This window comes from Pseudoliparis swirei, chromosome 7, assembly GCF_029220125.1.
Source record: "Pseudoliparis swirei isolate HS2019 ecotype Mariana Trench chromosome 7, NWPU_hadal_v1, whole genome shotgun sequence".
In the NCBI taxonomy this organism is placed as follows: domain Eukaryota; kingdom Metazoa; phylum Chordata; class Actinopteri; order Perciformes; family Liparidae; genus Pseudoliparis; species Pseudoliparis swirei.
The window spans coordinates 21,393,297-21,520,633 of record NC_079394.1 but is presented as its reverse complement, the minus strand read 5'-3'; the positions used below and the strand labels follow the sequence as shown (position 1 = coordinate 21,520,633).

The 127,337-nt window shown below is 42.2% G+C and overlaps 4 protein-coding genes across 8 annotated transcripts; 2 read left to right on the top strand and 2 right to left on the bottom strand.

The window, feature by feature from the left end:
* Nucleotides 1-6,874: 6,874 nt before the first annotated feature.
* Nucleotides 6,875-25,994, bottom strand: LOC130196152 (guanine nucleotide-binding protein G(q) subunit alpha). Its single transcript, XM_056418035.1, has 7 exons — nucleotides 24,966-25,994; nucleotides 15,686-15,870; nucleotides 12,540-12,694; nucleotides 12,259-12,387; nucleotides 11,686-11,815; nucleotides 10,868-11,021; nucleotides 6,875-10,351 (listed from the first exon to the last, which is right to left on the bottom strand). The coding sequence occupies exons 1-7, from the start codon at nucleotides 25,099-25,101 to the stop codon at nucleotides 10,161-10,163; spliced, it is 1,080 nt and encodes a 359-aa protein (XP_056274010.1). The 5' UTR covers nucleotides 25,102-25,994; the 3' UTR covers nucleotides 6,875-10,160.
* On the top strand, nucleotides 24,503-42,628 carry wdr31 (WD repeat domain 31). Of its 5 annotated transcripts, XR_008832189.1 has the most exons (11): nucleotides 24,650-24,727; nucleotides 35,580-35,650; nucleotides 36,095-36,227; nucleotides 36,680-36,754; nucleotides 36,863-37,007; nucleotides 37,956-38,056; nucleotides 38,240-38,307; nucleotides 39,456-39,597; nucleotides 40,430-40,512; nucleotides 40,827-40,989; nucleotides 41,147-41,236. XR_008832189.1 is itself a non-coding variant. In XM_056418031.1 (10 exons), the coding sequence occupies exons 1-10, from the start codon at nucleotides 24,722-24,724 to the stop codon at nucleotides 41,347-41,349; spliced, it is 1,107 nt and encodes a 368-aa protein (XP_056274006.1). In that variant the 5' UTR covers nucleotides 24,704-24,721; the 3' UTR covers nucleotides 41,350-42,628. The 5 variants fall into 5 exon arrangements, 3 of the variants coding, with proteins under 3 accessions (XP_056274006.1, XP_056274007.1, XP_056274008.1); XM_056418031.1 differs by lacking the exon at nucleotides 40,430-40,512 and having other exon boundaries at nucleotides 24,704-24,727; nucleotides 41,147-42,628; XM_056418032.1 differs by lacking the exons at nucleotides 24,650-24,727; nucleotides 40,430-40,512 and adding an exon at nucleotides 34,502-34,800 and having other exon boundaries at nucleotides 41,147-42,628.
* Nucleotides 42,629-44,577: 1,949 nt separating this feature from the next.
* bri3bp (bri3 binding protein) lies at nucleotides 44,578-48,225 on the bottom strand. The gene is made up of 3 exons (XM_056418039.1): nucleotides 47,824-48,225; nucleotides 46,662-46,764; nucleotides 44,578-46,562 (listed from the first exon to the last, which is right to left on the bottom strand). Exons 1-3 carry the CDS (start codon nucleotides 47,989-47,991, stop codon nucleotides 46,141-46,143), a joined length of 693 nt encoding a protein of 230 aa, XP_056274014.1. The 5' UTR covers nucleotides 47,992-48,225; the 3' UTR covers nucleotides 44,578-46,140.
* Nucleotides 48,226-49,656: 1,431 nt separating this feature from the next.
* stpg2 (sperm-tail PG-rich repeat containing 2) lies at nucleotides 49,657-107,930 on the top strand. The gene is made up of 14 exons (XM_056418029.1): nucleotides 49,657-49,762; nucleotides 50,816-50,916; nucleotides 51,088-51,255; nucleotides 53,140-53,307; nucleotides 57,827-57,942; nucleotides 58,696-58,807; nucleotides 64,325-64,432; nucleotides 73,776-73,929; nucleotides 75,592-75,755; nucleotides 75,880-75,966; nucleotides 93,955-94,120; nucleotides 97,545-97,660; nucleotides 107,250-107,426; nucleotides 107,897-107,930. Exons 1-13 carry the CDS (start codon nucleotides 49,657-49,659, stop codon nucleotides 107,391-107,393), a joined length of 1,710 nt encoding a protein of 569 aa, XP_056274004.1. The 3' UTR covers nucleotides 107,394-107,426; nucleotides 107,897-107,930.
* Nucleotides 107,931-127,337: the final 19,407 nt, after the last annotated feature.

Genomic DNA, 127,337 nt, shown 5'->3' with positions numbered 1-127,337 from the left:
TCATCCCACCAAATTTCATGCGATTCAAGAACATTTTGACCTGTTCATGACCTTGACCTTTGACCCGATCGATCCCAAAATCTAATCAACTGGTCCCCGGATAATAAACAATCATCCCACCAAATTTAATGCGATTCGGTTCAATACTTTTTGAGTTCTGCGAAAGATTTTGACCTGTTCATGACCTTTGACCCGATCGATCCCAAAATCTAATCAACTGGTCCCCGGATAATAAACAATCATCCCACCAAATTTCATGCAATTCGGTTCAATACTTTTTGAGTTCTGCGAAAGATTTTGACCTGTTCATGACCTTTGACCCGATCGATCCCAAAATCTAATCAACTGGTCCCCGGATAATAAACAATCATCCCACCAAATTTCATACGATTCGGTTCAATACTTTTTGAGTTCTGCGAAAGATTTTGACCTGTTCATGACCTTTGACCCGATCGATCCCAAAATCTAATCAACTGGTCCCCGGATAATAAACAATCATCCCACCAAATTTCATGTGATTCGGTTAAATACTTTTTGAGTTCTGCAAAAGATTTTGACCTGTTCATGACCTTTGACCCGATCGATCCCAAAATCTAATCAACTGGTCCCCGGATAATAAACAATCATCCCACCAAATTTCATGCGATTCGGTTCAATACTTTTTGAGTTCTGCGAAAGATTTTGACCTGTTCATGACCTTTGACCTTTGACCCGATCGATCCCAAAATCTCATCAACTGGTCCCCGGATAATAAACAATCATCCCACCAAATTTCATGCGATTCGGTTCAATACTTTTTGAGTTTTGCGAATAACACGCATACAAATAAATAAATAAATACACAGAGATCAAAACATAACCTTCTGGCATTTTCAATGCGAAGGTAATAAATGTTCCTCACTGTTTGGTTGCTCAGAGCCATGGAGGACTGGTTCCTCAACTCCATAATAATTATGTAGCCAGGTATTAACAATACATACCAGTCTATTTCGAAGGTGGGCTGAAGGTTGGCACAAATGCCCGACCAAACACCTTCAGTGTGTTGGTGTTGACACAGTGTGTCACGTCACCGGCACGATAAAAAGTAGTACAAAAGTAATGAAAAGTTATAAAAAAAGTTACAAAAAGTTATTAAAAAGTAATAAAAATGTAATAAAGTATTTAAAAGTTAAAAAGTTATAAAAAGTTGAAAAGCAATTACAAAGTTTTAAAAAGTTATGAACAATTTAAAAAGTAATACAAAGAAGGGAACTAAGTTATACAGTAGCGAGGTTCATTCTTAACTAATATGAAAAATAAATACAGCTATTAACCAAGTAATTTAGTTGGTATGAGTGCATTAATCTTGCTGCATCTGGTCAGGTCACAGTCAGGAGAAAAGGCTGAAAGACGACAAAGGCGCGAGATCTGGCACACGTGCAAAGGGTAGTCCCCAATTAAACACATTCATTTTGCATTAATATGCAACCTCCTAACCTCCATTCCATCAATTATCCATACCGCTTATCCTCATTAGGGTCGCGGGGCGCTAGAGCCGATCCCAGCTGACATAGGGCGAAGGCAGGGTACACCCTGGACTGGCTGCCAGTCCATCCAGGGCACACATAGAGACAGACAACCATTCACACCTTTGGGCAATTTAGAGATCAATTAACCTGACTGAGCATGTCTTTGGACTGTGGGAGGAAGCTGGAGAGGGAAGAACATGCAAACTCCACACAAAAGTTAAAAAGTAATAAAAATGTAATAAAGTATTACAAAGTTAAAAAGTTATAAAAAAGTAATTAAAAAGTGAAAAAGTTATAAAAAAGTAATGAGTTAAAAATTTATAAAAAAGTTATAAAAAGTTATTAAAAAGTAATAGAAAAGATAAAAAGTAGTACAAAAGTAATGAGAAGTTATTAAAAAGTTACAAAAAGTAAAAAAGGAATAAAAAAGTAATATAAAGTTAAAAAGTTAAAAAGTAATACAAATTTAATAAAGTATTAAAAAGTTATGAAAAAGTTAAAAAGTAATTACAAAGTTTTAAAAAGTTAAAAAGTTATAAAAAGTAATAAAGTAATACAAAGAAGGAAACTAAGTTATACAGTAGTGAGGTTCATTCTAAACTAATATGAAAAACAATTACAGCTGCTAACCAAGTAATTTAGTTGGTATGAACCTGCATTAATCTTGCTGCATCTGTTCACAGTCAGGAGAAAAGGCTGAAAGACGACTGAGAGCGTGAGATCTAGTAGTCCCCAATTAAACACATTTATTTTGCATTGATATGCACATCATCTTACCTAAATAAATATAATAATTGAAATGATTCCTACATTTTGTGTTACACCAATTAAATATAAACGTTTGGTCCGGCCCCCTGAACAATACCAGAAAGCCTACTTATGATTTTTTTTTCTCAGTCTGGCTGCGCAGATAGCAGTCGATTCCAGGGCGGCTCCGCCCTCAGGTCGCCAGATCCGCCCTACTGTCGTACTCGGTTTGGTCATGTGCGCCTTATCCGCCCCGCCTCCGGATCGCTCGCGCACCATCAAACAGCGGTCTGCGCCTCGACTTTTCAAACTGGTATTTTCAAACCTGCAGCTCTTCGTGCCAGAAGTACGAGTTAGGTAAGTGTTGAATTGTGTTGCTACTGTCGAATTATGGCTCGTTGTCGTAAGATTTTCCTCTTCTTTTGGCTGCCGCTAAACATTGCTTTGTGAAGTTTGTGGTAATTTTAGACTTCAACGTAAATAAGTTAGTACCGTAACATACCGGTTTTAAAAGAAGAAATCTTATTTAATCACACACAGTTCGTGATGGTGCTACTGCACGTGTCCCCTCTGCCAGGGCTGGTCCAGCTAACTACCATATGTGGTTCTCAGGGAGCTAGCTTCTGCAGCTAGCGCTGAATTTTCAGAGGTTAGGTCACTTAAGCTCCAACCCAACGGTGCGCGATGGAAGCTGGGCGAGCTAACAGCTAGCCCGCGAGCTAATAACGAGCGCTAGCTTGCATGGCAATAACGAGCGCTAGCTCGCGAGCTAATAGCGCTAGCTCACGAGCTAATAGCGAGCGCCAGCACAAACCTTTAATTCTGCATGCATTGAGTTCTCAACACGTACTTTACAATGTGCAATGTCATCCTCAGAATTTTACAGAAGTGACAACACTGTTGATCAGGATCCATACAATTCAGTTAAGCACACATTTTTGGAAGGAAATGTTTTCACAGCAACTTAAAGACGCATTTGAGAGGGAATTGTCTGCATGTCTGCTATATGTTGCACTGAGGATTCATGAGATTTTGTATCTGCTTGTTTGATTACAGATGCCGTCAGAAATCAAGCCACACATGCATCCACTGATGAATCGATTCTGAAGCACGCCATTAGGTTGTTCAACCTGAGAGCAGACCGGGGTAGCTCCTGGAGGCGTGCTACTGTCGACGTCCCCCCCACTGAACAGACTTAAAAATATTATGTCCTTTTAATAAACAGTTTTTGATATTATTTCCGATTGCATTTCTTTTTTCCCATTGATGCATATTAAATAAATGTTCGCTTCATCTGTACTAAAGTAATAGATCCGGGCCAAATAAGCCGCTTTATGGAAGGGTCCACATTTAATGAATATCGGCGGATACGAGACGCGCATCCGTTCCGCTGTGCATCGAGCCTCCGATCCGGACCAGTTTAGCAGATCCGTTCCGGAGTTTGCCATCAGGTTCCTGTCATATGGAACGAAAGAATGGCGAAAAGATTAGGTAAGAGAAAAATTGATTCAGAATGCAGGTTATTTAACCTGCAGTGGTCAAACGATTATTTTTTTGTTCAATTCAAAGAAAAGGCCGTTTGTCTCATCTGCCAAGAGGCGGTGGCGGTATTCAAAGAATACAATCTGCGCCGACACTATGAATCCCGTCACAAAGACAATTATGATAACTTGCAAGGCCAAATGCGAGCAGACAAACTCTCAAAGCTAAAAAGTGGACTCCTAGCTCAGCACAATACTTTTGTACGCCAAGCTCAGCTAAACCTGTCATCCGTTCGGGCCAGCTTTCGGGTTGCTCAACTGATAGCAAAAAGTGGTAAACCTTTCACTGATGGAGAGTTTGTCAAGACATGTTTGAATGCTGTCGCGGAAGAGGTGTGTCCCGAGAAGAAAGATGTCTTTAATGCCGTGAGTCTGTCGGCGAGTACAATCACCAGACGCATTGAAGAAATTGGGGATAATGTATATGCCCAGCTGCAGCAGAAGACGAAAGAATTCGACTTTTTTTCATTAGCACTGGATGAGAGCACGGACGTGCAAGACACAGCGCAACTGCTCATTTTTATTCGTGGAGTTAGCGCAAACTTTGAGATGTGCGAGGAGCTGGCAGCCCTCCAAAGTCTCAAAGGGACTACAACGGGAGAGGATATTTTCGATAAAGTATGCCAAACCATGAAAGAGTTGGACCTAGACTGGTCAAAGCTTGCTAGCATCACGACTGACGGGGCTCCGAGTATGGTGGGCGCGTCTCGTGGTCTAATAGGACGCATGAACCGGGAGATGGAAGAACGTGGTCTCACCGCCCCGATACAAGTCCACTGCCTAATTCACCAGCAAGCACTGTGCTGCAAAGTGTTGAAGTGGGATTCTGTCATGAAGGTTGTGGTGTCATGCATAAACTTCATCAGAGCAAAGGGACTTGCACACAGGCAGTTCCAACAATTCCTGTCTGAACTTGAGTCTGCGCACGGCGATGTGCTGTACTACACACAGGTCCGATGGTTGAGCAGGGTCAGAGCTTTGAGGCATTTTTACGAGCTGCTCCCCGAAATTAACGCATTTCTTCATTCAAAAGATAAAACGGTCCCAGAGCTGATCGACCCAGAATGGAAATGGCACCTCGCATTTTTAACAGACGTGACAGAAATTCTGAACAGCCTTAACTTGCAGCTACAAGGCCAGGGGAAACTCATTTGCGACATGTATTCTCACATAAAAGCATTTGAGGTGAAACTTGAGCTGCTTTTGGAACAAGTGAAAAATACGAACTTCATCCATCTCCCTGCTCCCCAAAGCCTCTCTGCAGAGAACCCAGCGGTCCCGTTCCCTGCTGAAAAGTGTGTGGAAGCACTGCAAACATTGAAGGCGGAGTTCGGTTTGCGATTCCAGGAACTACATGTTAATGCAAAAGAAATCCGTCTTTTCCAGAACCCCTTTCTTGCCGACATCGATGAAGCCCAGCCTTCTTATCAGTTTGAGTTGGCCGACTTACAGAACTGTGATGTTCTGAAAGACGCATTCAAGCCCAACAGTCTCATTGACTTCTATGCCGCCCTCCCAAACGATACGTACCCTAACATAAAAAAACACGCAATGAAGATGTTTACACTTTTTGGCAGCACGTATATCTGCGAGCAAACCTTTTCACACATGAAACACCTGAAAACTCTGATGAGATCAAGATTGACAGATGAACATCTGCATCAGTGTTTGAGACTGACTGTGACTAGAATGGAACCTGACATTCAACTTCTCATCAGCCAGATGCAGGCCCACAGTTCACACTGATGAACATACATAGGTAAGCTCACTTTTCTGAATATAAACACATTTAATGATTATAACATCTACACAGCACAATACATTTCACAACCATACTGGTAGTGACATGTATTGTGCTGTGTAGATGCTGTATCACTTAGTTCGGTTTCTTAGCCTGCTTGCTTTGTGGTTTTCACAGGGAAGTTGATGAGAGAGCTGCAAACAGCGGTGTCTTCAAGCCGACTGGAACCTAAGGATAAGGAAGGAACACAAGAACTTTGAGAGACTGCTCTGACAACTAAACTAAACTTTTACCTGTTCAGATTGTGCACGGCACAACAGAAAGCTAATGTTCAATAACCTTTTTTTCTGTGAATAACCCAGAGAGGGATATTTGGTTATTATTTATTTCACAAACAGTGTTATTTATTTCCTGATTTTTTTCTGTGAAGAACCCAGAGAGGGTTATTTGGTTATTATTTATTTCATAAATAGTGCTATTTATTTCCTGACTTTATTTTCTGTGAAGATCCCGGAAAGGGTTATTAATGCTTGGTTATGTGTGGAAAACAATAAATCTTTACATTAAGGCACCCCTGCGATCGTCACACTTTTTCTGTTGCAAACTGACCCGGCCCTCGATCAGAGAAGGGAAAAGTTATGTGGCCTTCACAGGAAAAAGTTTGGGGACCCATGATTTAGAATGTAACACCGATCCTTAAAAGATATAAATAAACCTTATTTATGGTGGCAGGGAAACAAAGTATTCTGTTGCCTGTTTTTTCTTTCTTTTGCATTTAAAGAAATATAAATCACCCATGATAACAAGGAGAAAATTGATAGCACTGAAATCACCATGAAAAACACAGTTGACCCATTTAAAAAGGAACATAGCGTTTCATTCAGAAACATGTTGATGAATTGCATGGAATAGAAAACATTTTATATTATTATGAAATATAGTATTATGATTAGAGATCATCATAATAGCACTGTTTTTTTAAATTAGTCATTAATGTGCACCACAGCGTTACATATACAGTACATTAAGGACTGCGTGATTTAGAAAGAAGAACATAAACTGCTGAGACGCATCATTCGATTGCGTCACCCTGGAGATATGATGTTTAACATACAACATGAAATAAGCAGCAGAGATTTCAAATTGTCAACACCAGCTTTTTCAAAAGGAAAATCCAGCCTGAATACAACTCGCATGTAATGATGTGAACGTGTCATTCACAAGAAACGGCCCTTTGTAGCTCTTATTTATCAAACAAAATTATCAAATTATCATTTGTTATTTTTGCCAGGACAATGATGTACAAAACCAAAAGAATAAATAGTAAGTACCAAGTCTATTTTTTCATATTTTTATTACTCTTTGAAGCTCACAAACAGGGCCAGGCAATCTCTGCTCACTGGGTTGAATGCAGTGTGAATTGTTTAAACATGGCTTTCCCTTGAAGCAGCAGGGACAGTGTAAGTAAGTACTTTATCAAAGCAGGGACACAAGTTACCGATTACTGCAACTCTACAACAAGTGACCATCAACACTGATAAGTTGAAACTATCGTCCATCTTCGAAACTTCTCCTCTGGCAACAAGCAGAATCACATTAAACACCGTTTTTAACATCCAGTGAAATGTGTGACAAGTTCAGTTATTTTCCTATGAGGCCCTGCACTTGAGAAGTGGTTGTTGTAAGATTTACTCAGCTCTCACTGGGAATCGGGCTGGAATTTAACTTGTTGAAGCGGGTTTTGCCTGCCAAAATCAATCATCCTTGTAAGAAATTTTGCCTGCCAACTAAAATATGTGAAAACAACAGGACCTCTGAGGGAAGGCTGGTTGCCTGCCAAAGTGGCTGCTAGATGCCAAACCACAGCCAAATGTGGCGAAAAAAAACCCACCACAGGTGGCTGGTGGTGGATTAGAATCCAGATTGTGTCACATACCACAGATCTTGATAATATGTAGTTACATCAGGCTGTTTAATGCATTATAATGCACTGTGGCATACGTTTTAAGACATTAGTCTGATGTGACAATATTATGAAATCAATAAGGTGTGTTCATATTTCAATTCACTCATGATGTTCTTACATCCTGTAATGGTGTTATATTAGCTGCACTTCAAAGCTGTTCCCGGGGCGTCTTATAGCACAGAATAACAAGGAGAGACCACCAAGCCCGAACCAAACACTCCTCCAGCTGCACAGTGGGACGTTATTGGTTGCACTAGCTTCACTTCTCATAAAAACACAGGTGCCTTGTATGAGATTTCAGAGGCACAGCTTATTCAATAAGGCAATATGTACATGTGAACTGTTGTGTTTTTGTCTATTATCTTGTCATTTCATAAATAATGTCGAAAATAATACCATACATTTTAATGAAATGGTGGCATTCAAAATTGAATCAAAGTAAAACACAACAAATATAAAAGAACCTGTGAATGTACCATCCTAATTAGGCCAAATTGTTTGAGTCTTTCTTTGTGTTCACACTGACTATACTGAGTTTCTATTGGGGAGAATTTCCATCTGAGGTGGTAAAGGCGATGGCGTCCCCATTTAAAAGCACAAACAATCAGAAAATACAATCCGAAACAAGATTTTTTGTACAAAATCTGAGCCGAAGCTACACATAACCTGCCTGCCATCCACCCAGTTCTCGCAGTACTTGTTAAATGAAACATACTAAGGTAGTGGGGTGGGGAGTGCTCAGGATCACAAGGTATGCGACACACTACGAAATCACAAAGTTCGTAAATACTTATTGAGACACTGTGTGATGAAGTTCAATTTGAAACAAAATCAATGAGTGATGTGGTTACACCTATATGATGAGTGCTCTGGTTCTGAAGCCAGTTAAGAACTAAACTATTTCAATTAGCCCTGTAGATTGGATTCAGTCTGCAGTTGTTCCCCATATAAAAGTAAATTGAACAAACTGGCATACCGATCATGTGTTTTTAGATAAAGATATTTCTGTTCATGTCGTTTTGAAGCTGAACAATATCTCTTTGCTGAGAAACAAAACTAGAAAGACAAAAAAAGATTACATTCTCCTCTTTAAAAACAAGAACCAAACAAAAAACATGTAAATAACATTATTTCTTCTTCCAAAAATGAATTAGCCATTTGATGTACAATACAATTACATAGATACATATTTTCAACACCGCACATTCAATCTGCCAAAAATGTAATTACAAAGCCAACAAAGATTCTACAATATATATATATATATATATAGAAAGAAAGATGTATGTACAATGATTATAGCATTTATAATTGCACTATGCCTCAATAAATGTAAAATACAGGCGTGTTGCAAGTTGTTACAAACAATACTTAAAGTGACATAGAACGAGGAAATTGCAAATCAGCGGAGCCAATCAGAAAAAAAGAAAGGCCTACTTTAGTACAAACCAAACATCAACACTGTGTCCGTTTAACTAGGAATTAGCCAAATGTATTCTCCACTGCCATCGAAAGACAACAGTCAAGAGAGCTTGGGGGGATGGGGGAGGGGACTATTGACTGAGTTGGATACTTGCAGGAGTTGATACATAAAGTCAGTAAAGTCTTCATTCATTAGCCCTGCTCTTTTCCTGTCCTCAACACTTTTGGTTTCATTGAAGCAGCAAACAGCGCAAGGTAGAGAATATGGTGCTCGAATTTTTTTGGCATTTCACAATAAATATACAAATTACCATAATAAAAAGCGTTAATGTGGCACAGTTGAACATAATTTAACAACATGGTCTCATAAACCATCCTCTCCTCAATTCCCTTCAGTCTGTGTAAAGCAGTCAGCGACATCATCAAACTTCTCAACGTCATGGTTACGTCGCTGGAGAACTCGTGTGACTGTGAAGACTCTGGCTATTTCCTCCCAAAATGTGGAGAATGTACCTCCATAGTCTCACATCACCGGATGGTAGCAAAGTTAATGCAATAATATTACAAATAATAATAATAATAATTTCAGTCAATGAATACCAAATCAATAAGAAATCATTTTTAGAAATCACAGTTTATACGGATTAACAAGAGACTTGCCAACCGGTGCTTTGAAGGAGAATGAAAGCTGTCAATTAGTGATCTGTTACATCGTTTCCTGTTGGGCTAACAGGTAAACACCCAGGACGAAGCTTCAGAATGAACCGGCAGTTACGGGGAGAAAACAAGGTAAGAACACTTTTTCTTCTTGTTAGTAAAAAGGCAGGGAACAAATTGCATTAGTTCCAGCTCTGATGTAACTCACTGAGCCCCCAAACCTCACCTCAAGTGGACAAGGAAGTTTCTTTTTTTCTGTCAAACAAGCAAAACAATTTAAATAAAAAATCTTCACAATGCACAAAGGCTCAAAATGAGCATTGTTGCTGTACATATTCAACAGCCGCCAACCCCCCACCCCCCTTATTTCAACAACATCTTAAATAGCTAGATAACATTTACTTTGCTCACCCCTTGAGGACCAAAAGATCAACAAATGGAAAATAAATTAGGATTATGCAACCATTCGATTTTTTCTCCCTCCGATTATCTTTTCATGTGATTATACGATCTATCTTTTCACAGATTGCGTCAGTGAGTGTTTGCTGAGGGCCTCCTGTCGGGAGCCCTGCTGCGCTCTACACCAGGTTGAACTCCTTCAGGTTGAGCTGCAGGATGGTGTCTTTGACGGCGGCGAAGACAAAGCGGATATTCTCTGTGTCAGTGGCGCAGGTGAAGTGAGAGTAGATGATCTTATCGCTGTCTGGATTCAGGTCCACAAACATCTTGAGGATAAACTCTCGGCCTGCTTGGGCATCCCTCTGGGGGCCTGGAGAGGGGAAGACGAGGCTCCATGAATGCACTCGGCAGTTTCTTTCATCACAGTGAGTACCAATAACTTTAATCTAAATACGACAAAGTGACACTGTTGCTATTTAGGTGTTGTGTTTGCTGCCTTAATACAGGATATCGCTGACCAAGACAAACCGCTATATGGACTCGGCATTGGTCCAATACTATTCTTAAGGCTGATTGACATTATGTGTTACTCATAATATCAAATTACCAACAATACAAAAGTCACACAACATAACTCTCAGAATAAGTTACCTTTAGAAATCCATGTCCGAGAACCTTAACCTGTTTAACACCTTGTGCTTTTATACTGTACCACCATGGAGTTACACATGGAGGACATGGAGTGAATGTTGGTGTTTTGAGAACACCGCCATCAATTTTAAATTGGCAAGAAGATCTGTGAGCAGACTAGCAGCAGCTGAGAAGAGCTGAGTGCCTGGATGCTTGCTGAGAAGAGCAGACTTGACTCGATGTTGCAGTTACTCACCGTCATACTCTGGGAAGTAGTCCACCAGATGAGAGTACATGATCTTCTCCTCCAACAGGTCCTTCTTGTTGAGGAAGAGAATTACTGAGGAGTTTTGGAACCAGGGGTACGTGATAATTGTCCTAAACAGAGCTTTGCTCTCCTCCATTCGGTTCTACAGAGAGAGAGAGAGAGAGAGAGAGAGAGAGAGAGACACTTAATTAAACCACAGTTTTTCATACTCATTAAGAAGAGATTTTAATAAAGTTTTACTGCACCAGAGGGAAAGCAGTAACAATATGAGGCAGGCGGCCATATTGCCTTCGAGACTTCAATTTCTCCCTTGCACTTAATTTCCGTATTTAATTGAACAAAACAAGCGTTCTGAAAGCAAGCCGTATAAAATCACGCCGCTAACACGGCAGTACATTTAGAGTGCCAAACAGAATACCTCCTGTATATTGTAAAAAGGAATCTAGTGGCGTCGGCATGCAGAGGAAACGCAGCTGCTCAGTCTTCTCCTCTTTCTGCACGTTGCAGGTAACAAAGAAAGCAAAATACAAGGGCGCAAATACATCTGGCCGATCATTTACAAATACTTTCCTAGGGAAAAAAGGTGGAGGAGAGTCTGATTTCCATTGTTCTAAAGAAGGAATATCTTTTCATCTTCAGAGTCAGCTCATCTTCAACATCACATGAAATAATAAAGCGTTTAAATGGATGATGTTGGTTTGACCATGTGAAACTAAGCACCACACTAGTTTTAGATGTAATAACGTAGTGTGGTTATTGAGCTTACTTTTAGATTCAAATGTTCTATGCTCATGTTTATCATTCACCTCATTGTCCGATTCCACCAAAACTTGGTCGTACTCGCTGAGCGCCACCAGGAACATGATGGAGGTGACGTTCTCAAAGCAGTGGATCCACTTCCTTCTCTCCGACCTCTGACCTCCGACGTCCACCATCCTGTGACAGCAGCAGCATCAAGGAGAGAGAAAACAGCCACCATGAGCAACATGTTTGTGTATATATATATATATATATAGTTATATATATATATATAGAACTATATATATAACTGTATATATATATATATATATAGTTATACATATATATATATATAGTTATATATGTATAAATAACTATATATATATATAGTTATATATGTATATATAACTATATATAACTTTAGATATAAATATATATATAACTATATATATATATATAGTTATAAATATATATATAACTCTCTATATTTATAACTATATATATATAACTGTATATATAACTATATATATAGTTAAATATATATAGTTATATATATATATATATATAACGATTTAGAGTCTGTGTTGTGTGTAGACAATGTTATGTATGTTTTCTGATCCTGAACATGTTTCTTTCCTCACCTGAATATGACACTCTGCAGGTCAAAGGGATACTCAATGATGCCCGTGGTGGGGACCCGAACCCTCAACACATCCTGCTGGGTGGGAAGGTAGGCTGGCTCAGCGATCCGATCCAGCGCGTTCAGGTAACTTCAGTCGCAGAGAGAAGAAATGAACCAGGTGAGTATTTGTTATCACGGGAACCATCCAAGTCTCAAGTTCAATTCATACTCCACTCCAGAGTTTAGAAGTCTGGTTTTGATATCTGTATTGTCCCCCCCCCCCCCCATCTGTCTACTCACTATTTAGTGGAGTCTGAGAGTTGGTATTCCCTCCTTCGATCGTAGCACTCCTGGATGCCTGGGTCATTCCATAAACTCTTGATTGCATCTACATAAGGATTCTTTAACATGCTGACCTTTTCTACGTCCACCTCTCTCACAATGTTTGCGTTGCCCTGGAGTGAAGAAACAAAGAGAATAACTGCCATGACTTACGGAGACACATCGTACTTCATGTATCAAAACATCAAGCTTGTTTGATAATCCAAAAACACAGTGGCTATAAACTTTAGTTTATCGTTACATACAAATCATTTGACCTCTGCAATTAAACAATTTGGAACCGTGACCTGGAGGTCTACCTGTGTTGTTGAGTGTCTCTTTGACATGCGAACAGGACGAGCCAGGAATCAAACAGACAACCTTGTGATTATAGGAGGACTCCACTCTACCCCCTAAGCCATCGCCACCCCCAATGATGAGAATACAATTTATAGATTATGCAGTCCTAATTATCACTGGTTATTTTTCTCACTCACTCAACATATTCGAAATACAGAAATTACTTCACACCCACAGGCACAATATCAGAAGCTCAATCCCATCGGGATACAAAGAGGAAAGTGTTGCTGCCCCAGATCCCTATTAAAACTCTCTTGTGTCCCATGACAAGAGATGATCAACGTGTACCTGAATGTGAAATTGTTCCTCTTTTGGATACTGCCCTAATTATACATAATAAATTAACAGAATATTGTATAATGTAAGATGACCCAGAAGAAAAAACAGGTGTCCAGTACATATTACTTTCATTAGCCTACAGGTCAAATCATGACATTATCAGTGCCTAGATAGCCAGTATAAACACAATATAAATGTTTAATTTTCACTTCCTTTGCGATGTCAGTGAACTCATTTGTCAGAGGTATAATACTTCCTATTTTAGCCGTATGTATATGAGAGCGGAAGGATGTTGACAGGCAAGTCAGTGGTTATGTTGTACACATAACTTAGATTTCATCATAAACGTTGTTGTTTGTGTACTATTCTAAGTACTGAATGTCTCATAGAAAACCATGATGTGTAAAACACACAACAGCCCATAATTTATTCCAAATACTAAATCTATAAAATATGAATGAGCTGGTTGTAAACTGGAATATCTGTATAGCGAGATGTAGGATGGTAGAAAAGGTTTAGCCACAAGCTGTCTTTAAAAAAAATATATATATATATTATCATATTTGAGGGATTTGCTTGGTTTGTATTGTGTATAAAGTTGGGCCACCAATGATAAATGTCTGGGCTGAAACAGTACATTCAGTTTTATTCTTTATGTGCATGCAAATGTGGGACGGGAAGCAACATGGACACTGTGATCCACCTGAACAGCAGAGAAGTCGTGCAAAATTAATACCTCAATGCTGACAGTGTGAACCATGTTCTTTCACAAAAGCTCAATGTTTAAAAGATAAAATCCTTACAAATAAAAGCCTTACAAATAAAACTGTCAACATATTAACTATTAACTGTCTGATATATATCAGTAATCTCACATTATCGGGCCCGATTACTCAGAAATACATATCCCAAACTAGGTTTTGTTTAAAAAAAACATCTAACTTCTGATGTAAATAATCAATGAATGTACAATCAAATGTTCTGCCCAGCCCGATAATTAATCTATTCACAATAAAGGAAGTCCCTCCTTCAATAAAACTAATTGGAGCCACGGGCGACTGGTCTCCTTGTTGATCAGGGTCGTCGTTAGGCCTATTTTAGGGGGGCATGTGTTATTTCTAACTCCTACATGCTACCTGGTATGTATGTTCTCTCCTCTTCAAATTACAATCCAATAGCCTATCATCATAATTAACAATAAATTACTGGGCACTAGAACCTTGGGGAGACTGCTGCGCTGGCTTTCTCACTCTGGCAAGTAACGTCTCTCAACGACAGCCAGGAGTTTAGCTCAAAGTAAATGATGCACAGAGTGAACTTGTAAGTCCAGGTATTTACAGAATGTGTCTGTCGGTATTTGTTAACAAGTGCTACCTGTTTACATTTAGGTTTACTTGAGGCAAATGAAAGGGAAACTTAGAAACTGTCTCCAGTGAGTCAGAGCGTGATCGAGCAAATTCAATATGAAAGAAATAACTATCGACATCTCTCTATTCTCTGCATTAATAGATATTATTATTATATTCTTTTCCATTGAATGGTATATTTGACACTGAACTAGTTCATCTTTAGCTCAGTGATAGTGTCCAGATGAGCATAAAATATCATTATGACCCTGAAATGGATATCCGGGGCGCCCCCAAAAAATTGCGCAAACAGGTCTTGCCATACCACTTCGCCCCCCCTTTCTTTGAATCCTACAAACGCCCCTATTGTTGATTTATAGATATGGCAATGCTGATAAAATGTGACCAAAAAGCATTCCTAATATTTCCATATTATCAAACATCACCTTGACTATCACATTTTTATAATCCATTTTTCAGTGCATTGTCAATACAACTCTTACGGTCCTGATACTTATCCCTAAATTATGATCTGACTTGAGGATATCACACTAAAATTGAAGAAATAATGTATTCGTGACCAAATCTCTACCAAACCCTTCAGCAAACAATGTCTGACTGGACTGTGGCCAGACAGGAATGAGCTGAAGCAGCGTGGTCAGCTGTCACCTCACATGGTCTGAGTTATAAAGAAGGGTTGCAGAGGTAATGATGCTCCACTACGTTTCATTTGACATTCTCACAGGGAATAAACTGTGAGTGAGAGGTTACGGTATCAGCTCCCAGAGCTATGATTACTGAACTAGGGTGTGAAATGACCTGCTGCAGTCATGATAAGAGTATATGGCAGTTCTCTCTTGTGTATTTGTGTTACTGTACATGCACTCATGTATTTGAGTCTACTGAAACACGCAGATATAAACACACACAGGGGCACAGATGGAGCGCTTAAAGGACACAGGAAGTGTCATAAAGGACCGGAAACATTTAAGGATGGCTGCTCCAAATAAGATAGACAGCAATCTAAAAATATACAAGGACGCTGTGGCCACTTTCTAGAGTTGTTTTACTCACCCTTCACAACTGTGGTCATTTCAGTTGAGGAATGTGAAATGGCTTTGGTGAATAGATCTAATTTACCTTGTTGTGCTCATATTTGTAGGGGACCATGAGCGTCTCTGCGGCTCGGATCATGGCCTGCATGGCTGTGTAGATGTTCTGGTAGACCAGTTTGGTGAAACCCCTTTTGTCCTCGTCAGAGTAACCGATGCCGTGGATAATCCTCATCTGTTTGATGAATGTGCTCTTCCCACTTTCCCCAGTGCCTGAGAAGAAAACAGGGACAGGGGAAACAACACATTGAAGGTGATTATTCTGTAGGTTTGCTCAGTATTATGTTTAACCAGACAACACATGGAATGTCTTGCGTCAGCATTCACGTTCCTTGAAAGGACATTTAGTCACTTTTTACTTTCCTGGACAAAATAGAAACCGCAACAAAATAAGCACAAGTTGGATTATCACAAAAATAGCTATTAATAATCTAATAATGTAGGCATAATTGGCTAAAAGGCTGCATAGAGTTGAGTGATAATTCTCTTTGGATCACTCTGAAAAACCCTTTTTACACATCATGTGAGCCATTGTTATTATAGAAATGTGAATTAATAATCTTTAAAGTCAATAAGTAAACAATCTAAAACCTTTAAAAATGTAAATGCGAGGACTTTTCCTGCGGTGGAACATAGCTGAATTGTGGCATTATGGATTACAACATCCTGTCTGGTAAGACACATTTTTCACACATTACTACACACAGATGTACAACACATGCACATCGACATACAGTGGATGTACTCACTCCCTGAGTCAGTCACACATCTAATATCATGCGCTGGCTGCTTTCCTCTTTGCTTGGTCTGGTGGCAGACCAAGAACAACATCTCTCTCCTCTCAGTGGTGACAGGGACTATTTGTGTGTGAAGAGCCGGGGGTGTAATTTCTCTTTGCTTCATTGAGCATCTTGGCAGAGCAACTGAAAGATCTAACTTCACCTCACCACTAACTCTTGAATAACTTTGGCAGGAAGGATTGATGTGTGTGTGTTTTGCATCTCAGTGGCCAAGAGACGTGTAGCCTACTTGATTCCAGTGTGACCTAAAGTCTCTGTTATAAAAGTGTTGCACTCCTTTATATTGTATAATATGAACTTCATTTTAGCCAAATTAGCCTCCCTACTGCAGGCCCACAACACAGACAGAGCATGTAACAAAGCCAAGCTAAAGACTAAGCACTGAAATACCATAACCTCTAGAGAACTACTGTCGGGTTGCCAGTTTAAAAGCCTGGAATGAGGATGAAAGGCAGTAATACTCAAACAGGAATTAGCACAGTTACCCTGGAAGTGCTCTTGAGCCCAGCACAAAACCCATCAAAATACTAATCAATGTGAATGCCCTTTATGTTTTTTCCCCGTGTCTCTTGTGTCCCCTGTGTGTACCCTGTTACGTGTGCGTGTGTGTGTGTCATGGGCGTGGCTTCCGGCACCTGGCCTCATCTCCACACACCTGCACGTTCACCGTTTCCAGTGTTATTTAGACTCTCGGCCTCTCTAGGATTTAGATTGCTCTCGTATTGTGTTTTTGACTTCCTACTAACCCCTGTTCCCTGCGCCCAGGATTCCCACGCCTGCACGCCTGCTCAGCTGCTGCAACTCACGCCACCTCACCGTTCTGCCTACAATCACCTCTTGTCCTACGTCCTCATTAGGGTTCCCTTTTAATAAACCCATTGCCTTCACCCAACCTTGTAGTCCCTGTGTCTGCGCTTGGATCCAGCCAAAACCGAACTCTCACCCATGAAGCACAGATGAAATGCCACCATGCACACAACATATGTTGCTTATTTATGCTAAAATAATACATTCAAGCTAAATATACGTCATTCTTCACACTGTCACTGCGTTATCCTTTGGTGCACTTTACCTTGTAGCACTAAAGGGTGGGTGAGACTCGTCACCACCTGCTTTCCAACTACACACTCTGTCCACCTATAATGTAGCATTACTTTAACCTCAATAACAAGTCGTAGTTGTTACAGGCTGTGCAACAAGAGTTAATGCTTTACGGCATCCGCCTTAAAAATAGACACAGTCTACTTTTCAAACAAAGTAGAACTGTTAGGATCTAGAGTTTGTGTTGTTTAGAAGTCCTTGTGTCGTCTGTCTTCCTGTGATTGTCTGCCCTGGTCCTGATTGTTTCCTTCTGTGTGATTGCTGGTCCCGCCCTCATTGTGTCCACCTGTGTCTCGTTCCCCGTTGTCCAATCCTCTCACCTTGCCTGTGTATGTAAACCCTGTTCGTCTCATTCCCAGTGTGGCTTCGTACTGTTTGGTCCGCGTGTTTGTCGTCCTGTTCTGGTTTCGTGGAGTAAAGATTGTTTTGTGCAGTAATGTCGGCGTTTGGGTCCTCTCTTGCTGCGACAACCTGGACTCACCATGACAAGAACAATGAGAAATCTAAAAAAAAACTTAAATGAAATGCCAGTGGGTTCTGGATTTGAATGGCACAAAGTATCTGGGTTCTCCTCTGAGACACAGTTCTGATCTCCTCGTGGATGTTCAAACCCGATGTACTCACGCAAGAAGTGGATTGTGAGCGGCTCATGAATTCACCCATAAATTAAAAACGTTTGCTATAGCTGCCTTTCATCTTGACATATTGGCGCTGAGATGCTGAGTTTTATATTACAACATTGGAACGCAATGTATTTCAAGACACTTGACTTCTTCTGCGGATTCACCCAATAAAGAAAACAATCCTCACAGAATAAACTTAATTTACGAGACAGTGTCCTACCAGACTTTTATACAGGTTACCCTAGGTTAGATAACATTAGAAGATTCTACTACATCGTATAACTAACAGCTGTATGCATGATGAGAAGCACATATTTATTCAAAAGCCTTATTAATATTGAGGCTAACATTGGCTCCAACGATTTCCGGGATTGCTTGACCACATCTGGGTCCTAATAGCACCAACAAGAGACAATGAGGAAGAAAAGATGCAGAGTATGAGTGTGAGCCCGCCGTTGGAGGCTGCTGAGTCACCTTTCAAACCAATGCAGTGACCCAGGATTAACCCTGAGGTCTCAGGTTGGTGCGAATGTCTCGACTTGAAGTGAAGTCTGATTCGCCCCAGGACTTGTTAACATAGTCCAACTCAGTAGCAGGAAAGGAGGGACAAAAAAAAGAAGGCAGGCTGCTCTGTGTCTGGCGCACTCAATCACTCGTACAACACTCTGGACATTTCAAAGTTGACTGAGAGGCCAACTATTCACAACCTACGCTGTCCAGACTTTAGATGGGAGAACAAACAGAGCACATGATGAAGCGTCCTCCATTGAAAGGGATGTTTTTGTCCGTTGGCCTCAAGATACAGTATCATTATTGGCTTTGGCTTTGCACTGCAGCGGACTTTTGAAACCAAAGGAAGCAAGAACACCGATATGATGCTCGATCATCATAATAAAAAAGGCGTAAGTGCAGAGGAAACAAATTCACCACTGAGAGTGAAGCATCCCCTCAAGGAGAGAACACAGAGCAGAGGGAGGCCATCGTTCCACGTTTACTTGAACACATGTTCTAGTCTTCAACTACAGGTCGTATTCGGGTCGTAGTCAGATCTAGAGAACACAGTATTGGTTCATTCAGATTGATCCTTTGTCTACATGCATGGACCTGCTTCTTCCTATAACAAGGGGTCAAACACTGCTTGGTCCTAATTATGAACAATTTCCTATGGGGACAATAGCATTTGTATCCAATCATATTCGTAGATATTGGCCAGAACGTTACGTTCTCAATGACATGGACATGATTTTGAGTTTTATTGCTTTCAGGAAGTGACATTTGACAACTCTGTTCTTGGATCTGAGGAGCATGTTTTTCAATTTCATAAAGAAACTCACTCCTGTGGGTGTCAAACATATTTAGTGTTGGTGACGCTAAGGCAGCCTTTGGCCAGCAAGAGAAAATAAGTGTGAAAAAGATCTGATCATGTCAATGTCGTGCAAGACCTAGATTGTATACTGTCCAATATGCAGATACTCGGTTAAGAATGTAACTGCATTGCTATGTGTTGTAGTGGAAGTGAATCATTCTTGAACCATCAAGTTGACTCATACTTCTGCACCTTGTATCGCTGACTGTTAAATGTCTGCATTCATATAAGAAGCATAGGAAGTCTTTAGTGCTTCCTCTCACAATTAAGACCATGGCTGTGTCTACTACCGGACACTTGAGCACTTCGAGCACTGACTTTCAGTGCTTAGGGCGCCACACTGACAAAACCAGCAGAATTCAGTGCACTGAAAGTACCCGGATGGCGCACTGCAAACGGGCAAAAAATGCAGTGTAAAACGATGGACACTACTGGCCAGTGGCGGTGCGTCCATAGAGGGCGCTAGGGCGCCGCCCCTCTTAAAATTTTGAGATGAAAAAAACAAAGAAGGAAAAAAAAATACATCCTGTCAAAAAACATTATATGCCAAATCATTTCAATAGTAAATATACCGTGTTGACGCGCTAAATGTGTGTGGGAGACCGTCAGCCTGTCAACAACCAATTAAGTTAATGTGAACAAATATAATATATCGCCACTCATTATCACGGAGAGAAGCCCCGCCCCATTTTCGGGACACCGGACAAACGTTTGTGCGGGAGCGAGCAAACATTTCACAGTCATTTCGGCAAGGACGGCTTCTCATTGACGGATGAAACGTGAATCTTGGGGCACAAAAATGTGCGTTCATTGGCCGATGACATCGTTTTATTATTTCACGTGATTGGACTATTCGGCAGATCAGAGACCGGTATAGTTCCCTCAGCCAGAGAGCTCCACGGAGCTACGGGAGCAGGTTGCTAACGGAGCTGGTTAGCTGGAGGCTCAGTGAGTAATGTGCTGTTTAGTTTCCCCTGTCTGTTGTTCCAAAGTCCTGGGACTGAAACTCTCTGGACTACAACGGGGGGAGGGATCTAAAGAGCTGCAGACAAGTGTAAAGCACGAATCTTGCCGCAGTTATCTAGCAAAGAGCATGGAGCTAACTTGCTAACAGCATGAAGCTAACCCTGTTTGCAGAGCAGAGCAGCAGAAGGAGACCGAACTGGCATCCAAAACACAACGAAGAAGTTCTGAAAAACAGACACATTCCCTCAAGAATAATGGAAACAGGCTGGTTACAGACATGATTGACTTTAACCAGAGAGTTATTGAACAGTGTTGAGCACGTTGTTTTCTTGAAATAAAGCTTTGTTTTTTACAATATTCTACTCAAAACCTCTTTTCTTCTCATTGTTGAGTGCTATTTAAACTGCGCCCACCCCAAAAAAAATTTCACCAGCCGCCACTGCTACTAGCCCTAAACGGGCGCCATCTTGGCTACGTAGCGGAAGAGGAGGAGCCCTTTCGCCAGCTTTTCATTTTATTTCTAAAACAATGGCGGACGAGATGGCTACGGTAGCACAAGCGTTAGACCACGAAGCTACAGACCGTTACGCAGATTTGCGTACGTCACTCCCGGCTTAATTTCGCGGGTGCCGTGAACAGATTTGCGTCCGTCACATCCGCCAAGTGGTTAACGTAAGTGTTCCATTTGATACAGCACTTATCAGCGACGGAGTGCACTACAGATGTCAGTGCACTGTATTGCAGTGCACTGTATTGCAGTGTACTTCGTAAAGTGTCCGGTAGTAGACACAGCACATGTGTTTGTTCAAAGCTTGTTAAAAGCTGCGGTGGACTTTTATCGAGTCGCAACATTGAAAAAGAACCAACACCTTTAATTTGACATTGATTGAGTCGATCAACACTTTTGCAACTGTCAAAGGTTCAGATTAAATGTGTTGTAATGCTGAACTAATTTTACAAGTTATCAAGTGTGCACACTGTGTGTGTCCTTCAAAATGACGTTCACATACAACCAACTGCTATTAGAGAGGAAAACATTTCCCTCAGGACTAAATTGTCGCAGTTTTAAACCGTTAAAACACGTGGTGAACTAACAAAACATAACATAAATGCTACAAAACTACTTTATTTGGTTTAATCAACATATATCCTTTGTTTGGTGTCGTACATGTCGAAGTGGTTTGGCTTAAGGACTTTTAAATTTAAATAAAACCAAAGAACAAGGTAACAAACCTACTTTGTTCACTTCCTTTAAGTGTGACATCAGAACTAGGTCCAACGGTCTCTTGAGGATTGGAGCTGGGCTGAGCCACTTTTGTCACTGAGCAGTTTCTAATCAATTTAGCATTTGTAGACGAGCCTGTTAATAATTAATTTTTAACCCTTTGGACAGAAAACAGACGTTTCAGACTTCAATGCTAAATAAATAGAAATCTGATGCATGCAATACATAAAGGATTGCAGCAATAAATGAAGTACCATGCTCTGTACTTCATCCTAAGGGTGAAAATTAAGAACACCAACTATAAATTATGTTCCATATACATCAATCTCCAGGTAATTAACTCGATTAATCATTTTGACAATGACATGTCAGACAATTCTGACACATTTAAATTAAACTTTATGAGAGACCAAGGCAACGATACTAACTACTTGACTTCAGTGAAAATAAATCCTTCTTATTTCAGTAAATGTGACAATAGAGTTAATATGGTTCAAATCTATTTATATAGGTTTGGTGGAATGAAACGATCTCTCAGTTCAATCTCTCATTAAGTTTTAATAAATAATAATAAGCTGCCATCCTAGAAGACTAGAAGACCTAGAAGCTGTGCATGTGCTCTTTCAGGAGTTGTCCTTCATTGTAAAACCATTGAATTCATGATCCACACACACATGGACGTCATACTAAGGATCATGGGAATTTAGTAGTTGATCACAGCTGTTTGAGCCTTTATCTCTCACCAAAACAAGCTCCAATAACTTATCTTGTTACAACTATAAGATGAACTCACCCTAACTTGATAAAGATGAGAACATATTTAATATGATTAATATAGGGGTATCTTCTGAAAGTCACTGTATACAAAACCAACTGAAAGGTTTGTAGCCTGTAGAAAATCACTTGTAAAAGATACATCAGGAGGACGTCCAGCAGCAAAATACACACAATTTGTAGCTTATGTGCTATATAAACAATAAAAAAACAAAAATAATTCTCAATTTCCTTCTGGTCTCCAGCCGCTATGCCACCATTCTTATAGGCTAAACTGCTGCTTTCCTCTCCTCTTCCTTCATCTTGAACTTCCCATGAGTGCACAGGTTTGGAATCTCAGCTAATGTGACGGAGCCTTCTTCGGCCTTCTTTCCTCCGCCGCTTCACATGTCTCCAGACCTAATGTCTGTACCCTAAAGAGAAGTTCACTCATCAAAAACAAAGAAGAACAGAACAATCTCATTCTACGAGTATGCCTGATTTATTATCACGTAACATGAAATTATGTCTTGCCGACCCATTGTTGAATATTAAACTCACTCACTGAGCTCTGATTGGACAACAAGAGAGTTCACTTGTGTGTTGTGACCAACTATGATCAACACACCTTCTGATTAACTTAATAAAACATCATCTTATGTGACTCCCTACCATGTCTGTTTTGCTTTGTGAATAAGTCTTGTTAAAGGGAAGCCGTATTGTTCTCAAATGAGTCAGACGTTTTCACAGCAGACATTTTGACTTCTCGTAGCGAGTGAAGCGCAGGTGAGACTCTAATAAGAACAGTAATGACGCTTTTTGGCTATGCAATACAGAAATTATCAAAGTTATTAGTTGGCACAGTACATGGTGTGGGAAAGCTGTTGGCCTTGTTAGTTAACAGGATGTTTTGTCCATAGAAAGGTGCAGAAACGCTCTTTCAGCCAGATTTGGGATTGTTGGGCTAAACAAAATTAATTAAATTTAAAAAAATGATTTCGCTGTATTTTCTTTCCTTATAAACACTGAGCTGTTCGATCTGTTCAAATGGATTATAAAAGTGATTACATTTTTTTTGTGAATGCGTTTATGTTCATGCTGTAAGAGATCAATATCAACAGCTGGTTTTTGCTGAGATGCTCATTCGGACATTGATTTTTAGCGGAACTACTGAGTCACCAATCTTAGTGAATCCTTTAGTGTCTCTGACTCATCAGCTGGCTTTACACTGTGTGTGTGTGTGTTTGGGGGGGGGGGGCATTTAGAAAAGTTCTCAATTTAACGACATGTTTTGTGCTCGATATGCAATCAGTGAGTTTGAAACCCCCACAATGCACAGAGTGCTCATGGAGCCATATAGATGCACAGCTGGTTAACTGGTAGAGAAAACACTAACACTTCCACTGTGAATTCAAAGCACTGCATAAGCTTGTATTTAATGAGCTCTAGTCTCACTGAGAGAGAGAGAGAGAGAGAAAAGAGGTTGATTGAGCCATAATTGTTTCAAGAGCTCAGCCACGAGCATGTTGGTGTGAGGTCACACAAACGGTCGACCATGACTGGAAACGTTTTACTCTGCTACTTTAATGGATCGTATATTCCCTGCAACTCAATATTCAAAGGCATTAATTGTAAGCATCCTGTCATTAGAGGCATGCTAAACCACTGAAACATAACACTGCATTGATAGAGCCGACTGATAAGCAGCTACTTCACAAAAGATACATATCATTCTTTTGGTTCAGGCAATCAAATCACAAGAGTAACCGTTGAATAAACACTCAGGAGAAAAACAGTTACGCAGACTTAATGTCGTCATTCTTTTGGTTTGGGTCAGTAGTGTTTGAGCCTTTGCATAATAGGAACATTGTTGGGTATTAAGAGATTAGAGGAAAACAACAAAACATTAGTTGTCCTGTTAACAACGGAGGTGGCAGTCAGCCCGTTCAAATCCTGTTAAGCGGGACTCATTTCATTATTTTGTTCCAACAGGATGGCAAAGGAGATCTTTAACCTCTCTTAGAACATCCCTAAAGAGACGTAAACCTGGCATGCCTTCTTCAGAAAGTATATTCTGGAAGATGGGATCTTAACTCCCAGCCTGCTCTCACACTTCATGTTTAAAAGGGACTGAGAGAGAGGGCACCGGATCGGGGAGAAAGGGATCGGGCACCGCTCTCCACAACCACGGACATCACGACTAATGGGCTTTTTTTTGCAAATAGATTGAATGATGGTGAGTAGATGACTTGTTTACCTCAAATTTCCCAGTGTGACAAATACTTCTTCTCTCTCTCTCTCTCTCTCTCTCTCTCTCTCTCTCTCAACCTCTACTCAGGTGGGAAGCTTCATTATTATTACAATCCCACCTCCTGCCCGACAAAACATGCAAAATGTGTGTTTTTTGTTTTGGGTGTGAGGAATTTTGTGCTGCCCCCCTCTCCTGCCAGGGGGCTTCTCCCTGCCGAGCTTACCGAGAAGCAACAGTTTCAGTTCCCGGCGTGCGTCCCTCTTATCCCGGCGGAGCTGCCTCTCGATCTCGTCGTTGATCCTTCTCGCTTCTTTCGCCTCCTCGCTGAGGCAACACGCCATTATGGACTCCAGAGTCATTCTCGCTCCTGTTTTGTTGTTGTTTTTAAACGCGCACTTCTCGCTTTTTTTCCTCTTACTGGTTCATTCAGATTTCAGATTCAGTGGTGAATTTAAAAAAAGGAGAGGCCTGTGAATGCCAAATAACGTCCTCGTGCAGACCCACTTGCAGTGAATTAACGCGTGTACGCCTTTTTTCTTCTTCTTTACAACAGCGCACAGATTGCAACATTTGATATCTGATATTATTGAGCCCCCTCCTCCACCGCCAGCCCCCGCTTCGGTCCGCTTTCTTCCCCGAACAGCTTCAAGATATTGTGTCCAAAGCAGGTTGAGTTGAATATCCGTGCGATCCTAATTGGTGTGATCTGCTCTTCCTTCTCAATATGAGCAACAGATTCCTCTAAGACGCGTCTTCCGTGCGTCTCTGTGTGATCTCGTCCAGCATTGTGTGGCCGCACATCCCTTCAAAGTCTTCACTGTTGTTGTTTTCCAATCAACACAATCACTCACCCTCCCGCCCCGAGTTCACGTTACCGTCCGCGGGTGATGGCAATGTGGTGAAACCATGAATAAAGACGTCCGTTTATGTTCCAGCGGCTCGACTCCCAGGCGTGGTACGGCGGAATATGGCGGACTCTCACTCCAATCCGCGGTTACAGTTATCTCTCTCCAGTCTCCGTCTGCTCAGAAAAGCCAAGAAATCCGCACATAGCATGGCATTTCATCCGGAGCTGGTGTCGCCAACGGAACGTGCCCGGCTTGTCTCTCACAAGGCGTCTGAGTCCGCGGCTCAGCGGCGGGGAGGAGAGAGGAGACCGGCGCCGTGGTTCTGCCCTCCGCCAATCTTCTCCTTTTCCTCAATTCTCTTCATGTGTTTTTATGACAGAGGCCATCCTCTCCTCCGCTGGCAGGGTGACGTCGGCCTTCCATCGGCAAGGGGGGGGGGGGGGGGGTTGTCACGTCATACAAACGGCACACAAGTGTCTGTACTCCAACCTGTGGAAAAGAACATGTTTATGAATGGAGGAGCGTAATAGAGGAAAAAAATTACGCTTTTGTGAAGACGGCCTCGAGATGAAGATTGCAATATTATACACTCCACCCATTTGTATTGTAGTTGGATTCATTTGTGTTTTACAGGTGTCCTTTAAATGTACCTGTTGAGTTGTGGAGCACTGTTGCAGCAGCTACCGTTGCATTCGGAGGAAAGAATAAATGATGGATTTATCTTTAGCCGTTGTCGGCGTATTTATTTAGCAAGCTTCAGACACATCAGTCTCACGGTCAGAGCTACTTCAACTGAACAAATAACATGTGACACATTAGCCTTTATAGCCTGAGCCCTAGCGCCACCCTGTGGTGTAACCATATATACATATCACATTACATATACATATACATCTGAGTACATATCTCAACACCCCCACTTGAACTCAGGTTGCTATACTTCAAGCAAAAGAAACACACAAAAACAGAATGAATGTGAACCTCTGTCATACACATATCACTCTCCAAAAAGAGCACTTGCAAACCTCTTCAGTTTCAACTTACTTACAGGTTTGGTCATCACATCAGCAATCATGTTATCGGTAGAACAATACATCAAAATCACCCTTCCCTCCATCACAGTTGACCTGATAAAGTGGTACTTTATGTCAATGTGTTTACACCTCTGTCTGTTTACAGGGTTTTGGCAAGAGCTATTGTGCCCTGATTGTCCTCATGTACAATAGTTTGTGTGTACTTGTAGTTATCTATACCCCATAATAATTGCTCCAGGTATAGACATTCCTGTATGGTTGAAGCCAGTGCCATGTATTCTGCCTCGCAGGTGGACAGCGCAACTGTGGGTTGTTTTCTAGTCTTCCACGAGACTAGAGAGCTGTTCTGACTAAGACTGACACAGTATCCTGTGGTACTGCGTCTGTCACTGGTATCAACCGCCCAGTCAGCATCACTGTAGGCTAGTATTCCTAGCTCCTCACTGTCATTTCTCCTAAAGTTTAACCCTTTCTCTGCAGTGCCTTTGAGATACCTTAGTACGTGCTTCACTGTGACCCACTGCTCCTCTGTAGGCTCTGCAAAGTACTGTGATAATCTGCTCACTACAAAACTCAAATCTGGTCTGGTACAAGTAGTGAGGTATATAAGACTACCCACAGCCTCCCTGTACATCCTGACATCTTCCATCTGTACTGCATCATCAGTATACTCTAGCTTCTGCTCACAGGGTGTTTCTCTGGTCCTACAATCTTGCATATTAAAACGCTGTAGTATCTTGTTAGTGTACCTTTCCTGTGACATGTTTACACATCCATCTGATTGACTGAAATCAATACCCAGAAATGTTTTGAGTTTGCCTAAATCTTTCATTTTAAACTTTTCTGCGAGCATTTCTTTCACCTCTTTCAGTCTCTCTTCATTGCTTGCTGCAATGATCAAGTCATCGACCCATATGATTATGATCACCTTTCCTTCTTTTGACTCTTTGGCATAAACACAGTGGTCGGCTGGGTTTTGTGTGAATCCATCCTCAGTAAGGCAATTGTGCAAAACCCTATTCCAATTTCGGCCGGACTGTTTAAGACCGTAAAGGGATTTCTAGCTTATAAACTATACCCTCTTTTTCTTCATAACCCTCTGGTGGATTGATGTAGATCTCATAATCTATGGGAGCGTGCAAGTACGCAGTTTTCACGTCCATTTGGTGTAGGAGTAAATTCTCCTGTGCAGCTTTTTGTAGCACCACCCTTACACTCGTCATGTCTGCCGTGGGTGAAAACGTCTCCCCATAGTCTATTCCCTTTCTCTGTCTGTAACCCTTGGCCACAAACCTTGCTTTGTATTTGTCTCTCCCATCTGCATCAGTCTTGATGGCGTAAACCCATCTACCCCCCACTGTCTCCTTGCCTATTGGCAGTGATGTCGGGGTAAAGGTCTTGTTCTCGTTTAAGGACTGGATTTCCTCATCCATGGCTTTTGTCCATTGTTTTGAGTTAGCTGACCCCATTGCCTCCGCAAATGTCTGTGGAATGCCACACACCGCTCTACAGCAGTAGTCTACTGTGATATGAAGCGCATCACTGACACCGTTTTCAGTTATGAACTCATCTAAATGACTCGGCTTCCTTCTTTCTCTAGATGGATACCTTTTACTCTCTGGTTCGCCACTTGTCACACTCTGTTGCGTTTGATTATGGTCACTAGACCTCGTTTCTGTACCTGGACTATCACTATTTTCGGTTTTCCTACTCACCCCCTGCGTGGTTTCAGTAGTCCTGGGTCTCACAGTGTCATCATAGCTATCGCTTGGATCTGGCTCACCTGTCTGTGTTTGTTTTTCCACAGTTGACTGCCTCACAAACTTTACTAGTCTGTGTTTTTGTACTTTGTTTGTATCTGGATGATACACCAAATATGCTGGGCTGTTCTTGTCGTGACCTACAAAATGCCCCTTCTCACATCTGGAATCAAGCTTCCTTTGCTCTGTTTGTATGTGTAACATACAGACCCAAATTTTGCATTTTGGATACATTGGGCTTTTTGTTGGTTAGCAGCTCATAAGGAGTCTGCCCTGTACGTTTGTTAAAACATCTGTTCCGTACCATTGCTGCTGTTTGTACAGCGTAGGGCCATAGCTGCTTGTTTAATGCACTTTCAGCTATCATGCACCTACCCATCTCAAAAGAGTACGCCAACCCCTCTCTGCTGTTCCGTTCTGGTGTGGGGAATAAGGAGCTGACGTTTCATGTCTGATATTATTTTTCCTCAACACTGCTTGGAAATCACTGCATGTAAACTCTGTTCCGTTGTCGGATCTGATGCACCTCACCTTCCCATAAGGGGATACATCTGCTAGGAACTTTTCCGTAGCCTGTGTTGTGTCACTTTTCTTCTTTAGAAAATAAACAAACACTGCGCTTGAGTAATCATCAGTAAATGATTGCACATATTTGTAACCTTCTCTCGACTCAGTGGATACAGGACCTGCAAGGTCTGTGTGTACCATCTGTAAGGGAGCCTTTGCTCTGGTATCAGGGTCCCTATTTCTGGTTTGGGCAAACTTTCCTGAATACACACCTCACACTCTTGTTCGGGCCTACCGTTTTACCTTTGATCTGCATACCTACAACAACATTTTGCAACTTCGCAACATCGTCATAGTTACAATGGCCTAATATTTCATGCCATGTCTGTATGTCGTGACAGGCATTACACTTATCATTAGATTCACATTCAGTATGCAAATAATACAGCTTTCCATACACATGAATGTTAAACCTGGTACCGCCTCTGGTTATCAGGACATCTTTATCTTCTTTGAAGACAACCGTAGCTCCACTCGTGGTAGCTGCCTTCACCGAGAAGATGCTCTGGGGATATGACGGTACAAACAAAGCATCTCTCAGCGCTGTCCGTTGCTGTCGATGAGGGAAACCTCAGCATTCCCCCTCCGCTGAGCAATTCCGCTGCATCGGGTGCCGTCTGCCAGCTCGACAATGTGCGTTTCTTGCTTGAACGCGCTGTCGAAACTTTTGAAACAGGTTATGTCAGTGATGACATGAGAGGTAGCTCCTGTGTCCACCATCAGACCCTTCTCCTGGATACTGCCGCCGGCTGCCGCTGGGTTCTGGTTCCTCCATCTCTCACCGTGAGCGTAGTCCTCGCGGCATCTTCTGAGACTTTACTCACACCATCTTGTTTGTCCTTACGCCTACACGTGGCATCTTTGTGTGTGTCGCTTTTGCAAAAACTACACCATGTCTTCTGTCGACACGCTCGCTCTGTGGCCTTTGATGCCACACTTGAAACATGACATTTCTGTGTCTTTTTGTTCCAGTCACGGGCGACTGTTTTGGCGGACGCCTTCCACTCTTCCCTTGAGTCTTCATCACACTGTCGCCGACTGCTACGTTGAACTTCTCCGCTTTCTTCAAAACTTCGTAGTTTAGTCTTGAATTCTGCAAACGTGATGTTATCGTCCGTATCGCCACATGTATTGCAAATGGCTTAAAACTCTCAGGCAGTCCTTTTAAAACCATGGCCACTAGCAATCCGTCTCCTAACGCTTTCACCTCGTTCCTCAGCGCCGCGATGGCGGTTTCTGCTCTGATGATATAGTCCATTATACTCTCATGGCTTGCCTTCTGAAGCGATGTCAACGTGGTGTACAAGTTGATTATACGGGCTTTCCTTCCTGCATAATACTCTCTCAATATTTTCAGAGTTTTCTTCCATCATCGGGCGCATCCTCATTACTAACGAGAGGCTTTTGTCGTCCAACAGTAAAATTAGCTTTATGCGCGCGTCAGCATTTTACCTGCATCTGCTGCTCGCTCTTGTTCTGACGCCGGTTCTCTCAGAATAGTGTCCTTTAGTCCATTCAAATGGAGATATCCCAGCGTTTTGGTTTCCCAAATCTCATACTTGGTTTCGTCTCCGTCGAATGTCGGTCGAGGCAACCTGCTCCTCCCTCGTTGTTCCATCATGCGAGCTTGCTCTTCTTCTTAGCTAGCTGCCCGTTAGCACGCGGTTCGCTGCGACTTTCTAACTGTTAAACTTTTCTTCCGAACGACTCCTGGGCCCATAACCTGTTGAGTTGTGGAGCACTGTTGCAGCAGCTACCGTTGCATTCGGAGGAAAGAATAAATGATGGATTTATCTTTAGCCGTTGTCGGCGTATTTATTTAGCAAGCTTCAGACACATCAGTCTCACGGTCAGAGCTACTTCAACTGAACAAATAACATGTGACACATTAGCCTTTATAGCCTGAGCCCTAGCGCCACCCTGTGGTGTAACCATATATACATACCACAGTACAGTATCACATTACATATACATATACATCTGAGTACATATCTCAACAGTACCCACTAACTGTTGGATCATCTGTACCATACATACGCCTTTAACCCACTGGAGAGCTATACAGCAGTTGTTAGTCATACTATTCTATCAATAGGCCCCACACACTTACAGATTGATGACATGATAAGTGGATGCATGGATAGATGGATGTTAGAGTCCGCAGTTGTTCTTGTCTGAGACATTATTGCTATCAGTGAATCAGTGTCCTGTTTTACTTCTGGCTTTTCCACAACCACACATGTGGCTTTACTCATGATTGAAAGGACAGCCAATCATGTTATATGTCAACACTTTATTGTGTTAGTAGTTTTGTTTTGGGTCTTGGGCCGACAGTGGACTTCTCATGGCCTATCGAATGAGAGATGGTGAGCCTGGGTCCCAAGCAACATACAAATTCCTCCTTTAGCTTCATTCAGATTGTGGTCCAGAGCTACAAGGGCCGCCCTGCTTTATCGGACAGTTTTGGTTTAACGGCTTGTGTTCAAGGACTGCCTGAAAACTTCACTGATAAACACATTTTCCTGCTTGATCTACTGAAAACATTAGAACAGCTTTCTGCTCCATATTATGTTATAGATCAAGGAAGACTTGTATTTAAAAAAAAATGTAAAAGACATTTGCAAGCAAAGTCGACTTAACCCTCCTGTTGCCTTAGGGTAATTTTGACCCGATTAAATATTTAACCCTCCTGTCGCCTTAGGGTCATTTTGACCCGATTCAATGTTTCACCCTCCTGTTACCTTTATATTTACTAACATATTTTACCCTTTGGGTTCAATTTGACGCCAGCAATTAAAACCTCCAGAAAATTATTAGAATTAATATTGTTTTCCAAGTTTAAATGTGAGGCACTTTATGTTTGTTTGTTGACTACCGAAAGAACACCGACATTAAACATTGAATGGGCTCAAATTAATCCTAAAGCGACACAAGGGTGTAATATTGATTCGGGTCAAATTGACCCTAAGGCAACACAAGGTTTAATATTATTGTGTGGTTTGAGCAAAACTAGTATTTCACTATTATTTTAGCCCGATACCTAAAAGTGTTGGAGAAAATGGTTTCAAATGATAGTCCATTGTAGTTTATACTTTATGATGTTTTTATTATAAGGACTGCTGTGTCAGGTGTTTCTTGGACCTGAAAGAACCTGGACAGTCTTAGTGTTACTCATGGCTTCGCACCTTCTTCTTTTTTAAACACGGTACATATAACAAGTGTCACGCCGACGTCACAGGTAGCGAGGTGCAGGAGCTCATGTGCAGAGGAATCGAGGAGTCAGTGTAGATAAACAAAAAGGCACTCTTTAATGAGGCAAACGTTTCCACACAAAAACCAAAAAAGTCCAAAAAGGGGCAGGCAGAGAATCGGGGTTCAGGGTAGGCAGGCAGGCAGGATCAGGTAAACGCACAAAACACAGGACGACGGAAAAAAGACAACAATCCAGCAACAGACAAGGGAAAGAGTGGCACAATATATAGGAGGGAAAACAGGTGTACGGCATAAGACGGTAACGATACGAGAGTGGCTGAGGACAGGTGCAGGGAATGAAACGATCAAGGAGACAGGAGAGGCTGAGGGCAGGTGAAGGGGATGAAACGATCAAGGAAACAGAGAAGACACAGTAGACACCGAGGAGACAGAGAAGAAAGAGTAGACACAGAACAGACCCTTACAACAAGATAATTTCTTATTGTGTGGGTGTACCTAAAAAGGTTGTCTGGGATTATGTTTATACATCTTTTTATGGAAACAATTACATTTCATGTAAAGATACACACTCTTGTTAAAAGTTGTAAATATTAATTTAATTATGATACATTTATTTCCACCCAGATTATTTGTTGTATGTTTTGCCTCGTTTGTTTCATGTTAGGTGACATGCTGGTTTCCAACTGGAATACTCACTCAATTTCAAATAATTTCTGGGCTAAGCTTCTTATTTTTGGAAATAGCTACATTAGATGTACATGATCTAAAACATTCAAATGGATAAATAAACCTTAATCAAATTAGCAGATGGATATTTGCAGAGCAAAGGTCAAGACTTTTGAACTGCTTTATAAAAGATCTACACTACGACAGCATGCTCTCAGTGCTTTCAGCAATGTGTGACATAAATCTAAATCTCTGCTACATACTGTACGTCTATGTGAGTGAGGCAAATGGATCTTATACCATCAAGTCAGTGATAGGGATGTAAGTGAAGTTCAAGAACACTGTATGCATTTACTGACATAGCAACAGTGAATTAAGAACAAATACTAACATAAACCATTTGCTGCAAACAAAGTTAGAATTATGGTCATCTCACATAAGTATTGGACTGTGCCGATTGTAACCTAACTAAGTGCCCTTTTTTAGATCTTCCAATGTGACATCCCAGTGACCCAGTGCCTAATTGCTTGTAATGCATTTGTTTAAATCCAGCTCATGAAGACAAAGCCTGTCTTCTCTTTCATGAGGTTATCTAACACAAATCAGAGCTACAATGAAGCTCATGAAAACAGGACAGAAAAAAGAACAACTGCAAAATAATTGTTGCTGTCCATGGACAACCTGTGCCTGTCATGAAGGTCAACAAACCAGCTCTGTAGAGCGACACCCAGCCACCGGTCAGTGATGTAGGACATGTTGTTGATCTAGCTTTACATGTACCCAGTCAAATGTGTTACATGTACTGACAAATCATAATTTGGGCTTTCATTTCAACCAAAGAAACGTGTTATGACATTATACAGTTTGAGGACCAACTGTTTGAGCTTTGGATATTTAGTTTTACTCCAAACAATGTTTACATAGATGTATTTGTAGCTCACTGAGAGATAATATAAAGAAATTGGATAATTTCAGAATAAGAGCATTCACAATAGAATAGAATCCAGGAACACTGGACCTGTATTTGACTACAAGGTACAGGTCCATCTGATCATTTTGTTGTCAGACCAGCAAGTTTTGGCTTGTAGCTCTCATCAGTTTCATCAATGAGGCGACTGCCCCAGAGCTCTCAAACATGAGGTATACAATACCTCAAGAACCCTAAAAAGGATCCTATACATTACCTGGTCGAGGCCAATGACCCCTCTGTCTTTAATAGCACATATACATTCAGTGTGATGTTGCTTTCTTTGCACATTATTTTATAGCAGCCGTTATTGGGCTCACATATAGTATATATTTGTGAATGTGTTTGTGTTAAATCACCAATAGGCCTACCATAGATAATGCACCGTGAGAGGGGGTCAATAAGAGGAAAGCTAAACAGCTCATTATTGCCTGATGCCCCCCCCCCCCAGCAGGAATTATCCAACCTTGGGTGGAGATTAGCATTCATAGGGGGAGAGGGGAAATAAATGGCGTGATTACAATTAAAATTCACCGCATGACTAAAAAAGATGTGCACATGTATTGAATTCAAGTGAATTCTAGACGGGGGACAGCACACGTCCGAAACTGCAAAAAACACCGTGAACGGTAAATCCGACTTTTATTTTGTAAAGCAGCGCTTTCGATAACTTCCGTCCTCGTGTCACATGACCTCGCCCTCGCCTAGATACGAGAAAGCGTCGCTCCGCGGTCGCTACGGAGAGAGGGATATGGGTCTGCTGTAGTTTAAAGACACTTGTGTGCTGATTCCCACGCAGTTACAACAACTCGCTGCCATGGCTGTCTGGCGGAAATGCTTTTTGGTCGTTGCGACTGCGACTCTACCAAGTTTGAACGTGTGTATAACCACATTTCGGCGCTACTAGCGCGTTATCTTGGCATGACAGATAAAGATGAGTGAGCATGCTAGCGAGCTAGCCACAGCCTGAGCATCACGCAGCGACCACACCTGCCGGGGACAGGTAAGATATCTGGATTCATTCATCCCAGTTCGGCGTACTTATACCCATGACTGTTTTTTTAAGTTTCGCTTTAAATCCTCGGTGTCGTTACGTAATGGTTGCCAGCACAGGTCACATCAGGTGTTTTCGAGCGATTAATGCCATGTGACAGTAATGATGCGGCTCTAATAGGATTTGAGCCCTCTCCTTCCTGTGGATTGTTTGCAGGAGTACGTCGGGATAACGAGGGAGGAGTTTAGCTGTGCTTGTGTGGGAGAAAGAGGCGTGTGTGGGAACCCGTGGTTTAATCTCACTTTGTAGACCAGTCTGTCTAATCCTTACGAAAGATATTTGCTGTAAGAGGCTGTCTACTTAGGTTGGGATGTATGTAGGTGAGCCTTGAATAGTTTACAATCACAATTGTCTGGCAGTGCAAAGTGTACAGTAAGACATGTGCTGCAAGCAAATCCCTTTAGGTTCCCAAACCAAAGCATTTCGCTTTTAATCTGACATTTTAAGGAATTCAGCCAATGACCTCATTGAATGTAATCGCAATTGCACAATTTGAAACATTAAGTGTGCCGTTGCTTTCTTTGTTTGTCGTTTTGCTATTATGAAATACAATGTCCATGCTTTTGAACTCGACTCTTATCCATCTTATAATAGTTCTAGGCTTGCAAAGTGATTTGATCTGTTGCCCCTTTATCATCACTACCGCTCGCTAAAGGCAAGGTTAGATATGTATGGATGCAGCAATGATTGTTGTTTTTCTTTGTTGCTTTTCTCTCTGTGTGTATCAGTGTGGCTGCAGGTTCCTAGCAGAAATGGGCAAACTACAAAGCAAGTTTCGCAAGAGGTCTGACCTCTACAGGTGAGACATGCACGCTACTGAAACAAGGTACGACATACTAATTAGAACCAGGATGTCAGAATGTAGTCCGTTCAAAAACAAAGTCAAGGAGCTACTCACAAATGCAATTTTCTTTCAAAAGTAACTCAAAGTAAATAAATTGTGGACAGCAGTGAGACGGCTCGTCGAAACATGTACATTACATTACATATCATTCGTAGTGTTAGTATATCTACTTTCACACGGGAGGTGTCATCAACACATATGGTGACATTCATTTTTTGAGGATAGTTTAATTTGAATAAGTCATCTTGAGCAGAGAGTTTGAAGTGCAGTCTGAAAAGGAACATAATATGAGAATAATACAGAGATAGATATACAGCAGGCTAAAATCTGCTATGGAAAACATTGGCTGAATATGTTCAATTTGGGATTTTTTTTCTTCTATTGCTGTTTTCTGTGCAGGGCGTCTCAGGGGGAGAAGGCAGATGCTACCTTTGACAGCCAGGTGATGCAGCATGAACCGGCCCATCAAGGCTCCATCAACACCGTCACCAATCTTACCCCAGATTTGTGTGTTTCTGGTGGGAGTGACCAGGTAAATGATTCTATGCACTTGTCGGTTAGATTACTCCAAAAAATAATAGCATTTTAATGACATTTTATTATTATTTGCTCATGATTTTCTTGTGGGTTTTAGACAGGTTCAGTTGATAAATTAACCAGTTTATTGGTCTTAACAATCATTAGAATGCCTAATGCAAGAAAAATATACTTCACTCTTTTAATTAGATGGTATACAAAGTGTAATGGATCACAGGTTGGTGTTTAGATCCCTACATCTTCCTGTCCACATCTAAAAGTGTCTTTGGGGCGAGACGCTGAACCCCAGCGGCTTGCATGGTAGATCCCTAAATAGGTGAATGAGCAACTAAAAAAATCTCTGGATAAATGTATCCATTTACAAATTAATATGCGTGGAACATGTGGTGATTACTGTGTGCAAATGTGTGTGCCAGTGTATATGCATGTGTGTGTCTGCACCCATAGGCTGTGGTGGTATATGACTGGAAACAAGGCCGGGTGTGTCAGTCCTTCCATGGTCACAACCGAGAGGTTACCAAGGTAACATCCAGACACTGTGTGCGCACACACTGATAAAGGTGTGATGCTCAGAGCTGTTACGCATTTCACACAATGTATCCTCCTGATTATGCCTCGTCTATCTGCCAGGTGCTGTGCTATGCAGGCAGTACGTGGATCTTTAGTGCCTCACGGGACAAGACTGTTCTGATGTGGGACCTAAACCAGGGGGACGAGCCCATCCAGGAATTTTGTGGGCATGAATTGGTGGTCAATGGACTCGCCATCAGCCCTGGTACACACACACACGCGCACACACACACTCAGATGCACCTTATTTAAAAGTTTTAAAAAGCCTTTTCATTGTTTAATGTCCATACTGTATGTACTATGTTCTATCCAAAACATAACCTACCATGAATAACATATCCACTGTCATACTCCTGTTATATAATATCCAATACCCAAATGGTTGGTTTGGAACAGATATCTCGGCAAGTCATTGCAGCTTTTAACCCTCCTGTTACCTTAGGGTCAATTTGACCCCATTCAATGTTTAATGTCGGTGTTCTTTCGGGTCAATTTGACCCCAGGCTGTTTTTCACTGTGTCAAACATAAAGAAATATCAACTTTTTTATATATTTAAAGGGCTATTTAGGTAGTCAACAAACAAACATAAAGTACCTCACACTTAAACTTGGAAAACAATATTAATTCTAATAATTTTCTGGAGGTTTTAATTGCTGGGGTCAAATTGACCCCAAGGGTAAAATATGTCAGTAAATATAAAGGTAACAGGAGGGTTAAACATTGAATGGGGTCAAATTGACCCTAAAGCAACAGGAGGGTTAACATGGAGTGAGACAAAAACACAACTGAGAATAATTCCAATTATAGTTTAGCATTGTTTGCAAGAAAGTCCACCATCAGGCCTCCAGGGTATAGATTGAATTTGAGATGTGAAAGAGCCAAGCTGCATAGTATTGAAGAGAGGAATATCTTGAACTGATCTTCTTGGTCAGTCAAGAGGCTGCTACAAGCAGCAAGTCCAATATCAGCCTGCCACACGTCACTTCTAAGTTTATGATCTCAGTTTAACAACAAGAACAACAAAAGTTCATCCTTCTTTATTACAATCCAGGTTTGCCTGTCAATGGCGGTTTTGTTTCATGCACGTTGTCCTTTATTTAAGATTACTGGTCTGCACTGATCCCATGGAACTGTTTGTGTTGTGATTTGTAGAGGGGAGGAAGCTGTGCACCGGTTCCCGTGACAACTGGATGTGCCTGTGGGATATAGAATCTGCAAAATGTGAACAGAGACAAAACGTTTGTAGAAACCTGGTGAGAATAACAGGATATACACTCAGCCATGGACCAATAATTGTTTCCAATACACTGGATTTCCTTAGCTGTGTACCTCTCTATGTAAGAATCAAATCAATAAGCCTTTCAATCGGAGGGTTGCGTCTGAGTTCATGCCCTCCGGGGATTAAACTTTTCCACTGTCCTTTCTTCTCTGTCCAGGTGACTCATGTTTGTTGGGTTCCAGGCAGCTCCTCCATAGTCCAGACCTCTGAGGATAAGACCATAAGGTACAGAAGGATTTGCAACTGCAACTATACAGTATCTACTACTGTAAATTTGCAGCAGAGCAACAAAAAAAAATCATTAGAAATCCACTTTGCTTGCAGTTGGTAAAGTGAAATATGCTGATCTGTTGATACTTCAGCAGCAAAAAGGGTGTTATGGGTGTAATACCAGAGCTACACGACGGTTCCAAGCAGTCGTTGAATGCTTCTTATTTCTGGAACAATGCAGGGTCAAGACTACAATTTGTCATACATAAAAGCAACACTGGGACTGAGCGCTAACTGTCGCACACTTATTAAGGGGTCATCTTTATTTAGATGAATACAAATCAGGAGGTCACACAAAAACATTAACGTATGCAACTGTGTACAGCGCTTTATTCACTGATGAGTGATTGACTTCTGGTTCCCCAACCAGGTTAGCCGTCATTTAGTTTCACCTTCGGCAGCCAATTGCAAACCCAGAGGTGTAATCAGGTCTTGGGACTGTAGCTGTACGCTTTCATAAAATGCCAGGGCCGTCTCTTTACCAGAGACGGAAAAAGGGGAATGAACAAATTCAGTTAAACGGAATCAGAAGTACTTCTTAGGACATATGTGATTTTATCTAATACACCAGCAGCTCAACATAGTAGTTGTGCGTGATGGCCGCTGCACATTATCATCTGTTAGTCTGGGAGAATGTAGTGATGACACATCTCTACACTTAGCCTACTCTAAAACTCTGAGGAATGAACCAAGCTGAACATGTCACGAGACGCTGAGTATTTTAAACTGTCAAACTTCACCATCAAATGACGAGATAATAGACACGTGTTCAATTCAAGCAGTATTTCTCCCGGTTTGCATGACTTTTTATAAGTGGCATAATCTCACAGATTTTTCACACCTGTATTGATCCAAAACACTTGGAATACAAAACATTCGGAGAGGCACTGGGCAGTAGCCTCGTATTACAGAAAAAATGGATGATGAACGGTCTACCCTCAGTGTTCTGTTAACACGTCAATATTTCATTTTATTCTTCTTGTGGTTATAGTTGTAATAATCTTACTCTTCCATTTGCTCGGAGTAAACGGTGTCGTTGATTTTACTTTTTTAAAGCTTGCACTAGTGTATTTCTATAGTCATGTGTGTGTGTGTGTGCGCAGGGTGTGGGACAGCCGTACATGGCAGGTAACCAATACTTTCCCAGCCAAGCAATACATCCAGACCCACTGCGATGTTTCTCCAAACGGAAACTACTTGATGTCCAGCAGCAACGGCTTCGGAGGCCAGGGCTGTGAAGCCACGGTGAGACCACTGGAGGGAGATGTAAATATGGCGGATTGGTTGAGGCTGTCCGCTGGTTACGTATTGTCTGAGGTTGTTTCAGTCGATGCAAGACAAACATCATCTGGGATAAACGATATGTTTATTGTTGTAGCTCGTAACGCAGGGGCTACTCGGTTAATGCCAGTTTTCTCTTGGTTCCTCTCAAAGAAAACAGTCGTTTGACTCCCCCAGCTCGCAGCACGAGCCCCCAGCTAAAACCGTTTCCCGTCTACTCTGTGTCTTCGAAAAGTAGCAAAGAGTCAAATATGAAGTTAATCCTATTCGAGTTATTACCAGCGGTGCTGTAGTCCAGTAAAACACACCAAATGCTTGAGAGCAAGGCTTCTCAACCGTGTGCCCTCCAGCCCACTTCTGATTGGGACCCCCTTCCCAAATAAATGGGGAACAACATAACATGATAACGACCAAAAAAGAAAAACGTAATTATGTGTTATGCCACTTTCAGCTTGATATGATAATACATCAAACCTCTTACCCTCACCCATCACTGCCTGCTATTATGAAGCTAAATGTAATGTATTACGGGTCATATTTCCTCACCACAGGCTTGAGAGCTTTTACCGGCGCAGGGTTAGGGTTCCACTTTGTGTCACTGTCCAGAGGTATCGAGCTCACTGCGGCAAAACATGGCCGTCTCGACCGGAGGACGCGCAGTGATGAGTTTTAATTCATAATTTGACGTTCTTTATTCATCTACATTGAGACTTAAGATGTCAGCTTTAGCTGGTTTAGAAATCACTGATTTTATATGTTACCAAAACCTTTTTTTATTCTGATCTAATCTGATCAGTGGGTAGTACCACGTCCCACCAGGTGGCGCTCTGAGGCCACTTTGAGAATAGCTGGGAAGGCTTTGAGCCTGTCAATTCTAAGGTGGGTGGATGTCATTTTTTAAATTTGTTTTGAGGATTGTAACTTTTGTGTGTATCTTTAAATGTATATTTAGATAAATATGTTAAATTATTAATATTCTAATAGTAATACAATATAATATTTGTTATGATTTATTCATACTTAATGGAATAACAAATAAAAAACTTAATTTCAAGAAATTCTCCAGCCCAATGCAATTCGAAGATGATGCTTGTGACGGCACACTCTCAGATCCATCAACTTTCCGACGTTGCTAGTTTTGAACCTTCTGACCGTGCCATTTGTTCTCAGTGGAGTTGTGTCTGTGTTCTTAGCTCTGGGACCTGCGTCAGCCCGGCTGTAAAGTTGTGGAGTATCGAGGTCATCTCCAGACCGCCGCCTGCTGTATGTTTCTGCCGACGCCTCCTGGTGGTCCAGTTCAGGTAGCAACGTCCTCCCATGACGGCTCCGTCAAAATCTGGGATCAGAACACAGCCGGTAACACCCACTAATGGATGGAAACATTGATGTACAGATGTACACACAGCACACCACACACACAACACACACACACACACTTACCATCATTGTTTGAGTGCGTGAGGCTTTTGACACTCACTCTTCTCCAACCCTCCCTCCACCGTCCTCTGTTCAGTCTGTTTAGGGACGTTGTATCTGGACGGTGCCGGTCCGCTGGTGTGTCTGGCTCCCACTGACTCCAACAGTCTGCTGTGTGCCAGCTTCAACAGCGGCCTCCATCACATCCAGGTGGGCCACGGACCGAACCAGGCTCAGGTGTCTGGGGCGGAGTCAGGTGGACTTGGTGGCATGGACATAAAAGTTGTGGCACGCTTCTAACAGCCCAGAGGAGCCTGGTGGGACCGGACCACCTGACCTGTGAACCTGTGAGCTACTCAGTGAGCGTACCACTGGACGAGGACGTCACGTCACTTCTTCAGCACTATTTCACCACATTTCTATTGACACTTCTGCTTTACTAGACTGCCATACAGTAAAGTGACAGAAGAGCCCAGTGAGATAAGGAGGCGCTGAGGATGACATGTATGGAAGATGCACCTTCTGTCCAGCAAAGCCACCTGGAAGCGCATCAGAGCTGCTTCTCTGTGAGATGGTCAGTAAGTCATATTTCCCCTAAATTGACTGGATACAAGACGATCCTGCTTTGATTGCTGCCTTCATGGACCAAACCAGATGAAACTGTGGTACGCTCTGAGTTTAATACGCTGCTTCAGCTCGGTGGATTTGAAGAGACACATGTTGTTTTGCTTTTATTGTCTGTGTTGGAGGACACCCTGACGCGTCGGGAGTGGTGCTGAAAATGTGAAAAATCTGCTATTCGGTCAGGTGTATTTTTTTTCCTGAATACAATTTAGTAAATGCAGTCAGAGTTGCAGTCTTGTTTGTCATGTGTAAAGTTATTTTTATAACTAAAACAGAATAATGGAGTATCAGTGTATGTTGATAATAATAACCGTTGTAGATTAAACCTGTGTTAGACCAAATGAGAACCTACGACACAAGACTATAAACGTTGGCTTTTTAAAATTTTATTTTTAGGTACAATTTATTTCATAATGGTTTCTGATATTTAGCTGATGTTGGTGCCGATCTTCAATACATTAAATCAGAAAATGACTATGAAAGAACCTGAGTAATTCCCTTTTAATAAAGTATTGTTTGAATGAACAAATGGGATTAGAATATATTCCAAATACAAAAGAAAGCTGAGAACATAAAACCTGTTATGTTGAACTACTTTGTTAGCATTAGCGATCCAGGCTGCCGTTCAGCCCGCGACTGCTAATGTTAATATAAGCAACCTTAAGTGGGTGAATTTGGACAAAAATGACATTATTGTCAAGAGATGTGTTAAACCTCTCTTAGTCTATTATTATCTATATAAGTGAACATTGAATGCTGATTACTTCGTCATACGGCGCTCAGGAATCCACATTCTAAAATTAAGTATTTTGCAAAAATGTAAGGAACACGACAAGCAGTAGAGAACCAAAGGTTCAGTTTCATGAGCGTTTACTGTTTGGGTATTTTTCACTTGATTTGATCCATCTGTGAGATGCATTATAATTAAGTAATAAATAAATCATTTCATAATGTCTGATGAGTAAATCTACTTTGTGTCTCCTTTCGTCGTGGTAATGACAATTGGTACATACATGCCGAGCTCGTGGCGACTTTAAGTATACGGTTTGTTTTCAAGCTGGTTGTCCTCTCACAAACGGGCATTTTTGTTGTGCTAGAAATGATGAATAAAAACAGTGTGGGAGCGCTTGTGTGCAAGTTTAGGACAGCTTCACTCCTCGTCCTTTTTCCGTGTCTGAAATACAACACCTGATCGGCAAGCCTCAAAATACTGAATCTTTGAAAATTCGAAAAGCCCCCGTTAATGCGTGATCCATTGGAAAGTCTTTAAAATAACATATATGAAGATTACTATTCAATTAACAATTTCATAAATCCCATATTCTGTCACTAGTAAAATATAGACAGCCCATTGGCTTCAGACTCCAAGCGCCACCTTCAAGTCTACTTTAAATTATTTGTATTTTAACATTCCCCAACATGTCATGGATTAATTCTGGGAACGCGTGTTCAGTTTAGTCTTATAAATAACGTGAAACAGACCATGTGTGAGAATTTGGTCTATACAGTAGTCATCAGTGCAAATGTTGACCGGAATACAGAAAATAACTCATTATATAACAATTGACTGATATAATTAACGTCTGAATAACTCACATCACCAAGGGGTTCTCCGCCAAGGCAATAAACAACATGTACATAATATAACATAAAAACGGCATGCAGGAAAGTTCAGATTACTTTGGCCATATGGGGGAGGGGCGTCACTGCAGGGATGAACTGGGTGTTTGGGGAGACATGTTCAATCAATTGATACACATGAAGACAAGCTGTGTTCAAATAGTAAACTACTTCTGTTTAAGTGATTAATTCAAAGATAAGGATGAATTACGAGAGAATGGGTTCAACACAAATCTGAATCCAGCCGTGCTACAAAAACTTGACGTCATGGTAACTATCTGCATGTGCTGACACACGTCGTCCATGTGTGTGTGTGTGTGTCTGGTATTTAGAGTACGCAACAGCTTCATTCTCCAAGAAGAATACCAACACTGCATCCTTACCAAGTGGAGACGCCGCAACGGAGCGAGGCATAAAAGCATCTCGCACATACAAATAGGTGAAAAAGGTGACAACGGGGGGGGGGGGGGGGTTGCAGGTGGCTTTTTTTCTTTTTCTCTCCACACCACATCCACGTTGTTTGATGACACCTCAAAGCTTTTATAACGACGGTCTTTTGATTGTTCGGACCGCAAATCTAAATAACAAACATTTTAAGAAAAAAAGGTGCTCTGATTAATTCAGTGATCGGGCCCTAATAATAGTAATAACAACTTTACATTATATATAATATGGTTAAAGTCATTCATTTTTTTTTTTTTTTACTTATGTGCTCTGCTGATCTTTGAGCCTGTTCCATAATTCTGTTCCATGATTCTGTTCCTGGGTCTGATCCTGTTCCATGAGTCTGTTCCAGGAGCCTGTTTCTTCGACGTGTCCCATCAAAGATGTTTTATTGCGAAGATCACCACATCGCATGTTCTCCTCGTCTCACTCCAATCTCATAAACGCCGGCCGTCCAATTCCCCCCCGCCCCCAAAACAAAAACTCTTCGGATCTACACTATTCACGTGGATGACCTATTTTGATTTCAAAACGGCGAATTTCATCGAAAGGTGACAAGTTTGCAGGTATGATAAATACTGGCGGGTTCTTTGGCCTCAGTGATGTCACGAACTACAAGTGCCCTCTGATCATTTCAACCGTTCTGCAACATTACCGACTTCTGTTGTCAATCTCCCGTGAAACTAACAGTTAAATCCCCCCTCCCGAATTTGCACAGCATTAGGGTCATTTGTATAAAAACGTCAATGTTTAGAGTGTCCAGATTCTATACATTTAAATTACAACAAGCTGTGCCAAGGGGAATAAGAATAGAGTAAAAAAGAGGTGTTGAACCTAGAGAAGCATGGCAAAGAGACATTTTATTTTATGCGGCACAAAAAGAAAAAGAATGGTCCAAAATAATAAGGACAGATATAAGAAGCCCTCTCAAACTAACCAACTCCGGTTGGCTAAAGTGATGCACGCTAAGCCAGTGCTTAAAGCAGTTTCAATTTAATGATAGACTGTAGAAAACATAAATATCGCATTAAGTTACTGGTAAGTATCACTTTCCACATACCAACATAAAACAATTACAAAAATGATGTGCAGCTTCAAATGTCCAATGCCGGGTCCGATGGGGTTGTACAGGATGAGCTCGTGTTTTTGCCACAGATTCAAAGGCACGAGACCAAATTCAATCTGTCATCAAGTTGATATTGATCCCGTTTACACTCAAGTCCTCATCAATATCGATTAAGATATACTCCAAGCCAGTGCGACTCAAAACGACCAACGTATTTGTTTTCATACATTACTATGCAGTTTCAACACGATACAAGAACACAAACTGCACCAATCTAACGACATGTATTGTAAGTTAGAGACAGACTTCAAACCAAATCTGAAAAACCTTTAAGTGACTCGAGGAGATCAAGACATGATTGTAAGATTCTTGATGTCTCTTTTCCAATTCTCTATGCGTGTTAGTGGAGTACCTGAGATATTGCTGCCCGTCTGCATTTCCTCTTCGTAGGATGTGGACTTCTTAATACAGTGCTTTTCGTTTCACAAAACTTGAAAACATACGCGCGCACAAAATAACACATTTGCACGCACACATTCCAGTAGGTCCCCCTGATGCCCCCGGACGCACAAACCCACAGGATGAAAAGAGGTCCTGATGTCAAACTGTTGCCACGATGGGACAAACTGGATCTACATGATTAACTTCTTGGATGGAAACTGGAATAAATAAAACTCGCTAGGAACTACTATCTAACATCTTGAGGATTTTTACACAATTGGTATACAATATTTTTACCGGCCCCGTGCATCATACCCCCCCCCCCCCCACCCCCCTCTTATCTATTTCAATCGTTTAAAAAAAGGGAACAAATGTTTGTTTGTGGATCTTTGTAAGAACTGCAACTCATGTTATTAACAAGAATAGAAAAACAATATGACTATTCATTTAGTAAAAGCATTGACAATGCTTATCCAAACAACAAAACTTCAAACCCCAAATTGGGAGGTTTTTTTCCGAAAAATTATTTGAGGTGTAGAACTAGGCCATCATCTAGAAAACCATGGACATCTCCGATAACTTCCTCACAAACGTCGCAAAAACCTTTCCATCACAGATTTGAGACGAATGCAACGGAAGAAAAACACATTTCGTTTGGTTGATTTGTGTCAGCTCCAAGTCAACGGCCACACCTCGGAGGATTTTTTTTATAGCTATTCTTTAACTAAAATCAACTGAAACAGTTAAAATACTGTTTTCAAAAAACTAGTTGTGTCCCCCGTCTGACAATAGAGCTGTAAATACCCAGTAGTTGTGTTGCTGCAGACGTGTACAGGAAGCACCAACTGCAGCTAGTTGGACTAGAACCCCTCCCTCCCCCTCCCCCTCGCCGCTACCTACTGGTCCCTGGAGCGCTCCAAGCCGTCCATGACGCGGCTCAGCCGGATGTTCAGCAGCCTGATCTGAGTGTCCAGGTGGTCGATTTTCTCTTCCAGTGAGCCGGCCCCGCCCCCCCGACGCCAGTACGCTCCGACGGGCCCCGTCATGAAGTACACCGCCATGATGAAGCAGAGGGGCAGCACCGCGCGCTCAGGGTCACCCTCAAACTTCTGCAGGATGTAGAGGCAGGACAGGGCGAAGAGCGCGACACGCGCCAGCCAGAAGAAGCGCCCGAACACAGCGTGCAGCAGGTAAAAGAACCCCCCCAGGAACATGGAGAGGAACCAGTAGGCCACCAGGACCACGGCAACCAGGAGCAGGGCGCGCGCCGGAGAGTTGGTGAGAGATGTGGGGCTGAAGTAGTGGCTGAGGTTTGAGGCTACAGAGAGGAGAAAGAAGAGGAGGCAGTCTCACAATAAGTCCCTCTCCTTGTGCCCAGCTTTCTGCATCGGAAATACACAATACATTCAAAACTTACATTCGATGCCCATCACATCCAGCAAATCGGACCAGATCTTCCAGATGGCGTCAAGAAACGAGTCCACTCCATGAACAAACCGCTCCGTGGTTTTAGAGAAAAACTGCAGAACCAACAGAAATGCAGAGACGGGTGAGACCGCTCGGTTGATTGAATTTGTAGTCAACCAAAGTATGAAGAGAACTTTAGCAGTAAGAGTTGCACAATAACCATGATGTACAGACGCGTATCCAATCCACTCCAGCTGCTTTTTAAAAATCATATAAAAATCAAATAAAAGATGGAATGGACTGATAAAACGTGACATTACGATTAGTGTTCAATCGTGTGGATAGAAGACAGGTTATTTAAATCTCTGACTAGTTATGGCATATTTGGCTAAAAATATATTTTAAAAATTGCCTTTTTTTAACAACTCATCATAGATTAGGTTACACCTGTATCTGGCACAAAGAGTATTTAGTCACTTCTTAGTCATCAGTTCAAACACAGACAAACCAGAGAATATGATCAACAGCAGTGTCGTCGTAGACGAGTTTGATGTATCGTTTGAAACTTTAGTCGGCGAACTGAGACGAGGCGTTCATTATAGTTCTCATAATGCATGCATGTGGTCGATGGAGCTGGACAGTTATCAGTCACGTGTGCAGCCTCGTCGGTTTGCTTTGGCGGCCCCACACAGGAAACACAATACGGATTAGAGATGCAGGAAGTGCATCTGAACCGATGAGAGAATACAGGGCAAATTCCCCAGCAAGAGCAGCTTTCTAACATGTAAAGAGGAAGTCGAAATAACGAAACACACGGCCTGTAGCGACGGGGCTTCCTCGTGCCATCTGTGAGGTGACATTTGATGCACTTGCTGGTGGACTCTGAACAATGGATGAAAATATCGGTTCCCCAACTAGTCTGGAATTTAAGAGTCGCGGCGGAAAAAAAACATGTTTTTAAATTGCACGCGGCGACGCTGTATCATTGACATCTAGTTTATATTGGATAAAAACGACGAGATAAATGGCTAATTTTTCAAAATGGCATCCGTGAAATTGTCGGCCAGGCCCGGGCGGGCTGGTTTCCTGCCCGCCAGTCAGACGAGCGGGCGTCTCCGAGCCGCCGAGACGGCCTGAGCTGTCGTCTGGTGGATACGTGTTCCTTTGCTCACCTTGTAGATCCCCCTCATGTTGTCCTCTCCGAAAACACCGCTCAGAGTCTGGTACACGCCGTTAGCTGCCCGTCGGAAGCTGTTCTGGTTGCTAGTCTTGCTCCTGGCCGCCTCGGCGGTGCACAGCAGCGACAAGGAAAGCACCACGAAAACCCGGATTCCCTTCATGGCAACACAAGTCCCGAAACGTTAAGACAGATAAATGTGTTTCGAGATGGTTAAAATAAAAGCGCCAGGTGAGACTGGGAGTTGGCCGCCCAAAGAGACACCTTGAAGGGGATGAGACGCGCTCCTGTGATAATGGTGATAACTCGTGTTGCCTTCACGGACCACTTTGCCGTCTCCGAAATTAGCCTTTCGTGTTTTAGGAGCGGTCGGACTGCTGCTTTATTGTACCAGTAAACACGAATGTTTGGGCTACTCGTTGCTGCACTGGCTATATACATATTCTATCAGTATACTAATTTGTAATTGAACTAGTTTACTTGCTAAATAGATATATATGTTCTCCTGTAAGCATTTAACAATGACAGTTGTTAAAAAGACTCATACACACCATTTAATACAAATATGTTTATAACATGTATTCTCCATCTGTTTGCCTTTTTGAAACACTTGTATTTTGCTGTCATACCGCTATGACTTCTAAGTTTCCGTTTTTCTTTAAAGGCATCGTTTGTCTCGATGCAAATTGGAGACGGGATAGTCTCAGCTCGCTGCTGCCCTCTAGCGGTGAAGTAGTCTCACTGGTCTCCAGGACTATTACCTCAATGTTACTGCATCTTTTAGTCTGCCTTTAGCTGTCTTCAGCTGCGCAATTAAACTACGAACCACATTTTACAAAAACATATTATATAATATAGCGTGTTGAACTATAATATAGTCAATATCTTCATCACATTTTCTGATGTACAGATGTTACTGTTAGATAGTACGCCATTGAGGAGTTACCCATGCACTACTACAGATATCTTGTCATTATTAAAACGCTGTATCTGTCTCCACCCTGTATATGATTGTTATTGCTCCAGCTAAGTATTTAGGTGCCTTGTTGTCTGACTAAATGTCCCTCTTGGGCATCAACACATCTGTTGAATGGAAAACCATTAGGCAGACACAACTTCATGCTCATGAGACATGACATGGGAGTATAAATTAAAGATGCTCCAGAGAGATACTTGTTGCTTGGATGGTTTACCCCCGAGTTCTCATGGTCCATATCTTAGCTGCATTGCGAAACAGAGTAATAGTGCAGGGAAAAGTAGGTCAACACTGCAAATAATGATAGGAGTGACAAGAGTGGCCAAATGCAGTTCCAGTTCCTTTTTACTCGAGAAAGAAGCACGCTATGTTGCTAAATGTGTTTAATACGTTTTTATAAGGGCTACTATTGCACCTTTTCAAAACTAACCATATAAATATACATGCGATTAATGTGAAATATAGGCTGAACCATTTTGCTGCTGGTGAAAATCATCTGTAGGTTTATTTCTCAAATATGGGAGCAACACCAATAATATTAATAAGGGTAGTAATTGATTCGAGTTACATACATGTTTATGTGGAACCCTATAATAGTAGATAATATGATCAACGCTCTTTCGCTTCTCTCTGCATCTGATTTCTGGTGTGTAACACTATGTGGTATCCAAGCAACGACGCACGCAAACCAGCGCACTGAAAGCCGTGAAGGATTGCTTTGACCTCAGGGCTGAACAAAGTCAATAAAGTGAGAACTACATGTCGATCCCACTGGTCGACTCCAGCAGGTGTCCGTACTTTACAAATACACGTAGCTGAGCTGCCAGCTGGTTTCGGACGGGTGGAGTTAAAATGTACGGACGAGCTCCAAGAATGACCTTGATGGCAACGAGCGGCTCTTCATCCTCCGTCGGCCCCGGCGCGTACGACGTCACCTGGTCCGACTGCAACACCTCAGGTAGAAGGAATGAGCTGAATCAACTTCAGAGAGACTGTCGGACTGCAGAGCAAAAGGCACCGTATGCAGTTAAATGAAGGATCGCTGGCTATAGCTGGATATGTTAAAACGCTCACACTGACGTCATCGGATGACTGAGCGAACATTGGTACATTACAGTGACGACACATTTGATTGATTTATTAGAAATATGACAACATTCTTACGTTATTGTGTCCGCCCACATCATGCGATATTATCCTGTAGAGTGTCTCAAATATGATTGTGTCTTTCATCTGAGGCAAACTGACTGTGTGGGTTTTCTTCATGAACTGGGCCGTGATGAAAGGGACGGCGGGGACACCGCTGCAAAGCTGAAACCTCACCGACACGGACAGGTGGACAGATTGACAAGTGACTTTTTTTTTGCTCGGTCCCGATGCGCGCGCACGGAGCTCTGTGGCGCGCGAGACGGAGATCGATAAGTGTTAACGCAACGCGAAGAGACAGAAATGACATGCTGCTGTGGAGATACGATCAACAACAGACGTTTAGTTTAATAAAAGAACAAAGACGTGCTCTAGAGAACATGTCAGGGGGCGGGCCAATCTTTTAATGTCATGCGATCTACCGACACTACGCCGCGATCGACTGGCAGGTCGCGATCGACGTGTTGAGACCCTGATCTACAGGAAGTAAAAGTCGTCACAAGGTTTCCGTAGGTGAACCTGCGGAAGGATCATTACCGATGAACAGACCGTCTGCATGAGAGCGGACAGAGTTCAGATTGAAGTGGTGTATTGGAAGCTCATTTTGCAAGTGACTTTTTTTTCGTCCCGACGACCAACAACAGACGGATTGGAAGCTCATTCTGCGTTAAAAAAAAAAAACTAGTTAAACCTGAAATTGAATTAACTGAGTTAACGCGTTATTTTTCACAGCACTACTTAAAACTAAATCACACCAATACAAAACAAATACGAACATAAAATACAACAATCACACAAATCAAAACACAGATTTGCTGTTTCCTTATTAATCCACACTTGTATTGTTCTTTTTTGATTATTCCAGATGGCTATGCTCCTTTCCTGTCCTTGACCAACAGACAGTCAGTATTCAGTCAGTCCAGTGAGATACCAGGACCTGGACAGTATGACATCTCACCTGTCAAGGTAGGTCAGACACAATCCCTTAAATACATTATAGTCCATATAGTGTACTCAGGAACAGCTCTTTAATAGCATTTTCCTATGAAGCCTATTCTACTGGATGAGATTGAACTTGTTAAGTGCAAAACAAATCTTTCTTGATTGCAATCTCATTCTCTCTGTGCGTCTCTGCAGCTAAATGTCCACGGTGGCCGCAGTCTTCAGAACCGCTCCAAGCGTTTTGAAGAAGTGGCGTCGAAGGCGCCGGGCCCCGGGGCCTACGATGTGCTGCCTGCTTCGGGAAACACACTCCAGGTCGTGACGGCTGAAGCCGTGCAGGCTAAGAATCTGAGCAGGAAAATGGTAGGTGTAAAACATGCAGGACATTATTTACTATAGATTTTTCCCTTCAGCTTATTTTGTTTTTCATCACATTATGTTGGCTGTTATGCAGCATGTCCTTTGTATGTATGAGGAAAACCGCTCTCTTACTTTGACGGTCAAGATCCACCATCCAATCATCAAACATCTGTGAAAGACAGGCATTGTGCAGACGTTTTACCTTTGTACTTTTAGTTTGCATCATACTCCAAACAGTCAAATGCATTATCCCATGCATTATACTGAACCCTCTGGTGGTGAGAGGTTACCTTTTCTCAATGCCCCCCCAGCTAACCAGGTGTCTTATGTCCTATTAGCACCACACACACACACAGTTAACACATTTTTTTATTCACACATACAGAAAATAAATATACAATAAAATGTAACACTCTCCTCAACACTGTGTGCTGTATCCGTGCCGAGCAAAAGAAACAAATAACAGTGCCTCCTCCAAACGTTGTGACTGCCAATACTTCCAGACATTAGTTTGCCAACACCTCAGCCCCTATCTTTAGAAGAACCACCATCTGCACACCATGCAACACCAATCAATGGGAACTAGATGATGCTATTTTAAAACCATTGAGGGAACCATTTGTCACTTCCATTGTTCATATAAAAAAAAAACACCACCCGGTGTGACACCTGAAAACGTTTCCCATTCAGCGAGGCATTCTTTGCACATGGGAGAAAGACAAACAGACAAACTGTGAAGACGCCAGATGTTATTATTACTATTATTATTATTACATGTCATTTAGCTGACGCTTTTATCCAAAGCGACTTACAATCCTGTTACATTCATACACCGTAGACGCAGCTACAGGGAGCAATTCAGGGTTAAGTGTCTTGCTCAAGGACACATCGACTAGGGCGGGGATTGAACCTCCAACCCCTTGATTGACAGACCCCCTGATTGAAAGACGGACCTGCTACCCACTGACCCCCAGATGTGACAGTCAGACAAAAGCCTGAAGACAACAGTGTGTCCACCTGACCTCTCTTCTTTATCAGTGTAACCGTTGGTATCCAGAGGTTCTGCCAAGCACTCCTGACATCATTGCTATTCATCAAACTCAAAAAATAGTCGCTAGCGCCTTGTAGCTTTGTCAATCCACATTTGGCACAACAAAAGCGTAAATGGTCTCAGGAGTATCAGAACAAAACACTTAAAACGTTCATTATTTAGTTCACTAAATACCTTGCATGAGATAGGCACTGTGGAGAAAATACCTTCAATTTGAGATAATGTGGCTCGGCCAGTATACCCCCCCCCGCTGCACCTGTGAAACATGCTAAGTCCACCCTTGCTGTTAACTGTGATGATATTAGTTGCTCTTTGCATTCTTACGCCATGTTTAATCTTTGCCAAACGTATGCACACAAAGGTAAGCTTTGAGTTAACACTGTTTTTATCTCATCTAGAGTCTTTCTATTCACCACCAGACCACACCAATCGGGAAAGTGTCCCAATAGACAATATGTCCACATGCTCCTACTTCTATGCTAGCTGCAACTATCTGAGCATGCACGCACACACACACTACTTCCAGCTAGTTCCTGACTTACAGATAGTTAGTTGAATAGATTTGATGCATTTCGACTGGGACGGTTTCCTCAGCAGATGTGGTTCCTACACCTCTACTTCTGTCTTTCCTTCTCTCTTACACCCTTTCCCTTTTTCTATTTATCATCTTCTGCTAGACACTTGCGCCTTCTCTTTTTACCCCTCCTTCGGAGTCACACTTTATTGGCCCGAGGCAGTGCTCAGCTACTTTGTAAGCTAGGGCATCCTTTCCATCACACACCCTGACTCCTCTCCCCACTCTCCATGTCGTTTTTCTGCTTTTTCTCTCTGCGCAGTGGCTGCAGGCTAAAAGTCTGCGGCTTGTTCGTCAGTCAGATATCCCATCCATTCCTTCCCCGGGCCAGGCCTTTGGCTACGGGAAGGACGCTGTGGGTGTGTTCCTCAAGCAGCCGGCCCCCCCCAGGGACACAACCCTGGGGCCAGCCTACTACGATCCACTTCTGGTAAGGACACACACACGCATGCACACACACAAACATCCATCAGAGAATGTGAAGTCTTTATTTGCACGCATGTGTGCTTTCATTAGTCTGTACGAGTGTGTGTGTCTGAGTGTACTTACTTTGCCCGCGAGCCAGGGTCCATTAGTGCTCGGCAGCTCTAATGCACTGCTGAACCCCCCCCCCCCCATAGCCCATTCAGTTGGCTCAAACCATTTCCATAGCTAATGAATGCTGCTCCACTTTTTTTTTTAAAGCCACGCCGCACCGACACTCATCCATTTGACATGCCAACGAAGAGAGCCATGAGTAATTATTCTTCAAGCTATATTACAATATTCACTTAAAATAATGCACACGCCTGCTGGTCTGGCTCTCAATTAAGTTATTTTTCATCTGTTAATGACCAGAGGAAGTCAACAGCGTCCTTGAGTGTTGGCCAAGCTCGTGTTAACCCAGCGGCGCAGGCACAGCGGCACACTGGGATTTAAGGCCATCAGCAGTGCATCCATCCTCAGCTCTTTTTTTCAACATCTGTAGCTCTCCCTTTGAAAATTCAACATCTATCTCTGTTGGTCCCCCCCCCCCCCCTCTGTTTCTCCATCTGACTCACTCTTTTCTCTAAACTCAAACACCTCCCCCAGAATCAAGTGGTTGTCTGAGGACGTAACTTTAAAGTATCCGTGGCAACCTTTGACTGATAATACATTGGGCAGAAATCAAAAGAGCGTCAGTTTGTTTTCTGTCTGACTGTTATTGAGAAAAACACAAACATCTTAATCCGTTTCATCCACTGACCCTAAACTTTTGGTTGACGTCTGTGTTACGGTATTGACTGACATGTACTTACTACTCAGGATTAAAGGCACACTAAAGTGCTGGAATAGGGAGTAGTTATTAGCTGCTGCATTGGTAAAGGCACATTTTGTTGCTGAAAATAACATGTGTACAATGCAGTAAAACGCTCTCAGGCTAATTTACAACCAGCTTCATCACCGGATATTTTCTTAGTTCCGGCTGTGTAGTTATATATTTGTCAGATGATCATAATGCAGCTGATCAGATGGTGTTCTGGGGCAGAGCCTGTGTTTGCAAATAGGACACAAATCAGTTTACAAAGACACATTTTGAAACACAAACATCGCAGCGCGAATCAGTCAATGGCTCCCACACCAAAGTCATTTGTAAGAGTTATGGTTTTATTGGTTGCCACCAGCTTTTTGTTGTTGTTGCCTTTATTAGAAAGACGGAACAGATAGACTGGAGAGTGGAGAAAGAAAGGGGAGCTTTATTCTCCTTTCCATTTATTTTCAAGTTTTTACCGGATGGGTGAACACAATTCTGCCAAAAATATATTTCCTCTCTGAGTATTTTTACTTCTGAAGACACTATCAAAATAATACTTTTAATGTTTGTCTGTAAACACCCTGGCCTATAAATCGAGTCTTGGTCCGTCTCCACACAGAGAAGGAGATGTGAGGTGGAGACATGGGCTCCTCTTCATACAACCGAATCACATTCAAACACATGCTGTGTTGTGCATGTTGTCGAGAGAGCACACCGACAATTCCAGCCTGAATAATAAATAGCCTGCCATTCAATTTTATTCAAGTTTAATGAATATGTTTATAACCCCTTGCTGTGTTTTTGTTTTGCTTTTAAAAGCTCTCCTTGACAGAAATAGGCAATTTGTGCCTCTGAAGTCAAGGCCGGCTGTGATACCATCCCGGTGCTTGTTTGCGAGCGATGCAGTACAGTTTGTTTTTTTCTTCTTTTTAACTTTAAGCATTTGAAAATCCTCGTGTCCTATCTCCTTTTCTCCAAACTGGATTGGAAGATCACAAGGGACGCAGCGTCAGATCTCGTCCTCCAGCTATAATCGGTTTGTGAAATTCTTATGTGCAAAACACCCGACAGCAGTAGCAGACTAAAAAAAGAATAAGAATGAGAATAAACTATACAATATCCACACAAAAAAAGAAGAAAGTATTCACAATATATATATATAAAACAATGTATATTGCTGATTATGGCTTACAGCTTAAGAAAACTCTAAAATCCTATCTCATAAAATTTTAATATTTCCTCAGACCAAGTAAAAAAAAAGATTTATAACAGCTGAGTGTTTGTCAAGGCTCAGGAAACCCTTGCAGGTGTTTCGAGTTAATTAGACAATTCAAGTGATTTGTTTAATACCCTACTAGTATACTTTTTCATGATATTCTAATATTTAGAGATAGGATATTTGAGTTTTCTTAAGCTGTAAGCCATAATCAGCAATAAATCAGAATAAAAGGCTTGCAATATTTCAGTTGATTTGTAATGAATCCAGAATGCATGACATTTTTGTTTTTTTAATTGCATTACAGAAAATAAAGAACTTCATCACAATATTCTAATTTTCTGAGACAGTCCTGTATATATATAAAACAATGTAATAAAATATACACTTTTTTGAGACAATATATATATATATATATATACAATATATATATATACAATATATATATATAAAACAATGTAATAAAATATACACCATGGCCATAGATATTCACAGAATATGTTCTGGTGTATAGTGTTAATGAGGGTCTCAGTCCTTGTTCAGCAGCCTGATGGCCTGACTGAAGAAGCTGTCCCTCAGTCTGTTTGTGCGGCACTTGATACTGCGGTATCGCCTGCCTGACGGTAGAAGGGTGAACAGTTTGTGGCCGGGGTGGTTATTGTCTTTCATCATCCGTTTGGCCCTGGCCACGCACCGCCTGGTGTATATGTCCAGGATGGAGGAAGCTCACCTCCAACGATGTACTGTGCCGACCGCACCACCCTCTGTAGTGCCCTACGCTCCAGGGCGGTGCAGTTCCCGTACCAGACGGTGATGCAACCTGTCAGAACACTCTCGATGGTACTGGTGTAGAATGTTCTGAGGATGCGGGGGTCCATGTTCAATTTCCTCAGTCGCCTAAGGAAATACAGGCGTTGTTGCAGCCTTTTCACCACGTGAGTGGTGTGCGTGGTCCATGTGAGGTCCTCGGAGATGTGCACGCCGAGGAACTTGAAGCTGCTGACCCTCTCTACTGCAACTCCGTCTATGGAGATGGGGTGTGCTCTCCTCTCCGCTTCCTGTAGTCCACGATCAGCTCCTTGGTCTTCTTGACGTTGAGGACGAGGCTGTTCTCCTGGCACCACTGTACCAGTGATCCAACCTCCTCCCTGTAGGCTGTCACGTCATCGTCGGTGATCAGCCCCAACACTGTTGTGTCGTCAGCAAACTTGATGATGACGTTGGAGCTGTGCATGGCCGTGCAGTCGTGGGTGTACAGGGAGTAGAGGAGAGGGCTCAACACGCATCCCTGAGGGGCTCCCGTGTTGAGGGTCAGCGGCTCTGAGGTGGTACTGCCCATCCTCACCACCTGGCGGCGGCCCGACAGGAAGTCCAGTATCCAGCTGCACATGGTAGAGTGCAGGCCTAGACCTCTGAGCTTGGTGTCGAGCTTGGCGGGAACAATAGTGTTGAACGCTGAGCTGTAGTCCACAACCAGCATTCGCACACAACAGTTCCTCCCCTCCAGGTGGGAAAGGGCGGTGTGAAGTGCCATGGCAGTTGCGTCGTCGGTGGATCTGTTTTGACGATATGCAAATTGCCATGGGTCCAGCGTGGCAGGCAACATGGAACAAATGAAGTCCTTGACCAACCTCTCGAAGCATTTACTGACAATCGAGGTGAGGGCTACGGGTCTCCAGTCATTCAGGCAGGTTACCTTGGGGTGTTTGGGGACAGGCACAATGGTGGACATCTTGAAGCTCTCAGGAACAACAGCCTGGGACAGGGAGAGGTTGAAGAAGTTTAGACTTCTTTCAGTGTCAGTAAGGTGAATCAAAGTAAGTTGGAGAAATAAGGATTTGGTTACCTCATAGTAAGTCTGATCTTTAACAAATCCAAACCTCCCACAGTTAAAACCACAGTGCCAGGTTTTTAATAGGCTAATTACAATTAAATTAAATACTTTTTACCTCTCCGTGATTTGTCCAACAATTTGGTTAATGACTAAATACCCAGCAAATGTGGTAGCGTGCTAGCACACTAAACTATGATGAATTGGGATTAAAGAAACAGTAATGTTATTTTGCAGCACACCTTGCAAGATATTTTTTAGAAAATCTCACATCTATAAAATGTGTTCAGCCGACTCCTTTACAGACACAGCCTCTCTTAGTCAAGCTGCCGAGTGGACTGGTCCTATCTGAAAGGCCGGCGGCAGAGGAAGCAAGGTGTACAACTATACAGAGATAAGAATGGATAGAGGGTCTCCCCTAGATCTCTGGCATTTGGCTGAACTTTACCTTCCATTCAACCCCAACTTCATGAGCTCGGGCTGGAAGAGTAACCAGATAAGTGTGAATGTGTAAATTCTGTTTTCTCCTTCTTTGTTCATCTATTTATCCTCTTGTTATCTCCCCCCCCCCCCCCCTCTCCCTCTCACACCTCATCTCTCTTGGTCTCTCTCTCTCTCTCCTTCTGTAGTCAGAGAAGAGTTCTGCACAGAAGTATAAAGGAGTCCACTTTGGCAGCATGACAGGGAAAAGAAGTGAGGCGACAGTGGAGGAGGGACCAGGCCCCGGACAATATCACCCTGAGATGTAAGTATCATCGAACAGTTTTACATTAGTGTTTAGCAATATCTTAACATTTTGAGAAATGCACTGTTTTGCCGAGGATGAGGTGAGAAGATGGTTGGCATTAAAGCATGTATGAGGGACAAAAAAGCCTTTATGAATTCACATGTTGAATCATGGAAGACGGTCATAAACCTTCTGCTCTTGAGCTCCCACAGAGAAACTGATCCACCGAAGTGAAACGTCGCTTTGGTACGACAGCCCGGACATAATGTTTGACATTTTTCACACATCATTTCTATTGATGGGCCCCTACTAGGCACTTCTGCATTCTTGGCCACACACCCAGCTCATATATGCATAAAGGAATCGACAAAGTGATAGAGGGGAAAGTTTACATGGGAGCATTCAAACTGTTTACACCTTGTAGGCCGACGTCTGTGATTATTGGAATGATTTTAAAATGCTGACAAAGCAGTTGTTTCAGCCTTTTTTTATTTTCTCACCTTCACTCCTCTTTCTCCAGTCATTCATTGCATCACCAGCTTGTCTCTGCTTAGTTTCTCTCTTGCTATTTCTTTTCCATTACACCTCCACCTTCTATTTCTCCCCGCAATTCAATATATTGCATCTCCCCATTTCTCCGACGCTATTCCTTATATATTTTGTATATTGTTCAACAACTCTCTTTCGCTCTCCCTTTATTTGTATCTCTTCTGTTTGTTTATCCGTGCCTTCTATTCTCAAAGACATTGACGTTGTCTCTGTCTGTTTCAGAAAACTGGAAATTCACAGTGAGAATGTGAACCTTCAAAAGGAGCAGAGAGGCAGAGCTGAGCTTCTCATCCCTCGCTACCACGAACTGGTTCCCAAGCAAGAAGAAAAGAAGGCGAGTGTGTGTTTGTGCTGGCGAGTGTGTGTGTCCATGTGTTGCTCTACATGCTAAGCACACATGAATAAGAAATGTAAAAGATAACAGCTTATTTGGACCGAGATCAATATCAGGTTCTGCCCCTGTGGGGGGCAGTGAGCCGATGTAACTTGCTGAACAGGGGCCACAGTGGCCACAAGTGGCAATTAAAACTGCATTATTGGATTTGTGGGCACTTGGGGGCAGAGCTATAAGCACACCATTGACTTATTAAAGCAACCTAATTATACTTTACGCAACTCAATTATATTTCAATCTGTGAGAATATGGGACTGTGCTTATACATTTTTTGAATTGAAATACGCATATTTCACCCTATTCTCTGACATCGATGAACCCAGACTTGCCGTCTATATTGACCAGGGGTGTAACAGATCACAAAACTCCATGTTCAGATCGTTTGATGGTTCTGAGTCATGAATTACATCAGTAGGAACAAATGGAGTCATATTTCTCCCTCTAATATCTATTTTATATTGTTGGGAAAACATCTGCTCGCCAAAAACACAATTTTACTTCAAAGACATCATGACAGCGTTATCATTTATCTTTGTCAAATGCAAATCTTTACTGAACAGAGCCCAAGAGCAGAAGAGGCATCTGAGAGCAGATGTTTCAACAAGCACACAGACCCAGTTTGAGAAAAAAGAGCTGATGCTGGAACTCACGAAATCTGTGCAAGCAAGAACATGTCTGAGTTCACGCGTACAGTTTTAGCAGAAATCCAGGCGCAAGCAGGGGCTACTTGAGTGTAAGGACATGGTTTTGAAGAAGAGCATTACCAAATCGGAAGCGAAATCGATAAATCATGTTCTCAAATTGAAAGAGCACGCTCTTGAATAAAGATGAGGAAGAAGCTTCATTCAGCTGCCACTACCGAGGGGTTGTATACAGTGAATTATTGGGGTTTAGGGTTTAGGGTCCAGAGAGTATTCCCTACCATGTGTTTCTTTTGATCCACGGTTTGCAAACTTATTAATACTCATTTACTAATGTTTTTTTTAAGCATCTATAGCTTGAGCCCATTAATTGTTTTGTTTGTCCTGTTTGTCGAGCCATGTCTTTTCAAGGGTATCCAACATACTTAATATGTCTGGGAGTCTGGCTGAGGGTGTGCTCCTCTCACTGGCTCAGCGCCACGTCTGTTGGAGAAACAACTTAATGGTGGTGTTTCTTGCACTGTTAAAAAATATATAAATTATTATAAGTTGATATGGTAAATTTGGCCACCTGATCAGCATTATAGCTCTGTGTGTCAAAGGACCGCTGTAGCTCGTGTGTTCTAACCCAACGATATTTACAAACTGTCCATTTATTTTAGTATATTGGAATCAAACTGAAACACTTTTTCTTCAATTGTGATGCTTTGGCATGTTTCAGGAGTATTTCAATGCGGAAGAAGACATCCTTTTTATTTGGCAGCTAAACAGCTTGTCCTCTCTCTTCCCTGCACTTTGATTCAGATAAATTCTTAACACAATAAGGTTTTACAACGACAGATTGAGAATGAATGGAGATAGAGAGTGATTTACACTGAGCACTGATCAAGGTAAGTACTTTGGATTCAGTCTTGAAGTACAGTTGATTAAGGAGGACAGCGATTCAACCCCTCCTCCCCGTCTTAGGAGAATCCATCACCTGTCCACCCATAGAGGGCAGTAGAACATAAGACGTAGTCACAGACTAGCCACCACACACATACAAATGCAGAATGGTACTTTGGAGCTGGTTGAGCAGAGGCGAGTTACTCACCTGCATATGAACTTGAGTGTACAGGCAGAGTGATGCTTTGTGATGCTTTATTACTCCGGTCGGCGGGTCGGAGAGAGTGAGACAGAGTCTAAAAAATATGAGACTGGATTTGCGGAGAGAGAGAGTGGTGAACGTGTCCCTTCTGTCAAGGACTGGCATCGTCGCCTCTATTCTCGTCCTCGCTTTCCTTGAACCGTTGGCTCCGCCGCCTCTCCTCTCTTTTAGTTTAGCTTCAATTCAAATTATCATGCACAGTTCATTGTACATGGTATTTTATAGCAATCCTGCCTCTATTTCAATAATGTATGGCTTTTAAAATTGCTAAGAAATCTTATCCGACATACTATAAATGATCCTGTGCTTTTGAATTAGCAACTTGGCCTTGTGTGTCTGCCTGTATGTGTGCAACATGCTGTATTTGGACCCCCTACCGTGATGGCTGGACCTCCATACGTCATCATTAGTACCTGGCACCTCAACTCGCATGTACTCCCACACACACATACACTGACCAGATGGGTCATTAACCACAGTGGGGAGACTTAGGACAAACACCTTTACTTCCTAGAGATCAGCAGACAGGCTGCCTCTAATGGCCCGCGGCTGCTGGTGTCCCATAGAGTTTAAGTGCCTGTGTGTAGGTTTCCCCATTAAACAGGCCTTCTGACATGGCGAGGGCAACGACGAGCAAACCACTTTAACAAACCATTATCGAGTGCACCTCTACAATCAAAAGCAACCCAGGTGTAGCTGTGCCACTGCAAACCTGGTATTACAGTGTCAATATGAAATTCACTGTCAGCTAGTCTTAAAAATGTAGTAAACTCCATGTTAACATTATCATGGATGATGCAATGTTTGCTATTTTTAGAAAAAGAAAAGAAAAAAGAGAGAAGCAAGAAGACAACTGGATCTGCTAATATCGACCTTAAAACTTAGCCGAGACGGACTCCATACTGACTCTACATATCTAGTTATAATACACAAGTTATAATAATAATACCGTTTTTTGTAAATACTATGTTTTCATAACTTTTTAAAATGAGTTAAAAAAAAAAGAGAGAACGTTTCTTTTTCTAGTTTAAGGCTCCAGGGTGAAACTGGAACACACTATTTTTAAATGGCAGAGGCAAGATGTGCAGGTTCAAGTAAAAAACAACTTAAATATCTTTGACACCGGGAAGTCCGACACACAGCTGGAAGAAAGTAGTTTATTCCAGAAACTATACTTTTCATCATGAAGACCTTCCCAGTCAGGAGACGCACCCAAAAAACAAAACAAAAGTATGGGAACATTTATTTCCCACCAGTCCAACATGAATATTTGCATTCTGCGCATGCCGAGGAAAATCAAAGGTCCGCACCACCACACAATCATGGTTGTCAACAATATTGTTTTATATAGAAAATAATATTCCAACACAGTAAATATACGGGCCCGTTATTCCGGGTATAAAATATTGTGTAGAAAAGTTCAAATGCGTGTCCAAATCCTTTAGGTGGGGCCAATAAAGCATGTTATTACATATTTGTCTCCTGTGTATGTGTACAGATTGTGAAGCCCTCTGAGGAAAATTTGTAATTTGTGATATTGGGCTACATAAAATAAACTGAAATGAAATTGTGTTGACTGTAAATGCTGAGCTTCATTGCATTGGTTTCCACCAAAAATGACTGGACTGATGTGTGTATTATGTATGTTTGTTTACATGTATGATACATGGCATACATAATAATGATTGAAGTGCGCCATAACTTATCCTATATGGCCAGGCTGTAAAGTATACCATTCACAACAACTACATATCATTTCTGACACCCACACACCCACACATGTGTTGCTAGCAAAACACAAACTATAATGCACTAGGAAATGAATCGATCTGTCTGTATACGTTACCTTGAGAGCAACGTATGTTCCCTCTCTTTTGTAGGCTACTCACCATCACAAACAAGTCCCTGTCTTTATAACTTTTCCTCAGGTTGTCTGAGACAACACGATTTAGCGTGACCAAGTGGATCAATCGATGAAAATGTCTCTTGTTGTGTGGTGTTATAAACAGAATTATAACATTAGGGTCCTTGAAAATCTATAGATTTATTGCGTGAGCAAAAGTAATGATTGTATTGGTTGGTTCGCTTGTTTCTTATAAAAAAATGTACCGGGCAAACAAAACAGCTGCAAAAAAACAAGAACAACAACCCTGCGTTGGAGAATACGAACAAAATAGGACTAAAAAAAATTCTCCATCAGCGTACCGTAGGTCTGTATGTGCCTTTTCAGATTCTGAGGACAAGACACTTGTTTCTGCCAGAAGCCTTAGGAGTCAATGTACATGAGTAAAAATGTAGCTGTCATTTCCTGTCATGAGAGTGATATTTCCATCAGCACCCCCCCCCCCCCCCCAGAACGACATTTCGGATATCAGTCAGTCGCGCGCAATTCCAGGATGCTTTATTTTCATTGGTTGCTGGATTAAATCTCACCCAGATACAACAGATACGGGTTTTTTTTCTGATTGGCTATTGTGTAGCCCATTTCTTTTTTTGGATTGGCTGATAAGTGGCTCCTCACAGCAGAACTCCAGGGGAGCGCTTGATTCCTCCACGGTGAGGGCAGCGCGGCCAGCTCATGTTTGCGCGCTGCGGCACATTAAAACATTAATTAGCCGAGAGTTTTTTTCAGCGTGAGAAATACGATGTGTGGCGGGAGTGCGTGACTTAAGACCGAAATGCGTGACACTTGAGAGCCCTGCCTTTCACTGTCAGCATCACTGTGTGTGAGTGTGGTGTTGTTGCCGGTGTGCTACGCTAATTACTGCACTGAAATGGCGCAGTAGTCTTGGGCTGCCACATGACATGTTGTTTCCCACGACTTTGAAAGGAGCAGACATGCACACACGTGTTTAGTTTCTCTTCCAGTCTCTAAATGACTTAATTACAGAGCAGAGAGAGAACAAACGAGTTTTTTCCCCTCTGCTCTTTGTCTGTGTGTTGACAAGTGGCTCACTCATCTGCCATTGCTTAATTTTTTTTATCTGCTGTGTCTTTCATTTACTTAATTAATCTTCATCATAGTATTTACTCCCTCTGTTTGCAGAAAAAAAAATCTAAGCACCTCTCTGTCCTTTTCCCTTCTCAGTGTTTATTTTACTTCCTCGTGCTCTCCTTGTCTTCTTAATTAAGACATGAAAAGTGCTATTATCGAAGCATTTGATTACAAATATGATCTTGTGGTCAACGAACACAGACACTCTAAAGAGAAAAGGCAAGGGCGCACCTCTAGGCCTCAGGCAGCAGAGGAAAGAAAAAGTTTTTTTCCCAGAGATCTGGTCTTTCCTCTCTCTTCTACTCTGGAGGCCATCCTGACAGGTTTGGCAGCATCACTGGCTGCACTGGCAACTGGGAAGCAGGGAAGGCTCTGCAGAGAAGAAGGCTACTGCTGTTGGCACTACACTCCTACCCCACCCCCACCTGTACAGGGAGGCAGCCAGAACCACAGCAGGCAGGGGGATCATGAAGGATCTCCACCACCCAACAACTGTTGTTTCAGCTGCTGCGGTCAGGCAGGCGCCTCCGTAGTCACGCTGCAAGAACGGACTGTGAACTTGACCTCACCCCACCCCCACCCCCCCACCACACCCTCTCCTTACACACACACACACACACACACACACTAATCTTGTACTAGCTGAACAGTTCTTGATTTCTGCTTCCCATCAGGGAGTTCCTGGCCCGGGGCAGTACTACATCAGAAGTCAGTTTGAGAAGCCTGTCCAGTCCAGTGGTAACCTGCCAAAGTTCACATGCCCCTTCCTCTCTCAGACTGAGGTACAATGCAACAGAACTGGACAGAGTTCACTGTGAAGCCATTTCGTGATTTGTGTGTGAGCCTGTGTATACGTTTCCAGGTGAATCGTGCTGTACCTTATATAGTAGGTTCTTTCCCAAGCAACTCTAGCATTGCTTTTATTCACCAGGGTCTATTTTTGTTGGGCTGTTTTTGCTTTCACCTTCCTATTGTTTTGATTTAAGGCCTGCAGCAAGTTGGTAGTTTGAGACCAAAGCATTTGGTGTTTTCACACAAACCAGACTCAACTTGCAGCGTGTCCTCAGAGCTCACCACCAGCAACAGCGATGCCCCACATACTAATGCCATCAGCAGCCAGGTCCTCTGTCACAAACTTAGAGGCTTCCTTCACATGTATTATTTTAAACCAAATTCTGAGTCCACAAATTATTTGTTTTGAACGGCTGCATTTTGGCTGATGTCTCAGCGCATTATGCAGCGCCTCAGCGGGAGAGCCCGACTGCAAGCCTTTTTGTAATGCAGTCTTCACTCTCCAGAAGACGTACTTACCATATATTTCTTTTTTTTGGGTATAATACGCTTTTGTGGGGACACAAGCGTATTTGCCTCCAAACACCCCCCCCATGGCGCCAACAGGGGTCAAATGGAGTTGTTGATGTAACAGAGGATTGGAAGACTGCAGATAACTCCAGAGTGTTGTTAAATCCAAAAATATTTAAACAAAATGTATGCATAATTTTCGAAATTCACAACATGTTTTAATCTGACAAACAATCTTACTCCAAAGTTTTTTCAAAAACATAATTTCGCTGCAGAAAACCCCTGTCTATAAAGAGAATGGGAGATGACACTCGGGTTAACACTTCACAGGTGTGTCTTTGGGCAAGACAATTAACCACAATTGTGTATGAATGGTTAGCCCCGTTAACCCAGTGTGAACAGGTGAGCGACATGTAGTGTTTAAGCGCTTTGAGCGGTTGGAAGACAAGAAAAGCGCGATCCAAGTTTATTCATCATTTACTGATTTATGTTGTGCCGGAAAAAACCAAGAGAGACTAAATAGAAAAACCTTCCACCTTGCACGTTACTTTGTGCTCAGGCGATATTAAACTGGGAACCTACATTTTGACACGCCATACATCCACTTGAGCCTTGCACTTTAGATCATGCACTATAGATTGTTTGTAGGGCCCTCAATGTCTGCATGAAATAAGCAGTAAATTACTCAAGACAACAGTGATCTCTTTCCAGGTAGTATTAGAACTGTTACTTTAAGTAAGTAGGCCTACAACTGTAAATTGTAATCAAATAAAGATCAACTATAAAGAAAAATAACTTTAAATATTAGCATTTATTTGTATTCAGCTGTGAGGTCACATGCTCTCAGCACGGACTAGTCATTGAACTGAAAAGTGAACCTCTTACTGGGCTTAGATGTCATTTTTACATGCAATCATTAATGTTTTGGCTACTTGCTGGGAGTGCAACAAGCTGTAAACACAACATTGACGTACGTCCTTATGAAGTTCATCTAGAAAACTTGTTAGCAAAGTGTTGTCCATTTACAAAAGATCCAGATTCATTTGACAACGTGTTTCTGGTTAACTGATTAATGAAGATCCAATATTCCAAACAACTTGCTGCTGTGGTTTAAAATGAAGTTGATGAGACCGCTGACTGAACCAAACAGTGAGGTTGTGAGCCATAAAACTAAAGCAAGGAGGAAAGCGCTGTCGTCAGGTCATAATTCTCTGGGACACCTGTCACATAGTCATGTGATTCATTGTTGATAAGAATGTTGATAAGTGCAGCTTTAAGAGAGCGCAGTAACTCGTATTGTCTGTAACGAGTAGCTTTGTAGCCTCGTGAAGTTATGGATAGCTTCGAATGAAAGTAATTCATCTTTATCTTCCACATGTGCTGCGATAATACCAATCAGGCTTGAGTTCGAAGAAAAGATAAATAAAAATGGGATCCATAGATTTTGTGGTGTTACTCTACATCATGCACTGTGCACAGAGAAAACAATCACATCATATTGAAAATACTTCTCAGACGTAATATATGGGAGGCAAATATATTCAATTTACAATTTCCCAAAGGAGACATAATTTTATTCTGGAATATTTAGGATTAAGTTACAGATCCAAGACACTGAGAAGGGCTTTGCTTGTTTAATTGATGTGCTGGGAGTGGAGGGTTTCTTCAGATGAGGGTGAAGATGAGTTTATTGAGAGGCTCAGAGGAGAAGAGATGAAGGATCTGAAAATGTGTAGTTTTATGTCTCAGGAATAGCTGAACTCCTCTGTGACACTGCTCCATAACTTCACTCCTGTGAATCTCTCTGACTGATGTTTTAATTATCACACTGACACAATGTGACAGTATACGCTAACACATACTCAAACACACACACACATAAACAATTCAGACAGATGCGTGTATATACACACACACACACACACACTGGAATTACGCCAATGATGTTTGAAACATAAAACATCTCGGTAGTTTCCTGGTGTAAACAACTGATGCACGATTCTTGGGTTCATTTGATCTGTGTATTTGTGTGTGTGTGTGTGTGTGTGTGTGTGTCAGTTTGCTCTGACCTAATTTCCCCGGCCACATGCTGTGTTCGTGCGTCGACGCTGCGATGTCGTCATTGACACCCGCCGAGGAACTCTACGAGCGTGCGTGAGTGTGTGTGTGCATGTTTACAAGTCATTTTTCATGAAGAACTGAGACCGACAGTTTTCTTAGATCTTCGTCTCCCGGTGAGTCCGGCTCCATCTGACACTGTTACCCTGCAGACGGATGGAGAGGAAACGAGGGAGTAAAGGATGGAGGGAGGGGAAGAAAACAGGAACAGCTGGATAGCCCCACTCTCCTCCTGCTCTTCTCCTTTGACTACCCAATTTCCTAATCCTAATGCAGTGGCTGTTAAGAACATGGCTGCTCGGACTGGGCCAATTGCTTGGCCTCTATTTTTCTTGAAAACCGCTCATCCAAACAGCTCCACATTCAACACTGCATTTCTTTGAGTCTTGAACAATACACCGAGCAGGAAATAGTTGCCGTTGGTTGCGTGTGCTCACACAGACATTGACAAAAAGCTAGCTGTACCCAGCATGCCGTGCAGCGGCGCAACAGTTAACAGGGTTCCTCTCTCAATACACTGCACAGTGCATAACGCACCGCTAATAGTTGTGTCCCGTAAATCTCAAGAGCTTGCACTCAACGCTGCACTTTCTTGGTCCTCAGCGATGCACCCTCAAAGTGTGAGGTTGGTTGGATGAATAGCTGTCGAGAAAATTGAAGGCAAGACGTACAGAAAGAGACTCTCTCCATTTGAGTTGGATCAAAGCATCAACGGTAAATGGACCTGTACTTGTAAAGCGCTTTTCTAGTCCACTCTAGACCACTCACACCGCTTTAACACCACGTGACGTCATCCACCCATTCATACACTGATGACGGTGGCTACGGTGCTACCTGCCCATCGGGAGTATCTAACATTCATACACATATTCATAGACTGCAGGCAGAGCTACAGGAACAATTTGCCCAAGGACACATCGACATGGGCTGGCGGAGCCGGGGATCAAACCGAGCCTGCTCACCACCGAGCCACAGTTGCCCCTCAATCTGACACTTAGTGAAAACATCCCTGTAAAAGCTTTCTCTGTTGTCCCGTGAGTATCGGACTGAATATGGAGTCAGCAACACGGATTGTTATGTTTTTACAAAAACTTTTATTGTACATATAACACTGACGATCGGATGAGACCTCTCGCCTAGGCTCCTTCTCCCGCGTCTCGGTTCCTACTGCTCTTTATAGGGAAGAGGTACGCACGTACGCACGCACACACACGCACACACACACACACACATTAATTACAGCTGGGGCTGATTGATCATCATCACCAGCTGATGCCGATTGGACCTGTCTCCTCCCTCTGCATCCACTCTGCAGCTGCACTTAACCACACCCAACTGCCACAATCCCTTTTCCTTTATTTATCCCCCTCCCTTTATTTCCCTTTCCTTTCCATTTCTCCACTTGCTCTCTCTCTATTGCTCGTTTCATTCTTGATATTTTTAAGGTTACAAGACTTCCATTTACACCCCTCTACTCCTGTTTCCTTTCTCTCCTCTGTTGTTTCCTCCTTGAGTCCCTTGTGTCCCTGCCAGACCGTCTTCTCTCTCGGTGATTCACAACTTTTTATATAAAATCACACAAAACAACTCCAAGGAACAACAAATAATAAAGATATAAGAATAAAAATAGCTCAATAGATCAAATATATTAGGCGAGGATTAAATAACAGTAAAAGAGAAATTAAAGCAAATAAACAATAATACATTATAAAGTAACCAACAATCTAAGTTAAAGACTTTTTTCGAATTCACCTAATAACCAGAACAATGTGGACAAGGTTGTGTTAGATTTGAGCAAAGCAGGTCTGGATTCACCTGAGTCTGTAACAATAAGCTAAATATCTTCAGCGTGAGTTGTAAGTTTGTGTGTCACGCCCCAGGCTTGACCCCAAGAATATTGGGTTCCTTAAAATTGGCTTCAACAACAGAATCTATTGAGAAACAAAAAAGTAAAGGAGAGAGCGGCACGCCTTGCTGGGTCCCATGACCAACATTAAAAGACGAGGACATTATTTTATATGTCTCTGCCCAACACCAAACATCTGTACCAACGGAAAAATATGACGCCATTTCACAGAATCACATGCTGTACACTACATGTCAACATGCCGCCATTCGTCCATACATTCATACACTGAGGACAGCGGCTGCCATACAAGGTGCCACCTGCACTTCAGAAACATTCTAACACCAATAGCAAAGCCTTCGGGAGCAATTGGGATTTAGTGTCTTGCCCAAAGACTCTTCAACATGCAGATCAGGAGAGTCGAGCCCCCGGCCTCAGCTGAGCAGAGAGCGACTGTGGCTCATTGGAGCAGGGTCGTCCTTCAATCAGGGGATCTGCGGTTTTATCCCCGGCTCCGCTACATGTCGATATACCAGCGGTGTGTGAATGAGTGTGAATAGTTAGTTAGAGACCTGGTGGGCAGGTGGGAACTTGCGTGGTCGTCAGTGAATGAATGTGTATGACTGGGTGAAGGATGACAAGTAGTGTGATGTAGTGTCTCTTCCTTCTGTACACATGACATCTATTGCTTCTGTCCATCCTGGAGAGGGATCCTCCTCTGTTGCTCTCCTGAAGGTTTCTTCCCTTTTTTTTCTTTTTACCAGTGAAAGGGTTTTTTCTATTTTTTTGAAGTTTTTCCTGATCCGATTTGAGGTTCTGGGACAGGGATGTCGTATGTGCACAGATTGTAAAGCCCGCAGAGCCACATTTGTAATTTGTGATATTGAGCTACACAAAATAAACTGAATTGAAAAGTGTGATATGAAGCCTCCAACATAAATATTCTAAACGTGTGATTTAGGTCAGTTGACTTTGTCCCCTGAGACTGGACTGCTCTATTTGTGGACATGGATTCCTGTTGCATAATGTAACAACCCAATAGTTTCCCTGGACCAAATCCCCAGATTTGAAATACTTTTTCCTGACTGAACAATCCAAATGTCCCCTCCACGCTTCAAGTGCTTCCCAAGTTCTACCTGCTGATTAGTTTCAACTAGATGATCAATCTTTGTTTTTAAAATGGCCTTAAAGGCATCGTCTCTCAGGAAGGAGGCATGTAATCTCTTTATACTGTCACCCTAGCATTATCTGATACAAGTGTGTTGCCAACTGTACATGGCATTGTAAATGGGATGTTCAAATATAGTCAATCGTTGTAGAGGTGTACTGCTGAAACAAATCTTCCAGTAGGACTTGAAGAGGCTCCTCACGTTCACAAGACCCAAGGCACAGCAGAGTTTATTTTTGTTGAGCTTTATTAGAGCAGAGAAAGAGAGAGCGAAAGAGAGAGAGGAAGTGGGGTGAGAGAGGGTATGACATGAAAGCAAAGGGCCACGAGACTTAATCGTGGACCTTTGCACGACACTGGCTGCCGCTAAACACTCAGTCGACACGCGCTCTGTGAGGACTAGAGGTCACTCCAGGCAGAACATAGTTACTTTATTGCGGAGGGTGGAGGGGGCGTTCGGTACTTCTGTATATGAGAGGAGGGGAGGGGACAGTGATATGGGATGTACATGGGGTTCGATGTTGGGGAAGGTTGTGTGGTATTGTGCATTGATTTTCACAGTTTCACACTTCCTCTTTCTCAGGAGTGCCCCTTTCTCAGTAGTTGTGTCTGTGGGCAGTCTGACTGTGGCAGGGAAAAAGAGTTTGACCTGTGGGTGACTGTGGGTGACGATGCTGTGTGCATGATGTGTGTTTGGTTTGTTGTGTGTCTTGAGTTGTGAGGAGTGAGTGAGGAATGAGTCTCCAGTCTCCAATGATCCTCTTTTGCACACACGACAACCATGGCACATACATAGAGTCCATCCTGTGTCCTGTGTCCTCTCCTTCCTCTCCTTATCCTTCCTGCAGCAGCCTTTGTGTCTGCCTGTGTGTGGTTGTGTGGGTCCACAGTGATGCCTGCGAGGATGGATCAGGCCTCATAGCCTGGGGCCTAGGGGTCTGGTTCAGACTTCAGAGCTGATTCCTGGTAATCCTGATGAAATAAAGCCTTTTCTTTTCCTTTGTGTGTGGTGTGTGTGTCAGGTCCAGTGTCTCAGGTCATTCCCAGGAATTCCTGAATTGTCCTGTCAGTCTCAGCCTAGTACCTTTGATGATGAGAGGCTGTAGAGGGGGAGGGTTAAAACTGGTAAAACTGCATTCATAACACTATTCATATCCCAATATAGGTATTGGATATATTGGATAGGTGCATATATCAATAAATGTATCACTATTTGGGGCATATGTATTTGATAATATTACTCTTTTCCCTTGGACTTCAGCCAGAATGATGAATCCTCCCCTCGTCACTTTTTAACTCCTTTAGGTCCATATCATGTTTTTTTCCTGTGCGCCAGTAGGCTATCCTTTTTCCATTGGTCCTAATCTAGAGAGATTTTGTGCTTAAACTCTAAGCGAGTCAACCAAGGCCACCAGTGGCCTCTTAACAGGTTAAAAACTTTTTTTTTTAAGTGACCAGCGGTCTAAACTTCAGACCAGGTTATCAACTTCAAGCTAAAGAACATTTTAGGCAAGTCCTTTATTATTCACTGCAGAGTATGTTAGCTATTTTAATGCAACACTCAGCATAACTCCCAGATTGTCAGGAAGGGAGTGTAAATGAAACATTTAACTTAGCCCCATGACTGAAGTAAAGTTCTCAGGTCTATTATTTTCCGTATCAGTGTACAGATGGATGTTATGGCGAACAAAGGAATCCCCACTGATGAGATACGTTAGGGTCTTCGCAGGTTTGGTTGAGTGGGGTAGTTAGTTTTGACTGAAATCCATAGATTCCCTTGTGTAGCGACGCTACACTTGGGTTGTCGAAGCGATGCAGTCCGTCTGCTGTGTCTTCTTTACCACGCCATGCGACTCCCCAGTCTAAACTCATCTCAACAGTGAAAATGAGGTTTCATTTGGTGCCAGAGGGACATGTGGGCACTTACACCAGTTCTATTGTTTCATCACTCTGTTTGTTCCATCACTCTGGCCCCATTAATCCACATTAACAGATGTCAAGACGCTGTATCACAGAGGTACCCACAGAGGCATCTTGCATGGACAACATGTCGATTCTTGGCACTGTAATCAAAAGTTTTATTTTTGGCGTTTCCTGTCATAGGCTACAGTATGTGAGACGCAAACAAAGCTCGGCCTCTAAGTTCGAGTGAGAAAAAAAGTGTCCATGAATTAGACGCTATCAAAGCCAATTGGGCAGCGTTGGATTGACAGATGGCCACAAACCCCCCACAGTTTTCTTTGGCCTTGAAACAGCATGTCTTGTATAACTCCTGCTCCTCTTTTATTCTTCTCTTCAAACACTCACTCCATTTCTAACCCACGCACTTCTCCTCTCAGTCATTTACTTCGTTCCCCTCCATTCCCTCCCAAAGCTGCACTGTACGTCTTTACTTGTTCTTCTTTTCTCATTTCTCCTTTTTCGACTGGAAGCTCAATAATTCAACTGTGCATTACTAACACCCTTTTCACTACTCCACAACTAATTTTCCAAAGGCTGCATTTTGTTTAAATAAAAAGTGTCAATGATTGGCATGTTTCCCACATTCCAATAGATTGAATGTCATCTGAATTGACTCAGAGTGTATATATGTGTGTGTAGGCATGTGGACATGCTGATATTTTAAGTTGTCAAGTTCTTTTTACTCCTCCATTGCTTTGGATAACAACCAGCTGAATGGCTCAGTTGTAAGAGGCTGATAGAGATTTGAGGTACATTGAAAAACACAGTTCACCTTCAGTAATTTTGAGTGAAAAGGGAGCTTATCTGTCCAATGATTGTCTGTGTTGTTATAATAGGTAATCAGATGAACACATTCATACCCTGGAAGTGAAGCTGGGAAGCAGTTGCTGTACTGAATCATCTCTGATACCAACAAAATAGTCAAAGAACATAAAAAACCTGATCGTGTGCGTCATTATTTTTGAGTTGGAGGTGCTGTTCAGCCCATCTCCTTTTCCCTCTGCCCATCTCAATACTTTGTTCTCTCTGTATACATTGGACTATACATTATACTGTCTTTTCTTTTTTGTCGTTTCTGTTTTCTCTCAGTTCACTTTAGTGTGTTTAGATTTTCTGTGACAGCTTTTTAAATTTCTCCATGCAAATGAGATATATGCAGAGTAGCCGTACTGCTCTTCGTATGGCAATGTCCATCTGTCTGTCAGTCGATCCACCACTTTGGTCCCGACTGAAATAAGAAAGAAGTATGAAATGAGGTCATGCCCTCTTGAATTCAGGCTTAATTTAAACAAAAATCTCTCAATCTTCAAAGTTTAGCGAAGTCTGACAAAGCCAAGCCGGACTTGGGATGTCCTAAAATGGCTCTTAAGGATAAATATGGCCCTTTCCATCCATCATTCCATCCGCCAAATATGCTTTCTGGTGTGTAATGAGCAATAAGGCGCCACAAGGCTGGTGGTGAATTAGTCTCTGTCTCTGCTTGGTACCTCTGAATGTGATATGCTATATCTTGTTCCTGTGAATGTTGCAAATATTCACAGCTGGATTTGTTTTAATGTTCCAGATGGGTAGTAGTTAGAGCAAATGAATTGATTATTTAAAACAGTGTGGCGATCTCAGTTTCATCAATGGATAGTGACATTAATTGTTAAATTCTTCAAAATCTCTGTTTGAATGTAATTTCCAAACCGTTATCTGTCTCAGCTCTCCTTTTATCTCCTTCCATTAGAGGTTCAGCCCTGTGAAAGAAGTAGCGCCCCCTGTCGGTGTATATAATGGGCCACGCTGTGCCCTGGAGCTGCTGAAGAAGGCCTCAGGAGTAAAGAAAAGCCCCTTTGGCATCACGGCAGTGCGCTTTACTCACAACACATGCTCTACACCCGGTCAGTCTGTGTGTGGTTGTCTGTGGCCAATCTTTACCTTCGCATTGAAAATGCGGAAGGTTATGTTTTGATCGCCGTGTATTTATTTATTTATTACCTTCGCATTAAAAATGCGGAAGGTTATGTTTTGATCGCCGTGTATTTATTTATTTATTTGTATGCGTGTTATTCGCAGAACTCAAAAAGTATTGAACCGAATTGCATGGAATTTGGTGGGATGATTGGTTATTATCCGGGGACCATTTGATTAGATTTTGGGTTCAATCGGGTCAAAGGTCAAGGTCAAGGTCATGGAAAGGTCAACATCTTTTTTTTACCATAGCACGATACATTTGTGTCCAATTGGCATGCAACTAATGCCAACATGTTCATAATTCAATGCCCAATCTTGTGATATGCGAAGGTATGCGCTCTACCGAGTGCCCATTCTAGTTTATTTATTTATTTGTATGCGTGTCATTCTCATTCATTACCTTCGCATTGAAAATGCGGAAGGTTATGTTTTGATCGCCGTGTATTTATTTATTTGTATGCGTGTTATTCGCATAACAAAAAAAGTTTTAAACCGAATCGCATGAAATTTGGTGGGATGATTGGTTATTATCCGGGCCCATTTGATTAGATTTTGAGATCGATCGGGTCAAAGGTCAAGGTCAAGGTCATGAAAAGGTAAAGCTCTTCTTGAATCGCATGAAATTTGGTGGGATGATTGCTTATTATCCGGGGGCATTTGATTAGATTTTGGGATCAATCGGGTCAAAGGTCAAGGTCATGGAAAGGTCAAAATCTTCTTTTTACCATAGCGCGGTCAATTTGTATCCAATTGGCATGCAACTAATGCCAACATGTTTATAATTCAATGCCCAATCTTGTGATATGCGAAGGTATGCGCTCTACCGAGTGCCGATTCTAGTTGCTAATGTGTTGCTGTTTAAAGGGATATTCTTTTTCGTTATATTTTACAGATGGAGGTTAGTTTTTGCTTTTCAACAAATATTATCATTGTTAGTAAGACTATGAGCTGGAACAAATAGTTTAAAGCTTCATTTAAAATGTTGGCTTTTGATTATTAGAATAAGTATCATGAGCAAAAGTGAACAGAGACATTGATAATACAGACAGCGAGAGATGCATCTCTTAGTCATCATACTGTATCTGTAGTTGTATCTATCTTCGGTAGGAATGTCAACATTTATTGAAAAAAGATAGATTTATTAATTCATCAAAATCAGGTGTTTATCTAACACAAGTATTTTGCTTCTATCCAAATTTGTTTCTGTTTTTTTTGGTGCATTTCAAGTTGTTATCAAAGCGGGCTTTCACACATGCAGCCATTCTTGTGTATTGTTGAGGAGACAGCTATAAATATAGTAGTAACACATGAGCGTCTCCATCTGAAATTTGGTGTAGCGCAGGTGTCATGTTCAGTTGAAGCCAACACACTGATACACTGGCAGAACTGAAGTCACACCTACGCTACATGTGTTTAATGTCTATGTCTTCACTTCACTGTAAATTACTTTTGCATCGTCGTAGAGGTTTGGACACAGCTCCTAGGTTTGAGGTAAAGTACCTGAATGTCATCTTTGAAGAGAAGGATTATATAAAAACATACTTTACACAATTAAAAACAATAATCTTACCTTTCTGTACTCTGTGCAGGTCCAGCGTCCTATGGTATGTTTGAGCATGGTTTAGCCCAGGAGAGTTTTAAAAAGGCAGTTTTAGAAAGAAGCAGGAAGGGAGGATTTGGCTCCACTGCTCAACGCAGTTCCCTCTTCCACAACAAAGAATCGCTAGAGGCCCCGAGTCCAGGACAATATGCGGTATGAAGATCAATCGATATAGTCATTCATTTTTCTGATAGTAATTAGGCTGAAATATCAAGCTGTGTATCTCATTTCTTCATGCCATTGTACATGTGTGTGAATGTTGTGTGTTTGCATTCAGCCAGAAAAGAAGACAGAGGAGCACTACAAGAAGCAGCACACGGCAGTTTTCAAATCAGCCTCAGAACGTCTGGCCCTGCTGGCTAAAGTAAGTCTGTTTCCCTCTGTCTCCCAGCATCCCCGACAGTCGTCTTCGTCTCACTCTTTCTTATCCTCGCACCAAGTTTTTGTTGCAAAGCCTTTAAAACCCACTTAGCAGAGGAGTCTAAGATGAAATAAAGCAGCATGACATGCCAAGTTTTTACTTTCATAAATGGGCCATCGCAGTAGCATCTGACCCAATATGCTGAGGGTACGGTTTTCCAGCAGTTAATTGTCTTCGACTGCTTCTTTTCTTACATTCCTCTCGCTCCCGACGCTCATTGATGCTGGAGAAAACCGGTCACACTTTGTGATAATTAGTTTCTTCTTCTTCTGCCTTGTTCCTTTCCCTTTTGCTTCACTCTTTCTTGTTCCTCTCTTGCCCCTTTCCTCACTTTTTTCCTCTTGAACTGATGTTAACATAAACCTCATATGATACAGTTTATTAACGGATGTGATCTCTAAACCTGATTTAGTTGTTTCTCAAAAGAAGAATATTCTCCTCTTCTCTTTATTCACGATCAAATGTTTATGCGTTTTCTTTTATGTTTACGATTATGCGTACATTTAATGTTGAATACTTTAGTGTTAAAGTGAAAAGCTGAGCTATTTATATAACCACCAGGCATTAATCTTAAGACAATGATAGTACACAAGCGTGTCTAATAGAGACTCAGTTATCTAAACCTCAGATACAAGCAGGTTTGAATATATTGTGTAATTTAAAAGTCCTCTTCGACTTCTTCAAGATAACTTTCCATCACTTGTAAGGTTAGTGAAATTAAATATCTTTATGGAACTAATTGAGAGAAAATAAACAGTGTAATGTTGTAATAGTCTAGGGATGTGTGTTTCATTATTAATTGTCTTCACCCTTTCACATTACACCACTAATCAAGCATTATGTGTACCACATTTGAAATCAATGTCATTAGATACACGATAAACAATGGTGGTACATTAGAATTTGTATTGTGAAAGCTGGAGTTCTTTGCCCTGTAGGACACACGGTGGTGTTTACTTGCATATAAATAATGTGTTAATGAAGAAACACAAGCAGCTGGATGTGAGGATTAGCAGTTATTATGGACTCTGGTATTGACAAAATGTTCTTGGAGAAAATTATGTAAATATTCCGCTAAAGTGTATTTCGACAAGAATTTTATTATTCCAGATACACAAGTTGTATTTTAAAGTCCCCTTCCGGGTACCAACTGGTGTTTACTCTGATTAACTCCAAAGGTGAGAAGTGTTTTCTAAATCTTGAGGTAAAGGTCTTCGGATCTGATGTTAACACTTACCACGGAGGGCAGAACATTGTAGGTGTAATGTCGGTTTTAGTCAGTCATCTTATAGCTTATATTCATATCTTTCACTCAGTGTTATGCTGCTGCTACATTGCTCACTGTAACATCACAGCTTCAGAAGTCAAGAAACCTGGCTACACGCAAATCACTTTTCTCTTCTCACCCACGACGATGACGGTCTCTTGTTCACATGACGTTTAAACACAGAGGGGAATGGCAGAGGAGGAGATTTCTATCGGGTTTAACGGTTACATCTATGAGCAATGCCTTTTTCCTTCACAGAAGGCAATTTTTAAAGTCTCATTATAAGCAAAAGGAGGGAAAGAAGGAAGGAACTGATGTTCTACAAACAGCTGTGCTTAGATCTCACCTGGGCCAAGTCGTTATCAGTCCTCACCGTCAGGACACAGAGCCCCGCTGGTTTTCATTCCTGCTCTCTAATGAGGTAGTGATTTACACCTCGGACACCAAGCCAATGCAATTAAGTGCCTGGTAGGACATAAAACCAGCAGGACTCCAGGTACAGAGCTGCAGGTGTGAGAACTTCTGCCCCATTAAAGAGGAGCGAAGGTGTTACATGTGGAAATATCACAGAATGCACCTGCATTAGTAAGTGAGCATACTCGTGTTTGACTGAATTGAATTGAAATTGTAGTGAGGTCAGAGGTCAGGGTCAGCATCGTCTGGGGAAAGGACGGATACTTTATCCCCTGTGCCAGCATACAAGAAAAATAGTCATAAAACCTTCGGGATAGTAAGGAATATATTTTGTTTGTCCGAATGAGTTGTACTGGATATATCTGCAACTAATACACCTCTACGCAGTGGATAACATTTGTTATTGTTTTTACACTGTGGTAGTTTGAACTTTGTTCCCAACTTGTGTGTTTTTATACATGTATATTATTGTTAGTGCTACATTATTAGTAAGTACAGTTTATTTATATTCCACTTTTCACAGGCAAAGTTCACAAAGTAGAAAAAAAACACGAATAAACATAAATTGTTGATTCATTCAGATAATGCAGAACACGCATTAGTTCATATCACAAATGAACAAGTGTGATGAGACTGATTAGAAAACTGAGAAAGATCCATAAATGATAGTGGTGCTGATCACCTCTGTTATAGTTTCTACCTCATATATCTGTCGCATAACGCCGTTTGCCATTTTTCATGACAATGGCTCTGCGTAGTTTTTCTGTCATGCTGCAGTTTATTGCGCTGATGGATGATCCCTCTCGCTCAGAATCCTTGGTGTGGTGGAGAACTTGACAGCCATGCCAAACTGCGTCCACATAAAGTCTGTTTCACATTGTCATCATGCACTAATACGGTGTAGCTACAGGATGGATCTGGATGTCGAAGGTCTGCAAGCTCCAATGCTCACTGGAACTTTAATTTAATGCCGGACACACAGAGTGATTAAATATTTACAACGGCTGTAACTAGCTTCAAATCCCAGTGGCAGCACCTCCAGCTTGGTTTTGTGTTCACAAAAACATAATTGGCAGCAATCGCAGGCGGGAGGCTGACGAGTTCAAGGTGAAAAGAAACGGCTGGCGGCGCCATGTGACACAGAGGTAGCGCATGTCTCTCTGCAGCTCTCCTTCGGCAAACAGCAGGGTTTCACTGTGACAAGCACTGCAGTGCACAGGGTTTGGACTTTTAAATTGGGGGGAAAAACAAGACAAAAAAGCCAAGAAAAATATGCTTATTTAAATGTTCTTTAGATACAGAATATGTCTTGCATATTTCTCTGCTCGTCTTGTTCTTTTTTTGCTTTATGGATAGTACCTCTGAGTGCTGTGAGGAGAAGCTCTATGGCCACTTGTAACGGCTCCACACAGAAACTCCTTTATGGCCAGCTAATGAAAAATCACCTGGGGATGTCTTAGCTGTAACGGTCAGCCGGATGCCGGGCTGCAGCCCTGGAAACGCCCACCCACTGGGACATATATTACAAGTATCTCATTAGGAAACGATCACAATGATGAGAAGAGGTTAAGACAAGAAAGATGAACAAAAAAGAATACAAGCAAAAAGTACCTCTTCGTTGTCGGTTTTATGTTTGGAGGTTTATGTCTTCAGTACTTCGACTTAGACGCTTCATCTCGCGGTAGAGGTTGACGTCTTGTTGCAGAAATTATTCACACTGCATGTTTTTTTCAATCAGAATGATAAAAGACGCACCATGTCTCTGGAAATGATAGATAGTGTTGTGGGGTGTATTAAACATGGCAGGGAGACCTGTTATCTGACTTCAATATTTAATACAGTCTTTCCTCTTTGCTATTAGCTGCTCTGCTTTTTATGATCCAGATCTTCTGTTTTGTTTTGAGGAAAATTCCAGGTTATGTAGTTACAGTTCATGATCATTTCCCCAAGTGTACGCCATACACTCAAAACATTTTGAATAACAGGCATGGCATTATTTATATAAGTAAATGTTCCTTATCTTGTGGTATGACCTCATTCTAAGGATGCGTATAAAGTATATCTGACATTGTACATCAAATACACCTCGACTAGTTCAAATATCTGAAGCTCTGTTGGATCTCTACTTGAGCTGCAGGTTTGGTATCTGTCTGTGGAGAAGAAAGAACCAGACGTGTTGTTGAGGAAAGACAGATCTGCCAAGAGATGATTATGAGTAGAGACCATTTCTCAAATGAGATTTTGCTTTTCTCTTGCATCTAATACGGGGCTCTTGCACAGTTTTTATATTTACTGATCCCCATCTCTCTCTTTCTTGTTCTGTCCTCTCCTCTGTCTTCTTTTCCTTTCATCCCTTCTCCTTTCCTACTTTCCACATCCCTCCTCTCCATCTCCTGCCTTTCTTCCTCCTGGCCAACCCTTCCCGACAATGACCTGTATGTTGCTAAGGTCGTGGGATACCCTTAGGCAGCGCTGGGAGAGAATAAGTGTGGAATTTAATTTGGTGCTACGTTTGAACCCGAGGCAGTGGAATCCCTCTCCTATGTATCAGTGAAATATTGCCTTGTCCCTTCAAGTGAAAGGGGGGAGGGTTGACGCTGCGTTTTTTCTGTCTGTCAATCAGTTTTTACTAATACACGTCTGCTTCTGTCGATTGTGACATTGAGAATAATTGCGGCCTTGATGGATGGTTATTGTTAAACTCCGAGAGAGAGAGGGATTGACGATCGCATAGCGGTTGGTTCAATAAGGAGGTGTTGTCAATAGCTTTAATGAGAAGTGCACTTTCACTTAATAGTGCACTATTAGTAAATTGTGGGCAGTGGGTTCAATTTGCACTGTAATCCATCAATTCTCAGGATTATTTGGTGCACGAGAATGTCCATGAGTTGAACATGTAAAAAGTAGTAAAACAGAATGTGACGGTGTATTTGAAAAGTCAACCAATGTTTTGGACTCACCATGTTGCCATGCTAAAACAGTTTTTTAATCCATCAAAGCAAAGACACAAGAGCCTTCATACTTTAAGTATCAAAAGATGAATTAATCGAGTCACACAAGGTTTCCTTCATCCTAAAAGTATTTTCAAACCATCTCAGTTTTTGCAATGTTTTGTATTATTTTGATAAGTATAAATCATATAATCCTCAGTAACATCAGTGAATAGTAATCCTTTTTCAGTTTAATTCAAAAGCCAAATATTTGACAATATTTCAGGGTTTTCTTCCGCAAATGCGTTGGCTCCATGCGAGGTATTTTAATGTAACCAAGCAATAATGTCTCTGCCAGTCAAACATATTTCAGTTTATCTGCACGAATATCTGTTATGCTGACAACGAACAACACTTCATAATTCTCCTTCCACAGTGTGTCACTGTCCTGATGGAATCAGACAGACAATATTAATACGTGGCTTTTATTACATGTATCACTCACAGTTTTTGTCGGCAGGATTCATAACACGCCAGTGGTGTGAAATAATAACGAAAAACAAATAGAGAAAGGAGGCACTTCACACATCCTTCACTTGGCAACTCTCACTGTCGCTGTTGGGGATAACACACTGCCTTCCAATGAATGCCATGGTAACAAATGGGATTTTTTTATTTCCATAGTGACAATTGTTACCATGATTGACAGGTAACAAAGTGCTTGTTTCAGAGTACCAGTAATTTGTTGGAAAAAATATAATGTGATTGCTATTCCTGTGTCAGGTGTTGCTGTATATGAGGAAGCTCTTTAGGGACTATAGGCCAGATGTTGTCCATGTGCTTCTCCTCAAAAATATAACTACAGTAGGTGTCAAATAGAGCTGCTGTCCAGTCTCCACGTAGCCCACTTTACGTGGGCTACGTGGAGACTGGACAGCTGTCTACCTCCCCCCTTTTATGACGCTAGTTGTTTTCATATAAACCATATATATATAATATCAATACTCAGTAGCTACTCTATTGTACTTCTGGTCCAGTGACGCAGACAGACATCATTCACAAGGCTTGACGCAGTCAACGGAAACCTCATGAATGCCAATTACAAGTGGAAAAACACCACATAGCTCTCAGAAAAAGACACCACAAACAAAAGGCTTGAGAATGACGGAGAACGAGAGGGGAGATCAAACCGAATGGAATATGCAGTGGGAGGTAATGAAGGAGAGAGAGAGAGAGATAATGTAATTATCTATCCTATTTGCTCTGGTTGAGATAATTGGAGTGTTTTCTAAACATACATTTATCAAATTGAAGCATCACCCCTTCCTGCTCTGCAGAATGAACCAAAGAGCAAAAATCCAGGAGGTGAAATCGGACTGAGAACGAAAGGGGAGTGAGATTGACCGAGGGATGAAGGAATGAGTGAGGACAGAGGGACAGACTGGGGGAAAGAAAGGTTCACCCTGTGTAGATGAAGAAAGATGGAAACGAAGAAGTGAGTCATTGTTGTCTGAGGCATGAATAAAGAAAAGCCGAGTAGTATCAGACAAAGAGGGTGACATTTGCCTGGACAGTAAAGCCATGGGCAAGATATTCTGTATCTGGAATAGGAAAACATACAGCAGCCCGGGGTTTGTCACTTATTGACTTTTTGTCTCTGTTGCATTGCATTTTTATGATATATCCATGGACAGCTATTGGCATATCATAGTGCAGCTTTCATTTATTGGAGACAAGGGTGTCGGGTGATGAAAGAAAGGAACAAAAACAGGAAAAGGGAGTTTTGGATTTGATATGGATTTTACTGTCAGCTGTCAGGGTAATGATGATGATGTGAGTCCCCGTGAGAATTAACACGGCCACATAGGACATACACTGGGAAAGTGACTTGCTCATAATGTGCATAAAAACACACAGATGCACATGTGTTTATGCAACTATACCCAGAATGCATATACAGTAAACATACATGCATGCGCTGATGAATGCATCTTCATATATTGTTGTATGAGAAGAAGGGCTCCGGCATCCTGAGGCTTCAGATAGTCGCGTTGCCATCATGCTCGGCTTAAAATCTTCCTAAACAATTCATAAATGCGATGGACAGAATTATTTGAAGAACCGAGAGGAGGAGCAGAGTGGTGGTGTAAAAAAAGAAGAGTAGGCACAGCCCCGCTGCTTCAACTCGCTTCATTCATAAATCAATGAAGTGCTTTAGTGTCGATTAAGGAACATTTTGGGACGAGAAGAGAACATTCCTCTTCATTTCATAACTTTAAAAGTAAAGTTAGGCCTTGCCGTCGCTTTGTAATTCATTTAAAAACAGACGAGATCGTGTGAGTAAGCTTGGAGGGCGAACACTAGAAGAGAAGGGAGACGGCGCCGCGAACGAGAAAACATATTTCCGTACTCCGATTGTTTCATGGCGGTTACATTCTAAGGCACAAATAGATAACCCATAAACACTCAATAGATCATTTACTGCCCAGTTATAAGCTCTGTTTCATTCTCATTCATTACCTTCGCATTGAAAATGCGGAAGGTTATGTTTTGATCGCCGTGTATTTATTTATTTGTATGCGTGTTATTCGCATAACAAAAAAAGTTTTAAACCGAATCGCATGAAATTTGGTGGGATGATTGGTTATTATTCGGGACCATTTGATTAGATTTTGAGATCGATCGGGTCAAAGGTCAAGGTCAAGGTCATGAAAAGGTAAAGCTCTTCTTGAATCGCATGAAATTTGGTGGGATGATTGCTTATTATCCGGGGGGGCATTTGATTAGATTTTGGGATCAATCGGGTCAAAGGTCAAGGTCATGGAAAGGTCAAAATCTTCTTCTTTTACCAATTTCTATCCAATTGGCATGCAACTAATGCCAACATGTTCATAATTCAATGCCCAATCTTGTGATATGCGAAGGTATGCGCTCTACCGAGTGCCCATTCTAGTTACTATGTGCAAACGTAAATACTCGGCAGCAGTAGATGTCATCGCAGTTAGACAAAACCTAGTATTTTTGTTTAGTTTTTACTAGGGCTGTGAAACGATTAAAAATTTTAATCGGGTTAATCACAGGTTTTTGTGGATTAATCATGATTAATCACATATTACCGATATTCTCGGTATATTTTGTGAGAACATAGAGATTTATGACAAAAGACGGATATATACATTTATACATTCTTCTATACAATGGTGCTGCAACTCAGCAGTTATTTAGCAGTTTTCTTCCATATGGAACATTAATAAATCTTCATCCTAAACAGAATGTTTAACCCTCCTGTTACCTTTCGGGTCAATTTGACCCCATTCAATGTTTAATGTCGGTGTTCTTTGGGGTCAATTTGACCCCAGGCTGTTTTTCACTGTGTCAAACATATCAGAAATATCAACTTTTTTATTTATTTAAAGGGCTATTTAGGTAGTCAACAAACAAACATAAAGTACCTCACACTTAAACTTGGGAAACAATATTAATTCTAATAATTTTCTGGAGGTTTTAATTGCTGGGGTCAAATTGACCCCGAGGGTAAAATATGTTAGTAAATGTAAAGGTAACAGGAGGGTTAAACAGAGCATTTTTCTCTTGTTTGTCAACCATTAACTCCACCATGATACAATCTAAAGGTGGACAGATTGACAAGTGACTTTTATTTTGCTCGGTCCCGTGCGCGCGCACGGAGCTCTGTGGCGCGCCAGACGGAGATCGATAAGTGTTAACGCAACGCGTAGAGACAGAGATGACATGCTGCTGTGGAGATACGATCAACAACAGACGTTTAGTTTAATAAAAGAACAAAGACGTGCTATAGAGAACATGTCAGGGGGCGGGCCAATCTTTTTAATGTCATGCGATCTACCGACACTACGCCGCGATCGACTGGCAGGTCGCGATCGACGTGTTGAGACCCTGATCTACAGGAAGTAAAAGTCGTCACAAGGTTTCCGTAGGTGAACCTGCGGAAGGATCATTACTGATGAACAGACAGTCTGCATGAGAGCGGACAGAGTTCAGATTGAAGTGGTGTATTGGAAGCTCATTTTGCAAGTGACTTTTTTTTCGTCCCAACGACCAACAACAGACGGATTGGAAGCTCATTCTGCGCATGCGTTAAATGCGTAAAAAAAAAAAAACTAGTTAAACCTGTAATTGGATTAACTGAGTTAACGCGTTATTTTTCACAGCACTAGTTTTTACATGAAACAGGGGGCCGACTGAACTGCAGGCTGCAGATTGTGTTCACTCTGCGACCACCAGCAGCCCTCGTCTCGAGTCGTGTTGCTACTTCCTACGTCAGCTGACGAATTTGCCTAATCTTCAAAGTTTGGGATTTGGAAACGCAGACATCAATGAGCTGAAGGAACCTTTTAGTTCCTGTAGAAGTACTCCCCGGACTAATATCACCGGGAACTTCATAGTTTCACGAGTTTGAAGGATTATCAGAAGTCTCAACATTGCACAGCTGTCTATAATACAAAGGGGTTTTACACTTTCCGGAGGAATTCTCATGGCAATAATAGTTATGGCCTCCATTGCGATTACTGCGAGGTGAACGATAGCAACTAAATACATCAGGAATACGTGATTGCTCAACACACAGCTTTGCTTTGAGTTTATTAATTTTATTCTTTTGATGGTAAGCGGTGGCCTCATTGAAATGTATGAGGTGGCTACAGATCGGGTGTTGGTTTGAACACAGCTTTTAATTGTGTGTCGTGTCATTCACATTCACCACTGAACCGCTGCAGTGTTTATTTGCCCCAAACTGCAAATGTGCTAACTGTTAGCGATAAGATGTAAGAACCTCGGTTCTCTTTATTATTTCCTTTCAGTCTCTCCTTCGGTGTCGGTTGTCTCTGTACGTTTATGAAGCGGATTAATTTAGCCCTGGGCTAATCGCGTCTATTTGCATCTCTGCATTCAATCTCTCCTGCAGCCTCTAAAATTCACTTCACGTTCTGAACACTCAGGAAGTCTTCAGCGGCTTACGGAGCCGCCGGGCCAACATGTGACACTGACACCGTCAACATCACCGTAAGCCCGACTCCTGCACAACTTCTGAAGCGGCGGGTGGAGGCAATCAAACAAAATGCTTGTGATGTGAAACACTTGAGCTGCCCCTGCATGTCAGAGTTATCTTGACCCAGGTCTTTTGCTCCTTGTGTCCAGTTTTTAGACTTAGAAAAAGACTGAATAAAAAGTGATGAAGAGAGAGGCTTGCAACAAGACGCAGCATACATAGAATACATACAATCATTTAAGTTCATATGTGTCTCAGTTGTTGTTTCAGAATGAATTTTCCTTTCCAGTAAATATAAGTGCCTGAATTAAAAGCTGTAGGTCAAGTGCTTTAGCGTGATCTACTGAATGTCTCCCTTTTTTCCTCGTGGATTTATTATTTACAGACAGTTTGAGGCCATCGTCTGGATTCTTAAGTGCTTCGGTCTGGGCTTTTAATCTCTTTTCCTGTTTTACTTTTCAGTCAAATATCTGTTAGATTGCTGCCCATTAAAATATGTGTGAGTCTCAGACTGGTTGAAAAAAAATAGTCTTTGATTGAAACAGTTTGCCGGGTCTAAGTGAAGTCTGATGCTCAGATCACATAACGACCCATTTATTTAACAGAGATGGGAAAATGCTGCGTGACAGGTGATGATCGAAAGACAGATCCAAGAACGGGACTAAAAGTTTAGCGGGTGACTAGAGGCTGCATTGTTTATGACTCATGTTACATCATTACACTCAACACATAACAAACAAATCATTTGATGGTAGTGCTCAGGAAAGGTCATGGAGTCATTAAAGTCAACGCAGATTATACCCCTAGGAGAATGAATATTCTTAAGAAATTATAAAGCAATTTGGAGACTGTCCTCACAAGAACGACAGCTCAGTTATTTCAGTAAATGCCCCAAAACTACATTTGTTTGTGAATGAATGTGCTCAGATAATTTCATGGCAGTCTTCTCATGAGAGTTTTATATTTCGTGTGGACGAATAGAAAGTTTCGCCTGAGAAAAGGTCAGGGAGTCTCCAAAAATGGTAAAGGAGACTGTTATTATCATTATAAATAATAATAATAATAACAATAATAATAATAATAATAATAATAGAAAATAATAATAATAATGTAAAAAATGTTTCAATGTCAAATATTTTTGCATTTCTTTTATTTGCTGGTAACCCAAAAATATAGATTTTGGGTGCTGGGAGATAATGTTCACCTGCCCTCTAAATAAATTGCGGTAAGCTTCATTTCCTAGCTGGATTAATTAATATCTAAAATAAATATTACGTTGACGTCTCTTCATAACTCTAGTACATTGTTTCAAGCCTGTCTTGATGTACAATGGCACCACAGAGAGGGGGAGAGACATGGGCGGTGAAGCAGAAGATAAGTGAAAGTAAATAACCACACAGAAAGTAAGAGGAGAGCTTCAGCGACTGGAATAAATGAGGATTCATGCAAGTGAGTCCTAAGATATGTGACGGGGCACAGATGGAGAACTTGTCTGTGTAGCACTTTCAGATTTTACGATGTGTGTGTGCTCTCTAAGTTATTGCTGGGAGGAAAAGATCACATACGCTCGGTGAAATCCTTTTTCTCTCGTTCCTTCGATTCCTCTCTTGCTGGGAAGTCCTGGTTATTGTTACCTCCCTGCTGTCTTGCTGTTATAAAACAAATGAACCGAAAAACAGCCCTCGCTCAAAAAGCCTTTCTCAAAATAAAATACATTTTACAAGTGAAGGTGGATAAAGAAAATATGAACAACTCCAGAGCAAACATTTGTGGAGGCCATCCTTGAACATATTTTAAGAATTGGTTTTGCATTTGTTTAATAAAACTATTGTTTCAAACTTCTTCCAACTGCTGTCCTGTTTCGGGTGAGGAAAGTGTACTGCATAGAAGAAAATACACATTTGGCCCAGTGAAAACTGTGTTTATTGTTTTCAGTAAGCTGAACTGATTTCTATTTTTTTCTGCTTCTCTGTCTTGGAAATAGATGGCACACACACAAAGGAGATAATGTCGTCTTTCAATGGTTGTCTGTCTCTTTCCCCGTCTTAAATCCAGAGCCATGCTCAAGGTATAGCTGCTGTCATACAGTATTTCTCCAGTAGATCATTTTGATAAATGAAGCCTTTTCGGATGCACCTCTTCTAGTGTCAGGATCAGCCACGTGCTCCGTCTGTCAAATTTAATTTGTATCGACCTGCTTTTGAAAATCTTCAGGGGCATGTGAGAGATTGACTACCATTTGTATTTATTCATCTGAGAATAATATAATCCTCAGCAGATGCCTCCGGACCTGTGACACTGACCGGAATAGAGATCAGTATTTAAACAAATTAAAAACTTATTTTCCCTTTTTAGATTAGATTAGAGGAAGTGAAACAATACCAGGCCTGGGCCTTTAATCTGATATTGTCCATGTTTATTATTAGGCTCGACTTTTACTTCAGCTGCCAGTTTTCTGAATTTCATGAATTTTTCTTTTGTCATCCTATTATCCATTTTACATGCCGTGTTTATATCTTCTGCAATTTTCTTGTCATCTTGCGCCATATCTGTATTGTGTTTCTCCGTGTGAGCGAATCTCCGTCCTTTTCTCTTCACGGCACGCGGATGAATAGGCACACGCTGTAAGCGGCTGTGTCCGGTGTTTGCATGTGCCCGCCTTCTTGTCCATTTCCCGGTCCAAGGTTTGGGCTCCAGCTGTGGCCAGCAGCTGTGTGTGTAGTTCATTGTGTGTGTTTGTGTACCCAAGTGCAGGTGTGGGCACGTACCCATTTTATCCAGCAGCTGTGTGTTTTGTGTGTGTTTGGTTATGGACAGCTGCTTAGTAGCAGGTGATGATTTTAAGAGCCAAGCACGCAGTCTGCCAGGGGAACGCCGGGGAGAGCTCAGCCCAATAAGATGTAAGGACGCCTGGGCTGGGCGGTCAGTCAACCACGCCTTCTCGACCTCTGCTGGATGGCTAGTGGTTCACGAGAGACCCAGCTGTGGGTGTCAGTGTGTATACATGACTCTAAACTGGCCAGACTCCACAGACAAACTTACTGATTACTGCAGTATATAAATCAGTCACAGGAAGACAGTTCCAGTACGACTAGGCTTAAAAGGGCCTGGGTTTAGATTCACCGTGGTTCAGATCTAAACATATACATGTAAATGTAACATGAGATGTGGTGAAATGAGAGAATTGTGAAGTAGACAAATATGGCACTGGCGAGATGAAGAGAGATTACCCGATCCAAAAAAGTGAGACTGCGAAGATGCAGTTGATTTGATAGACTTATGGGAAGATGGAGTTTTTGAACCATTAGAAGAAGAATGAGATGAAAAAAAAGATACATTAGTGGAGCAGCGGGGTATAAAAAGGTAATGGAGAGAGAAAGACTTACAGGGAGCGAAAACGGCAAATGAGAAGATAATAACGCAAGGGTATATACAATGAAGGAGAAAGCAAGATATACAAGACTACGAAACACAGCAGAAAACTGAGGTTGTCAGCCAATTGTTAGACTAACTGCTGTCTATAAAGTGTGAATAGGAAGCAAATGGGACCCATATGGTTTCCCTCTGTCACTCCATCTGTATTGAAGACCTGTCTAGAACCTCATTAAGTCCTTATGACACCTCCACCAGTAAAATCAGACAGATGGTTATCAAGCTCTATGATGAGATGCCAGCTGTGCTCATGACACAGAATGACATTGACTATTTTGGGAAGAAAACAAGCAAACAAAAGCTGGGTTCACTTTTCATTTAAATACTAGACATCGTTTTTTTTGTAGAATCACACACACGTGAAAAAGGCTTACTTCAGAAAATAAAGCACCACACAGCATTTATTTTGAATGTCATGATGGTCAATATTTTTGTAATAATTCTCCGGTCAAGTGTAAGGACATCTTGAGTGATTATGGTATTGATACTAACACTAACGGATGGACCAACATTTATAAGTTGAGTTGCGTGGAACACCAAACTCTGACCACAGGTTTTGGAGTTTATTCTTTGTGCAGTATTTGTCCACACTTTTTAAACATGTATTCCTGCCAATAAGTTTCACTATTAATAGGTACAGATGAACCTCTTGCGGAGTTAAGAGGCAAAGCCAAAGTGACCATTATTATTTATTAGACTCTCAATGGGGATATACAACTGGTTCATTATCTGCCTAGTGTGCCTCCAAGACCGAGGACAACAATGCAATTGGTGCAATGGCCAGTTTCAGGGTGCTAACTTAGGTATTCAGAACATTAATATAGCAGCAAACAACTATTTGCTATAGTGGAGTACATTTTTCAGTCTGGTACATATCCCTTCTAGGATGTGCAGCTTTTAAAGCATGGGTGTGCTGGAGAACTTGACAGCCATGCCAACCCTTTACACTTTTGTCTCAACTTTCCAAATTGGAAATACAACAGTTGGACTTCAATTAAAACACATTTTCAGAATATTCTCAAAGCCTGAAGTACTAATTATTTCCCAACAAGACTCAGCCATGAGCCCCAGACTAGTATCAGTTTTTCCCAACACAACACAAACTACAAAATGCATTTTGAACCCGATAAAGATGAAAGATAAAGGTGACCCAGAGCTCAATGGTGAGTTTTTAAATGGATTTGTGAATATGTCGTGAACAGAACATAGCAAGGTGTCACCCACATGCGTAGGTATGCACATATAAATGATCTATCGTACACTGGTCTAAAATATGGAAACACAGTGACTAGAAATAGCATTCTGCTCTGGAAGAATGAAAGGTTTTAAAAGTAATGAGAAGATGAAGACTGGGATGTGGTTGTGCAGTGACGCTCTATAGAGCTGTCACTGCACATACTAAGCCAAATCGTTAGTGTGGTGATGGTCAGGATTACTTGAATGGCCATTAGTGTGAGAGAACTTGATGTGGAAGACATTCTTTAGGAAGATTACAAGTCACATCTGACTTTGCGTTTGCATTTAGTTTTGTTTGAACCCTGGTTGCATTTAGTATCTGTAACGCTGAACCTAACAACACCTCGCTGCCCCACAGTATCCGATGTAAAAGATGCTACAGTATGATATGTTGTTAATTTTTGCATTTTCCTTGATTGAAGGTGAGAGCAGAATGAACATGCATGGTCTTCAATCAGTTACAGACACGGCTCATTATTTAGTGTTGCAGTGAACCTCTGGGTCGAATTGATTACTATGAGTCGATGATTATTACAACTAATTGACATTTGTCAGTCATGGCAGCTACTGACAGCCAAGTAGGCATAATGAAAACGGCCAATTTGCTTTTTATTTCATGTTTAATAATATAGGAGAGCTGTTTGAAATGCAGCTTTGGCTATTTCAAGAGTGGCCTCATCCCAGGTGCTTTCCCCGTGCACATTCGTTTCCTGTCTCCACCCCCAGCAGCCATGACTGTTAGACTACACAAGGTCGCCTGAGGAAGTTTCGCTGCCATCATAAGCTTTGAGGAGAGAAAATTTATTTCTCTCTTGTCATGATTTCAATGGGCACGTAGCACCAGTTGGAAACAAACAAGTTAATGCGAGATATCATGAAGTATCATGGGGGTAAAGTTATAAAATAGAATTTCTACAGTTAAATACAATTTACACATGTCGCCATGTCTGAAAAGAGTCAAGATGGACACTGCGGACTACTTGATTGAACTGCTTTTCTAATGCAGTAATGCAGAGGCTGAAACACTCCAACTAGACACGACATATTAAAGACAGAACATTTGAAAAACAAAAAGTTAAACAATTGGCAAAGTCCTTCCTGTAAATTCATTGTGCTTGGTCAAGGCAACGGCTCCGAGTCGTGTCCACTTTTCACGGAAGGAGAGATTTAGCTGCCGATGTGTTGTGTGCTCAGGGAAGCCTAATGACTTTGGGGAGTGTGCAGCTGCCCTGTTTTGTGACTTGCGTTTGTATGCCTCCATGCCGGCAATAGCTGTGGCCAGAGGCATTATGTCTACGGGTTGTCCATCCGTACATTAGTACGTCCGACCTGTAAAGTTTTGTGATCGCATCTTGTAAGGCTGTGAAGCATTTTGGCTGATTTCAACATTGCTTAAGCTTCTTTACAGCATCGTATCTAAGGCAGCAGATGCAGGAATTAAGTTGTTTTGTGGGAACTCTTGGTTTATTATTGTGATTTAATTATTTCCTTTCACAGTATGCTTGATTGGTAGTTCTATATTGTCTCGATTGACTAGAAATGCAGTGCACCTGTACAGTACAACATCAAGCATGCATATTCAATAGAAAGTTTTTCATTTATTTTTTAAACAAAAAAAAAGGTCTGACAATCTGTCTTGATGCTAGCGTCACATCAATATTCAATTTGAGTTATTCTGCGTCACTGGCTGCATGCCACAAATGTGTATCTACCATCTAAAGTTTACTATATGCACTCTGAGGTATTTTTCAGACTGTCAAGGGCAATGTGACATCGAGAATCGTTCGGAAAAGATGTGTTTGTGTGCGTCTCTTGATGTATGTCGCAAGATAAGCATTTACATGTCTAAATGTCGAGGGCGTGTAATTTATATCAACCTGAGTGCTGTCAATATGCGACGACTGCGACTGAGAACAGTGGATTGCCCCATATTAAGGTTTAATTATGGACCATAGGGTCCCTTGACAGGTGTGTGTGTGTGTGTGTGTGTGTGTGTGGGCACATTATGTTGCAGAGGTTGGAGAATGATTGCTCTGCACTGTTAGAGAGATATGTGACAGATTTGTGCCTACAGGTGCCTTATGTGTGTGTGTGTGTGTGTGTGTGTGTGTGTGCGAAACAACCCTTTTCTTTCACCATCATTCAATTCATCTTATTTTCCACAGTTGCTTTCAACATCACATGATTTGTGTCTTAAAGTTTGTGCCTGTGTATGTGTGCATGTGGGAAGTCGTATTGTCGTGCACGTGTTGTGCTTGCCTCCTTCTTACTCCCACTGTGTCTATAATGAAAAGCTAAATTGACTGGGTTCGCAATGATTAAAGATGGACAGCTACCCAGGAGGAGATGGAGAAAACAGCGGTCGGGAAATGACAGTTTGAGGTAAATGACAGCTCTGCTATGTTTAGGATAAATGGATCGTGCAGCTATATTCTGCCTTTCACCATCAATTATTCAAAGCCCCACCGACAAGACAAATTCCCAATAACTAAGATTCCTCTGCACTGGTGGTGAGGCAAGTTTCTAACAAGGTGACATGATTCATCCAGTCTTCATTCAATTGTGATCCGTTACATATTCACATCTGCAAGAGTGCCTTCGTGAATTAGCTGTTAATTAAGAGCAAATTCACGAACAACTAAGAATGTAATGGCCTTGTAGCATGGGCTATTTATCTGAAATTACTTTTGATATGTTCAATCATTCTTTTCCTTCCTCTGTGAAGATGAAGTATAATGACAGCTTTTGAGACAACCCCTCATTTGCACCATGGAGGAGATATCAGTGTGTGTGTATCTGCATTTTCATGTCGATGATGTGACACTTACTGTATGTCCTGGCGTACGCTGGTATTCATGCATGAGTGTGTACACATGGGAGCAAGTCTGACAGTTTGTTTTACAGATTGGTGAATGGGTCATTTGTTATTTATAATAAGTGTGTGTCCATTATACTCTGGACCTGTCAGTTGTGGAAAGGTGTGTGTGTGTGTGTTCATTTATCAGACATTTCCCAGAAAAGTGTCAGTTGACACTGTGACGAAACCTTATGTTGCCTTCACCATTATTCAGTTTTTTCCATCCAGCATAAAGAAATGAAGTGTAAAGTGACTTTTTGGCATAAGTTTAACATTTTATCATATTGAAATTTCTCGATAGCTACCGAATGAATTGCAATGCATTTTGATGGAGATGGTGTCCAGAGAATCAATCGTAATGACTCTGGTGATCGCCTGACTCTTTATATTGCATGACCGCAGGTCACATTTACATTATTCAGTGAGATATTTCAACATTTAATCCAAGCATTGCTCCAGAATCTTGAGCAGACATCCATCCATGGTCCCCAGACAATGTATCGTTATGAATTTGGCAATCCTCTGACCTTTGCTTTCATGATCAAATTATCAAAATGTTCAGACTTGTCATGACGAAGTGCCAAACTAGGACATTCCCTTTAGTTTTAGTGGTAGGCTACATGATGCCTGCTGGACAGCATGTTAGCATTGTTAGCATGCTGCTGTTTGCATAAAGCTAACCTCACAGAGTGGCGAGCATGTCTATAAACTTGAACACTTTACCCTCGTCTCCTCTCCCTCCTCCCTTTCCTCTCTCTCCTCTCTACAGGATACCCCTTCACCCAACAGTTACAATGTGAGTCAAACATTTGAGAAGGCTAATGGCCGCTCTTACTTAGAACCTCGAAACGAAGGCGCTAAGAGACGACAGAGCTGCTTCCTCTCTGCTGCGCCGCGGGATCATTCCCTCCCGCAATGCGACCCCACTGGACCAGGTAACACACACATATGGAGCCGCATGACCAAGAGAGAAACTGATCCATTTCTCTGTTTGAAAACCATACTACAGTTCCCCTTTCCACCTTAATACAGTCCAATTAGCTCGTTCTCTGCAGGCTTCTAACCTAATATTTACCTCAATTACACAACCATAGAAAAATGTTGTTTCAAAATTGATAGATTCATGACTTACTTGGATAATTTATGGCTAGCCTCATTCACCAAGGGACTGAACCCACGAGACACCCCAAACCGTTTAACCAAAATCTAATTTGCATATAAATAGATTTGGACTGTTTGTAATAGTGTTTCTTCTTCATACACACACGCACACACTGAGGCAGATGTGCAGACGCAAGCATATGGACATGCGCACATTCGGAGACACACACACGGAGACACACACACGGAGACACACACATGCAATTGTTTTGCCCATATTGAATTTGTATTTATGAATAGGCCAACAGTATATGGATCATTATGGAACATTATATTCCTCATCATGCCGGGTCCCCTGTGATCACATTCATCACAGTATAAGAGCATTTAACTGTTCAACATGTTTTAAACACACAGGCGCATCAGAGTGAGAGTCCCGAGAAGGAATGTGTTTCTTATTATGGTCTGGCAAGTGATTCAAGTGCTCAGTTTCTTTTGTTAAGTTTAATTATATATATATATATATATAAAACATATAATTAAGCATATATATATATGATAAGATTGTTTGGCCAGCAGCTACATCCAATTTGCGCACTCACTATTCCCACCACTTTCCTCCCATTTTCCAAATCGATCCAATTCGTCGGGCAGCCAAGGGCTTTTTCTGCGCTGTCACCGTTTCTTAATTTCCCGACAAACCAGGGGCGCCCTAAATCCAAACAGAAATCCTGTAATCATAGTTCCGAATAGGTAGTTGGTTTAGATACCTGTAAGGCATCTAGACGACATTGGAGGGCTGACTCCCAGGCTGCTTAACACTGGTGTGGCTCTCAGGCAGCCAATTTGCTTTTGGATGCCTGAGGCACTTTGATGTCTCATATAAAGCAATTTTTATCTTTTCTTGTTAAAGATCGGACCATAGATCACCAGTTTCCACACCCCTGGTGGGCCTGGCCCAGCCTCTGCCTCCCCAACCCCCTGTTGCTCCATGCTCCATCCACCCTTCCTCCCCATCCTGCCTGGCTGCCAAGCAAGCCCTACTGCCCCATCCCAGCGGCATTTCAATGGCAGCTGTGTACAGACATTACATGTACATTACTGTTGTGTTATTAAAAGCTGTATGAAATCCTAATATTATCTAATAATAATTATTGTTGATTTGAAAAAACTTTCTTGAGGACTTAGAAATTATTTTTTTTTTAATACGATTTTACAAAGGGAGGAGAGAGGAGGATTTCAGGACTGTTGCAACTATTCAAGACAGACCACAACAAGCGGCAGATAAAGCCTATCCAAACTGTCCATGGGGGTATTTCAGCGCAGGCGACAGAAGCGCGAACCGTGAATCTCTCTTCCCCAGTTTTCCGACCTGTCCCACACTGCCCCAATAAATAGTGTATTAATTTTGTATTCCTTAGTTCTAGTTAAACTAAGCTGTTTGCGTGTAAATTTTGTTTTACCATTTTACTGTGTGTTATGAGGTTGTATTTGGGTTATTTTCGTTGCAAACATCAATACACATATATCCATCAGTGTCTCTCTCTCTCCTCCATCATGTGTGTCTCCTCTGTACATTTAAAAAAATTAATATGGGGTGGGGGTTTCATTAATTGTATAAACACTCTGAATAAACCCCTATGTGAAGCTGTAGAAATTAGTGTTGACATAGTGTTACCATCATCTATCTATACCGACACAACATTAGCCTGAAAAAAAAACGCATGTTAGACAAAATGAAATTGTTGAACCGGCGGGTTAATGTTTCCCAAGTGGGTTTCTGCCAAATGCGCGGGTTGCAATGGGTTTGAATACCAAAAAAGTGGATGTATGCGCTGAATATCCAAGTGGGTAGCTTTTTGATGAGAGTCAGAGCTCTGGGGAGGGACGCCGGCGCCTTCCAGGCAGCCGCTGCCTGGAGGGGGCTCAAAACTCTATTACAGCTTCTTCTCGAGAAGACGGTGTCGAATGCGTTGAGAGACCAGAGCCAAGCAGAAAAGGAAGGGGGGTGGGAGAGAGAGGGAGAGAAAATGCGACCGCCTCCGAAGAGAGCCAAAGAAATATATATGCTTAATTATATGTTTGTGTAGTCATGAACTACAGTTACCTTTTGGGTTAGATAAGCACCTATAGCATTCTTATTGTAACACTGTGTCGGACCACTGATTGAATATTTTCCTCATCACCTTTTATCGCACAGAATACAATCCGTAGCCGTGGGTTCCATTAAACATTTCAAAATTGATTGTAAAAGTTATTTCTATAACATGAAAAGTTGAGGTTTTATGGTTTTTATAAGGTTTATGTTAACAATGTGTTGTAATGGATAACCCCCTGAGGTTTAGTTTCTTCATTTCTAGAACAGTACTTTGAATGAAAATTGATTTGTACAGGGTTTGTTTTTAGCTGCAGCCCCATGAGTATATGCATGAGTGTGTGGTTAGTGCCTCTTTGGTTGTTTGTTATCAAATCAGCAAATATGATGCACATGTGCTCATGTACATGTAGACCTGCTTGTATGTTTCATTCTATTTACATAACATGGGCACTTTTTCTAAAAAACTAAACATAATTTCTAATCCCTGCAGAGTTTTTGGTTGATCCCACAGTTTACCACGTCTTGGAGCTGGACAGCAGGGTGGTTCAGTATTCTGATAGTCTGAGCTTTGAATTTAGTTCAGGCAATTTCAGTTACATTAAACTGCATCACATGAAAAAAACTAACACACCCTGTCAACTCATTTCTGATTCATACTCTACAATGCACCCACGCTGTTGTGACAATTGTTGTCCAAGATGTATGACAGGGAGCAAAACATCAGGGTAGCGGTTTACATACTAGCGAAAAAGCATTATTACCTTTTAACCTTGAACAAAATACTTCATCCCAATCTTAATACCATGGCTGATTTAAAAAAAAAGCAATTCTACATCATCTGCCAGAGCTGCTTTGCTGAAGACCAATTTGCATTGCCAAGGGCAGCATGTGCAAAAAGTTATAAGCTTTAGCTTCGACCAAAAGTATGTAACTTACCTCAACCCACAAATGTGACATGTAAAAACGTGAATGAGTAGCTGTGGTGAAATAAAGACCTGGGATGCCCACACCTCTGGTTTCTTGCATTCACTGAAGGTCACAGTATGCCCTTCTATAAAGTACCTTCACAGTGTCTTTAAAGTTCTTATGGGCCTCTGTTCAAGCAGCTTAATGTGAAATTATGTATTTGGGTGTGAATTAAGTTTGCATGTTCTCATCAGGCCCTGGCCAGTACAACCCCAGTTTGAAATCCTTCCCACAAATGGCTCTGATCTCCTCCAGAGAAGATCGATTCAAAGACTCTGCGGATGCCAACCCTGGACCAGGTGCTTATCAGGTAACGCTGTTAAAGTTGTGCTCTGTTGAAACATTCTTGGTTCCCAACACACTCCCAGTCTACATGATGACTCCTTGAGCAGCCGACATTCAGTATATGGATGTGTGTGTCCTTGGATTTTAATTAACTGTACGAGTAAGAGTGAGAGCATGATGAGATGGGTGTGTGCGTAAACAGACCCTGTTTGTGTGTCTGGCATATGCAGGAGAGGCCACAGATATATGTCTGACATTATCTCCTGTTTTGATCCTGACAGAGTCTATCAACTTTCTCTCTCCGACCTTGAGCTGTGCAGAAGAAATTGATTGCTTTGTCAGAAAAATCCAAACTTCGATACATTTCCGTGGTTTCGATCAAACTATGCTGATGCAACACGAGGCTGACTGATGCAGTTTCCTGCTCAAGGCAGCTTTTCCCTTTGTGGGAGAAGTACTTAATTGACCTGCCTGGTTAAATTAAAGTGTTAAAAGTGAGTGCATGTTGTTTAATGCAGCCACCTTAGACTGCTGACAGAGACAAAAGCACTTTATGATCGAGGCAGAATACAGCTGTAATGGAACCTAACAAGAACCTAATCTCTCCTTGCTCCATTTCTGTGTGTTTTAATAGGAAATACAGCTTTGGGTTACAGCTGCAGGAGTGTGTGAGTGAGTGAGTCTGTGTGTGTGTGAGTGTGTGTGTGTGTAATGATTGGAAGAGCTAATGTTGCTTCCAGTCCCTCCTGACTTTGAGTGCTGAACATCAAAGACAAAACTACTGAGTTTGAGTTAAACCTCGCTACGGAGTTCATCATCATGTTCACGTCCATGGGTGTAATGTCATCACAGGGCTCTTTCTTCTCTTCTGTCTGTCTGCCTGTCTCTCCATCTATCTGCTGTCTGTGTCGATTCATTCCCTCTACTCTCCCCTCTGTCATCCCTCTGCAGTTCCCTGTCTCTGTCTCTCTGCCTCTATGTCCTTCTCTTCTCATTCTCCCAGATTCCTGATTGTGATGAAGGAAAAACTGTTCACCAACAGTTGAGATTACAGTCCCTATTGCCGGGTACACACCATATGATTATTGGGCTGATCATTAACATGGTTTGGGCTCTACAACCAATCGTGATTGATAGCTTCTGATAGTTTTACTGCCCTTAATTCAAATTTAGATCATTTTCAAAAAATGTGACATTTTCATGACAGGATTTGGGACCCCTACAATCATGTATTGGGTAAATTATACAGTGAAGCATAGTAAACGTGACAGATGTCAGGTTATAATTGCCACACTGTATGCATACCTGCTTGAATATGACTGGACATGACAGGAGTCAGATGGTAGTCAACCAGCCTATGAATGAAGCGTGACATTCCTGCTGCCTGAACTTACACAATGCTCCGTTCCACCGCATCAGGTTTCAGTACAGAGCAACAACTCACTAAGTTTCCCTACACTTAGCTATTTCCAGTTATCTCTTCCCCCTTTTCTCTGGAAATTGCATCATAAATTAGCATGATGTGTGTTCTTGCTGCATTTCATTGCTTGGATATGATTGGACGGTACCAGTCAGCTGGTAGCTCGGCATCTGAGCCGCTGATTTTGATGGATGAAGAAAGCAGCTAAATGCCGGTGCCATTGTGTTGCTATTCTCTATTCCACCTGAATTTCACTTCACTCTTATGAAGTTTATTCCTTTCCAGCTTTCTCTTTTCTGCAGAACTCTCTCTCCCTCCATCCACCAGCTCTTCTGATTTAGTTTCTTTATTTCTTTGTCTTTTCTGTGCATTATGGAACTGATTATGATTGTTACCCATTTCTGCTGTGACACTGGAACATGAGCGATTTGTGTTCAATTGAAATTGTGCTTCTTTCTGACCACACTAATAGAAATCCTGTGCATTTTAATCAGTGTGAATAATCATTATTACATGCTTAAGCTTGGTAGGTCCCAGCGTGTGAGTGCGGAGTGTGTATCACTTTGTAAGTACTACGCTACAGTAATGTAGGCAGAACGCAGTGCATATTTCTTCCATGTAAATTTAAAAAACCTCTTTCGTCCTCCGTAGACATTTGCTGATGGTGGTTTTCATCACCATTTGCTGTGTTTTCTGCTCTTCATGTCCCTCTCTTCCTCTCACTTTGAGAGGCATTTCTCTCTCTTAAGGGGAAACTGGGGCTTTTTCACTGACAGCAGCCAGTAAAACGGTTGAAGTATCTCATACAATCCACCACTTATCTCCTCTTCTAAACACATTTTCCACCAAGGCATCAAATAAAAAGTAAAATCTAAATTCTGCATGTTGGCTTGTTAAGTGTTTGTCGGTAGTCACTTCAGTCAAAGCAGAGTGTAGAGTTAATGTTGGGAGATTATTTGCTGAAAATAAAAATGGGTTAGTTCACGTAATTAAGCTAATATCAATGGCCCCTAATGTAGAACTTAATTGCAGACCAATATTCAGGTCCCAGGGCCCTCGTTTTGATTCTGCCACTGCCTGGCTGAGGGCTCTTCGTTTGTTCCTCCCGCCTTTTGATGGGTGTTATCTGGGTGCTCCAGTTTCCTCCCCACAGTTCAAGAAGAACAAGCAAGTCTGTCTCAATGTTTCAGCCCTTTGATAGACTGCCTACATTTCCAGTGTGCCCAATCTGGGCTGGAGGAGGCCCCAGCCCTTCTCAACAGGATTGTTTGTACTGGAGCACTGTAGATAGTGGTCGGCCTGAGCAACATATCCAGGAAATCCACTACACATCCAAGCAGAGCTGATAGGTGTTATTTATCTACAAATGGCAGCCGAAATGTATTTGCAAATGTCCCATCAAAGAGCTACAGAGACGAGAAGTATTGCGCATCCATAATGTCGAGGGGCCCAACAAACCCTGGGTCCTATTTCTCCCATAAGTCAACTTGGTAGTGTCTTAATTAGACCTTCTAACCGGACATGTACCCTTCACTTTGTAACTGCAAACTGTTTGAAAAACACCCCTTCTGTTACAACGTTTAAGTCTAAAGCTGATTAAATAGTCGGGGCAATTTTCTGAATCTTCGAAAAGCTCCCTGCAGAGTCACTTAAACAATTAAACGGCTGTTTTGGTTCCCTTCATGACAAGTTAAACCAACTTGTATGGGTAGAAATGCTGAAAGACCCATTCACTTCACACAAACAACGCACACTCTCATGTGATTTGTGACAATTTCACATCAACCTGTGATCACAATCACAACACTCTATTGTTTTGTTGTTCTCTCTTGGACTTGAGCCCAGATGTTGATGTTGGGTTCATACATACGAGTTGTGTTGTCTGACGCATCATTGCTCAAATTTAGCTTGAGGAGGTTCGGCCCTCGTTCCCTCCAATGTAACGCATGTCAAACTAGAATGGGCACTCGGTAGAGCGCATACCTTCACATTTCACAAGATTGGGCATTGAATTATGAACATGTTGGCATTAGTTGCATGCCAATTGGATAAAAATTGACCCAATGGTAAAAAGAAGATTTTGACCTTTTCATGACCTTGACCTTTGACCCGATTGATCCCAAAATCTAATCAAATGGTCCCCGGATAATAACCAATCATCCCACCGAATTTCATGCGATTCGGTTTAATACTTTTTGTGTTATGCGAATAACACGCATACAAATAAATAAATAAATATACTAGAATGGGCACTCGGTAGAGCGCATACCTTCGCATATCACAAGATTGGGCATTGAATTATGAACATTTTGGCATTAGTTGCATGCCAATTGGATATAAATTGACCGCGCTATGGTAAAAAGAAGATGTTGACCTTTTCATGACATTGACCATGACCTTTGACCCGGTCGATCCCAAAATCTAATCAAATGGTCCCCAGATAATAACCAATCATCCCACCAAATTTCATGCGATTCGGTTTAATACTTTTTTACTTATGCGAATAACACTCATACAAATAAATAAATAAATAAATACACAGCGATCAAAACATTACCTTCCGCATTTTCAATGCGAAGGTAATAAATACACGGCGATCAAAACATAACCTTCCGCATTTTTTATGCGAAGGTAATCATTGATTACCTGCGTGACTGTGAATCTATATGACACTATCGGCCGTGCAGAGTTAAAGAAGAAGAAGTGGCGCAGGGAGGGAGGTAAGGTAGCGGTAAAGACAAGCAGGCAGAGTTTCAAGTTTCAAGTTTCAAGTTTTTATTGTCACATCCCCTTTTATACAAGTATAATCGGTTCGTGAAATTCTTATGTGCAAAACACCCGACAGCAGTAGCAGACTAAAAAAAGAATAAGAATGAGAATAAACTATACAATATCCACACAAAAAAAAGAAGAAAGTATTAACAATATATATATAAAACAATGTGATAGAATATACATCATGGCAATATATATATAAAACAATGTAATAAAATATACACTTTTTGAGACTATATATATATATGTATATACATACAATATATATATACAATATATATATATATAAACAATGTAATAAAATATACACCATGGCCATAGATATTCACAGAATATGTTCTGGTGTGTAGTGTTAATGAGGGTCTCAGTCCTTGTTCAGCAGCCTGATGGCCTGACTGAAGAAGCTGTCCCTCAGTCTGTTTGTGCGGCACTTGATACTGCGGTATCGCCTGCCTGACGGTAGAAGGGTGAACAGTTTGTGGCCGGGTGGTTATTGTCTTTCATCATCCGTTTGGCCCTGGCCACGCACCGCTTGGTGTATATGTCCAGGATGGAGGGAAGCTCACCTCCAACGATGTACTGTGCCGACCGCACCACCCTCTGTAGTGCCCTACGCTCCAGGGCGGTGCAGTTCCGGTACCAGACGGTGATGCAACCTGTCAGAACACTCTCGATGGTACTGGTGTAGAATGTTCTGAGGATGCGGGGGGCCATGTTGAATTTCCTCAGTCGCCTAAGGAAATACAGGCGTTGTTGGGCCCTTTCACCATGTGAGTGGTGTGCGTGGTCCATGTGAGGTCCTCGGAGATGTGCGCCGAGGAACTTGAAGCTGCTGACCCTCTACTGCAACTCCGTCTATGGAGATGGGGTGTGCTCTCCTCTCCGCTTCCTGTAGTCCACGATCAGCTCCTTGGTCTTCTTGGCGTTGAGGACGAGGCTGTTCTCCTGGCACCACTGTACCAGTGATCCAACCTCCTCCATGTAGGCTGTCTGGCCGTTGGGTGATCAGCCCCAACACTGTTGTGTCGTCAGCAAACTTGATGATGACGTTGGAGCTGTGCATGGCCGTGCAGACGTGGGTGTACAGGGAGTAGGAGGGCTCAACACGATCCCTGAGGGGCTCCGTGTTGAGGGTCAGCGGCTCTGAGTGGTACCGCCCATCCTCACCACCTGGCGGCCCGACAGGAAGTCCAGTATCCAGCTGCACATGGTAGAGAGCATGCCTAGACCTCTGAGCTTGCAGTCGAGCTTGGCGGGAACAATAGTGTTGAGCCCTCAGCTGTAGTCCACAACCAGCATTCGCACAACAGTTCCTCCCTCCAGGTGGGAAAGGCGGTGTGATGCCATGGCAGTGCGTCGTCGGTGGATCTGTTTTGACGATATGCAAATTGCCATGGGTCCAGCGTGGCAGGCAACATGGAACAAATGAAGTCCTTGACCAACCTCTCGGAGCATTTACTGACAATCGAGGTGAGGGCTACGGGTCTCCAGTCATTCAGGCAGGTTACCTTGGGGTGTTTGGGGACAGGCACAATGGTGGACATCTTGAAGCTCTCAGGAACAACAGCCTGGGACAGGGAGAGGTTGAAGATGTCTGCAAGACTCCTGCCAACTGGTCTGCACATGCTCTGAGGGCGCCCGGGATGTGGTCGGGACCTGCTGCCTTCGGATGTCCACCCGCTTGAGGGCTCTGCGTCGGCCTCTGAGATGATCAGCAGGCTGGTCTCCTCGGGCGGCGCTGCCTTGGCGGGCTGCCGTTCACGTCGAACCGAGCAAAGAATGTATTTAGCTCGCCTGGGAGGGAGGTAGAGGAGTTCTCTTCACCGCTGGTTTTCCTCTGAAGTCCGTGATTGTCTGTAGCCTTCCACACCTCTCACGCCATGGCTCTTGAGCTTTTCCTCCACCTTGTTCCTGAACTCCCGCTTGGCAGAGCCGATGGTCTTACGGAGGTCGTGGCGGGCTCTTTTGTATTCCGCCATATTCCCGAGTCAGGCGGTGTTACGGCGTGCCGAGTGCAGCGCGAACATCGCCATTTATCCACGGTTTCTGGTTGGGATAAATCCGAACCGACTTGGTAGGAACAACGTCATCTATGCATTTCTTGATGAACCCGGTGACTGAGGACGCGTACTCACTGACGTTGTTGTCCGGCGCGACCCTGAACATATCCCAGTCAGCACGTTCAAAACAGTCCTGTAGCATAGACTCCGATTGGTCCGACCAGCGTTGTACTTCCTTCACAGCGATTGGTTGCTGCTTAAGCCTCTGCCTGTAGGCGGGAGTAGTTGGATGGGCGGTGGTCCGATTTGCGAGCGGTGGGCGGAGGAGGGCTTTGTATCCATCCCGGAAGGGAGTGTAGCAGTGGTCAGAATCCGCTCCCCTCGTGTTGCTTTTATGTGTTGGTAGAACGGAGAACTTTCTTCAGGTTCGCTTTGTTGAAGTCCCCGCCACAATGAAAGCAGCCTCGGGTGTGCCGACTCTGCTCGCTGATCGCCCGTAGAGTTCCTTCAGCGCTATGTCCGTGTTAGCTTGGCGGAATGTACACAGCAGTTACGGTGACTGCTGTAAACTCCAGGTAGCCAGAATGGTCGACACATGAGCATTAGGTACTCCAGGTCCGGGGAACAGAACGACTTGAGAGTATGTACATGACTTTGGTTGCACCAAGATCTGTTTATCATGAGACATACCCCCTCACGATCTTTACCAGTGTTTAAAGGATGGATGAGCTCATAGCCCAGACACCATCACGGCTGTACGTATGCATGCTCTACTTCATTCTCCTAATAATCTATTCCACATGTGCAGGCAGGACAGCACTGAACTGCTGATGACATCAAGCCCTCCGTCTATAAAAAGGTGTTTTGATCTTTCTCTCCCTGTGATGGTTTGACCCAGAACACTACAGGAATACATTATTACACTTAAAATGACAATGTTAATCTTTTCCCTACCATTTTTAACCATTTATAACCTTTACCCTTTATGAAAAGCGAACCTTACCCATAGAGCTAAGAGATCAGACTGCAGTCTAAACAAATCAATATTGTTACGACGATGACAAACGACTTATTTTGTTTTCGAGGATTCAGATATGAGGACTCTCTGCTTCTGTCGTGTGAATTATGTGTGTGTCGCAAAACAAGGGCTTCTCCTTATGTGTGGTGAACGTGCAAGTGTGCGTGCTTCATAATTTGCATCCGTTCTCTTGCTGTGTGTATATAGGAGGAAGCTTTGGTTGTTGTGCCATGCACTGTGTGTGTGTGTGTTGTGGGAAAGACTTTGCATCCAGCCCTCTCTCCTTTGTGACTCTGTGCACACTTGAACACGTCTACATACCAAATAGCTTCATCACAAACTCCCCGCACAGATCTCCTTTTCCTTCGCCCCTCTGTGACCTAGTGAAACATCCAATAATCTCCCTTATTATTGCTATGCTGGTGGAGTCGTCACTTCCAAGAGCTCTTCCACGTCTTCCCGACCTCCTGGGCAACCCTGAGGGTGACCTGGAGTTGAACTCGCAACCCTTTTCCCACTAGGATCAATACTGAGATCTGAGCGGCCCCGCCAATGCACCTAAATCCTGCTGTGGTACCTCTGGCATATTGATTTGTGTATGTGTGCTGGGAAACTGGGGGGGGGGCTTTTGTAACAGAAGAAGTAGATTATTCAGGCAATACCTGTGTCTGTGTTGGATAGGGGAAGGAAATATATCACATTGGGTGGGTTTGCATACAGATGCAGCGATAATAATAATAATAATAATAATAATGATAATACTTTTAATTTAAACAGTGCTTTTCTAGACACTCAAAGACACTCTACAAAAGGCATAGACAAACAGAACAAAACTAAATAGAAACACAACGAACCAACAAAACAAACAAAAGAGAACATTTCGGGTTAAACAAAAATAATGTTGGCTTCTTAGCCTCTGTGTGTGTGTGTGTGTGTGTGTGGGTGTGTTTGCGTGTGTGTGGGTGTGTTTGTGTTTTTTGTTTGGAAGATATTTTTAAGGTCAAAGCTTGAAGTGAATTTAGACAACCACAGATATCCAAAAGTCTTCTTATTTTTGGTCAGGGCATTTCATGTATTTATTACAATCAGGATGTGATGAGAATTTCACTAAATATTACAAAAAGTGTTTTTGAAGCAGGTTAATGACCACTTTTCAAGCAGAAAGACCAGTGTTTTACTGGTCTTTCTGCTAGAAAAGTGGACATTAAAAGCAGTGTTGGTAATCTGCTTTGTTTTGTCACGTGAGTTGTTTAACCCTCCTGTTACCTTCGGGTCAATTTGACCCCATTCAATGTTTAACCCTCCTGTTACCTTTATATTTACTGACATATTTTACCCTTGGGGTCAATTTGACCCCAGCAATTAAAACCTCCAGAAAATTATTAGAATTAATATTGTTTTCCAAGTTTAAGTGTGAGGTACTTTATGTTTGTTTGTTGACTACCTAAATAGCCCTTTAAATATATAAAAAAGTTGATATTTCTTTTATGTTTGACACAGTGAAAAACCGCCTGGGGTCAAATTGACCCGAAAGAACACCGACATTAAACATTGAATGGGGTCAAATTGACCCGAAGGTAACAGGAGGGTCAAGACCTTTTAAGATGACGGTTGTGATGCAATACATATTGTATTTGTTTAGTTTTTACAGTCCAGTGACAAAGACGACAAAGACAAAATCTGAGGCAATATGTCTTAGTTGAAAAGTCTTTTTTGATAAGAATATATTTCATACTATGGTTGACTTAACGTGTCTCAAAGTGAGAGATAATTTCTCAGTTATGTCAGGACACTCCATTCTTTGCAAAAATACTCCTTTTAGTGTCTTTGCTAATTCTGTGTAACCACCATCAGCTTGACATAAAGAACATATGTACGACGACTTCATGCTCATATCATGATAAATAATAATGCTAACTGATGCTAATGCAGGAAGAGGCTGTCGAGGTGGAGAGAGTTATGGACCACCTGTCGTGAGAGAGGTTGTATGATGTAAGGCTCCATTCTTCAAAAGTTCTGTGTTTTGGGGACTTCCATTTTCTTGAAGGTTATTGTTAAGCAGGTTTTTTAGAGGCTGTTGGCTTCAATACAAAGTTTATGGGAAGTTTTATTAGATGGACAAATGTAGTAAAAAAACTTGGTGATTTGTGGAAAACTCCAAGAACTGCAGAGTACCGGTACTCCTGCTTTAAAGAAAAAGGACAACTTCCCCATCGTTCCCCATTTTAGCATACTGGCTGCCATCCATTTATTTGTCTGTGTTTCTTTCTATATTTCGAAGTCTTTGTTGCTATAGAATATGTCCGACTACAAGCTTGTGTTTACAACTTTTAGACATTTGTCTTTTCATACCGAAACATGATCATCGTCCCTCCTCTCTGTTCTGTTTGTGTCTCTGCAGTTGAGTCCAGGCCTCATGAACACCGTACTGAAGGGCACCTTCAACGTGACGCTCAATAACCCTCTGGGCTCCCGCTGTTCCCCCCGTGTGGCCCCCGGCCCTCTTACGGCCCACAACTGCTTCATCGATACCAGCACTCCTTAGTGCTCTTTGTGGGTCAAAGTTTAGAGGGGAAAGGTGAGTGGGGTTAAAGGTCAATCTTAAGGTCATCACATTTCAATTCATATTCTATGGAAAGCTTATTTTTCATGAATATGTATGCCTCTATCTATTTCTGTTGAATATATAATAGACAATGAGTGAGCTTATTTTCAATTATTGAATTGTACCATTACTAAGCTTATTAATTACATGAACAGAAGAATATACTTTCATTTTGCAATAGTTATATGTAAAAGAAAGAATATTCTATTCCCCACCACTATTGAAAGCTACTTTGTGTGTGTTGAAGCTCAAGATTAGCCATCAGATAGCAACACACAGTGGATCCCACGAAGTGTTCTTGGTGATGGGATTCAGTGTTTCAAGTGTTAGAAATTTCTCTCAGTTCATTTAGGAATCAGAGTCGCGAGTTACTTGTGATGTTTTTCTTTTTAACATTAGAGCAAACTTCTGAAAGATTAAAGCATTTTCTTTTATTGTTTCAGGCAGAAGTTTGGAGGAAAATGGCGGCTCCTTTTTCAATGTCCCAAAGTAAAATACCTCCAGCTGATGGTTCCCTCATTCTTTGCAGTAATGACAAGATTGACAAACTGATTCAGCTGTTTTTGTGGATCAGTGCCCTCTGCATAAACCCCTTTGCTAATCAATAACAATTAAAAAGCTATTACTGTGAATATTGCCTGAAGTTTTTTGAAAGCATGTTTCTCTTGATGTCTCTTTGTTTTCCTGAAGCAGCATCAAAAGAGCCGATCTGACAAAGATTAAATATGATGAGAAGAGATGTTCCTGTGCCGCTCATACTGGATCATGACAGGAAGACTGGGCACGCGGTACCACGGGATCATTAGGCTTGATTGAAACTCACTTATCCTTTGGTGGCCAAGATTGTCAAAAAGCATGTTTTATCGAAGGACAATGAGCCGATGCATCGGACCATTAGAATTATTTTTAGCATAATAAATTGTTTCTGGGACGTATGACCGAAGAGAGTCTTCTCTCGGTCACTGCTGCCTCTGACACGACCAAATATTACTGAGACAAACAAACATAAACATTAGCACATTATAAATTGCACGCTATGAAGCATTATATAATACTTAATTTACAAATGGTGAATCCATCATTTATAAAGTGTAGAACAATGCTTTATAAATGATGAATTCAGTGTTTACTCATACTTAACTAATGCTTCATAGCGTGCAGTTATTATAAATTGTTACCATTTTTTAAAATTGTCTTTTGTAGCTATACGTTATTGCTAAGCATGCATCAATAATCACATCATTAATTATGTATATTTGTACAGACCACCAGATAAATAGGTGTGAAAGTCATACAGAATTCTCATAACTTATTTTCAATTTTTTGTATACACTAATAGCCTTTGCTAATTAATCAAATGACCCCCTCCTCCCTTTTTGTTTCACACACACATACACACTCGTACACTGCAGAGCATACAGAAACACACATCCAAACCAAAAGAGGCAACTACACATAAAGTACACTGCATTCTGCTCCAAACAAGCATGGATTTTAACTGAGCATGCCGAGGGCAGATCTGATGCCTCTTAGAGGTTTGTGATTCAAGAACAGGAGTGAGAGAAAGGTTGTGTGGAGCAGTGATGGAGGACACGATACCTGAAACTAACTTGGCAGGAAGCAAAAATACTCTTGTGTTTTCATGCCAACAGTAGAGAAGAACTATGAAGCATTTCTCATGAGGCCGTTAAATATGAAGCTTCAGCCGCCGCTGCCAATGTCAAAACTGCTGATTGTCTGGCATATCCCGAATGACAACTGTTACCGGCCAAAAAAAACTCTGGCACATATTTGCCATGTAAAACCCCACTTTTGTTTTTTTATACAGATGAAACAAACCAGCTATATAATCTGTTAACTATTGAGCTTTACAGGTGCTCGTTGGTGGATTCTGTTCCCTTCAGACACAGCCAGGTGAGCTTTTCCCCCCCCGTTCCCACTCTTTCTGTCAGGTCTTTGTGACGGGGTGAGGCTCAGGCGCAGAGAGACAGGCTGGACGCAATATAAATAACAAAAAAGCACTCTTTAATGAGGCAAACAGTTTACAAAAAAACAAGGTCCAAAAGGGGCAGGCAGGGTCGAAGCAGGCAGAATCAGATACGACAGACAGGACAACGGGAAAAAGACACGGAACTAGAGACGACAATCCGACAGCAGACAAGGGAAAGACTGACACAATATATAGGGGGGGAAACAGGTGTACGACATCAGACACTAACGAGACAAGAGTGGCTGAGGGCAGGTGAAGGGAATTAAACAATTAAGACAGAGAAGACACAGAGGAGACATAGGAGACACGGAACACAGGAGAAACAGAACAGGGTGTTACACTTTATGCTAAGCTAAGCTAACTCTCAAGTATGACTCAAGTATGGCTTTGAAATTAGGAAACACTTGCCTTATTATAGTATATATGCATTTTTGATATACTACTCGACCATCCCTGGACCCTGACCTTGTAAATCTAGTATCCGAAAGGCAGAGTCAGCCGGCTGTGACCAGGTGGTTCAAAGTGTCAGATAAACCACTTCTACTGGCCGTTACCTCTGGAGAGTGTAGATTTATGACCCTCATCTCTGCTGATCACTCACCGTGAATCAGCTTTTCATGGCTGTGTGTGTTCCCAGCATTTATAGACATAGAGAGAAAAAGCAACACAAAGTAGATGGAGAGATGACACCGTTCCGGTAGATTGTGTCGTTGTCACATCTGATATGAAATAACCTTTCCAGTTGACTGGCTCCCCCCAGCCTCCGCCTTACTTCCTATGTTGGACCCGTCCACGTCCTGCGGTGTTCAAAATATCTCTGAGCGTCCAGAGTAACAGGTTCGATGGAGCACCATGTCTCTGATTGTTCCTGTGGGCCTTTTAGCCTAATGAGGTGTTTACCCCCTGTCATTATTCAGCTGGGAGCAGAGCGGGAGACAGAGGGGGAGAGGGCAGAGAGAGAGGAGGGGGAGATATACAGTAACATGGTGACAGAAGAAAGGAAAGGAAAGGGGGAACGGGAGAAAGGCAAGTGGAGGATGGAGGGGAAATGAGAGATTGTATATGGGCAGAGGAAAGATCAGAGAGTTGAAAGAAAAGGAAAGGCAGAGAGGACAGCGCAAGAGTCTGGTGTTATTTATGCCTCCCTCGGCACTCGTCTTTACCTTTTTTCCCCCCACGAGCTGTTTTACATCGGCGATCTAATTAAATCAAATAAATCACAGAGTGCACACACACACACACACACACACTCTCCTGTTTCTGGGATTGTGAAACACCCCCTCCACCCGAGATTAAATAAATCTCGATTATGGTGCATTACACAGCACATCATTCATGTTGTTTATAGGTCTAAAATATGCAAACAGACCAGGGGCATAAAAGTGATCGATGCTCCAACGGGCTCTGTTTTCTGTTCCGTTCTCATTGCTCCCGCAGCACCAAGCGGCGTCACTTACATATGTCTCGGGTGGGATGAAGGCATATTGTGTTGTGTCCTTACTCTGTCCCCCTATGTTCATTGTCTTTGTGGCCAGGCATCCAAAAGGCATTTTTACTACCTCATTCGTTAAAAGTCTCTGCTGTTGAGCCATCATTAAATATAATTAGCTCTGTCAAACCTTGAAGCTGTTGCCGAGAGACCTCTTGATAATTGTAAAACGGGTAAGTTGATCAGTGTTTTTATCGGTTACATTGGGATTCTTAATACATGAAACACATGCAAAACAACCAGCAGCTGCTGAAGCTGCAGTTCCTTTCCAAGAAATGACTGCTTCTAGGAGATAATTGTCTTGGCATGTGCTGTCCAAATATGTTGTTAATACATTTTTTCTTTTCTTTGGCTGACCCAAGCATGACATTAATATTCATATTCCATGCCAAGCAAAGTTTAAAGAAGGGTTTTGAACAGTTAAAAAAGACAAAACTCCTCATATTACGGTATGATCCATGATTGTGATCGGGTTATTTGATTGTTTGGATGACAATATCTTCTGTGTATTGAGGAGGTAAAACAATGCTTTCAAACTATAGTCAACAATAAAATAAACTAAATGTTAAAATACCAAATAATAAAACATATTTGCATTATGAGTCCTGCATTATAAATGAATACATTATATTAATAAACCAGTTAAAATTACAGTTAAATGCATTTATAATTAATAACTGAAAACAGGATAAGGCCTTTAAACATCCATGATGTCGACAGAGAGTCCAAGTTAAAGGCTGTGTGCAGATTATTCCATGTGTGAGGTGTTTGTAAGATAATTAAATGTTTCATAGTAGAGATGGACTGTTGAGCAACCTCATATTCGGTACCAATACTTTGTGAGTTCAGATTTAAAATGGATACAAATTAAGATGGTACATATTTGCATCAGAGCTTTATAGATGAATAAAAAACAACTCTGGTCCCTTTTCACAGCCAAATGTGCACAGCCATAGCCACCTTTACCATTTAGAGAACATCAAAATGGTCTCTAAATCATTTTTAGTAAGATAATTCTGCTGTTAAAATAGTATGATGTATAACTGTGAAGATAACGTTTTGCCTATATCATTCCACATTTCTTCTGTTTTTCAGCAGACTTAGCTGTGAGCATGAGGTGGCTGCTAATGTGTATGAATGCTGAAAGATTGAGATGGGTATAATATTTATATTCAGTCATATTTTGGTGGATCTTTGTGTCACCGTCTGGGTTTTTGTGTCTTGTTTCCTGTTTTATTTTGAAGTCCCTGTCCTCTGTTTCTCTGCACTTCCTGTCCCTGTGATTGTGTGCCCTGTCCCTGGTTATCTCCTCCTGTGTCCAATCACCTGCCCCTTCCCTGTGTATTTAAACCCTGTTTGTCTCCTGCCCCATGTTGGTTCCTACTGTTTTGTCATTAGATGATCTCCCTGCCCACAGTAATAATAATAATAATGCATTTCATTTTTATCGCACTCTTCCTTCAAAGAATCTCAGAGTGCCACACATATAGTGAAAACAAATAAAACCGATTAAAACACAGTTAAAGCAACCCATAAAAAAAAAAAATAAGAATGTAATAGCTGACAATAAATTAACTCAAGGTAAAAAAATAAATAAAAAAAGTCTACCTTTTTAGGATTTCTCAGTTTTTCCCGAAAGGAATAAAGTTTCTTTTGCACCGCAGTCGGCATTTTGGTCCTCTCTCTCTCTCTCTGACTACAACAGTCGTGACACTGCGTGTTTGTAAAGCACTGAGCATGTAGACGGACGGTAGGCTAGGCTGCAGGGGATCGGCAACGCTCTCTTGATGCTTTGGTTCTTTTGTTCCACTGTTCATGTCTCATAGTAAACTACAACATGTCTCTGCTATGCATATTACAAAGTAGAGGAAGTCATTGGTGAAACTCACCAGAGGTCAAACTAGTTCCATCAATCCTCTGCTGACCTTCATAACTCATTCTGTCAATACATGTAAATGTAAAGTGCTATATTTAGCCCCAGTCATCTCGAGATGACAGCTTTGCGGTCGCCAACACAGCTTGTTGAAAGCCAGATTAGCTGGTGTCTTTAATTAAAGGAGATTTACAGTCGTCCAGAAGAATCAATGTGGAGGTTAACAAGTGCTGACAAGGGCAGAAGAGACAGCAAGGCTTCATTTAGAGACAGTGAGAAGAACGAGAGCGGGTTATGGCAGGCACTGCCTGACTCCTGCCTGCATCTATCCACCTTTAGGCCTGGAGCTGCTGTGGATAATTTAGTTTCTTTAATGTGGTGCACAGGGGCGATATGGGTGGTTCATGTTTCGGAGCTTGACGGGAAGCAGCTTCTGGCTTCTCCAGAAGTGAGATTTACCAAACAGTAACTCCAATTCTTGTGAGTAAAGGTTTTCGAAATACAGGCCTGTTGTATCTAACATAGAGAAAATCGATTATGATTTAGGTCTTTTGCGGCCTCCTGTGTTTACTGTCAGTCTGTACCACCATCGACTGTAAGAACATCCTGTTGCTATTCTTTCTCAAAGTAGTGTTGTGTTGCTGGTACATTGAGCAATATTCATATTAGTGAGTGAAAAAGTAAAAAATGTAGGCAACTTCAACACAACACCCTAACCCCCCCCCCACCCACCCCCCACACACACACACTATTGCACGATGCATGTGGAAACTGGCACGCTGTCCCTGAACACACAGCTGTGGAATTGTGGATAAACGTAATTTATTTTGAAGCCAGTTATGGTGTATATGGTCAGCAGTTCATCTTGAAATGAACCACTTGTAAAATCAAAGGAGAATGGACTTTGACGTGACATAATGTGTGCGTGAGATTAACGTTACAACCTCTCTATCGGTATTTATGTCTGTCTCGTCTTCGATCGGCGGTTTATTTATCTTCATCTAAATGTCTCTGTGTGGCTGAGCTGTCGCGTTGGAGCTGCTGTCCATGCAGGTATTTAGAATTCCTCCGATTGCTCATGTATTGTTTGCTCCTGTGTGTGCTTGTGAAGGACTTTGTGCACGCCTTGAGAATTCATCATTGTTGTTTTTAAGCTGTGCTCTATAATGAGATTAAGATTCAATATAGAAATGAATACATGCCTTACTGGCTTTTGTTTGTCTCACTTGAGCCTGCAGTATACACGAGTGTGCACCTCTTCGTTTTTAGATCTCCAGATGTGTTTAGCTCTTCAGTCCTTTTAGCATTGTACGATTCATATCTGCAAAGTAAAGGCTTTGTCGTACGGTACATACAAATAAAATGGATCATTACATTTTTAAAGTCATCTATGGATGATATGTGCTGTTTCTTTTTCATGTGAGAACATAACATATGCAGCTGCAACTTTATTTATAGTGCACTTGTAAACTCTAACGCATCCAATTAAACAGCTCAGCCAGAAACTCTCACTTTACAAAGGTGATAGAGCTCACCAAGTTGTGATTGACAAAGGCAGGGAGGTATTAATTTAAATAAATGTTCATTGTTGCGCTTTGCAGTGTTGCTCTTTAAGGTCTCATTGAGTTTAACTCTGTTGTCTCAAACTTAAACAATTGGACAGTCCGTGGTTTTCCATATTACACCACATTGAAACAGAATTATCGATCTGAATTTGTGAACTCAGTTGGTGAAATGTCCAACACGAAATGTTCTACATACTTCATTTCTCTTTGTGACATGTTTGATGTTTCTTCTGGACTTCGCCAGTTCATTGGAGTAAATCTAGCTGGCAACTCTAAAAAACAAACAGCTGGCCCCACAAACATTTATATTTATTTATTCGTGCAACTTCTTGTGATTAATCACAGAATGCCTGAACTGGCTATGTTGTGCATATATGTGAAGGAGAAGAAGAGAAAGAATGGCGGCCTCTGGTTTGGCGAGTACACACATCACATCAGGCTTTGTGTGTGTGTGTGTGTGTGATCATTGGACCATGTGTATGTTATTGTGACATATTGAATCCATCCCTAAGCTCTCTTCGCTCCAGTGCAGCGAGGGGCCTCGGGGCCACTCATTTATCTTCCTGGTCTTTGCTGTTGGGCACAGCTACGGTGATCCTGATTGGCAGCCATTACTGAACCCCAGTGGGAGGACACGCCTCATTGGTTCAGAGCAGATTTGAGGGCGGGTTGAAATGAAGGAGAAAGAAGTGTGTGTGTGTGTGTGTGTGTGTGTGTGTGTGCATGCACGATTGGATTTTATTGATGATGCTGAGGTGTACTCCGGCTACTGCGTCACTTTGATATGATTCATGGTCGCTCATAGAGTGATGTTTGAAGAAATGAGGCATGCAAACATGTTCTTACACACTCATGCGCACACACTCCTTTCAGTTCTTGACTAAATGTGTTTTGAGTTGTTTGCTTCTGTGTGTTTGCATTCCTGTATATGCCTGTGCATCTATGGACTATATGGCTGTATCAGCACCACATGTGTGTGTGTGTGAGTGTGAGTGTGGTGAGGGGGTCTGGGTGTGCCTCTCTTCATGCCTTTTTAAGCAGCAAGGCACTTTAAATGGAAATGTACTTGACATTTAGAAGGAGATGTAATCAGCGCCCATTAGAAAGCAGCTGATTTCCTCTTCAGAGCTCCCTCACTGCTGTCCCACTCCCACCGCCTCCCCTGTTCTTCTCTCTCTCTCTCTTTCCATCTTACAACATTATATAATTAGCTTTTCTCACACTTTTAATTTATTTATATTTCTACCACATTCTGTTGCCCGTTCTTCTCTTTCTTTTTCAATCTAATTTACTTATTCTCACCTCATTCCTCCTCCTCCTCCTCCTCCTGCCCTGGCTTCCCATATCGGGAATTTTCGTTCAAGAATAAATGTCTGATTTATTTTGTACTTTTTGCTGCGTTCATCACAGTGTCGTCATGATCGGGTCTCATTCTCAAAAGGATAGCAGGAGCCTTGTTTCATTCAAAGTAGTGAATCATTGAATATCACAAATGTTGTAAATTTAAGGTTGAGATCACAGTGTAACACCATGCATACACATCTACATGATTATGAAAACTGCCAAGTTAGGCATTTGTATTCCTCTCGGAACATAGGCCATTGATGAATTGTTTCCACCCTCGTCTGTCCTGAGCCATCCTCTCCAGCTGTTTCCACGTCAGCCCCTTCTTCTTGAATTCCTGCTCTGTGCTCCTTCTCCAGGTGTTTTGGGGTCGTCCTCTACCCCGTTTGCCTTGTGGGTTCCATGTCAGTGCCTGTTTTGTGATTGCTGTTGTGTTTCTTCGTAGTGTGTGTCCAATCCAGCTCCATTTTCTCCTTAACAGCTGTATATCTACTGTTTCTTGTTTTGTGCATTCCCATAGGTTGATGTTGCTGATTGTGTTTGGCCAGAATACTCCAAGGACAGTGGTTTATGAAGGTTTGTAGTTTGTTTGTGATGTTAGTGGTAGTTCTCCAGGTTTCGGAGCCATAGAGCAGCACGGTTTTGACGTTGGAGTTGAAGATTTGAAGCTTCGTCTTGAGGGAGATGTTTTTACTTTTCCAAATTTTGTTTAAGATATTAAATGCTGTTCTTGCTTTCCCAATTCTTGTCTTCACGTCATCCTCTGTCCCACCATCAACAGCTATCACACTTCCCAGGTAGGTGAATTTGTCGACATCTTCCAGCGTCTGGTCCCCGATGGTTATTGGGTCCGTGTTCTTGGTGTTTATCCGCATTACTTTGGTTTTGGTCCATTTATTTTGAGTCCAAGTCCAGCTGCCGTTTTTCTAGCAGTTCGGATTTGTCCTGCATCTGTTGGTGGCTATGGGAGAGAATGCGATGTCATCCATGAAAGTCGAGGTCCTCCAGATGTTCTGTTAGACTCCACTGGATGCCAGTCTTTTTATTGTGGGTTGATTGTACCATGATCCAGTCAATGTACAGAAGGAAGAGGAAAGGGGAAAGCAGGCAGCCCTGTTTCACGCCAGTGAGTACTTTGAATTTTTCTTGTGCGCATCCCTGGAAGAGTACGTTGCATTGCATGTCCCAGAACATGTTCTTAATGATGTTGGTATACTTTGGGGGGATTCCATAGTGTGCCATGAGTTTCCATAGCATTTCACGGTCTACACTGTCAAATGCCTTTGCAAAGTCTATGAAATTGACATGAACAGGTGTTCGCCATTCTATAGACTGCTCAATGATGATCCTGAAGCTAGCAATTTGGTCGGTGCACGATCTTTTATTTCTGAAACCAGCTTTGAAAAACTTTGAAAACTGCCAGTCTCATAAATATTAGTCAGGGCTCGGGACATTGTTTTAACCTTCCTCCTGTGTTAGCTTTCTGTTACCATCTCTTATGTTAGCGGGTCGGTGCCGACCCGTGTCTTAAATCAGCTGTAAAATACACCAACAACAATGATCTATCATCCAATTTGTTTCTCATCTCTTGGTTACCTTGTTAGGCTTCCTTATCCATGAAAATATTGGTTTTAATATTTTTGGTGTGGGCTTTTGGGCCTTTTCTTTGTCAGTATATCATATTTCAATAAGAAAAATGGTAAAATGAACCTCAAGAGAATCATTTAAATAAAGAAAGGGTTGTTGTGTTACTTGACTATTACTGAGGGGTATTAGAACACATCTCTGAAATAAATTTGTTAGATTAATTTTTTTATTTTAATATTATTAACGATAGTAACATTTATGGTGTTAGGGTCAATTTCGACCCATATATATTTACTTCAAGAAAAAGGCTAAAAAGTATTTTTTTCAGCAATAGAACTTCAATACAAACACAAAATAAAAAGCAGAACAAGTCATAACACGAAATATAGATTTGCAAGGTCAAACAAACAACCAATCAAGCAAATCAAACCAATAGAAATCAATTACTAGTTCCAAAACAAAACAAAAACTCAATCAGAGTAAAAGTCTCTGTGTGCAAGAACTTGCATGTGTATGTGTGTGTTTAGATGCATGTGTGGCAAAAAGTGACACTTTTATTGTGTTCTTTGCAGAGATATTTCTTGCAGTTGAAGCACAATACGTGTGTCTTGCTTGGGCAGACCTCACACCTTTCTTTTAGAATCAGGTGGCCTGAGTCATAGCTGGTAAGGAAATTGTCACAATTGGCAGTGCCAACCAGACCTTGTTTTCCTCCTGTCTCCAGTCTTTTAAAACTAGAGAGCTCTCGACGACGTTAGGATCGATCTCAGTATCCAACTCTGGAACTTCATCGGGATCCTCGCCTACCAACACCCACAACCGCTGCCACTCAGACCGAGCCTCGGTCCTGGTGGTTTGTCGCGTCCACAGATCCTTAGATCGGGACAATCGGTGGATTCGTCTTAGCTGGATGGATGGGATCAGCCCTTCAAGCCTCACAATGCCCAACCCGCCGTCTCTATTTCGTGAGTAGAGTAGTCCATTGCACGTTGAGGGTGCAAGATGGAGCCACGTCTTTACTGCTTTCCGGACCATCCCATCCAACGTGGAGAGGGTTGTTGTCAACATATCACAGTGATCAGCCTGGTAAATCAGTCTGGGTAGAGCGAAAGAGTTTAACACCCTCACGCGTTGTGAGGGCTTAAGTGGAGCCCTAGCTATCCGTGAAATCCATTCCTGAAGTTTAGGCACCAGATTAGGTACCTCCACTCCTCGCCGTGGGCCCACATCGACTCCCAAATAACGAACTGTCTCGCCCGGCTCGACTAGGTGTAGAGGCGTTCCACCTATGAGCCAAGGTTCGCAGTCATTCACCGTGCCTTTCTTGTCGATGTAGAACCCATGACACTTCCTGGGCTGAGTTTTCAGTCCAGTAAGCTGACAGAAGGATTCCAGAATTCTCAGGTTCGCCCTCATTCCGTCTACCGAGCTGCTTACCAGCACCAAATCATCTGCAAACGCCAACGTAGTGATCGACCGGCCATCCCAACCCACTCCACTTCCAACATCTTCAAGGGCCTGAATCAGGGGATCCATGGCCAGGTTGAAAAGCAGGGGAGACATAGGATCTCCCTGCTTAACTCCGACCTTCATGTTGATAGGGGATGTCTTTTCTCCCGCGCTACCAACTCTCGTGACGCAGTTCTCGTATGAGTTCTTGATTAACTCAATCACATGACGGTCTACTAATCTCTGTTCTAGAGCCGACAGGATGTGCTCGTGAGAGATTGAGTCAAATGCCTTCGCGAAATCCACAAAGACCACCGCCAATGGGGCCCCGATCTTCCTCGAGTGCCTAATAATCCCGTTAAGAATCATCAGGTTATCAGCGCAACCACCCGAGGCCGATAGGAAGCCCCTCTGCCTAGGATTAAGGGGACAGGCTCTTCCTAGCCTCATCGTTATAATCCTAGAAAACAGACGTAAAACCAGGGAACCAATGGTAATAGGCCTCCAGCCGTCTACCTCCTTGAGTTCTTCTGCATTCCCTGATTTAGGCAGCAATCTTGTGCGACATTCCTTGAAGGACTTAGGTATGACCCCGTGTACTAGCCATGTTGAGAACATACGTCCCAATTGTTCACACCTCGGTTCTGATCCAGGCTCTGGTCATTTCACGCCTTGACTACTGCAACTCCCTCCTGGCTGGTCTACCCGCTAAGGCCATCCGACCTCTGCAGCTCATCCAGAATGCAGCAGCTCGACTGGTCTTCAGCCTCCCGAAATTCACCCATACCACTCCGCCTCTCTCCACTGGTTACCGTGGCTGCTCGCATCCGCTTCAAAACACTGGTTCTGGCGTACATCGTTAGACGGATCGGGCCCCGACTACATCCGGGATATGGTCACACCGTACACCCCGGCACGTTCGCTCCGCTCGGCAACAGCCAACCGACTTGTGACTCCTGCACCTCGAGCTCATCACTCTACATCCAGACTGTTTGCTGTCCTGGCTCCTCAGTGGTGGAACGAGCTCCCCACTGACATCAGGACAGCAGAAAGTCTCTACATCTTCCGTCGGAGACTGAAAACACACCTTTTCCGACTATATCTGGATTAAAACACAGATTAGCACTTCAGTGGCACTTAAATAGCACTTACTTATGGTACTTTTGTAGTTCGACTATGTTGAGGAAATGTTACTTCCTGTATTCTTGTTGTTCTTAGTTTGTACTCTAGGTTGAAATGCACTTATTGTAAGTCGCTTTGGATAAAAGCGTCTGCTAAATGACATGTAATGTAATGTAATGATATTGTGACCCTGCAGTCCAGTAGTCATATCGAGGACCACACGTTTTCCTTGGTTTTTCTCAGGGATGCCACTCGCAGCTTTGCCTGTGTAAATCTGTAGATTCTGTAGAGAACAATGCAAAATGAGAATCCCCTAAAGCTCCCATGATTGGGGGAGGAGCTGGCTGAAACTGTGTTGGCTGACAGTGCACTTATGATTTCAGTTTTGGCTCTAATTATTGCTTTATAATCTTATTTTTATAACCGGGTCGAAACCGACCCTAACAACACAAAGGTCATAATTTCAACCAGAGCATTTTATAATTTAGTGAAACAAAATGTTTTTGTTTTATTATGTTGAAATAGAGGTTCCTGACAAAGTCAAAAAGCCTTGATGAAAATAAACAAATGTATGTGGTTCTTTTTTGCATTTAAAACCTAAAACGGGTCGGTGCCGACCCTAACACAAGAGGAAGGTTAAACTATTATAAAAAGGTGTTCATGTATAGATAAGTAACCGTCCCATATTGTTCAATGGAATGTATATCAGGTATCAGAATCAGAAACAGTTTTATTGCCAGGAATGTTTACACAAACGAGGAATTTTTTTTGGCGGTAGGTGCAACATTTGGACATGACAAACAACAATCATCACGACAGAAAGACAACAAATAATGTGAAAGTGTTTGGGTGTGTGCTTCAAGTGATGTGTGTTTTAGTTAAAAGTGTATGTTACATGTGGCGTGTGTTTAAGTTAAAGTGCATGTAAATAAAGTGACATGTGTTTGGAGGAGGCCTCAAGTTAAAGTGCATGTTAAAGTGACATGTGTGTGGAGGAGGCCTCCAGGAGGGAAGAAGGAGGAGGAGGAGGAGGAGGAAGAGGAAGGAGGGGGGAGAAGGAGGAGAGAGGAAGGAGGAAGAAGAGGAGGTAGTCCTGGGGTGACAGTCAGTCAGTGGGGGATCCGGGCTCCATTGATGAGCCCGACTGCCGACGGGAAATAACTTTTGGTGTGGCGGGAGGTCTTTGTCCTGATGGACCGCAGCCTCCTCCCAGAGGGGAGGGACTCGAACAGGGAGTGTCCAGGGTGGGAGGGGTCAGCGACAATCTTTCTGGCCCGCTTCAGTGACCTGGAAGTGAACAGGACCTGGAGGGAAGGCAGATTGCAGCCAATAACCGTCTCGGCCGAGCGGATGATGCTCTGCAGCCTGCACTTGTCTTTGCCTGTGGCTGCAGGGTGCCAGACGGTGATGGAGGAGCAGATGATGGACTCAACGATGGCCGTGTAGAATTGTACAATCATTTTCCCTGGCAGGTTGAATTTCCTCAGCTGCCTCAGGAAGAACATCCTCTGCTGGGCCTTTTTGGTGATGGAGCTGACGTTCAGCTCCCACTTGAGGTCCTGGGTGATGATGGAGCCCAGGAAGCGGAAGGACTCCACAGCGTCGACGGGGGAGTCACACAGGATGAGAGGGGCGGGTGGGGCTGCATTCCTCCTGAAATCCACAACCATCTCCACTGTCTTTAGAGCGTTGAGCTCCAGGTTGTTCTGGCTGCACCAGGTCACCAGGTGGTCAGTCTCCCACCTGTAGGCGGTCTCGTCCCCACCAGAGATGAGCCCAATGAGGGTGGTGTCATCCGCAAACTTCAGGAGCTTGACGGACTGGTGACTGGAGGTGCAGCTGTTGGTGTACAGGGAGAACAGCAGAGGGGAAGAACACAGCCTTGTAGGGAACCTGTGCTGGTGGTCCGGGAGCCTGAGACGTGTTTCCCCAGCCTCACGTGCTGCTTCCTGTCGGTCAGGAAGTCTGTGATCCACCTGCAGGTGGAGTCGGGCACGTGCAGCTGGGAGAGCTTGTCCTGCAGCAGGGACGGGATGATGGTATTGAAAGCAGAGCTGAAGTCCACAAACAGGATCCTGGCGTAGGTTCCTGGGGAGTCCAGATGCTGGAGGATGTAGTGAAGGGCCATGTTGACTGTGTCGTCTGCAGACCTGTTGGCTCTGTAGGCGAACTGCAGGGGGTCCAGGAGTGGGTCGGTGATGGTCTTGAGGTGTGACAGGACCAGCGTTCAGGACTTCATGACCACAGAGGTCAGGGCGACGGGCCTGTAGTCATTCAGTCCTGTGAGCATGGGTTTTTTCGGGACGTGGATGATGGTGGAGGCCTTGAAGCAGGCTGGAACGTGGCATGTCTCCAGGGAGGTGTTGAAGATGTCGGTGAACACCGGAGACAGCTGGTCAGCACAGTGCTTCAGGGTGGAGGGGGAGACGGAGTCCGGGCCCGCTGCTTTGGCGGGGTTCTGCTTTTAAACAGCCTGTTGACGCTCTCTCCAGGATGGCGAGGGTCGTCGCTGAGTTGATGGAGGGTGCTCCAGAGGTGTGAGCCCTGATGGGCTGGGGAGGGTGGGCTGATGGTCTGTGGCTTGTTGATGGGGCTGTGGGGATTGTCTCAGGACTGCTCCATTGTCTTTCAAAGCGGCAGTAGAACTCATTGAGCTCGTCTGCCAGAAGCACATTGTTCATGGAGTGGGGTGATTTGGGCTTGTAGTTGGTGATCTGCCTGAGCCCTCTCCAGACAGAAGCAGAGTCGTTTGCTGAGAGCTGCTGTTGCAGATTCTCAGAGTACAGTCGTTTAGCATCTCTCACCGCCTTGCTAAACCTGTATTTTGACTCTGTGTACAGGTCCTTGTCCCCACTCCTGAATGCCTGGTCCTTCTGCAGTCTTAGCTTCCTGAGCTCCGCTGTGAACCAGGGTTTGTCGTTGTTATAACTCACCCTGGAGCTGGATGGAATACAGCTGTCCTCACAGAAGCTGATGTAGGAAGTTACAGCCTCTGTGTACTCATCCAGGCTGTTGGTAGCAGTCCTGAAGACATCCCAGTCAGTACAGTCCAAGCACACCAGAGGTCCTCCAGAGCCTCACTGGTCCACTTCTTGGACTTCCTCACCACAGGTTTGCAGAGCTTACGTCTCTGCCTGTATGAGGGAATCAGATGAACCATGACGTGGTCAGAGTTTCCCAGTGCAGCTCGAGGGACGGCGTGATAGGCCCTGCTGATTGTTGTGTAGCAGTGGTCCAGAATGCTCTTCTCTCTAGTAGGGCATTTAATTGACTGTCTATATTTAGGAAGTTCGTGGCTGAGGTTTCCTTTGTTAAAATCCCAGTACAATAACTAAAGAGTCCGGGTAGGTCCGCCCACACACCGTATCTGTTCGGCGAGGGTCCGCTGTGCCTCTTGCACGTTTCGCGGCGGCATGTAAACTCCGCCAGGATGAATGAAGCGAACTCACGTGGGGAGTAGAAGGGTTTGCAGTGAATGATAAAGATTCCAGGTCCGGCGAACAGTGCTGTAGAATCACCGTTACGACGTTGCACCAGCCGTTGTTGAGGTAGAAGCAGATTCCTCCACCCTTTGTTTTTCCGGAGAGCTCCGTGACCCGGTCCGCCGAACAGCTGGAAGCCAGCCAGCTGGAGCGCAGAATCTGGTATCGATCCACTTAGCCATGATTCCGTAAAACACAGGACGGAGGATGAGGAGAAGTCTCTGTCTCTCCCCACCAGCAGCTGGAGTTCGTCCAGTTTGTTGCACAGTGAGCGGACATTGAGAGAAATATGCCCGGCAGCGCTGTACGAGCTCCCCGTTCCGTAGCCGCATAAGCGCCCTGAATGTTTCCCTCTCCGACGGCGTCTCACCGCGTGAGCGAAGGTGAGCACACCTTTCACAAAAATGTCCAGTAACTCCACAGAAGTTAAAAACGTTGGAAATAAATCCGCTGGAGTTGTTCCCCTGATGTTCATGAGCTCTTCTCTGGTGAAAGAGCTCCGGGAATCACAGCAGAAAACAGTATTTAAGACGAAAACAACAAAAACATCACAAGACGCGCAAGCGGCCGTCCGCGGCGCCATCAATAATAGACAACAAAAGTTGACTGAGCATTTTTTTCTCTACCGTCCCACTAAGTTTTCCAATCTCTTGGCAATAGGGATGAGAATTGATACGATTTTAACGATTCCGATGCCTTATCGATTCCTGCTTATCGATTCGATTCCTTATCGATTCTTTTATCGATTCTTATTGGGCAAGGGGTGGAAAAAAAGAGCACAAACGGGTTTATTTACATTAATTTTCTTTTATATAATTTTCTGTAATGCTGCACACACCATATACAGTATGTATACATACACATTTACATTTATACATATTCCTCTTGAACTTAAAATAAAACTTACATAACTTAAATAAAATGTATTCTGTTTAATTTAAACATGTTCCTAGAAATTACTATCCAAACGTGAAGTGATCAATAATGGGAGACCAATGCTGGAGCTAAAATGTATGCTTCAAACGAAGGGATAGAAGATAACTTGATCGACTACACACAATAAAGGCAAATTGCTTCACACAGTGAGTGGTTGTGATCACTTTGGAGGAGTTTACCTTGGACCAGTGGTCCCCAAACTACGGCCCGCCTCCACATTTGGACCGGCCCCCTGAAAAATAACAGAGACGCGTTCCGATTTATTATTTTTTTCACCAGGCCCGCTGCCGTTGAGATTGCAGTGAGACGCGGAGAAAATGTGAAGTGGTGCTCTTCGCAATGAAACATCTTTGATGGGACGTGTCGCGTCTTGGCCAATCAGCATTCAGATGTCGACAGCGTTTGGGAAGTTAGGTTTCAAGTTTCAAGTTTTTTATTGTCACATCCCCTTTTATACAAGTATAATCGGTTTGTGAAATTCTTATGTGCAAAACACCCGACAGCAGTAGCAGACTAAAAAAAGAATAAGAATGAGAATAAACTATACAATATCCACACAAAAAAGAAGAAAGTATTAACAATATATATATAAAACAATGTAATAGAATATACATCATGACAATATATATATATAAAACAATGTAATAAAATATACACTTTTTTGAGACAATATATATATATATACATACAATATATATATACAATATATATATATATATAAAACAATGTAATAAAATATACACCATGGCCATAGATATTCACAGAATATGTTCTGGTGTATAGTGTTAATGAGGGTCTCAGTCCTTGTTCAGCAGCCTGATGGCCTGACTGAAGAAGCTGTCCCTCAGTCTGTTTGTGCGGCACTTGATACTGCGGTATCGCCTGCCTGACGGTAGAAGGGTGAACAGTTTGTGGCCGGGGTGGTTATTGTCTTTCAATAGCTTGAATGTTAGTCCGCTACATCTGCTGCTGTCACGCTGCACGGTGTATCGATACAAACAAAGTACCCGTACGTTAAACACGATGTGATTTAGCATATTTTTAGTATCGATACTTCATTAAGAGAGCGATCAGAGCGCATTCAATGCTCCGCTAAATGCTGTCTGCACGTGCAGCGCTTCCAGCGAGTGGCGCGCGCAGCGCTCAGCCGTAATGCGCGCATACAGGTGAGCACACTCACCTCACACTAGCACTTTTTGTCGTGTGAAATAGAGCCAAACTTTAGAACGCCTCTGCCTAGTTGCCATGTTTGCTGCAGTCTGAAGAAGAAACTAAAAATTTCGCGCATGCGCAACGCCACAGAGGACCGTTAGCAGAACCGTTAAAGAATTTGGCTGACGATCCCAAACAATCGGTTCACTGGGAACCGGTTCTAAAACAGAACCGGTTCTCGATTCCCATCCCTACTTGGCACTACTAATCATTAGTTACATTTACTGTTTCGGAGAGTTTAGTTTATTCATGACCTCTTTAATATTTTTTTCTGAGGATTATCCTGCACATTTTACAATGAATGCTGTCTCCCTATGAGAAGCTATTAAGTAATATTTGTCATATCTGATATAAAATGATTATACAAATTGCCTAGTAATCTGGTTAACAGTGCATTATTAAGTAATTTTGTCACCAACTAATTAAAGCTGAAGTGAGTTAGTTGGGCTGCAACTAATGAATGTAAATTAATTATTGAATATTCTGGCATTGAAATAATTATAATGTATCGTTTTTTTGTCTATAGTATTTCAGATTATAAATTGACCAAAGATATTGGTGGTCTTTTTTTTGTTAATGACCTCCAGTCCAAAAAACAAAAGCTGGAACAGAAAAAGTTTTATATATTTTGGTTGAAAAACAATAATCGGAATTGTTTCAAACTTGTAGCTATTGGAGGTAAAATGTTAACTTTTTGTTTTGTTCACAGTCCAGAAATAATGGCACATTTTTTCATTTTATGTGTCTGAAGCGGGTCCTGGGTCATTGTCCCTGCTTCCTGCATCAGGCGAAGGAAATTGGGAAGTAATTCCTTCCCAAGTAATTTCCTTCCCAAGAAATTGGGAAGGAGGCCAGCACCTGGCCTCCTTCCCAATGGCCCTGCCTCCTTCTCTGTGCCTCCTGCCTTAAAGGACGGGGATGTCACATGTGTACAGATTGTAAAGCCCACTGAGGAAAAGTTGTAATTTGTAATTTTTGGGCTATACAAAATGAACTGAACTGAATTGAATTGAATTGAATTCTTACTTAATCACCTAATTCTTCTGTTGAGGACCGCAACCATGATTTTCATTCATCTCTAATGTCTTGTGAAATGGTAAAACAATGAAAGATTTTGCAGAATTCTCCAGAACTAAAGGTGAAATCATCAGACTTTTTGTTTTGTCAGCCCACTGCCCAAAGATATACGTTTTCAAAAGATGTAAAACGGTGGAAATCCTGAGATCTGGGAAGCTGCAACCACAACATGAAGATTGTGCTCATTTTATTTTACTCTCCATCATCCAATCAGTTAACCTTTTGGGCACCAGCTCATCTCTTTCCCGACATGTAAGAAGCGATTTGATTGAACCAGGCATGGAACTATAATAATGTCCTTTGTATTGTAAGTACGTAATTATCTGTTGAAAGCCTTGTGAGCATCGGCCTGTTTTTCTTCTTGTTTTTGTCCCTCTCCCCTCTCTGCTGCAGTCTTTCCTCATCAGGAGACCGTAGTTAAAGAATAGAGGTCTGATTTCATTTGCACTGTCTTCTGTGTTCATTTCAATGTCATTATCAAAGTGTCTTGTCAAACAGAGTGCATCAGGGTTTGTTTTCGAGAAAGAATAACAAAAACAGTACCCTGATTAGCATTTCCTGATTAGCGTTTGCTTTGAATGTCCTGAAAAACCTTTGGCCTGATCATCCACAGAAATGAGACAAACATCTTTGTCACCAGCGTTGCTGTGCAGCCGTCACTGATGCTAACATGCCCTTTAATTTAAAAAGGGCTGAGGAAAGACATTCAGGCATTTTTTAACATGACTGTGTGTGTGCGTTTCTGTTTTTGAAGTGTT

Excerpts from the sequence above, each read along its gene's own strand:
- wdr31 (XM_056418031.1), top strand. Across the intron at positions 38,308-39,455 it reads TCTGAGGATAAGACCATAAG|GGTGTGGGACAGCCGTACAT; the intron begins GTACAGAAGGAT and ends GTGTGTGCGCAG. Across the intron at positions 39,598-40,826 it reads GCCAGGGCTGTGAAGCCACG|CTCTGGGACCTGCGTCAGCC; the intron begins GTGAGACCACTG and ends CTGTGTTCTTAG.
- LOC130196152 (XM_056418035.1), bottom strand. The coding sequence starts at position 25,101 with ATGACTCTGGAGTCCATAATGGCGTGTTGCCTCAGCGAGGAGGCGAAA. Across the intron at positions 15,871-24,965 it reads ACTGAAACTGTTGCTTCTCG|GCACTGGGGAAAGTGGGAAG; the intron begins GTAAGCTCGGCA and ends TTTTCTTCTCAG. Across the intron at positions 10,352-10,867 it reads CTACTTCCCAGAGTATGACG|GCCCCCAGAGGGATGCCCAA; the intron begins GTGAGTAACTGC and ends TCCCCTCTCCAG.
- bri3bp (XM_056418039.1), bottom strand. The coding sequence starts at position 47,991 with ATGAAGGGAATCCGGGTTTTCGTGGTGCTTTCCTTGTCGCTGCTGTGC. Across the intron at positions 46,765-47,823 it reads ACATGAGGGGGATCTACAAG|TTTTTCTCTAAAACCACGGA; the intron begins GTGAGCAAAGGA and ends TTGGTTCTGCAG. Across the intron at positions 46,563-46,661 it reads GGATGTGATGGGCATCGAAT|CCTCAAACCTCAGCCACTAC; the intron begins GTAAGTTTTGAA and ends TCCTCTCTGTAG.
- stpg2 (XM_056418029.1), top strand. The coding sequence starts at position 49,657 with ATGTACGGACGAGCTCCAAGAATGACCTTGATGGCAACGAGCGGCTCT. Across the intron at positions 57,943-58,695 it reads GGACAATATCACCCTGAGAT|AAAACTGGAAATTCACAGTG; the intron begins GTAAGTATCATC and ends TGTCTGTTTCAG. Across the intron at positions 73,930-75,591 it reads CAACACATGCTCTACACCCG|GTCCAGCGTCCTATGGTATG; the intron begins GTCAGTCTGTGT and ends TACTCTGTGCAG.